The following is a 144179-nucleotide window of genomic DNA, read 5'->3' as shown; positions in this document are numbered from 1 at the left end:
TTAAAAGTACCAATGTACTCCAAATGTAGACACGGCAAGACGTAGCTTCCTACTACCGTCTTCCGCTCTAAGCCTGCTCCTGTACCAACAACTCCAAACACAGTAAGGTGTAGAAAACCCACTACCTTCCGCTTTGGTACTTGACGCGCTAGACACTAGTGCCTTTCTTCGTAGCGGTGGTGCTCAGAACATTTAGCCCCAATACACTCCGCTCCCTCTTTACAGCAACAATAAATCGTTGTTACAGGTCTCAGACGCGCCTGATTACTTCTCTCTGTTCCTTAAACTGGCAGGCAAAAATGAATACAAAGCTTCTCCACATACGCTACGCGTTAAATGTCACGCGGAGCATATTCTATTCACAGTACTTGTAAAGAGTCTCCTTCCTGGTTCGCTCTCCTTTCCTTTCCGCCACGAAAGGACCTTGGCTTAGAAAACCCTCGGAGGCTCTTTGAATGCAATGCGCTTCACAACGCGCTACTCGACAACCTGAGTTTAAACACCAATGACGCGGTTTCGTTTTCCCCCTCGCCGCCTTCACGAAGATTAATGTCAATATCCGGCCTCTCTCTGCTCGGATTCAAGAGCAGACGAGCCGCCACTCTCCACCACGAAAGAATCACCAAACAAACGCTGCAAGTACAAAATCACGAACAAAGTGGGGATGGTCCTCCCTACCTTTATAGAACCACGCCCCTTCTAAGGATTCTGGGAGATGTAGTTCCAGGGTGGGGTAGGCGCTTTTGGCGGATCCTGACAGTATGTCCCCGTCCCTAGCGCCTTCTAGGGCCAGGCTTAGCAGGAAACCTTTGACGAAAAGACAGCACCTTCCCATGAGCATGCACCTCGGAACAGCCCACCCCTTGCATGTACTCCTCCTTGACCTTGTTCAAACATCCCTGCACCCCATTGTGAGCCCTCTGCAGTATCAATACCTTTTCCTTAACTAATGGCTGACATTGGAGATCAAAAGGAATATCAACCGGCAAAGTGTTGGCCTCAATTCCGGAATTAGCTAGGAAGGGGAATATTCCAGGGGGACTATGCCACGCATTCTTACAGGACCTCTCCGCCCTCATCATACAATTAACCTTCCCCGTAAGAATGATCGACTGTTTTTCGTCCACTCCCTCCTTGATTGGCAGTGTCTGTCGGGTTAATGTGTCTGTCTTCTGACTTCTCAACCCAGTGCGGACGGTGACCACCTCTTTCTTTGCCAATGTGGCCACCCTGAACTGACATGCGACTACCTCTAAAGGTGATGATGCATAAGACACCAGATGTTCCTGACAATACCCAGACAAAAAATGTACTGTTCGAGTTCTCCAGTCTATAGAAGGGTTGTGGTACGTAAACCACGGCATCCCCAATATGATCTCGTATTGAGGAGCTTCTATGATGTTCAACGTTATCTTTTCCACATGTCTCCCTTTTGATACATCTATTGACAACAGTACCTCAGCTGTCTTCTCAACTATTAGACCTGATTTTATAGGCTGTCCATCTACTGCCAAAACCTCCTCTGGTATATCTCTAGGTACTCTGGGTATAGCTAAGCGAGACACTAACCCATTATCGATAAAATTACCTGTGGCTCCTGTGTCCAGCATAACCCTAACTTGATGTCTTTTTTGCTCATACTCTAAGGACATGTTAAGAACCAGGTGTGACTCATTCACTCCTATACCAGGTGAAGATAGGGAAGTGAGTCTCCAATCAGGTATCACTTTCTCTCGGGATGAAGGAGCTAACAAGTTGTCTGTCTCCCTTCCCATAGTGGAAACAGCTATTCTTTTATTCTTGTTCCAACTAGAGGGGTTTTGGGGTTTAGATGGGCATTCACGCACGTAATGCCCTTTTTTGCCACAGTACATACAAAGACCGTGTACTCTTCTGCTTTCTTTCTCATCATTGGACAGAGGGGATCTAATAGCTCCTATTTCCATAGGTTCTGCCCCGTCTTCCGATGCCTCTAGAGCTCTAGGAGGGGAACTCACTATCCTATTGTAACCCCTGTCCCATTTTCTTCTATCCCCACTCAGCTCAGTCAGCCTACCATCCAATCTCAGGACCAAGTTCACCATATCTACACAAGTGGTGGGTTGAGGATCTATGTAGGCCACAGCGTTCTTCAATTCATCCCTCAAACCCTGATAAAATAGGGACATTCTTTTGCCTTCGGGCCATTCAGTTTCTGCAATCAAACGATTGAACGTGGTTAAATAGGTAATCAAGTCACTCCTACCCTGACGCAGAGACAATAACTCCTTATCCGCGCTGAAATTAGTGGCCCTCCTGTCAAAGACTTTCTCAAATTCGTCCCTGAACGCGGTCCAGTTGGACAACATGGCATCATCTCTCTTTACCAGAGGGACAGCCCAATTGGCCGCGTCCCCCACTAGATAAGAGATAGCAAACGCCACCCTGGAATGGTTCGTAGGGAAGGAGGCTGGTTTACAAGAAAAATGGAGCATGATTTGAGTCATGAAAGCTTATGTTTTACAAGGGTCCCCCCCATATCGTTCTAGGGTAGCTAAAGGAATAGGGGGAGGAACAGTAACCTGAATCTGAGAAGGACCTGAAGAAAAAGGTTTTTTTGATAACTGTTCAACCCTATCCTTAAGAAGTACAGCCTCCGCCTTGGACGCTGCCAATTCTTGTTGTACCACAACCAGGGCCCTCAACACATCATCCAAGGCGGCCATATGTACCCCGACCGGATCAGGCAGAATGCAATTCGTGGGTTTCGTGATTCTGTCAGACTCCACGCTGCAGGATTCGGTCGTTGTACATATAACTCCACCTCCCGACCTCACCAACACACTGGTACTGAAAACACAGTGTGTTCGAGGGATAGGGCGAGGGAAAACAAAGGAACAAAACCAGGAGGGGAAGGAAGGGGTCAGCAGGGAAGGGATGGCTGAAAGACAAGAACACAAGTATACAGGTTACCACTGCTCACAAGGGAACACCTACTCTCATTTCAATCTCACTAATAGGCTAAAGGGTTCACCTTTTCAGAACGCAGTGTACTCCTCCTCCTCCCCGAGTTGTGAATATGAATAATCGAACAGCTAGTCCCTATGGAACAATAACAACAGTTACACTCTCATTTTACATGAACACCTGCACCAAATTCTCTCTACTGTGGTTGTACATACCCTTCCTAGTAAATGTTCCGTGCCCAAAATATAAACGTGTAAAGTTGAGTGAACTCCACCCTTGAAACAAAACAAAAGTCAAGTGTTTGGCAGAAAAACAACGTTCCACTTTAAAAGTACCAATGTACTCCAAATGTAGACACGGCAAGACGTAGCTTCCTACTACCGTCTTCCGCTCTAAGCCTGCTCCTGTACCAACAACTCCAAACACGGTAAGGTGCAGAAAACCCACTACCTTCCGCTTTGGCACTTGACGCGCTAGACACTAGTGCCTTTCTTCGTAGCGGTGGTGCTCAGAACATTTAGCCCCAATACACTCCGCTCCCTCTTTACAGCAACAATAAATCGTTGTTACAGGTCTCAGACGCGCCTGATTACTTCTCTCTGTTCCTTAAACTGGCAGGCAAAAATGAATACAAAGCTTCTCCACATACGCTACGCGTTAAATGTCACGCGGAGCATATTCTACTCACAGTACTTGTAAAGAGTCTCCTTCCTGGTTCGCTCTCCTTTCCTTTCCGCCACGAAAGGACCTTGGCTTAGAAAACCCTCGGAGGCTCTTTGAATGCAATGCGCTTCACAACGCGCTACTCGACAACCTGAGTTTAAACACCAATGACGCGGTTTCGTTTTCCCCCTCGCCGCCTTCACGAAGATTAATGTCAATATCCGGCCTCTCTCTGCTCGGATTCAAGAGCAGACGAGCCGCCGCTCTCCACCACGGAAGAATCACCAAACAAACGCTGCAAGTACAAAATCACGAACAAAGTGGGGATGGTCCTCCCTACCTTTATAGAACCACGCCCCTTCTAAGGATTCTGGGAGATGTAGTTCCAGGGTGGGGTAGGCGCTTTTGGCGGATCCTGACAACAGGAGGCCAGCACACACAGGACCTCGGAGATTCTTCTTCAAGCAGGGTCACAGCAAAGTTCCAGCCTTTGTCCTCTCCTTCACAGAAGCAGCAACTGCAGGCCAACCCAGCAACGCACACACAGGAAAGTGACAGAACACCTCCTTACAGCTCTCCAGCTCTTCTTGGCAGAGGTCCTCTTGAGTCCAGAAATGATATAATTCTCTGGGGTTTAAGGTCCAATACGTATACCCCATTTTCTCTTTGTTCTCTCTGTGGCAAGGATCTCTGATCCCAGTCCAAACTAGTTCTGTCCTCTCTGGTGCAGCATGACCACAATGGGTGGAGACAGCATTGTGCAAAGGAGACAGCTGATTCAGGAGCAAGTGAAACTCCCCCCACCACTTTAAATGCAGCCAAGGTCTTTTCAGCCCAGCTATGAGTCACCCAGGACCGGCAGGACACACCTCAACCCCCTTGTACTGTCTACAGTGAATGCACACCCCCAGCTCCTGTCACTCCAAAACCAGTAAATGCACAAAATAGCAGAGGCACCGAGAATAGTTAACAAGAATATGCCTACTTTCTAAAAGTGGCATTTTCAAACACACAATTTAAAAACCATCTTCACTGAAAGATATTATTAATTTCTGAGTTCAGAGAGCCTAAACTCAATTTCTCTATCTTGTCCCAATGGAAAGGTATACCTGTAAGATGTTACAAAGCAACTCCCATGTTATCCTATGGGACAGATAGCTTTTCAATAGTGAAAAACAAAATACACTGTATGTCACTATCAGGACATGTCACAAACACCAATACTTGTCCTACCTTTCACATGTACTGCACCCTGCCCATGGGGGTAATTTGGACACACCTGAGGGGTGCCTTACATGTAAGAAAAGGAAAGGTTTGGGCCTGGCAAGTGGGTGCACTTGCCAGGTCGACATTGCAGTATAAAACTGCGCCCGCAGACACTGTAGTGGCTGGTCTGAGATACATTTACAGGGCTGCCCATGTGGGTGGCACAATCAGTGCTGCAAGCCCTATAGTAGCATTTCATTTACAGGCCCTGGCACACTCAGTGCACATTACTAGGGACTTACCAATAAATCAAATATGCCAATCATGGATAACTAATCATAACAACAATTTGTACACAGAGCACTTGCACTTTGACACTGATCAGCAGCAGCAAAGCATCCAGCATACCATCAAAAATGCAGGAGGCAGAAGTCAAAAGTCATGGGAAACCATGCCAAATCTAATAGGCATTCCGTATAAAGCCTACTATTTTGACCAAGTCACCGAAATTAGTTGGAACACTACAAAATAGAGGAAGGAACAAAAAGTAAGACCAATTAAAAGATGCCAGGTGAAATTAGATCACCTCCATCTCACTTGTATTTTATCTTAAGTAAGGACCAGTGACCAAATAAGGCTACAGCTGAGGGTTTCAAAGGAGTCAAGCAGATTGGATATACAAGTTGATCTGAGTATTGTCTGCAGAAGAGTGGAAACCGTGTCTTTCTGAATTAATCTGATAGAATAATAGTCTGATGTAAATATTATATAAATAACATGAAGTGACTCTTGTCATAGTTAAAGTTATGGTCTGAATTTCATAATTTCATATATGTTCTCAGTAAACTAGTCAACTCACTGAAGAGAGTCTTGAGACTCTAAGCACCATTTGAAAAGGATTAAAAGCACCACATGATCAAAACTGTTTAGTGGTGGAGGAGTTGGGGTGAGGCTAAAAAAGGAGGAAGTGGGATGGGGGATCCCACTTTTGCGGAACTAGGGTCCTCACACACCCAGCAAGCTAGGTGTCATGCTTCATCATATGTATTCAACAACATGAAAAAGGGCATCCCCAATGTATAAGAGGGACAGGGGAGTTCCAAAATATAAAACCAACCATAAACACCCACAGAACAGCTGTTTGCTTTACAGTGTTTATTTTTATAATTATAATAGTTTTGGATAATATTCACATTTTAATAATGATGAAATATAAAGAAATTCATTTTAATCCTCATATTACATATATATATATATATATATTTTAAAGTCAATACAGAAGACAATAACATCAGCCCAAAAGAAAACACATAAAGAAATGAAAAAATGACATGCAATTCAGTCATTCAGTCAATCAATCACTAACTTACTCCCACACAATGCATACATTCAAACTCAAACAAAACATAATTTCATCAGACATATAGAGAAGAGCGCCGACGCTCGTTTCGGAACAGAATCAATAGCAAATTCCTTCAGCAGGGCGCATATCATAAATCGGTTTAGTCAGCATGGTTTTTTAGGATCCAAAACAAAATTTAAGACCAATTTATAAAAGGAATCATTGTCTCAATCAGGGCTGACGAAGCATATCTGTGGGCGAGAGAGAATAGAGAATAATATAAAAATACAAAAATACGGACAATACTTCCAGGTCACAAGCATAAGCAAGGCAGTGTCCAATCACACACTCTGACAATGATCAAACTAACACCCGTCATGGTGAAAGATGATAATATCTATATTAGAACCTTATAAACCTCCAAAGTAGATATCGAAAAAGTGTAAAGAAAACTGTTACCAAATAGAACGGAAGAATGGAAAAAAGATAAAAAGGGAAAACAAATTCCTTTGCAAAATACACCTATGAGCATAAGTGTGCTAGGTACTCCTATAGGGTAGAAAGAAGTACGCAGGACAAAGGGACTTCAAAACAATTTGCGGCATACAACAAGAGTAGAGTTGACGGTCATCAATCTCCGCCACTCTATTCATAGAATTGGAAAACAAAACAGGAATCCTATTAGATACACAACACGGAATGGCAAGTCAATGAATGTGTTAGCAGTAGGCAAGGTCTATATCCGGCAGCAGAAAAAAGGGGGGGAGGGAGGAGGGGGAAAGAGAGTGGGGGGAGGGAGGAAAAAGGGGGGAAGGGGAAAGATAGAGGGGAGAAAAAAAGGAAGAGAGAAAGGGAAAGAGGGGGAGGGGAGGGAGGGAAGGGAAAGGGGGGAAAGGGGGAGGCTGGGGCGCTTACCTAAATAATGTCAACAGACATCCAAATAGAAGGGTCTGACAGGCACAAAATTGGTGCAATAAACCAGCGTGAGAACAATCTGCTCACCTGTCACTAGTAACGGACAGAACTGGAAAAATAAGATTATTGTCCAGAAAACGTCGCTTTCCACATTTTCGCTTGGCACAAAAGTGTTTTTAGTATTCAAAGGCCAGGGCCAGAGTGCATCGTCCCTCAATACAAAGATACAGCATAGAGACAATCTTTAATCTCGTGGACGATCGGACTATACAAAGTAAGCCCAGAAATAGAGTAAGTCCCACATATGCATCATACGAAGCTAAAATTTGAGGAAGTAAGCCCGACCAAAACAGGGGAAGGTTGTATTCTATCAAACTTCAGGGCACTAAATGGTGAAGCACGGCAACACTATAAGGATAGATTCAACAGGTCCCCCAGAAGGACTTTTTAAATCAAGAATATTTAAAAAAAGGTAAATATAAAAACCAAGAAAGGGAATTAGAAATACCTGACAGCGTCTGAAGGGGCATGAAGAATTATTTTAAAGATTGATAGAGAGGACCGATCAAAACCAAGGTACCGATGCTCCCTTGCATGAAAAATCCTATAAGATAGAAGGCATGACTTGAAATCGAGACGCTAACACTTCAGTCGAGGATAGAATGGGGAACAGTGAAAAAGGAGAGAGAGTAACTTAGGTGCCCGTTGAGCATTGCAGCGCCGGCCCAACGAGGAGCAGGTCCATATGATGAAGCATGACACCTAGCTTGCTGGGTGTGAGGACCCTAGTTCCGCAAAAGCGGGATCCCCCATTCCACTTCCTCCTTTTTTAGCCCTTACCCCAACTCCTCCACCACTAAACAGTTGGTGAGGGGCATCCATCCCAGAGGAACAGCCTTCACCTCCTTGGTTCACCTTGACTCAGATGGGCCCGGGGCCTGGACCTCTTTAAAAAGCCTCTCTCTCCACCTAGAGGTATTACAATTTGTGTGGTTTTTCAATGTCCAAGTGAATGAGCCCGCTAGGGTGATGGTTTAAGTCATACGGGTCTGCTTGCAGACAGAGCAGCCACCGCATGGGTAGTGTCCCTTGACTGCTGGGAGGTCCCAGAGGATACTTTGGTGGTTACTCTGTTGGACTTTTGGTCTTGTGTGTATGACTACATCTTTCAGATTTGTTGTTCGTCTTAAGGCAAATCTCGGAGTTGGCAAATCTAGTGAACCTGTGTTGAGAATGCCCCAATGTTTTTTAATAATCTCTTTGATACATGTGGAATTGGGGGTATATGAAGTAACACAGTTTAGTGATTCTGTGTCCTCCCGTTGTGTTTTCTGCAGGAGTGTTTCCCTGGGGTTGTTGAGTGCCCTTTTGGATGAGTCCCTGATCAGGTTGGTTGGATAACCTCTAGTCTTGAGGTTTTGTTCTAGAACTGTGGCCTCTGTTTTGTATTCGGTGGTGGAGCTGCAGTTGCGCCTAAGGCGCAAAAATTGCCCGAAAGGGAGGTTGTCCCTCAGTGTCTTAGGGTGGTAGCTCTGATACAGTAGCAAGCTGTTTCTGTCAGTGGGCTTGCGATAGAGTGTCCTGGTAAGGCCTTCCTGGGTTAGTTGTATGTTAAGGTCCAGGAAGGGTATACTGGTAGCCGAAATTGTGTGGGTAAATCTGAGGTATTGGTTTTGGGTGTTCACCCACTCACAGAATGATACACATGTTGTGTGGTCACCCTTCCAGAGGATCGGGATGTTGTCTATAAATCTCCTCCACAAAATTATGTTACTGTTGTATGGATTGTTGTCGCCCCTGATGATGTTTTCCTCAAAGTGGGCCATGTAGAGACAGGCCACACGTGGAGCAAAAGTGCTCCCCTTTGATGTGCCCTGGGATTGATGGTATAACTGTTTCTGGTACTCAAAAAAGTTCTCAGTAAGTGCAATGGTAGCACAACCCATGATGAATGGGATGGGTGTAGGAGAAACCCACTCTTTGTTTCTCAACCAAATTTTCTACCATATCCAGTGTCTCTCTCTGGGGTATGTTGGTATACAGTTGTTCTACGTCTAATGTGACCAGTAGGTTAATGTTAGATGTGTCAGTTATTCCTTCCAAAACGGACAGTATGTCAGTTGGATCTTGTACGTAAGCTGGTGTCCCTGACACTATTGGTTGCAGGAAGTGGTCGCAAAACCGGGAGAGGGGTTCCAGGAGGGACACTATTCCTGACACGATTGGCCACCCCGGCACCGGAGTGGTGCCTTTGTGGATCTTGAGGAGTGTATAGAAATAGGGTGTTTTGGGTTCTGGAGTAATCAGAAATTCTGCCTCCTTCCTGGATATCCATCCATTAGCCTCAGCTTCATTCACCATACTGGTGATCTCAGTTCTGAGTCTTGGTGTGGGGTCAGTCTGGATGGGAGTGTAGTATATAGTGTTATCCAATTGACGTCTACACTCCTGGTCATAGTTCTCAGTGGATTGCATAACTGTGGCACCCACTTTGTCCGTCATTTTAATGGTAATACTGGTGTCCTCAGCTAGGGATCTGGCTGCTGTTTGCTCTGATTTAGAGAGGTTATTGAATGTTCTAGTGTTAGGGATCCCATCTAGCTCTTTGAGGACCGCTTTCTCAAATGTCAGGACTTCCTGTGGTACCATCCCATTGTTGGGGGTGAAAGTACAGGGATTCCTAAGTCCTGAGTCGTCGCTTTCGTCAGGGGTGGTGTCCTGAAAGAAAGTCTTCAGTCGGATCTTTCTGAAGAACGCTTGAATTTCACAGTTGTCTCTGAATCTGTCAGTCCTAGGAGTGGGCACAAAACCAATACCCTTCTCCGGTACCTTTATTTCTGAGTCTGTCAGTGTTCTTTCAGACAGATTGACCACCAGGGTTTTCAGTTCCCTTGGTGTATCTACTTAATCACATGCCCCTGTGGCGACATGTAGGTAGGGATGACAATGAGATCAGTTAAGATGAGAATCACAGAGCACAAAAGTAATAGCAGGTGCCACAGATTAACTACTAAGATGTACACCCACTATCATGAAAAAGGCAACAACCCAGATTCTCTTGAATGGCTGGTTCTAGAACATTTCCCTGGCGGCACACAAAACACACTTTTCAGAACAGAACAGCACTGGATACATCGCCTGTCAACATCCACCACTGGACTCAATGACGAGATACCATGGGCATCATTGAACAAGAGATGAACCCTGATCACTTGTATGTATCATCCAGCTGTCCGGTACAACCATATCTCCCTAGGCGCAGATTACGGGGACACTGATATACGTGCCACTTTTTGTGGGAACTACCTACCGCCCGACAAAGAGATTGCTCCTTATTTCCCCATACACTAGAAGGAACAGGCCGTACTCACAGATTTTTACTCTTTGAGCAAAAGGACCTCCATGCTGAAAGCCTGATCCACTATAACTAACACACTTCATTAAGGTCACTACCTAGAACGGAAAGCCACCATAAGTAACTACATAACATGATTACCCGAGCTGATTGGCATATCCCGTGAGGATATCTTGTAAGATATGGCACTACATTGACATTCATGTCACACACCAGACACAACCTGTCAGGAACGGTTTTCTAAAAAGATCCCACATCGACGGTTATGTGTGGACATAAGTGTCGAAGCACAACTCTGCAATCGCCGAGACCATTGTATCGCCTTATTACATGACCCTTGCTAAGATGACCCCCGGAGTTACCCATTGATATGCAACACTTGAGTTTTGCAGACTCTACTGACTCTGCTACTGCCGAGATCATCGCATCTCCTAATATACGACCCTTTCTAAGATGGCCACCGGAGTTACCCATTAATATGCAATACTTGAGCTTTGCAGACTCTACTGTCTCTGCAACTGCCGAGATCTCCGTATCTCCTAACATACGACCCTTTCCAAGATAGCCACCGGAGTTACCCATGGATATACAATACTTGAGCTTTACAGACTAGGCCGAAAGTTACCTTGTTTGGCCACGCCCTGACCAACACGCGCAAACGACTCACCATTCATGCTGGGAACACCAGCGAACCCGGGACGGCGGCGAAGGTAGGTGACCCAGTGCGGTCTCTTACCAAGACAAGTAAGTTGCTTCTACTCACGGGGATCCCCCTCTATAGAGACCAGTGGCAATACATGGAGGTAATGGCACCCCCGACGGGCGGGGAGGCGCGATAAACCCGGGCGGCCGGAGAGGGTGTGTCAGCCCACCACGATGTGCGACATGCTTTCCTCCGTGACCGCCTAAGGGTGTCGGTGGTCTCCTTCGTACTGGCGGTGGTCTGACTGTTGTCCAATGTTTCCACACCCTCTGGCAGGACAGCTTTACTCCCTTAATATGGCCTTAAAACCCTGGAACTGTCTTGTTAATTTGTGTACTGCACAGGGCTCCTACTACAGAGGCGCCCTTAAGACGTGCACGTCCTTGTTGAGGCACCTAGCTCTAAGTAGAGAGGTGACTCAGGCAACACAATACAACGCATACAAATACAGCTTTAACAACCCTCAACCAAGGGGTTTTTTGAGCTATTGTTATTATTGTCTGAAACAACACGTGCACTAACAACACTGAATGCAAGTAAAATTAAACAATATAACACATACAAATACAGCCGTAACTATCCACAATCAAGGGGTGTTTTGAGCTAGTGATATTGTTGTCTGAAATAACACGTGCACTAACAACACTGAGTGCAAGTAAAATGAAGCAAGCATGGACGAGAGAGATTTTTAATATTTTAATATTTTTTATATGTTTAATACTTATAGGAATTTCAATGATTGTACAATTGCACTGTAACATCAATGCTACAAGGAGGTCTGCACCACCTGGGATACTAATAGGCAAATGGTGGAGTCACTGTAGAACTACATAAAGTCCCTCTTTTTTCACTTTCCCTTTTCCATATATTTCTTGTCTCCCCAAGTTCTCGTACAACGACTACATGAGCTGCGATATGTAGTCAGACCTGAATGATAGCAAATCAATAGAAACACCATTCAGTGTAGATATCACACACCTTCTCACCGTTTTTTTTCACTTATCGGTCCTGAAGAATTGCCACGGTATCTTTATGTACCAATAAGGCAAGAAACATGTTGACCCAGAGACTAGAGCACAAGAAAAATTGAATTGCCCTTGCCAGGGTAGTGCCACTCCATTTGGATATACATTTTGAATGAGGTGGATTACCAGTCTAAATAATGATTATTGTCTTGGACAATCCGACCTCTTTTAATTTAAGCACACACTCACTGCACCACACCATATCTACACAACCCACGGACCACATATCTCCGGCAAAGAGCCCCTTCGCGGGTGCCCGTTGAGCATTGCAGCACCGGCCCAACGAGGAACAGGTCCATATGATGAAGCATGACACCTAGCTTGCTGGGGGTGTTTAGGGCCCTAGTTCCTCAAAAGCAGGATCCCCCCATCCCACTTTCTCCTTTTTTAGCCCTTACCCCAACTCCTCCACCACTAAACAGTTAGTGAGGGGCATCCATCCCAGAGGAACAGCCTTCACCTCCTTGGTTCACCTTGACTCAGATGGGCACAGGCCTGGACCTCTTTAAAAAGCCCACATATATCCCCCTCTTGTTGAGAAGATGGTTTTGATCCCATGATTAGGCATAAATCAGACAGATATTTGTCCCAAATACTGTCCTCCTCAGAGCTTGGGCTTGCACATAAACTGCTTTCTCTAGGACTTTCACCAGCCAAGGTAGCACCGCAAGGAGCCAACGGAGGATTTTTATTTAGTCCATCACTACTTGTCCCAACTAGCTACATACTACAACCGTTTCTTGACATCTTACAATGATAACCAGGTATAGGATGATATTAAGTAAGTTCCTCACCATAGGGATCACTGACATAATATTGAGGGACAGAATATCGACTGTCACAAATATCGTGTAAAAAATATCGACAGACAGAATATCGAGTTTGTATCTACAAACAGGTAAGTACAAAAATATCGAGTATAAAATATTGTTTACTAAAATATAGTTTATAAAAATATCGACTTTATTAAAAGAAATATTAAATTTAATTAATATTAAAAATTAATTACTAAAATATACCTAAAAATACTTAAATTAACTTATATTAATTAAATATTTTATAAAAGTTATAAAAAAATGTAAATCACATTTGTTAAAAAAAATATATAGTAACATAAAATAATTAAATAATAACCAATATTATTACCGTAGAATAGCAGAAGTGTTAAAGAGTGCAATCATAGGAAAAGCGTTGGATAGCGTAGGGGTTAAAATTACTATTCCCACTCCAGTGGGTGCAACAGTAGGGAAAGCGTTGGATAGCGTAGGGGTAAAAATTACTATTCCCACTCCAGTGGGTGCAACAGTAGGGAAAGCGTTGGATAGCGTAGAGGTAAAAATTACTATTCCAACTCCAAGGAGTGCAACAGTAGGGAAAGCGTTGGATAGCGTAGGGGTAAAAATTACTATTCCCACTCCAAAGAGTGCAACAGTAGGGAAAGCGTTGGAGAGCGTAGGGGTTAAAATTACTATTCCCACTCCAGTGGGTGCAACAGTAGGGAAAGCGTTGGATAGCGTAAGGGTAAAAATTACTATTCCCACTCCAAAGAGTGCAACAGTAGGGAAAGCGTTGGATAGCGTAGAGGTTAAAATTACTATTCCCACTCCAGTGGGTGCAACAGTAGGGAAAGCGTTGGATAGCGTAGAAGTAAAATGTACTATTCCCACTCCAGTGGGTGCAACAGTAGGGAAAGCGTTGGCTAGCGTAGGGGGTTAACATTTCTATTCCCACTCCAGTGGGTGCAACAGTAGGGAAAGCGTTGGATAGCGTAGAGGTAACATTTGCTATTCCCACTCCAGTGGGTACAACAGTAGGGAAAGCGTTGGATAGCGTAGAGGTAAAATTTACTATTCCCACTCCAGTGGGTGCAAAAGTAGGGAAAGCGTTGGATAGCGTAGGGGTTAAAATTACTATTCCCACTCCAGTCGGTGCAACAGTAGGGAAAGCGTTGGATAGCGTAGGGGTTAAAATTACTATTCACACTCCAGTGAGTGCAACAGTAGGGAAAGCGTTGGATAGCCTAGGGGTAAAAATTACTATTCCCACTCTAAAGAGTGCAACAGCAGGTAAAGCGTTGGATAGCGTAGAGGTAAAAATGACTATTCCCACTCCAAAGAGTGCAACAGTAGGGAAAGCATTGGATAGCGTAGGGGTCAAAATTACTATTCGCACTCCAAAGAGTGCACCAGTAGGGAAAGCGTTGGATAGCGTAGGGGTAAAAATTACTATTCCCGCTCCAGTGATTTCAACAGTAGGGAAAACATTGGATAGCGTAGGAGTTAAAATTACTATTCCCACTCCAGAGAATGCAACATTAGGGAAAGTAAATACTTCATATATTATTGTAAAAATGTTACATTAATATCTTTAAAAAAGTATTTAAAAGTCATTACCAATTTAATATAATATTATAATTAATCAAATAAAATTATTAATTAACATTAATTATTACAATTAGTTACCTATTACTACAAATTAATTACTAATTAACTATTAATTATTTAATAATTAAAAATTATTAAACAAACAATTAGAATTAAATACTATTAAATTAATTTAATTATTTAATTAATTATAAAAAAATTACTTCCCACCCTATTCCCCTATAAACCAACAACCCACTACAGAAAATAAATTAGTAAAATTAACATAATTAGCAATTAATCAATTAATTAAAATTAATTACCAATTAAAATATAATTAATTACCTAATATAAATTAATTAACTATTAATTATAAATTAACACCAATAAATACATTTACATATTTAATTAATTATAATTAAATTACTTCCCACCCAATTCCCCTATAAACCCACAACCCGCTACACAAAATAAATTAGTAAAATTAACATAATTAGCAATTAATCAATTCATTAAAATTAATCACCAATTAAAATGTAATTATTCACCAAATATAAATTAATTAACAATTAATTAAAAAATTATACCAATAAATACATTTACTTATTTAATTAATTATAATTAAATTACTTCCCACCCTATTCCCCTATAAACTCACAACCCTCTACAGAATTAAATTACACAAAAAAGAAAAATACAAAATTCATTAATAAAAATTAATTATAACATAAATACACACTTTTCACACATATAACATAAAAAACACTATAAAACATTAGATATTAGTAAAAAATCGATATTTTTAACAATCTATAATATATACTTCGATATTTTAACTTTCTATATGTTTAACATTCGATATTACATTACTTACCTTAAAAACGATATTTTTGATATCTATATTCTGTCCATTCGATATTTTGTCCAAGCTATATTTAAAACTCGATATTATGTCCAATCGATATTTTGGACTCGATATTTTGACTGTTCACCCACAATAGATCTCTACACCATTCATCCCTTTACCTATGCCTGGTCGGGGCTCTTAACTTTAAACAAAATATCACAGAATGGACAACTCTGTGCAGTAACCAGTTAAGTGAACTATGAATATAACACATCTTTTAAAGGGATTTGCACAGCTGCTCGAAGCTACCAGCTTACTGAAAACCATATATTGAGTGCCTGTCTCTCTTACTTTTTCCTCCATCTCACTGTTAAGCGATGCATCCTAAAACACAATAACAACAACTCTGTGGTTATCACACGCAACATGTAAACACTTCCAATATCGAATAAAAAATAAAGACAACACACTTCCAGCCACACACCTACACAATGCAATTGCTTCACATGGGGCAGGAAGCGCTATTTAAATATTACAATACAGTACAGTACAATGAGCAGGAAAATGATTTCAGAAAACTGGTTCTATATAAGCTTTTAATAGAGGTGACATCACCATTTTTAGAAGCGTCTGGGATGACACCAGAAGAAAGGGATCTGTTTTGTAGCTTATCTTAACAATAAATTCTGCAAGATATTCTTGCTGGGCAGCAAAAACTGGAAGAGGCTCTTCCTGCCTGCAAGAGAGTGTTTAGGTTTGTTGAAGGGTTCCCTGGTTTGTTTTGGGAATTTTTTGAAGGTTAAAGATTAGCATGGAGGTGTTGCCAGTTCAAAACACTTATTGTTCAGTTAAACCTGAAGACAACTCTGGATGCCAAGAATTTTGTTTATAAACAACTGCTTGAAAACCTCCACCCAGTCTTGAAATTGAGGAAATAAATGTTTGCACAACCAGAAACACTGCAATGGGTTTATTTGCTGTGCCCAGAATTCTTGTAGGGAAGATGGTTCTCTTAGCCTCAAAGATGGCTTTTTTTAGTCATTAGAGAGCCTCTTCCACATGGCTAAACTAACTGCATCCTTAGAAGACTTCCTGGTGTGTTTAAACTTCCAGTATCTTTTTTGCCAGAGCCTGATGGAACCAAAGATCATTCCTGCAGCGATAGGGGGTGGGGGCAATGGCTGCTGACCAAACATTCACAGGTTCATCACAGAGTGTCTGAAACTGATTGGCTAGTTCCAAACAATCAGACATAGAATTTATCTATACTAGAGCTTTCATTAGTAGAGTCTAAAAACGTCTAGAGGCTATTTTTGCACAACAGAATGGTAGGGATGTAGCTGCTCTAGGAGGAAGTTCTATACCTGTCAAACGTGTCACAAATTGCAACACAAAATGATCAATTAAATATCTAAATCTTTACAAAGCATTACATCTAAAACTACTGTCATGAGTGGGTGTGTAGAGAGAGATTGTATAAGCTTGCAGAAGTAATTAATTAGCAAAGTTCTAGGAACTGGGATTTCAATAGCACTTGCATTATATGTTAAAATCACTGACAAAGAGCTAATGAGAGGCTTCGAGCAGGCAACATGACATAAGCTCACAGAGCTGAGGAATTACAGGTGTTTCTGGTCCAGGGGGGCTGTGGCACACCAGAGCCTTGATGACCATCCAGTCAATGCAGCAAATATTCAGGAGGAAATTCAACCAGTTTGTGAGTATCTTTGGCTAGGACTGTAGAAGGCGATAAGAGGAGATGTTAAGAGAGGACATAGAACAGCAGTCAGGTCATCACCTTGTTTATTAATCCTTACAAATCGTTTGATATTGAAATCACCCAGGACAAGAGTAGGATTATGAAAACAAACCGTAAAACAGATAGCCATATTATAAATAAAGAGTCAAAATGTACATTTCAAATAATATCAGAAAGATATATAGAGCATGATTAGCAAGGAGCACCGATTATATCCACAATTGATCGGGAACAGAATTTTACAATGAATAATAGTAGTAGAAGTAGGTTGTGAATTTAAAAAAAACATAGTCATTTGAGGTCGGGTTCTCCTACACAGACGATCCTGACATGTTTGAGAGAAAAATAAATCCGAAGAGGAGCCTATGCGGGACGGAAGCTGTCACCACACGCTCACAAATGAAGTTAAAGTGAAGCAAATGTGAAGCGAGGACACCAGAGAGAAAAGAAATAAGGAAGTTAAAAGCATAAACTTACACTACAAGAACAGTGACTGGAGACCTGCGTAAGAAAGAGTCCATGGCCAAGTTATCATGTGTATCAAAGTGCTTTGTAGAACTGCCCCATCAAGATGTCTCTTGCCATTACGGACCATCAGCCCGCTGACATTCTGACTTCTTAATCGAATTAGTTTGCTCTCAAGTTCACAGCTAGTTCTCATGTAGATTAGCCGGAGGCCAGTTAATCTCTGTTGACAGAGATAATGTCATCGGTGCTCTGCTAATTACAGTTTTAAACAACGGTGGCTGCATGATGCTGTGTGTGCATGTTTACATCTATTGTGGTATTTAATCGTGATCGTTGTCCGGTTTTGCTTTTTTCATTAGTGTTGTGCGTTGTCATCTACTTTGACTGCAAAGTTGACAAAGGCAAGTTGACTGCAGTTTGTTGTGACCTCACTTTTCTGTTTGGCTGTTTGTTTTGTTAATTAACATTTGTGCTTGAAACTCCAAACGTTGGTATTTGAGCACGTCACTCGAAATGTAATTAAGCAGCCTTTTATAGTGTATGACTTCCTTCAAGTCAGATTAGTTTTGGAGTACTACTTGACTGGGTGTGGGTGTTTCCCATAGTGACTGAGCGTACATCTTGTCTGGCTTCCTTATGTGGGAGTGTTTCCGCCCACCCTGGGCCACTCCATCTTTTCCCACTTGCCACTGCTTTTTCTGAGTCAATGTGCCCCGTATTTTGCTCCCATCCCTTGAAAGGTTGAACACCAATAAAATTGTCTTGTATTGTATTGTAATTGCATTTATATAGTGCTTACTACCTCTTACAAAGCGTCGAAGCGCTTTTTCGGCGAGTAGTACGCACTCCGGAACCCATGAATGATTAGTGGTGAATTAGTATGTAATAAATTTTAGAGCACTAGATAGTATGCATTTGGCCCATAATACAGAACACATTTCTAAATGTGGTCTGTTGTGCATTCAATATTTTTAAGCTTGGCACAAATAGTGGGCATGCACCAGGCAGTGGCGTCACAATAGCCCCGGTGGGGGAGGGGGGGGGGGGGAGATGACTCCAGGGATTCCAGTACAGCGCACGGGAAGCAGCTCAGAGCTGATGATTGGGTCCAGAGCGTTGGTGGGGGGGGGGGGGGGGGGGGCTCTGTGTACTTTGCAGCCGCCCCCCACTCAAGTTTCGTTACGCCACTAGCACCAGGCGTAATATTGTGAATGTAGCTTTTGTTTGGACCATGTGCCATCTACATTTGCAAACTAATTGTGGCATGCCTGGGTTTGTCGTATTGTAAACTACAGCGCAACAGTGAATCAGACACCTTCTTGCATGAGTGAGCTACAGGTTAGCAAATAAAATAAGCAGATTGGCACACATCTGCCCTCAGCCATTGTAATACCCACTTCTCAGACTCGCTGGAACATAAGAGATTAGCGTAGACCTGATCAGTTATATAACACAAAGTTCATTTCGTTTCCTGTCAGCCAGTAAGCAACCTTACGAGAACTCGCTGGCTGAACATAATCTTTGCCTGGAAACAGCGAGAGAGCACCTGTGACCTTACACAGGTGCACGAGACGCATTTCCACTGAGACAGACTTTAAAGCATACGAGAACACATTCTTATCACACGCACTGTGGCTTATACACAACCCCTTTCCGGAAGTGGCATGCAGAACGTAAGGTGTATCAAGGAAATCCTGATATTTACGCATAGAGTGCATTAAAGCTATTTACAAAGGAGAAGTACCCTGGTCACAGACCAGCATTATACAAAACAATAAGGCTCAGATTTACACAAAGCTAACACAACGCAATACACCAGAAATGTGCCATATCTACAAAAATGTAGCATTGTTATGCTTTCTCACTCCACTTGCGCACTTTCGGCTGCCCTGCGCCAATGCAGACACCACTGTGCCATAGTGCAAGCATTGTGAGAAGCATAGGTTTTGTGCTGGAAGGGGTCGCTTCCAGTACAAAACTATGCTTTAAGGCGTTTCTCACTTTGCATGTGTGTTGTACAATGTAGCACACCTGAAAAGTGGGAAAGAAGAGAAAGCCGTTTGCTTGTTGGGACGTTGACCTGCACGGAGCTTGGTGATTGAGGACCTGCCGAGTGTGCTGGGATAACCGGATTGCTGACTCTGTCTGGAAGTACTTGGTTCAGTGAGGATGCGGGACTGCGAGTCCCAGGCGGCAGTGCGCGGTGGAGATCGAGCGCACCTGGGACTCTTCCCACCCCCCTCCTCATGGCTCCTTATCTCGGCTCGCGGTCGTTTGCTTGTTGGGATGTTGACCTGCACGGAGCGTGGTGATTGAGGACCTGCCGAGTGTGCTGGGATAACCGGATTGCTGACTCCGCCTGGAAGTACCTGGTTCAGTGAGGGTGCGGGACTGCGAGTCCCAGGCGGCAGTGCGCGGTGGAGACCGAACGCACCTGGGACTCTTCCCGCCCCCCCTCCTCACGGCTCCTTATCTCGGCTCGCGGCCCCCGCTCCGCGGGAGCCGCTCGCAGCGTTTGCTTGTTGGGACGTTGACCTGCACGGAGCGTGGTGATTGAGGACCTGCCGATTGTGCTGGGATAACCGGATTGCTGACTCTGCCTGGAAGTACCTGGTTCAGTGAGGGTGCGGGACTGCGAGTCCCAGGCGGCAGTGCGCGGTGGAGACCGAACGCACCTGGGACTCTTCCCGCCCCCCCTCCTCACGGCTCCTTATCTCGGCTCGCGGACCCCGCTCCGCGGGAGCCGCTCGCAGCGTTTGCTTGTTGGGACGTTGACCTGCACGGAGCGTGGTGATTGAGGACCTGCCGAGTGTGCTGGGATAACCGGATTGCTGACTCTGTCTGGAAGTACTTGGTTCAGTGAGGATGCGGGACTGCGAGTCCCAGGCGGCAGTGCGCGGTGGAGATCGAGCGCACCTGGGACTCTTCCCACCCCCCTCCTCATGGCTCCTTATCTCGGCTCGCGGTCGTTTGCTTGTTGGGATGTTGACCTGCACGGAGCGTGGTGATTGAGGACCTGCCGAGTGTGCTGGGATAACCGGATTGCTGACCCTGCCTGGAAGTACCTGGTTCAGTGAGGGTGCGGGACTGCGAGTCCCAGGTGGCAGTGCGCGGTGGAGATCGAGCGCACCTGGGACTCTTCCCGCTCCCCTCCTCACGGCTCCTTATCTCGGCTCGTGGCCCCCGCTCCGCGGGAGCCGCTCTCAGCCGTTTGCTTTTTGGGACGTTGACCTGCACGGAGCGTGGTGATTGAGGACCCGCTGAGTGTGCTGGGAGAACCGGATTGCTGACTCTGCCTGAAAGTACCTGGTTCAGTGAGGGTTCAGGACTGCGAGACCCAGGCGGCAGTGCACGGTGGAGACCGAACGCACCTGGGACTCTTCCCGCCTCCCTTCCTGGTCTATAAAGGTACGCCCATCCACGCGTATCGCGGGACGTGCGTGGGCAAGCCGGGCTACGCCCAGGCAAAGGGCAGGCCGTTAGAGGTCGTTCGAGAACGGTAGAGACCGGGACCGGGCTGCCCCCCTTGCATTTCTTACTTTCTGCCTCTACACTCCTCAAACTTTAAAACTATGGCCATGAGAGAGACGAGGAGCAAGAGCACGCTAGCTGCTGGGACCTCTAAAGGTTCTTTGGACAATTATTTTGCAAAGGCGGGGTCTCTCCTCATTGATGAAATTACGATTTTGGAAAGGCGAATTTCGCAAGAATTAGACTGGGCAAGGCGATCATCCATGGGCATAATAGCACAGGCTAGGACCCCGGTAAAGACATTGGATAGCATAGACTGTGACAACGGGGAGAATGGAGCTAGTGGTGTGTTAGATACCCCTGACTTAACCATCTCCACCATACTAACTAACGATATTGACACTAGTGCCCCTGTAGAGTTAAGCTTATTACCCCTACCTCAACCCCCTCCACCCCCTATTAATGTCATCGTTAGCCTGGCTAACACAAATGAGAATATTGATACAGCTAGTGGCCCTACACAGGGGGAAAGAGAAGGAGCCATTCCAAAAAGGAAAAGAGGGCCAGAAAACCCAGGGGGGCGCAAGGCTAAGGTAGCTAAGCATAACCCACTGGGAGAGGGAACCAACCTGGGATCTGGTAGCAAAGGACATACCCCCCTAAGGACTAAGATGCCATCATCCCTGCCAAATCCCCCCCCCAAACACGACCTGAGTCACTTAGCCATAATGTAACTTCATCTGACGAAGATATCACCCTCTCTGATATCGGCACTCTTTTGACGTCACTTTTAAGCCCCTCGGAAGCGCGCCTAACTAAGATCGAAGCTAGACTAGTGTCAATTGAAAAAGCTATGGTCCAATTAGCAAATACCTCCAAAAAAGATAGTATTGCTGTCAAAGGTGGGGGGGGGGGCTCAGGAATAAAAAGCCTGTACCTATGCCAATAGCAAAGGAGGTGGTGAAGGAGGCGGCACCTGCCTCCAAGCCCTCACAATCCCAACAACCTGCACCCCACATAGTGTCCACCAAGCAGACTGATTGTGCTACATGTACTCACCCCCCTGAAAAATCAAATGTACTCACACAGGGTGACCAGGGAACTTACAAAAAACACAGGGTAGTAAACTTACCGCCAGAGGCGAGTCCATACACAGTTATTCTGGCGGGGGTTCCGGTGCTAAAACCATCCTCAAAAGAACATGTCACGGCTCTTAAAAACAAGGTGATCAGCTGGCTTTCCATCAACAGGCCCCTCCCCCAGGGAATAACGTGTGATGTCCTCATGGTGAGGAGAGTCCCATGGTTAGGTAACACACAAAAATCGATCAATGGGGATTGCATCCTAAACAACTTCAGGGACCCCTTGACCGTCGCTCATATTTGTAGTTGGTCTTACCCCGACCTTGGGACATCCATCCAGTCCTTACCTCTGTCTTTTCTCTATCCTCCAGTGACCCATGTGAGAGATGAGGAGCGATGGCAGACTATCCATAGGAGGGAGGGAAGCTGGGGTGACAGAGGGAGAGGATTTACATACCGTCCTTCTCCCTACTATCCGGCCAATATTCTAACCTTTAATAGGTATAGCACCTTGGATTTAGTCGATTGACAGAGTAGGATTGCGAGGGGGGAGTCAGTAATGCGTCCCAGGGGTTCCAAAAAATGGGGAGCTATCTCCCCTAAATTTTGTCATAATAACTCCTGTGAGTCAGCTCGTTGCGAGGTGCAACATTCTCCCAGAGAGGTTTATACAAACACAGCCGGGATTATCCCCAGTCAGAGTGAAACTATACAAGGGGAAAGTCTCTTGGGTAACACGCCTCAAATGAACTCAACACACATGGGCACTTCCCCCCTTCTGACCCTGAACCCCAGACCGCCCTTCCTAAATATACTATCTTGGAATGTGACTGGCCTGGGGAACAAAATAAATTCTCCGGATTGGAGCTCATTCATTGAGGGTAGGGACATATGCATGTTCCAAGAAACCTGGGCGAGAGAAGAAATCCCTCGCACAAGTTTTGCATCTTATTCTGTCCCTGCAAAGTGGGGGGTAGGGGGCACCCCTCAGGCAGTTTAGTGACGTGGGTGGCGGTTGATCTGGGATGCACGGCTGCCGTGCTTCCATTAGGCACAGAGGATATTCTTGGCCTTTTGTTAGAGTGGCTGAACTCGAATAGACTTGTGGTGTTAAATGTCTATTCTATGCCGGTTGGTATCACACAGGAGTCATCCACCATCGACAACCTCTCGGTCGCCCTTAGTGACATTTCCCAGGGCACTCCCCTCTTGATTGGAGGGGACCTAAACTGCCACTTTGAACCTCTCTTGGGTCTAGTGGATGGACTTTCCCAAGAGGAGGATGCATTATGGTCTGTACCACCAACGGCAACACCTGCGCCCAGAGCCTGGACTCCGTTGGCCATCCAAATTACCGGTCTGACTCTCAAACACGTTGTGCGGGCCTGTAATGGACGCACTATTTCTGACATCCCTCCCAAATGTATATACAATAGAATAGGTAGGGAGTCAAGTTTAGATTATATTCTAGTCCCAATTTCGACGTGGTCCCATATTATTGACTTCCGGGTGATACCTAGAGAGGACAGTGACCACAATGCACTGGAACTGGAATATGCCCATCCAGGCACTGATAATAGAAGGCATGTGACCGGCGTCCCCAGAAAAGGGCTAGCATTGACGAATAACAGAAGGAGAGTTAGGTGGGAGAAGCTTGCCTCTTACCCAGAGAAGGTATCAGGGCTTTATGCCCGGGTTATTCCAATACTTGAAAAAGTTTGTACACTAATAGAGCAACCTACCTTGCCGGGCATCAACGACCAGTTGTGGCTGTTGCATGAGGACATGGTCAAGTCTGTGGCCGATGTTTTCTTTTCGATAGGAAAGAATGGTGGTGGCCACCATACCCGCTCCACTTGGTATAATGCTACATGCCTTAAGGCTAAATCTGACCTGCTGACCTCGATCAAGGAAGGCAGAGACAGATCCGAGATCAGGGCTAGGAGAAAGGCTTAAAAGTCCCTGATTTTGCATGCTAGAACTGAATGGGAGCAGGAGAAATGGGAAAATCTCACAATCTCATTATCCTGCAGGGATCCTCAGACCCCGTGTTTACAATACGCCAGAATTTACGTATTCTGGCGTATTGTAAACACGGGGTCTGAGGAGCTAGCCTCGGCAATTGAACCCAACATTTCGCCCAAGGCTTGGCTGGATCATTTCCAGGCCCTCTATGGGGTTGATGATGGCGCCCTTGGTATACCTTTTACCGATCACCAGCACGGTACTAGAAGGGGACCTCTTTATCGAAAAGGAGGTGAGACTAGCCATCGCAGGGCTGTTACCTGGTAAAGCGCCTGGTCTGTACGGCTTACCGGGTGACCTATTTAAACAGGAGCTCGATGTATGGGCACCATACCTAATGACGTTATTTAACGCTGTTTTAAGGGGTATGGATATACCGGGTACTTGGCTGGGCGCAGAGATTGTCCCTATTTTCAAGAAGGGGTCACCTCTGCTCCCAGCCAACTACAGGCCTATCAGCCTCATTGATGTAACCCAGAAATTTTTTGGCAGGCTGATACTTGACCGCCTCCAAAACTGGATGGAGGAATTTGCCATCCTAAGTCCTTATCAGGGCGGATTTAGAAGAGGGATTTCAACAACGGACCAGATCTTCCGTTTGAACCTTTTGTTCTGGAAGACTGTGACAATCGAGGGCGGCAGCTTGTACACAGTTTTCGTGGACTTGCGAGCAGCCTTCGATTTAGTGCCAAGAGATAGATTGTGGATTGTCTTGGCGGAGTTGGGGATTCCGGCGGATATTCTGTCAATCTTGATAAGATTACACCAGGGGAAATTCGCCTGGGTTAGGTGTGGCAGAAATGGCGCACTCTCAGACAGTTTCCCCGTTGGCAGAGGGGTAAGACAGGGTTGTGTGCTCGCACCGACCCTGTTCTGCCTCTTTCTCAACGGGGTGATCAACCACTTGAATAGGTTGGTTGATATTGATGCTCCCAAACTTAATGGCAGCAGGGTGCCCGCTATTATGATTGCGGACGATACCCTGCTGCTATCTAAGTCTCCATGGGCATACAACGGGTGCTGGACGGGTTTTCGACCTTTTGTGTGGAGAGAGGGTTGGTGATCAATGCCATGAAAACAAAATTTATGATCTTCAACCCTCCCTCCTCAACTCGCCCAAACCCTACCATAGGGCCGTTGAGACTAGAGAGGGTCCTAACCTTTGAATACCTGGGGGTATCCATCAACCAGAATATGACCTGGGACTCACATTGTACCAGGGTCATTATGAAACTGGTCCAGCTTACGGGTGGAATTAGTAGGATGGCAAGGAGGTCGACTTCTAAGCCTTTTGGTCCCCTTATTCACATCTACAAAATGCAGGCAAGAGGGGCCGTTATTTAGGATGGAGAACTGTGGGGCCATGCAATCGACAAGAAACTACAGATTAGTGAGAATAATTTATTGAGGCAGTTGGCAGCTTTACCACCTGGCACACCACTACTCCCACTGAGACTAGATTTGGGTCTTAGACCCATTACAGAAGAACTGGAATTGAAACCCTTAACCTTTTGGCGTAGAATTTGGAGCTCCCCGGAAATATTGAGGTACAGGGCCGAGCTCATGGAGATCCTACGCCAACCAAATGCCACCCATATACCCTGGCTGAGATATATCAGATAAACATGCAAGAGTCTAGGTAGGCCGGAACTATGGCTTGACCCGGGTAATGCTTGTGGTAGGACCCCACACAAACTTCTCTCTCTCTCGAGAGAGTTCTACGAGCAAAAGTTGCTTGTTTCGATTAAAGGTACACGCGAGGGGTCTCTAACTAATTTGTTTACCATGTCCAAAGACTCATACCTCCAGGAGCCAGTCCTTGATGGAATTAGCCCCGTCTTGGCAAGGAAACTATTCATGCAGTGGTGTTATGGCACTCTCCCCCTTGGGGCCTTTACGGAACGTTGGGGTAAGTCCCAGCTCTCCGCACAGTGCCCAGCTTGCAGACATCTCCATGAAAATGATCTGCATGTTTTATTTTTTTGCCAAGCTTATCAAGGACCCAGGAAATATTGGCTGGTTCCCCTCTTAAAAAACCTAGGTTTCAGGCTCTATCTCCCAGCCTACAGAATATTAAAGACAGATCTATCCCCTCCTATTGTGTTTGCAGTGGCAACATTTTTAACAGCTATGTGGTACATTCGTAATCGATGCATTAAGCCGATTACTGATAAAAGCATTGCTTGATGACTTTTTAAATGTAATGCACTGTAATTGTTTCCTATGTAATATGTTTTTGTAATGTTTTAACTTCGTTTACTTGCACTGTTTTTAACTTATTCTCCAACTTCTTTTGAATTCAATATATTTTTAATTACTCAATTGTTGTAATCTTTTATCAATCAATCAATCAATCATAGACATTTATAGAGCGCTCTACTTACCCGGAGGGTCTCAAGGCGCTGGGGGGGGGGGGGGTGCTGCTACTGCCCGAACAGCCAGGTCTTGAGCTTCTTCCTGAAGGCGAGGTGGTCTTGGGTCAGGCGCAGGTCGGTCGGGAGGGAGTTCCAGGTCTTGGCGGCCAGGTAGGAGAAGGACCTTCCTCCTGTTGTCGTTCTTCGGATGCGGGGGACGGCGGCGAGGGCGTGACTGGCTGATCGGAGGTGTCGTTTGGGAGCGTAGAAGTTGATGCGGTTGTTGAGGTAGCTCGGGCCTTGATCGTGTAGGGCTTTGTGTGCATGGGTGAGGAGACGGAAGGTGATTCTCTTGTTGACCGGGAGCCAGTGCAGGTCTCTTAGGTGTCCGGAGATGTGGCTGTGTCGTGGGATGTCGAGGATGAGTCTGGCTGAGGCGTTCTGGATCCGTTGGAGTCTCTTCTGGAGCTTGGTGGTGGTTCCGGCGTAGAGGGCGTTGCCGTAGTCCAGTCGGCTGGTGACGAGGGCCTGGGTGACAGTCTTCCCGGTCTCGGTGGGGATCCACCGGAAGATCTTCCGTAGCATGCGCAGGATGTTGAAGCACGACGAGGAGACTGCGTTGACTTGCTTGGTCATGGAGAGGGAGGAGTCCAGGATGAAGCCCAGGTTGCGTGCGTGGTCTGTCGGTTTGGGTGCAGTTCCCAGGGCGGAGGGCCACCAGGAGTCGTCCCAGGCGGAGGGCGAGGATCCCAGGATGAGGACTTCCGTCTTGTCTGAGTTCAGCTTCAGGCGGCTGGTCGACATCCACTCGGCTACTTCTTTCATTCCTTCTTGAAGGTTGGCTCTGGCGGTGGCGGGGTCGTTGGTAAGGGAGAGGATCAGCTGGGTATCGTCGGCGTAGGAGATGATGTTCAGGTTGTGTTGGCGTGCGATGGCCGCGAGGGGGCTCATGTAGACGTTGAAGAGGGTAGGGCTCAGCGAGGATCCTTGGGGTACGCCGCAGATGACTTCGGTGGCCTTTGATTTGTACGGTGGTAGTCGGACTCTCTGGGTTCTTCCGTCTAGGAAGGAGATGATCCATTCCAGTGCCTTCTCCTGGATTCCGACGTTGTAGAGGCGCTGCACTAGGGTGCGGTGGCAGACGGTGTCGAAGGCGGCGGAGAGGTCTAGGAGGATGAGGGCCACTGTTTCTCCGTTATCCATCGGGGTTCGGATGTCATCGGTAGCAGCGATGAGGGCGGTCTCGGTGCTGTGGTTGGCTCGGAAGCCAGACTGTGAGGGGTCAAGGGATCCGTTCGTCTCGAGGAAGGCGGCCAGTTGCTTGTTGACGGTCTTCTCGATGACTTTGGCTGGGAACGGGAGGAGCGAGATGGGGCGGTAATTCTTGAGTTCGGTGGGGTCCGCTGTTGGTTTCTTGAGTAGAGAGCTGAGTTCGGCGTGCTTCCAGCTCTCAGGGAAGGTGGCGGTGTCGAATGAGGTGTTGATGATGTCCCGCAGGTGGGGTGCGATGACAGCGTCGGCCTTGTTGAAGACGTGGTGAGGGCAGGGGTTGGTCGGAGATCCGGAGTGGATGGAGTTCATCATGCGGACGGTGTCATCGGTGCTGATAGGAGTCCAGGCGCGGAGGGTGGTGGTGGGGGGCGGTGGTTCGGTTGAGTCGGACGTGGCGTTCGTCGGTTGGGTGTTGAAGCTGTTGTGTATGTCCGCGATCTTGTTGTGGAAGTAGGAGGCGAGGGAGTTGCAGAGTTCTTGCGATGGGGTGATGTCGTTGTTTCCGGCGTTGGGGTTGGAGAGCTCTTTCACGATGTTGAAGAGTTCCTTGCAGTTGTGTGCGTTGTTGTCCAGTCGGTCCTTGAATGCAGTTTTCTTGGTGTCGCGGATCAGCTGGTGGTGCTTCCGGGTGGCAAGCTTGAGGGTGGTCATGTTGTCCGGTGTTGGCTCCCTTCTCCAGGCTTTCTCGAGGGCTCGGCAGTTCTTGCTGCCGGGTCTGCTGGGCGGGGTCTTCAGTGGGGCAAGTTCGTCCGTGCAGTTGCTGATCCACTTCGTGAGGTTGTCGGCGGCCTGGCTGGGGTTCGCTGAGCTGGCGGGAGGGTGCTGGCTCAGGGAAGCGGCGAGCTGGTCGACTGTGATCTTGCTCCAGTTTCTGCGGGCGACCTGTTGCTGGTGGTGGTGGATCGTCGTTCTTCTGAAGGTGAAGTGGACGCAGCTGTGGTCCGTCCAGTGGAGTCCTGTGACGTGGCTGAAGGTGATGTCTTTGCTGGATGAGAAGACGGCGTCGAGTGTGTGTCCGGCGAGGTGGGTGGGGGTGGTCACCACCTGCTTGAGTCCGAGGTTGGCGAGGTTGTCGAGCAGGGTGGTGGTGTTGCGGTCGTTGTTGTTCTCCAGGTGGAAGTTGAGGTCCCCCAGGAGGATGTAGTCAGCGGAGGGGAGGGCATGCGGGCTGACGAATGGGCTTTTATGATCTATACTGATCGAAATAAAGACTGTAAACGAAACTAAATTAAATGTTTTCTCTTTGTAGGTAGGGATTTGCATTAAACCCATGTGTGGTTGCATGGGAGCGCCCATGTGCCACCTATAGAATGTCCCCTTGAGGCAAAGTAATACCTAGCAGCACATTGCATAGCTTTGCATTTCAATCTTGCACTAATCACCACATTGGATTATAAATCCCACCACAACACTTTGAGTCGGGTAGCGCAACCCCAACTCAAATTGTTTGAAAATATAGGCCTCTATTCATGAATTAATTAACACCCAACCCTTCAAGAAGCATGTAATCAATCAAAAGGCATGCTCCAAGCTCCTCTGACCCCTATAGAAGTCCCGTCAATTTTATATCTTTTCTATTGAACACTGTCTTAATTCTCTCCCCTCCGCTGTCCTCACATAATGCACGTGTCCCAGAACTTTTGTGCATGTAGGCTTGTGTCTGCACTAAAGATGTGGGCTCCCCGTCAACAAGAGAATCACCTTCCGCCTCCTCACCCACGCACACAAAGCCCTACACGACCAAGGCCCGAGCTACCTCAACAGCCGAGTCAACTTCTACGCTCCCAAACGCCACCTCCGATCAGCCAACCACGCCCTCGCCGCCGTCCCCCGCATCCGAAGAGCGACTACAGGAGGAAGGTCCTTCTCCTACCTGGCCGCCAAGACCTGGAACTCCCTCCCGACCGACCTGCGCCTTACCCAAGACCACCTCTCCTTCAGGAAGAAGCTGAAGACCTGGCTGTTCGAGCAGTAGCGGCACCACCCCCCCCCCAGCGCCTTGAGACCCTACGGGTATGTAGCGCGCTTTATAAGTGTCACTGATTGATTGATTGATTGGCTGTGTTTTCAATAAAGATATACAAATACAAACACACAGTGCAACAACAACCTCTTCAAGGGCAATTGAAGCATTTTATAAATGTATCTCACCATCATAATCCTATGCAAACTTTGATTTCAAATTACTGTAGTACCCAGGTTGCTCCAATGGTACAGACTTGAGAGTCGACGACCAATACACAACAACAGAACCCTCAAGTTTTACAGGAGGGCAATGATGATGACAAAGATGATGATGATGGTGAGAGAGAGGAGGGTGAGCTGGATGATGGATTCATACTTTCAGAATGGGATCACTACCAGATTCAGACTCCATCCCCCACTCCGGCTCCTCTAGATTCCCCACCAGTAGACATTGGCAGTTTTCATGCGCTCATGGAAAGAGCAGCGAAAAGATTTAAACTTCCCATAACGATAACCGAAAAGGATTGCTTCTTATATGATTTTAAAGAGCAGGCTCAAAAACAGGTGCGCTCTATTCCCATCATCGATTTCATTTGGCAAGAAGGACTTAAAATCATGCAAAATCCTAATTCTATTCCAGCCATTCTACCGAGGCTGGACAAAAAGTACAAGGCACCCACAAATACACCTGCTTGTTGCAAATTTCTCAGACAATGCCTGATTCCATCATTACTCAGGCGGTACAGCGCCGTTCAAGAAATCATTCATCTCTGATATCCTCACCACCTGACCGTGAAGGTAGGTGCCTTGATGCTATAGGCAAGACATTTTCAACAATGGCAGCAACAACAGTCCGTGCGGCCAATTCAATGGCCATTCTTGCCAGATACGACCGGCAAATGTGGTCCGACATTTCCCCTCTAGTTCAATTAATACCAGAATCTTCAAAGACAGAGGCATTGAAAATTCTTCATGAGGGAGAAAAGATTTCTTCTGAGATGATTGACTGTTGCATCAACGTCTCTTCCACTGGTTTCCGCCTTTTGGCTGGGGCTGCGGTTCTCAGAACACAGGGCTGGCTAAAGGCCATGTCTTTTCGTCAAGAGGTACACACAAACATACTAGACATGCCTTACGATTGGGAATCTTTGTTTGGCCAACATATAGATGATGCCCTTCAGACAATAAAGAAAGACACCAACACTGCCTGTGCTCTTGGAACTCTCCAATTAAAAAGGCAAACTTTTTCGAGGCGCAAGAGGTCGTGGGTCCTCTTCCTCCTTTCGAGATACTTCCAGCCAATATAAACAAGGGCAAGAACGATATTCCTCCCAGAGTCAGCCATCGTACAGGCAACAACACTATTCATCCTACAGACAATACAGAGGTAAATCCTCTGACATAGGAAAGGACTCTTCCAAGAAACAATGACTTACTTCACAAGCCATTTCTAGCCCCGCCCGATTGTTCACGAGTTGGAGGTCGAATCTCACACTTTTATTCAAAATAGTCACTAATTACTACAGATCAGTGGGTCCTGGATATTGTACGCAGGGGTCATGCATTAGAATTCCTAAAAATTCCTCCCAATTCTCCACCAAGAGGTCCACCTCCTGCCCATCTGAAGGAACTTTTAAACCAACTCACAATTCTAATAAGGAAAGGTTCGATCGAAGTGGTGCCAAAACTCCAAAGGGGCAGAGGTTTTTAATCGAGGTTCTTCCTCATACAGAAAAAGTCGGGAGAGTGGCGTCCTATTCTGGATCTACGTGCCTTAAAAAAATACATCAAAAAATGTTACGCATGTTGTCCCTTCAAGAGGTACTCCCTTTACTTTCTGAAGGGGAATATATGACAACTTTGGATCTCCAGGATGCTTATTTTCATCTACCAATTCTGCGAAGGCACAGACAATTTCTCAGATTCAGAGTAGCCGGAAAGGATTTCCAATTCAAAGTTCTTCCTTTCGGACTTCGTTCCGCTCCCCATGTGTTCACCAAGGTACTCGCACCGGTGGCAGCTTACCTTAACCTGCAAGGAGTACAAATCTTTCCATACAAGGACGACTGCCTGCTAAAGGCACGGTCATTCGAGCAGGCTTCCAAACACACTCAAATCTGCAAGAACCTCTTTCAGTCCCAGGGCCTCACATTCAACATGAGAAAGTCTCAATTTCTCCCTGCTCAAAACATACTGTTCTTGGGAGCCATTGTAGACACCAAGCTAGCAAAAGCCTTTGTGCCGCACGAACGACGTCTGCGTCTTCACAACTTAGCAGTCTTTCTTCTATTAAAAGAGTCCGCTTCTGTCCGACAGTTGAAATCTTTCCTAGGGATGTTGTCCTCTTGCATCACTCTTGTCCCTCACTGCCGGCTGAAAATGAGACCTATTCAGGAGGAGTTGGCAAACAATGGGCTCAAGTTTCAGGAACCTTCAACTATGTAGTCAAAGTCACATCTCGAATGAAAAAAGGTTTCATGTGGTGGACTCACGCAAAGAATATCTCTTCAGGTCATCCGTTCCTGATGGACGCCCCAAGCTATACTCTCAAAACAGATACATCTCTAGAAGGCTGGGGTGCGCATCTTCAAGGATTAACAGTAAAAGGAAAGTGGAACAGTCAGCAAAAGACCTGGCACATCAATCTACTAGAGTTGCTGGCCATTTATCTAGCTCTAAAAGCGTTCCGTTCCATCAAACAAGGAGCATCAGTGTTAGTTCGAATGGACAACACAATCTGCATGCACTACATAAACAAACAAGGAGGCACAAGATCCATCCTACTGTCCCATCAGGCTCAGCAGATTTGGGATTGGGCGATTCAGCATCAGGTCGTCCTTTCAGCAGTGCTTGTTCCGGGAGCGTCAAACAATCTTGCAGATTCTCTGAGCAGGTCTTCTACAATCAACCACGAGTGGGAGTTACAACAACCTACACTGTATCACATTTTTCGGGTATGGGGTTGCCCAAATCTGGATCTATTCGCAACACATCTGAACCGCAAATGCCTGTCCTATGCAAGTTGGCTTCCCCAACCAGAGTCATGCGGAAATGCCTTTTTGATGAATTGGTCAACAATATATGCGTACGCTTTTCCACCATTACCTCTAGTTCCCAGAGTTCTTAGGAAAATAAGGAAAGAACCCTCTCACATTATTCTAATAGCTTCCAGATGGCCGAGACAAGTATGGTTCACGGAACTCCTGCTCCTGTCACAGTGCGACCCTATCATTCTTCGCCCTCTTCCGAATCTTCTAACCATGGATCACGGGCAAGTTTGTCATCCCGACCCAGCATCTCTACGCTTAGCGGCTTAAAACCTGAGCACTATGAATTTCTGAATTTGAACATTCCTGCGGATTGTAGGGAGGTCTTGGCAAAGGCAAGAGCACCTTCAACTGTGAAGACATACAAACTCAAATGGAGAAGATTCTGTCTATGGTGCAATGGTACCCAGGTGCATCCTATACATTCCACGCCGGAGCAACTTTTGCCTTTCTTTTTACACTTTGGAAAGTCGGGCCTCTCGTTTGCTACCTTAAAGGTTTTTCTAGCAGCAATCTCATGATTCCGTCAAGATGGCTCTAATTCTCTTTACTCTTCCAGAGTCATTCAACAATTTTTTGAAGGTCTTTTTCAGATGTTCCCACCAATTCGTCGACTACCTCCTCCTTGGCATTTAAACATTGTCTTGGCACAACTAATGAGACACCCATTTGAGCCAATCCATACAGCTGATCTTAATTACATTACCTGGAAAACTTCTCTACTTCTGGCTCTCACTCCCTCACGTCGAGTCAGTGACATTCAGGCGTCTACTACTAAACCGCCTTTTCTTCAGTTTACTAAGGAGTCAGTCTTGCTCTGCACCAACAGCATTCATTCCTAAAGTGCCGTCGGACTTCCACCTCAATGAACCAGTTGTTTTAAAGACATTTTTTCCTAATCTTCAGACACCAGCAGCACTTCATTCTTTGGACATTAAGAGGTGCCTAAAATTCTACCTTCAAAAGACGGCTACTATACATAAATCTGACCACTTGTTTGTGGCCTATGGGCGAATGCGGAATGGACATCTAGTCACCAAATAAACAATGGCACGCTGGATATCTATGGCAATTACCTTTTGCCATCAGCAAGCGGGAAAAGCCTCTTACTGCATCTGTTAAATCACATTCTACTAGAAAAGTTTCCTTGTCTACAGCGCTGTTTGCTGGTGTGCCTCTTCATCAATCAATCAACCAAGGAATTTGTAGAGCGCGCTACTCACCCGTTAGGGTCACAAGGCGCTGAGGGGGATCGTTACTGCTCAAACAGCCAGGTCTTGAGTTGCTTCCTGAAGGCGAGATGGTCCTGTGTCAGCCGGAGGTGGGTGGGGAGGGAGTTCCATGTCTTGGCTGCAGGTAGGAGAAGGATCTTCCTCCGGCGTTAGCTTTGCGAATACGTGGGACGGTGGCAAGGGTGAGGCTGGCGAAGCGGAGCTGGCGGGTAGGCGTGTAGAATGCGAGGCGGTTGTTGAGGTACCTGGGGCCCGCATCGTGGAGAGCCTTGTGTGCGTGGGTGAGGAGTCGAAATGTGATTCTCTTGCTGACGGGGAGCCAGTGCAGGTTCTTCAGATGGACTGAGATGTGGCTGTGGCGGGGGATGTCCAAGATGAGTCTTGCCGAGGCGTTTTGGATGCGCTGTAGTCTTTTCTGGAGCCTGGCAGTGGTTCTGGCGTAGAGGGTGTTTCCGTAGTCCAGGCGTCTGGTAACGAGGGCCTGGGTGACCGTCTTCCTGGTTTCGGTGGGGATCCATCTGAAGATTTTTCGGAACATGCGCAGGGTGTTGAAACAGGACGATGAGACGGCGTTGACTTGCTTGGTCATCGTGAGGGAGGAGTCCAGGATGAAGCCCAGGTTGCGTGCATGGTCCGTTGGCTTGGGTGCGGTGCCCAGGGCCGGTGGCCACCAGGAGTCGTCCCAGGCGGAGGGCGAGGGTCCGAGGATGAGGACTTCCGTTTTGTCAGAGTTCAGCTTCAGCCGACTGAGCTTCCTCCATTCCGCAACGTCCTTCATTCCTTCCTGGAGGCTGGCTCTAGCGGTGGTGGGGTCGTTGGTGAGGGAGAGTATTAGCTGTGTGTCGTCGGCGTAGGAGATGATGTTGAGGTTGTGTTTGCGTGCGATGGTTGCGAGGGGGCTCATGTAGACGTTGAAAAGGGTGGGGCTGAGCGAGGATCCTTGTGGGATGCCGCAGATGACTTCGGTAGCTGCGGACTGGAAGGGGGGAGGGGGAAACTCTCTGGGTTCTGCGGGTGAGGAACGAGATGATCCATTCTAAGGCCACGCCTTGGATTCCGGTGTCGCTGAGGCGTTGTATCAGGGTGCGGTGACATACCGTGTCGAAGGCTGCTGAGAGGTCCAGGAGGATGAGTGCGGTGGTTTCCCCGTTGTCGAGCATAGATCTGATGTCGTCGGTAGCTGCGATGAGGGCGGTCTCGGTGCTGTGGTTGGCTCGGAAACCGGACTGTGACGGGTCGAGGGATCAGTTTGTCTCGAGGAAGGTGGAGAGTTGTTTGTTGACCGTCTTCTCGATGACTTTGGCAGGAAACGGGAGGAGCGAGATGGGTCGGAAGTTCTTGAGGTCCGTGGCGCCTGTGGTGGGTTTTTTCAGGAGGGCGCTGAGTTTGGCATGTTTCCTGCTCTCTGGGAAGGTGGCTGATGCGAAGGAGCTGTTAATGACATCGTGGAGTTGGGGTGCGATGATGGAGTCGGCTTTGTTGAAGATGTGGTGTGGGCATGGGTCGGTGGGGGAGTGAGAGTGGATGGTGCTCATAGTGCGAGTGGTGTCTTCGGTGCTGACCGGGTTCCAGGTGCAGAGGGTGGAGGTTGGGTGCACTGGTACGGTGGTTGGGTCTTTGGTCTGTGCGCCAAAGCTGTTGTGTATGTTGGCGATCTTGCGGTGGAAGAACGAGGCGAGTGAGTTGCAGAGGTCTTGCGAGGGTGTAATGTCGTTGTTGCTGGCGCTGGGGTTGCTGAGCTCTTTGACAATGCAGAAGAGTTCCTTGCTGTTGTGGGTGTTGTTGTCCAGGCGCTGTTTGTAGGTGGTTCTCTTGGTGGTCCATATCAGTTAGTGGTGCTTGCGGGTGGCGTTCTTGAGGGCTGTCATATTCTCTGTTGTCTGGTTCTGGCACCAAGTTTTCTCCAGGGAGCGGCATGTTTTCTTGGAGTTTTTGAGGTCGTCCGTGAACCATGAGGCTTTCTTGCTGTGGGGCCCGCTGGGTGGTTTCTTCAGTGGTGCGAGTTCGTCGGCGCAGTCGGTGATCCATTGTGCGAGGTTGCGGGCTGCTTAGGTGGGGTCCGTCGTGATGGTGGGAGGGTTCCGGCTGAGGGAGGTGGTGAGCTGGTCGGCGGTGATCTTGCTCCAGCTTCTGTAGGGGGCCTGTTGTGGTGGTGGTTGGTGGTGGTTTTCTTGAAGGCAAAGTGGACGGAGCTGTGGTCTATCCAGTGGAGTCCGGTGGAGTGGCTGAAGGAGATGTGCTTGCTGGAGGAGAAGACGGGATCAAGCATTTGTAGAGCTGCAACGTGGTCCAGCAGGCACACCTTTACGAGGCATTACTGTCTAGATGCTGCGGACAACGCTGACTCAGCCGTGGGACAAGCAGTCCTTCGAAATCTCTTTAAATAAGGTGAGCCTCTGTTGCTTCCCTCCTCCTGCATACAAGGTACTTTCTTTTTATTTGGTATATGCTTCAGTCTTTTTTACTATGTATGGTTATGCTTGTTATTACCATTATTGTTGTTATTATTATCAACAAGTGGAATGATAAGTACCTTGTATTATTCTAACTATACCACTCACTACTCTTATTTAAGCATGTGAATCTATGAAAGACACCCCAATACTGGAGTTACTTACCTGTAAACTGTGGTTCTCCAGTATTTGTGTCTTTCATAGATTCACATGGGACCCACCCTCCTCCCTTCAGAGGCTCTCTCTCTTTATATCTTGGCTCTATATTACTCTGTGCTAGGAAAATCTGAGGGCCTGAGCCTCTGAGGAGAACATTCTAAGAGGGTGCTGACGCCTGATTGGCCAAAATTTGGACCAAAACATAATGACTAAGATATATCATAGAAGTGATATTTTGTCTATCTAGGAAAAACTCTATGGTTTTGCTTTCTCTATGTATATATGTTTGTGTTATGGCTACATTGCTACATTATTTACCGTGGGATTCCCACTTTGACGACAGGGAATATTCAAGCATGTGAATCTATGAAAGACACCAATATTGGAGAACCACAGTTTACAGGTAAGTAACTTTTGTTCTTCTGCCCCACTTGGAAATCCAAGCCCTGGTCCTTTTGGTCCAAATCAATCATCAAGCCCCTCTTAGCCCTGGCATATTCAGGAGTTCTGGTCTTAGTGCTAGTACTTCTTTGTTTGGGCCTCATGTATCAGGTCTTCTGGTGATGGTCTCGCTGACCTTGGTTTCCGTAGCCCTCCCAGTCCCAAGGCCCTCCTGCCCCATTCAACTCCTAATAGTCCTCCAAGTCTCATGGTTTGTCTGATATTCTTGTCAGTCCCTTCCATCATGGTCCTCCTAGTAATAATCCTCTTGAGGCTAATTTTCCTCATCCCACTGGCACTGGTCCTCCTAGTTCCCATGTTATTGGCCACCCTGGATATCCACGCCAATCGGGATCAGATTTGCTGCTCACTCGAGAGGACCCGTCTGCTTATCAGCGACACCATTACATCGCAGAATTCATTTTTAAAACTGTGCTCTGACCCTGATCCTTTAATTTGGGAATACATGAAAACACTATAAGTCTTTCTATTGAACCACGAGTAAACGCAGGTTTCAGGGTGAGCTTCCCGCTTCTTCGTTTTACATTTAGAGATGATTTTAACAAAAAATGATGATCCCCATGCGAGAAGTTTGCTCACGAGTTTGATTCCTAGTGTTCCTTCAAGAGAAGCCAGCAAAAAATCTACCCCTTTAGCAATCTCCTCATTATCCTTTGAGGCTCTGCTGATAAGAATATATCAATCATCAAGTGTGTGAAATAAACTTACAAGTATTCAATTGGCCATTCCTGATGAAGACAACTTGTGTGTCGAAACGCGCGTCGGAAGATTTCATGTGTGCCATCGATCTGTTTTTAATTAGATGATATAGTTTAAATAATGGAAAAGTATTGTTGAATTGAATGTTATTTATATTTTGATTAAAAACGTAATAATCTTTTTATATTTTTTGTTTGAACTCATTTTTTGCAATAGTTACTATTATTTATCTTTGTGTATAATTTAAGTTACTTGGGAACGTTATTTTCCATTGTGTTTTTACTATGTCCCAAGACTTGTATTAATGTCCCTGTTAACTACATAAAAAAAACTAAAAAAAAAAACTCTTCCTCCTAGTTCCCATGTTGTGGGCCACCCTGGTGCTTTTAGTCCTTGTCACACTGGTTTATGAGCCCCATGAGACTGACCCTCGTAAAACGTCTGATCCTGTTCCCACGTGGCCTAGACATCCTGTTTTTTTTATATTCCCGCTTGTAAATCTTATTTAGAGTCTCCAGGTCCCGCTAGCCCAGGTCTTGTCTGGTTGTGGTCTTCCCAGTACTGGTCCTTACACTTCTGGCCCCTTAGTTCTCCTTGATCTGATCTCTGTGATTTTGGCCCTGCTTTCCATTGGTCTCCTGGTACTGTTCTTCTTTGGTCTGTCTACCTGGGGCTGCTACTTCTGGCCCTGGTCACCCTCGTTCCTCTGGTTCTGGTGTATGCTTTCAGGCCCTCCTTGTCACTGTCAAACAATCAACATTTGAAAAGAGCAGCACTGTCCCCCTTCAGGGGTATCTGGGTGCTGAGAGTGCTGTGTCACCATGGAAGAGCCAGATCATGAATTTCTTTCTGAAGTCCACCAGGGATGGTGCTGTACGGAGGTAGAGGGGCAGGGAGTTCCAGGTCTTGACAGTGATGTACCAGAAGGAGCGCCCCCTGCAGCAGTTGCGAAGGCGAGAGAGGCGGAACACAGATGTCTTGTGGGTAGGTGGAAGTTCAATCAAGGATTTATGTTGGATGGTCCTTGGTTGCGTAGGCCCTTCTATGCATGCGTGAGGATCTTGCACTGGCATCTCTTCTGGATAGGTAGGCAGTGGACGTTTCTGAGGTGGGGATGATATGGGTCCGTCTAGGGGGGTCGAGGATGAGTCTGGCTGCCGGGTTCTGTGTGGTCTGGAGTCTTTTAAGGAGCTGGTTGGAGATTCCAACATGGAGAGCCTTGATAGTCAAGGCGGTTGGTGACAAAGGCCTGCATGACTGTATTTCTGGTATTGATTGGGATCCATCTGAAGATTCTGCGAATCATGTGATGCATGTGGAAGCAAGAGGAGGTGACTGTGCTGATTTGTCATTTCATGGTCAATTGGCTGTTTAGAATGAAACCGAGGTAGCAAGCATGGTCTTTCGGTGTGGGTGTAGGTCTGAGTTCCACTGGCCATCAGCTGCGGTCCCATGTGGAGGGGTTCTTTCTGAAGATAAGTACTTCTGTTTTGTCATAGTTGAGCTTGAGGAAGTTGTCCCTCATCCATTTGGCTACGTCGATCATGAAGTTGCAAAAGTTGGTTTTGGTGTCTGTGGGGTTCTGAGTGATTGAGAGGATAAGTGGAGTGTCTTCAGCGTAGGACATTATGTTGAGTCTGTTGGATCTGATGACATCTATGAGAGGTGTCATGTAGACGTTGAACAGGGTGGGGCTGAGGGATGATCCTTGGGGTACTTCGCATATGATGTCCTTGGGTGCATAGGTAAAGGGAGACAGTCAGATTCTCTGTGTGCATTCTAAAAGGAAATAGAAGATCCAATTGAGGTTGATGTTGTGGAGTGTGTTGATGAGGGTGTGGTGGAATATGGTCTCAAAAGCAGCGGGGAGTTTAAGGAGGATGAGGGGCACCATTTCCCCATGGTCGAGGAGGGTTCTGATGTCATCAGTGGCAGCAATTAGTGCGATCTCAGTGCTGTGGTTGGCCTGGAATCCTGATTGAGAGGTGTTGAGTAGGTGGTTAAGTTGCAGGTATTCAGTGAGCTGTTGGTTTAGTACCTCCTTGGGTGCCTTGTCTGGATAGGGGAGCAGTAAGATCGGTCGGTAGTTTTTAAAGTCGCTGGGGTCGACAAAGGATTTCTTCAGGAGTGAATTGATCTCTGCGTGTTTCCATGCATCTGGGTAGGTAGCCATGGAGATGGAGCTGTTGAGGATGCTGGTGAATTCTGTGCTGATTGGGTTAGCTCCGAGGTTGAAGAGATGATGGGGGTAGGGGTCGTTGGGCAGCCCAAAGTGGATCGATGACATGATGGTTGTGGTGCTCTGAGTGGTGAGAGGAGACCAAGTGGTTATCATTTGGCGGGAGTTCATTGGATGAGTGTGGTTGTTGAGGCTGAGGGTAGTGGGTTGAGGGACTAAGTTGTTGTAGATAGTGGCAATCTTGCTTTGGAGGTAGTCAGAGAGGGTGTCACAGAGTTCTTGGAAGGGGTGGATGGTATTCTTTGTGGCTTTGGGATGAATATAATTCCTTGCTAATTTTGAAGAATTCCTTCATGTGGCTAGTTGCGGTGTCGATGCAGTCAGGGATGGAAGTTCTCTTGGCTTCTCTGATGCATTGGTGTTAGTTGCTGAGGGCTACTTTGTGGGCAGCTCTGTCGGAGGGGTTATTGGTCATTCATCATCTCTTCTCTAGTCAGTAGCAGTTGGGCTTGGTGGTTCTGAGCTCTGGGGTGTACCAGCTGGAGAGTTTGGCCAATTTTTGTTTTTTTGCTGGTTTCAGCGGGGTGGTCTTGTTGGCACATTTGATGCAGGTGGAGAAGTTCTGGACAGCCTGGTCGAGATTTGCTAAGGTTTCAGGTGATGTGGTACTGAGGGTTGAGTCCATTGTGTCTCAGTGACCGTGCCCCAGCTGCAGTGGGTGGAGCTGTGGTTCTTGGCAGGGGTGCACTGGCCATCGGAAATGGTAAAGTGCACAATGGCGTGGTCGGACCAGGTGAATTCTGAGGCGTGGGTGAATTTGTTTCTGTCACTTGAGGTAAAGATGGCTTTGAGTGTATGTCTGGCTTGGTGCATGGGTTCGTGACTAGTTGGGTGAGGCCAATGTTGTTGAGGTTCTCCAGGAAGGAGGTAGCATTGGTGTTGTTGGGGTCGCCGGTGTGGAAATTGAGATTGCCAAGCAGGATTTAGTGGTGAGGACCGGTGGCTGGAGGGGCTATGAGGTTGGAAATGGCATCACAGAAGGCTGGTCAGAGTCCCGGGAGTCTGTAGGTGAGTGTGCCTCTTACCGTGTTTTAGCGTTGATTTGTGGCTTTGTAGCAGAAGGTTTCCTTGAAAATTATGGCAGCGCCCCTGCCAAGTTTGTTGGAGCGATCCTGGTGTATCATTTTTGTAGTCGTTGAGGTTGACTGTGGTGATGTTGGGGTTCGAGGAGGGGGTGAGCCAAATTCCAGTGATGGAGAACACGTCAGAATCGAGGGTGGTATTTGTGCTTCAAATTTCCGCGGCATATCTGCAGAGGGAGCTGGCATTGAGAAGGATTTACTGGAGCGCACCTGGGTCATTCGTGATCCTCTGGACAGAAGCGACATGGGGTCTGGTGTGGCAAGTGGTCCGTTGTGGCAGGTGAAGCTGCAGGGGTGACAGGTGAATGGCCCTTTGGTTCATCAAGTACAAAACGTGGAGCATCTGTTGTTGTGGCATCCGGGGTCCAGGGTATGGAGCTCCTTGGCAGTGTAGCAGTAGATGTTGGGAGGACCAGATGTCTTGGCGCTGGGTGCAGTACAGGTATGGACAGCCTGGACCATGGTCCAGGGCTTTATGCTCATTCTATCCCTGTTGTTTCTGTTCCTTCAGGCTCTTATTCAATGCGTCCAGATCCCCATGTTCCACATCCTTCTGATCCTCCTCACCCTGGTCATGACGCCACCTAGTCCCTTTTCTCCTTGTCCTGTTCCTTATCCTTATCATCTATTTGTTCCCTGTTCCCTTTGGCAGTGGTAACACATTGTAAATTAGTTAAGGGAGTTAAAATGTTTTATGATCCTTATCCCTTTTGGCTTTAAACTTGTCGTCCTGATTATCCATGGCTCTTATGGAAATTTGCGAAAGTGCATGATACGATGTGGGAGTCTAGAGCTCAGCAAAGTATCAAAGCTGCCATTTGCACTCTTAATAATGGTATTTGAGCATGAAGTGGGGGCTGCGTAAGGTTGTGCCAAAGTAAAAACTATAGGCTATTTTTCAAACATCTTCATTTGCAATTAGATGACCCAACGAGTGAAGGTCTAAGGCCCACATGCATCATTCTCGGATTTTGCCATTTCTAAATTGCGATAAATAGGGATTCGCAATTTAGAAATCGCAAAAGCCTATGCATGATTATTTTTACCATTTTTATGCAATTCGGTAGAAATCGCTATTTTTACCGAATCGCATAAAAAATGCAATTTTCAAATTGCGAGTTCGCAATTCCCATTCATTCCTATGGGCCAAAAGGCCCATAGGAATGAATGGGAATTGCGAATTCGCAATTTGAAAATCGCAATTCCTCAATCCAGTTCAAGGGTGGAGAGGGGGGTCTAAATGACCCCCCCATGCACCCTGAAATGTATTTTTCGCATCATGTTGCACACACACATGTCCTAAGGACATGTGTGTCCGTAACATGAATGTTTTAAAAATGCATTTTCTGCATTATTTACAGTTTTTGCAAATTTACCGAGTAGTTCAACTACTCGGTAAATTTGTCCCTCTAATTGCGAATTCGCATTTTAAAAAGTATTCATGCATTGCTTTTAGGAAATCGCAAATTTGCGATTTCCTAAAAGCAATCGCATTTTTAGAAATCGCAAAAATATTACGATTTCTAAAAATGCTTGATGCATTCCAAAATGCATTTTTGGAATCGCAAACGGCCGATTTTAAGGAATCGCACCGTTTGCGACTCCAAAAATGCTTGATGCATGTGGGCCTAAGTACCTACTTAAGAGTGTTGCTAAATTTCCAGGTGACTAAAGGGGCCTTGCATTGTTATGAATTGAATCTTTAGGACATTTTCTGACCTTAAGTGCAATTGTTTTGATACATTTGAAAATAAAATAAGATGTTTAAGATATCATCCTTGCCACATGAGCGATATTCTTGAATATTAATTAGATTGAACCAGACTCTTTATGTTGTAGTATTTCGTATGTGGTCAGGAAGAAATGTACATCGTATCGTACTCCAAATTTCCTACACAAAATTCATCCCCAGATTTCATCAAATTGCTTTCGATGCAATTTAACGGGAGTGGGGAACTGGACTCATATTATTTGTGAATGTCCGAAACTTGGTGGATTCTGGGAAAGCATTATTAGATACTGTTATGATATTTTGAAAGTCCCCCAGTCACTAGGTACCCGGACAATAGTTTTAGGATACTCCACAGGGTTTGCTGCTACTATGCTACAGAAAAAACAGATATTTATCCTGGTTTTAGCTGCGCAATCTTTGATCCTACAAAATTGGAGATCGAATGACATTCCCACCCCTACACAGCTATTTAGTAAATTGAACAGGATTAAAGAGCATGAAAGAAAGTGCACTTCCAGAGCTGGCTCCTATAAGAAGTTCAAGGCTTTGTGGGAAGACTCAGATCAAACTACAATGGCAGGCTGCTATGTTCTTGGATTGGATATGCTTTTAAAATATTGTTAAATTATATTGTATAATTAATTACGTGAATTTTCGTAGATTATAGACCTTTGAAGTTCATGAACTATGTATGGCTGTTAATCATTGTTGTAATTGTGTAAATACGCTAATTTTGTTATTAATGAATTTCTTTCTGTCTCTTACATATGTGCTATGAATAGATCGGCTATCTCCAAATAAAAAAAAAATAAAAAAAAAATATACATGAGTGATTTATTGCGAAGTAAGCATTGATGGTTAACTGTAAGCTCAAATGGACTTAAAGTGGCTAAATGTGTATGAAATTAGAATGTGAGTTAATCCTTAGTTTAATTTTAGGGCAATCATTGCCATGTGCATTCTTCTGTCTGCAATGTACAACATTGGCATTAAAATGGGATAAAGGTGATATGTGGGCACAGTTCCCTATGATACAGTAGGGCACTGCTTCCTTAGTTCCAGAAACACTCACTCAGTTCGGCAGGGGTACTGTGGGTGCAGTTTGCCAGATTGAAATAGGAGTACATTTCAACAAGATTACATCACACAATCTATGTGGTCTTTTAAGTACCTTTTATAGTTTTTTTTCACTTCAAAATGTATTCAAGATTATTTTTGAGTCTATAAATGGAATATACTTTCTGGTCATTAAAAAGGAGATAGGCTTTATACAACACTTTCTATGTGCTTTCTAACAGTTAGAATTATTTTTGTTGTTTAGTTAGGGACATCATACAACACTTGATCACAATCATAATGCAATGTGATATTGTAAGAACTTTGACCTTCATCCCATAACAAGAACTGACATTGCACATCCTTGGACCTTGCAAAATCATAGGAGGTAGATACAATTAGGGCAAAGTCAATGGCTCTCACCTATGGGAAATATTGACTCTGGTAATAGAGTAACAATGCCATACAGCTTATCCATAGAGAATAAAAAGATGGTATAATGCAGCAGCTGAACTCATGCATATGCCTACCAATTGATGCTATGCATTTTTTCTATTTATTCATTGATTGGAGGTGGATCGGTAAATAAAAAATAAAAAAAAGGCAGCACAAAATCTGTTTTGGTGGGGAACCAACATGGTGGTCATGGGTGAGTGGAAGCAACACAGGGGGCTTGGGAAGCAACTTGGAGGGTGGGGAAAGCAACACAGTGGGTGTGGGAAGAAGCACACTGGGAATAAAGAGTAACTTGAACCACCACGGAGGGGAGGCAGAGAAGCACACAGGCAAGACAAAGCAATGTGAAGTTGGGAGGTGGGAGAAGCGCACATGGGTGAGAGAGAGCAATGTGGGGGGCAGAGAAGGGCATGGACAAGAGAGAGCAATACAATCACAGGTGTGTGGAGAGAAGCACATAAGCTAGAGACAGCTAGATACACATGCACTCTTCAGGAATATTTAAGCAAAAAGAAAAAAGTGTGCAGTAGAAGGACACAAGTAAAGCGGTTATGTTCCAGTGGAGAGACATTAGAAGAATGGACAAGGCAAGCCATTGCGTAAGAATCAAGCAAATGAGAGTTACAATATTGCCACTCAATGGGAAATAATGTGTGGGCTGGAAGCCCACATTGAGATCGGGAATGCTGACAATAGGTCTTTTGCAACTGGTAGGCTCGGCTTAACCAACAATAAATATCTAATTAAAAGCACAGACAAGCTAGCAAGGAGGGTTTTTGAGACATATAGAGAAGAATAAGGTTTTCAGGCAAGATGATAACACCAAAATGATACAGGCCCCTGGCACCAATTAGTCTATCACACAATGCCTGCTAATCTATTTATTGGTAATTGCTCTGAGGACTACCATAGACAAAGTCATCAGGATTTCCCTTTCTATTTTTGCTAAAGACAATTTGGACTCGCTTTTCTGGAAATCTGGCAATACCAGATGGGCCGACTTGAAATGGTCAGTGTGTGAGCTGTTCATTTTTGTCCCCTTAGCCTTAGCATGACTAGAAAACAGCGTACTCATTGGCCTTTTCAAGTTGGACAATCTGGCAGTGCCACACTTCCCAAAAAGTTAGTCTGACATTGGTTAAAAGTTCTGTAAAAGTCCTACCTGAAGGATTGTTGAGCGGATAGACATCAATAGGACTACCATTGGAGTCCCGTAAGTACTGTCCTATCTGTTCCTGTCTGTTTTTTCTTTTAATATTGGATGTCCGCCCTCTCTCTTTGATTGTTTGTAGTGCCAAAATGCTTCGGTGGACATGTGCTTGATAAATGAAATGGTAAAATAACAGAAATCACAGTTGCAATCCGTAATGATCCCCAAACTGATGAAGGTATTTACATAATGTCAAGGCAAATTCAACAAACTGCACTTAAGGTTTTAATGCTGCCTGTACTATGTTTTATTAGCAATGTCTAGATAATAGCATCCAAAGTATCATATCTATTTGAACTATACACATGCAGATGTTTCCATCATTCTGAGTCAGCATTTACAGCCATATAAACATCCCAACCTTGACATACCGCTGCCGTAAGACCAAATATCTTCTGCATACCTTCACTGCAGCTCAAGTACTCGCCCCCTCAAAAATGAGAAGACAAACTGACATTATCTAAAACATATAAAAGTTACCTTCGCAGACTCTTTGCTTTTCCCACCACATCTTCTAGTTGCGTTCAGATGCGTTAAAACTCTTAGTTGCTATTGGGGGGCGTGGCCAGACTGCCGACCTAGATGGACTCGTAGCTACAGAGCTCTGCCGTCCACCTCAACATCCTTTCTGCCATCCGCCTTTAAAGCTCACCATCCTGTTTACTGGCCACCTGCAGGAGTAGCGACTTGGCGGTTTAGGGTTTTCTAGTTGCTCTGGAGCTCCGATGTTGCCTACTTCCCGAGATCCAGACGATTTTGCTGGCAGCGGCCTCTGGAGCCGTGCGATCCCGCAGGGCATGGTTGCGCCATAAGAAGGCGTTTGGAGCCCAAGACCGACATCGTGGAAGCTGCCGACCTCCATCCAGGGGCTAGTGCCCTGTCCTGACTGCCATTGGTGCCTGTGGTGATGGACTCTGCCGGCAACATAGAGGCGGCGGAGGCCTGGTGATTGGAGCGGCCTCCACTAGTGAGAAGCGAATGCCAGAGGGTGGACTGGGCCTTGGCACCCCTCCCGTGATCCAGATGAGGCTGAGGCAGGCCGCTGCCATGATCCTCTAAGCTGCCCCATTCCTCAAGCCCCCCCCGGGTGGCTGCCCCAGCGGGTAAGTTCATTTGCTGTGCCTTCCTCCCTTAGGCCCGCTGCGATAGGGGCTGCGAGTGTGCCATAACGAGGCACCAACGACCCGCTGGGACACTGAGTGGGAGGGCCACCAACTTGGGAATATAGCTGATGACGGGCCCAACTGCAGGTGAAGTATCCAGTCCCCTAGTGGGAGCCACCACAATCAGAGAGACCCCCATTCTGAAGTTGACAACAAGGGGTATTTGTGTTCTTCCCTTGCATGAATAGGCTCCTGACCCTTGGCTATAAATTGTTGCCCCTGTGCCACGGTGACCAAAACAAATTGGCAGACAGAACTTGATGGCGTACTTCTCTGCCATACCGACGCGCCTACAGGCAGCGAGTTAATGCGCCATGGTCCATAAAGATCCCAAACTACGGACCTTACAATTTGAGAAATCCGGTGGCCCGCAGGGTGGCACTGACACAAATATGGCTGAGGGTGGCTTGGAATCTGCCCCACTGGGGCCCTCCTCATCTAGTCCAGATGCGCTGATGGTGGAGTTAAGAGCTGGCTTCAAGGCGTTAGATGGGCGCTTTGATGTTCTTGAAAAACAACTCGATTATATGGGCGCCAGATTAGATGGTCATGAACAGCGCTTAGATGTTACAGAGGGGAGGGTTTTCGATCTGGACGATGCCGATGCACGATCTCTTAGGCGACTGGATCGGATGGAGAACATTTTAAGATCAGTTGCCATGAAAAATGAGGACTTACTGGCAGATGCATCAACGAAAATACCTCCCTGTAAAACACCGAATCGGTAAAACAGGCCCTTACCGAACGCAAAAACAGAAAATGCTATGCATCAACCCAAAATCGGAAAAAAATAAAGAATCGCTAAAAAAAAACGCGGTAAATTACCGAATCGCAAATCAGACAATCTGAAATACCGAACACCAAATCTGACCTCGGAAATACCGAATCGCTATTAAAGAATCGCAATTGAATGCATGAAAAATCGCAAATACCGAAAAACTCAAAAATCGTTATTTAGCATGAGCAAAATAAGGGGAATCGCAATCAGGAGGCAAAGTAATTTGAAGGATAGGAAAAAAAAAATTACACCTCATCAGCAGGTGCTGACAATCAGTAACCCTTCACAAAAGCCCTGGGAAACCCCACATGTCATCCAAAATGGCTGCCCTCTACATGTTTGCTAGGAGGAGGATCAACGCCCAGGCCCAGCGCAAGAGGATGATCCAGGACAGGGTCTTCAGGGTGCGCATCACTTTGCTGGGGCAGACCGAGGAACAGGTGTACGATAAGTACAGACTCAACCGTGCCATGATCATAGGCCTAATAGCAGACCTGGAACCATTACTGCAGCATGAGACCCGCAGGACCAAAGCCATACCAGCCCATGTCCAGGTCCTATGCTGCCTGCACCTGCTTGCGTCTGGAAGCTTCCAGGGGGTAATAGCTGAGACTGGAGGTGTGTCACAAAGCGCATTATCACGCTTCTTCCACCGGTTCCTAGAGGCCATGCTGACATTAATAAATCGCCACATCACCTTCCCCACAACCCCCCAGCAGCTGACCGGCACCAAACGGGAATTCTACCAGGTGGCACAATTCCCCCATGTGATAGGGTGTGTTGACTGCACGCATGTCCCCATCTGTCCTCCATCAGCCACCAAATACATATTCCGCAACCGGAAGTCATATAATTCTATTAATGTGCAGGTGGTGTGCAATGGCAAGTACACCATTACGGACCTTGTAGCCCAATTCCCCAGGAGCACACACGACGCTTACATATTCCGTCACTGTGGCCTCAACAGGCGCCTGATCAACGGTGAATTTGGAGAGGAACACCTACTAGGTACATATTGATGCATCATCGTACTCTCCATCCACTCCATCCCCACATGTATATTTGCATTCATACTGATGACCATTCTCTCCCCATCCTGCAGGTGACAGCACAAATGCATTGCGTGAATATCTACTCACTCCCTACCTCAACCCAGCTACACCGCAAGAGCAGCGCTACAACAGAGCACACATCAGTACAAGGAATGTGGTTGAGTGTACATTCGGCATCCTCAAGAGTCGCTTCCGAATACTGCACAAGACTGGAGGTGCCTTGCAGAAAGACCCAGTGACCTGCTGCCAGATCACTGCTGTCTGTGCCATCCTGCATAACATCGCCACCCGCAGGGGGATACCCATAGAGGTGGACGGAGAGGATGAACTACATGCACAGCAACCCCCTCCAACACCGACAGGCGCATGTGCCCAACACAGCTGAAGGGCAACGGAGGCGGACATACTTCACACGGCATCATTTCTGAGACAGGTAAGAGAACGCCTTAACAACAGGATTATATTTGCAAGGGTTTAATGGTCATGTACACCTGACTGGTAAAGATATATGTAACACAAACATGATGCAGCTGCAGTTGAAGTCAAACTTAAATTGTCCCTTCTCAAAATGGGTGATGCGTGTGGCACTATAGTATGCCCATGGTTACGTCACCATGGACAGAGTGACTTTGCCACATGTCTACTTGCGTTTGCCGCATACACCCAGTCTCTTGTCCTGTGAATCCTCCGATTCTCCACAATGGGTGTCAGTGGCAGTTGCATTGCGCCCACTGCGACTCTTCCCGCTGGTCTCCGGCAGGGAGACGCTGCTGACACTGGAGGCTGCCTCTCTCCCCTCTTCCGCTGCCAGACTGCTGACACTGGCTGACCCAGGCTGCAGTTGCTCCACTGCAGTCGTCACCCTCTGAAGGGCCTTTGCCACATCCCCACAATAATGCCCTAGGTCCACTTGCAGGGACACGGACCTGCGGACAGCACAGCTGTACTGTTGCACAACTTATTGATGGCCTTGTTAGTGGAATTCACTGCGAGCATGATCTGCCTGTGACACCGGCGCTCACTTTGTTGGCCTGTGACTACGGCACGTGTCAGTTCCTGCAGGCAAAGCTTGATTTCATTGTTGCCGGCAGCTACGGCAGTGGTGTGCTCACGCACAGCGTCAGTCATGTTTCCTAATTTGTTGCAAAGTTTGGTCATGGAGAGTTTCATAGCACCCTTGTGTCTCCCCTGCAGGCACTGGACACGCAGCATCCGGGTCTCCACAACTCCCTACCCTTCGGACTGATCCACTGGTCTTTCAGCTGCCCGACCCGGGGGCACAGCCCTCTGTCTGATACGCTGACGTGCTGCAGTTTGGAACTCTGCTCCAACTCCATCACGGGCAGGGAGGAAACATCTGCCCTGTGGTGGCTCTGCGGAGTGGGCCGCACTGGTGGTGGTGGTGGTGTCTTGGACCGCGAGGATGGCGGTGGTGATGGTGGTGTCTTGGACCGTGAGGATGGCGGTGGTGGTGGTGGAGTCTTTGACCGCAGGGATGGTGGAGGTGTTGTCCGCCGTTGTGGTGAAGGGGAGGACATGGCTTCTGGTCCCTGTGAGCACTCCGCATCGGTCAACACTGGTGTCTCTGAGATGACGAGGCGGCCACTGTCGTCAGAATCGATGGGGGATGCATCTGTGTGTAAAACAGTGCATAGTTATTATTATGGTATTGTATGTGAAAATAGCTTTGGCATCCCACAATAAAGTACTTTTTCGGACAGACATTTGGCCCTTTGCAGCTGTATTAACCTCTGGGATCAGGCATGCACTCATTCAGGTATTGACTACAACTCTTATGGTGCAACACAGTGGTGAGGGTATGTGTTTTTGGGACCGCTACATGTACACTGGGTATGGCATGGGGGTGTGGGCAGGGAATTACTACATGCTGCATTGTTACGCTGCCATGCATCTTACCTTGTCCTCCTTCCGCAGCACCAGAGGTGTCCAGACGTGTGACCACCACAACAGCTTCCGGTTCTATGGTGGACTCCACTAGGTCCTCCAGGGCTGTGTTAGGTGTCACATTGGATGTGCCCCCACCTGTGCCAGCAGCATCCTTGACCCTCTGCGCAATCCTCTCCTTACGCAGGTCATACCAGCGTTTTTTTAAATCGTCGATGCTGCGGTGGGTGACTCCGCAGGCATTGACCTTGTCCTTGATGCGCAGCCACATCTTTCTTTTTTCGGCCTCAGGCACCTTCAGCGACAACTTCCCAAATAGTCTGTCATTGTTGCTGGTCCCACATTCTATCAGGATTTCCAGTTTCTTATCAGAGAACTTGCGTTTTCTCTTTCGGTGTGTGTCCTTTCCCTGCTGGGGGGCCTCCTTCTCCATCTTGTCCTGCTTGCCTAGACCTGGTTGCTGCTGGTTTAGTCTGGGTCCTCAGCTCCTGTGCTCTGCCTCCTCCTCTGAGCTCCTTGGAACACTGAATGGAGCATGGGCTGTCCTACTTCCTGGTTGTGATGTCATCGGCCTGCTTCCGATGCGTCGCATATTTTTCCCGTTTTCGCTATTACCGAGTTCGCAATTACTGGATTCATTAATACCGATTCGGTATTTGCTAACTCGGTATTTGCTAGTCTCGCTAACGTACTTTTGCTATTTAATTGCGATTTTTACCGATTCGGTAATTTTTACCGATTTCATTGATGCATCGCGGTTTGCATGTCCTTAGCAATTCCTTATTTTTCGCTTTTACCGACATGTTTACCGATTATTGATGCATATGCCCCTTAGAGGCTAGGCGCAGGCGCAACAACGTACGTATTTTGAGAGTTGCTGAGTCAACAAATACTGGCCACATGGACACCTTTGTTGAAACCCTCTTTTACTTCTACCTTCCTAGTGGAAAGGGTGCACCAGACTTTGGGGCTCAAACCAATTCCTGGCACTCTACCCCGTCCTATATAAGCTCGCCTCCTGAATTACCATAACAGAGACACTGTGCTTCGTTTGACCCATGAAGCGTGCATTCTAACTTGGCAAGGATCAACAATTACTTTATTCCCAGACTTTACTGCCATGGTTCAAGAGGCGCAGAGGAAGTTCATGGGGGTGAAGGCTGCTCTCCGAAATCTGTGACTCAGGTACGGAATGATCTGCCCTGCACGTCTGCGGGTAGATGTTGCTGGCAGGATTAGAATATTTGACTCACCCACGGAAGTGCAAGAATTCTGCCGAACTTACAAAGGTACTGTAAACACACTGCCCGGCGCTGCTACAGGGACCTCTCCACCGCACAGTGGTTCGTTGGCCAGTGTGGAACTTTTTTTAAGGGAGTAACGTTAATCTATATCCCAGATTTAATCTGCCAGAGACTAATAACAATGTTCAGATAGCTGGTAAAATTGGTCAGTTGCTTTACAACACTACAATGTTGAGTGGATGGTGGGGCATTGCCTCCCCCAAGTGTGAATCACTGTATATTGTTATTTTGCTCCGAATGTATTATGTTTCACCTTTTTTCTCAGGGTTGGGTATTATTTTGATTGTATTCTACCTATTGTTCATAGGGGTGTTTCCCTACAGTTGGGGTAGCGGGGTTGGGTAGGGGGTGGTGAGGGGGGTAGTTTACTGGAGTAGCTTAATTTTATATACATCAACAGTCCCTCAAAATGTTTGTTTTATTGCTCTATTGATTGCAAATACAACTTGGTTCCCGAAAAAGGGGGTTGCCGATGCACTCAAACACAGTGATTAGATTGTTAGGTAACAATACAACAAAAATATAACAACATAAATGGCAGAAGTAATCCAACAGAACTCCAATGAAGGGTAACTCGTGGAGTCTTTATTGCAGTATACAGCCAGCCGACACGTGTTTCATCGCACTCGCGATTCCTCAGGGCTAGACGGCTGTGTCAAAGTCAGAAGGTCGCTCAGCTGGTGATAATTCCGACCCAGCCGGGCCCTTGACCGAAAATACTCGGTATGAGTATGTACGATGACGAGTAGGGTTCGCAATTCTGTAAATGTCAGTACTGTAGCTGTTTCTTTAAGGCTCGGAGGTCTCCGTATTTACTAGCTCCAATGTTGTTGGAAACATCGAACAGGGTACTGTTCTATTGATCGGTTCGATCTTCGTTAAGATGCTGGGTATGGCTCCAAAACGACGGGATACCCACAGCTGTGTGAAGCTCTGGAGCGACGTGTAGCGCTTTCTGACCTCCAAGCTGTGTTCCTGTTTGTTACAACTTGGTTTCCACCTTAGATTATGGCGGTTAGAGTTCAGATGTCACATCTCTCTAATGTTACGCTGCTTACGTGCAATGTCAGGGGTCTCACTAATGCAGAGTAAAGTAAACATGTGTAAAATTACTTATTAAGGCATCATCGTTATATAGCATTCCTGCAGGAAACACATTTACCCAAGTCCACGGCAACTCGATTTGCATCCCCCTGGGGCCCTCACAGGTATTTTGCAAAATACAGTTCTTATGCACGAGGAACTGCTATCCTCATGCATAAGCAATTGCCCTTCTGCTTCTCGGAGGTACTCACAGATACAGAGGGTAGATACACCATGGTAGTGGGTCGGCTCATGGGGCGCCAGATTGCGTTCGTTTGTCTTTATGCACCAAATGTATATGACCCTGAGTTTTTTCATTCATTGCATTCTCGTGTTCTTCAATTAGATGCGGACTACATTGCCATGGGGGTGATTTTAATCTTTTGATTGATCCTGAGAGTGACAGTACCTCTAAAACTCCAGACACAAAGCCTCGTGCACGCGGCACCTTGGCCAAACTCCGAGAGATGTTTGGACTGGTTGACGTGTGGCAAAGCTGTAGTCCCCGGGACTCAGCATTATTCTGTCCAGTATGTTACTTGGACAAGACTTGACCTCTGGTTGGTGACCTCAAACCTAGCTGCCTGGTGTGATAACATTCTACACCTCCCTAGGACCTTATACGATCAGGCCCCTGTAACACTTTCACTTACGGTCCCTAGGCCAGAGGGTTGTGAATGAGAGTGGCGATTACCTAGCCAGTCTTTGCAAGATTAGCTTTTTCATTCAGAACTCCACATTGCAGAATATTTTGACATCAACAAAGATTCTGTGCAATCCTGGGCTACCCTCTGGGAGGCTTTTAAGGGGTATGCCGTGGAGTCTGCCTTTCTAAGCATGCTGGGGTATTGCGTGATCTGAGGCGAAACTGGGCATTCTGGATCAGCAGCAGCAGGCGGGTCATGGCGTGTCTCAGCAGGGCCGGCGATTGACACTTTTACATGAGTTCAAGGTGACGGCTGAGCATGAGGCGCACTTCCTCAGCAAATACGCCATAGCACGCAGGTTTGGGGAGGAAGACAGGCGAGGTCGTACGTTGATCCAACTGTTGAGACCATCAGATGGCAATTCCTAAATAGCAAGCCTGCGGTCAGTGCAAGCACAGATTCTGACAGGCACAACTGCCATTCAGAGCGAATTTCTTGATTATTACACACAACTATACACTACACGAGTGCCCCATGCCCGCTCTGACCAAGATGCTTATCTGAAGGAAGTGGCAATGGTGTGGCTGGAAAAAGCCATGCACCAATTTCTGGCAGAGCCGTTCTCCTCGGAGCAGCTGATCAGCGCTATTGACGCTATGAATGGCTCAACTGAACCTGGTCTGGACAGGTTCACGGCCTGCTTTCATAAAGCCTATTTTAGCTCCATATCTCATAGAAGTATACAACGAGGCTCTTGAAAAGAAAGATCTCCCCCCCACACTGCGAGAGACAGTGAGCATTCTCATACTGAAGCTGGGCAAAGATCTGCTATTATGTGGATTGTATAGACCACTGTCGCCCCTGAATTTGGATGATAAAATCCTAGCTAAAATGATAGCAATGTGACTTGCACTATTGTTAGACCGTATTATTTCTCTGGTGTAGTCTGGCTTTGTGCCTGGTAGGTCTACTGCCCTAAATTTACGCACCCTCTTTTCCACCATAAATAGAATGGACACCACCCTCCCTGCCGCTGCTGTGTTACTAGATACTGAAAAGGCCTTCGATTCCCTCAAATGGCCCTTTTTTTCTGGCGGTAATGAGGAAGATCGGAATGCCGAAAGGATTTATCGAGCTGATCTCTCTGTTATACACCTCACCCACGGCCAGGCTGAGACTTAATGGAACCCTGTTCTCTTCATTTTTTTTGGCATGGGGTACCAGACAGGGTTGTCCACTTTCGCCACTGTTGTTTATCATCGCCTTGGACCCACTGGTTCGACAGATTCAAGAGAGACACTTACATAGAGTACTCCGGTTTATGAAGGGTCCTCTGGTAGTCTCCTTATACGCGGATGATGTTATACTTTATGTCCGTCGTCCCCAAGACAATTTGGAATCACTAATATGGGAAATTATCAGGTTTGGGGTATATTCGGGACTTGACATCAATTGGGACAAATCGGAAATGGTTCCTCTCACGACCAGTACAACTAGTTGGGATTGTGAATTCCCGTTGCGATGGTGTGCCGACACCACCAGATATTTGGGGATCTAAATACATATTGTGTCTGCACAAGTGGTGGTGCTTAATTATGGTCCGGGCCATACATGCCCTAGAACAACAGGTGGAACGCTGGATTAAGATTCCCCTATCACTAGCGGGGAGGGTGGCGATTATAAAAATGGTTGTTCTCCCTAACTTTTTATACTTGTTCCAGAACATTACCATTCCCTTGCCCAACGTTTTTTTCAGAACACTCCATACACATATTATTCAGTTAGTTTGGGGCTGGGAGAGAACCAGAGTCAGTTGGGACACCCTGACACTACCATATGAGAGAGGCAGATTTGAGGTTCCTAATTTTAAGATTTATTATTTGACAGCACAGTGTAGTTATGCGCACTCGTGGTATCATCCAGATGCACAAATCCCATATTTAAAGTTAGAAGCAGACCTAGTGTACCCGACCCCATTAAAGACAGTCCTTCCTAAAGGATTCCCAAGAGACCCAAGTGACATCCAAACAGTGTCCACTACTAGCTGGGCATGGAGGAAACTCACACAGTTGACTAGTGGCCACAGGTTATACTCTTTGGCCCTCCCTTTGCTGAACAATCCTTGGCTACCTGCCACCAAAGAGATGCTGGTGCAGCACACTCTAGCTACCTACTCTGTAGACACTTGTGGTGAGTTATTCCCCAACGGACATATATTTCACTGCTACGAGGACACTAGATTTAGTAAAGCCACATTTATGGACTGTTTCCTACTTAATAGGCTCCGCTGCTCACTTCGGTCCTTGTTACCAGAATTCCCTCTTGAGCCGGAGTCATTCACACCCTTAGCCTTAGTAATCTCTGATGCTGGGGGGAGCATTTAGTTTCCAAATTATATCAGGCCTCCAAGCAACTAATGCCCACCAGAGACCCTAAGATTTGCGAGACCTGAGAGCGAGACTTGGGGCATCCTATAGAGGATTCCCATTGGTTTTTCTGCCGTTCACAAATAAACGAAGTCTCTCTAAATAGCTGCACAAGTTGATTCATTTTAAAATTTTGTGGAGAGCTTATATGTCCCCCGCCAAACTTAACTCGATCGATCCATCTAGGCCACATAATTGCCCCAAATGCAAGGCGCATCACACTGATTTTGTCCACATGACCTGGAACTGTGATAAGATTAGAGAATATTGGAGATTAGTGTATGTAATCCTTTCTAAGATGGCACATTTGGACCTACTCCCTACACCAGAAGTGGCCCTACTAGGGTATGTCCAGAACATCCCCAAAAAACGGCGATGTTACACTTCTCTTGCGCTATTACTGGCTAAGCGGGAGATTGCATTGCATTGGGGAGATAAGTATACGCTCACCACCAAAGCATGGCTGAAGAGTTTTGTTTATTGCAATTCTAATGGGGAGTTGTTTGCGTATACACTGCCTGTAACATCGCTGCCCAAAGACATTTGGGGCCCCTTAAAGGACTATCTACAGGAATTAGAATTTGCTTCGTCTCAGCCTCCTGCAGGAGTTGTCCCGACTGGAGTGGGTTGACTCCGTCTCCTTGCATAGTCATCCAAAAGGAGTGGATGTAACGGAGCCAATTGGTACTTTGGAAGCCCCTAGATTGCTGGACAGTACCGCCACTATATTTATGTTTACACAGACTGGTGACTGTGTATTAATGTATAATGTATTTACCTTTGATGTATGTCCTATTTCGCAATGTTTATAATTGCTCGAGGGTGCCGCTCGCAGTCGTGCTTGTTTCTTGAAGTGTGGTGAGCCCTTCCAACTGCTGCCGTTTATTTCTCCATCGGGACCCTTGCACTTTGAGCCTCTGTGCTCTATCGTTCCTGTATTGACTCTGCCTGATAACCGGAACTCTGCCTGAGCCCGTGTGCTCCACCGTAGCTGAGTGACTGCCTTAGGGGATTTTGGAACTCTGCCTGAGCCCGTGTATTCCATTCCAGCTTTTCACTACCTGCTGAGGGAGTCGAGTTAGCCAGCGGGAGCGGGACTGCGAGGCCCAGAGGTGCTAGCGCCAGGTAATCACGCGCACCTGGTGCCTCTTCCCGCCCCCTCCTCCCTGCAAGCACTTAACGACTCGCGGCTCCCGCTTTGCGGGAGCCGCTCGCAGTCGTGCTTGTTTCTTGAAGTGTGGTGAGCCCTTCCAACTGCTGCCGTTTATTTCTCCATCGGGACCCTTGCACTTTGAGCCTCTGTGCTCTATCGTTCCTGTATTGACTGTGCCTGATAACCGGAACTCTGCCTGAGCCCGTGTGCTCCACCGTAGCTGAGTGACTGCCTTAGGGGTTTTTGGAACTCTGCCTGAGCCCGTGTATTCCATTCCAGCTTTTCACTACCTGCTGAGGGAGTCGAGTTAGCCAGCGGGAGCGGGACTGCGAGGCCCAGAGGTGCTAGCACCAGGTAATCGCGCGCACCTGGTGCCTCTTCCCGCCCCCTCCTCCTCCTACTTAGCCCAGCTTCCGCACGCGTACGCGGGACGCGCGTGGACGGAAGCGCGGGCGAAGACCGGGCAAAGAGCGGGCCGTTGTGTGGCCGTTAGGTGGCTGGAGAGGCTGGGCTGGGCCCCGTCCCTTTCATTCTCATGTGTGTTACACAGACCTGAGTTCTCTACGTATAAAACTGTTTATACATTCTTCCTATGTGTTGTACCGCGTTCCTGACCTTAATATTCTGTGCTAGTCTAGTTCCACTATTATTGCTGGGATAGGTAATTTTCAGAACGGATACTCCTGTATAAGTATCACAGTTGCGTATTCCCTCGCCATCATGGACACAGCCTCACCTGGGACAGTGGGGGTAAACCCTAATAAGGGCACATTAGACAATTATTTTAAGAAATCTATTTCAGAAATTGAAAGGGAAGAAGCTCTAGCGGAGAGAAGGGTGGAGCGTCGTCGCTCCATCGAGGGCTACAAGGCCAGACCCTCTTTGGCCTTATCCCCGCATATTATATTATCTAGTTCAGGGGTGACCCCTATCACTGAGGCTCCCTTCACATCCCAGGGAATTCCAGAACTTCTAAGGGACATTACTCCCACACCACCTTCTCTTGGGGACCCATTTAGCCCACCTACTGTCGCTCCCCCGCCACCTTGCAATTCTGTGTAGGCCAGGAAGTTACGCCAGCTCCCCTCCATATTGGTAAAACCACCGCCAAAAATCAACCGAGGAAGATAGAGGCCCAGATAATCCATGGTCCTCCACCCAAAAAGAGAATGAGGAAGGGGGGCTCTATTCAAAAGGGCAAAAGTAGTCACTCTGAATTTGGTAAGGGGAAAGGGGGGGGTGTAGCCTCTGTTTCTAAACCAACTGTGGATACAAGACCTGTTATCACTATAGTGACTACACAAGAAACATCACCACCTACACTTGTTACTACCCCCCCAAGTGTAATTTCCGAGGAGACTCTCCCGCTCGCCCCCACCCTGGAGTTTCTTGGGCAAATGCTCAGGACGCTTACTTCCCCTATTGTAGACAGACTATTGGCCATTGAACAACGGCTAGGGAACTTGGAACAGGCTATTCTCAACAAACCGGACAACCAGAAGGCCCCCTCTATTCCTAGTACAGCACTGGCTGCAGTCAGTTCACTTAATAGCTCAAAACCTCCTTCATCCAAGACGGCCCATCCAACATCTACTAATCTAGCTAAGGCGGCCCATACAACTTCCATCACCACTACAACGGCCTCATTTCCTATGCCCAATGTTCCTACTAAAACAGTGTCCCATAATCCTTTAGGAACTACAACCTCTGCCATTCCTTCCAGACCAGCCATGCACATGGATGGTGCCATCCCGAAGGGTGGAAACAGTATGGCTTCAAGACCAATGCAGCCGGCTGGAGAGAGGGAACCCCCTAGCAAAGTAGCAAAACGTAGGATCCCCCAGGTTGAACTTCCTCCGGAATCACTACCCTATGTAGTGGTGCTCACGGGTGTTCCCAACCTTGACCCTGACAAGCGAGAAGGTCCACAGCAACTTAAAAATAAAACCATGTACTGGCTGTCTAAAAATAGGCCACTCCCGGAGAATGTTAACGGGGACATAGTGCACGTGCGCCGACTCTCCTGGTTGGGGGGGGCGGGAGAAAGACATAGAGGGCGACTTGATTGTGATTAATTTTAGGGACTCAGAAGCTGTTAGGCACATTCTGAGTTGGATGCCAGGGAACTTAGGCAAATCAATTATGCAGTGTGATCTTACCTATTTTTACCCTAGAGCCCTAGTAGCTCCCCTGTCATGTCCATGGCCTCCTATGGCCCTGACAGGTATTAATGGTCCAAAACAAAACAACCATTACTTCCCCTTGCACCCTGGCCCCATGATTCCAAAGAATGCTTATGGGTGGGAACCTGTCCCACAAAGGGGCTATGGTACTAATTATAGGAGATCGGACTACTCTTCTCAAACAGGGGGGGATGGACCATTTGCTTCCTTTCACACCTTTGGAAGTTAGCAATAGATTTGAAGCTTTTTCCGGCTTGGATTCCTGTGATTGACGCCTGGGATCCTCCCCTGGTCATTCTGCTGTAGAGAGGGGCTTAAGTGTACAGAATGTTAATTTTTATGTTCCTGGTGCTAACTCCCCTCCTCAGTTGGCAGGTGATTCCTATGGCACGATCCAAACCTTTCCAGTCACATCCAACCACAGTCCCCCTCCCCCTCCAGGGACTCCTATCTCACATATATGCAGTGGTAGTGATACCTCAGGGGGGCAGGGACCTACATTGTACACTCCTTCTAGAGCCCTGAGGGTACTATCATGGAATGTTGCAGGTATTTTTAATAAAATACACACTGAAGAATGATGGCAGGATCTTTCAGCAGCCCTAACAACTAAGGACTTAAGAAGATTTTGGTCCTTAGTCACTACTGGCTCAGGGGAACCCAAAGCTGCAGTTGAACCCAATATAGCAGCACATATATGGGAAGAACATTTCAGTAAACTCTATGCAGATGCCCTAGAGAATACTGATGCCGTTGTTGCAACACTCCTCTCCCTTCCTGGAGACACCTTGGAGTTTACGCTAGGGGAAGTGGTTAGCGCAATAGACGGTCTAGCGTTGGGCAAGGCCCCTGGCCTTGATAAATTACCAGGTGACCTTTTTAGGTCCCATCCAGAGATCTGGGTGCCTTATCTTCACATTCTTTTCAATTCACTTGCACGTGGAATGACGATCCCCTGTACTTGGCTGGGGGCAGAGATAGTCCCAATCTTCAAGAAGGGCTGTCCTCTGCTCCCATCCAACTACAGGCCGATCAGCCTGATAGATGTCCCCCAAAAAATGTATTCTCGACTCTTATTGGACCAACTCTTGGACTGGATGGAGGAAAATGAAATCTTAAGTCCCCTCCAGGCTGGCTTCAGGAAAAATACGTCCACCATGGATCAAATCTTCCGCCTCGTCCTCCTTTTCTGGAAATCGGTGACCATTGAGGGAGGGGGATTGTACATGGTGTTCGTAGACCTGAAGTCAGCATTCGATTTGGTACCACGGAAAAAACTCTGGGAGGTCCTGAAGGAGATGGGAGTGCCCACCAATCTACTCCAGGCCATAATAAGACTCCATCAGGGCAACTTTGCCCAGGTACGATGTGGGCGGGGTGGAGTATTGTCAAAAAGGTTTCCTGTTTCCCGGGGGGTTAGGTAGGGTTGCGTCCTTGCCCCTACTCTTTTCTGTTTATACGTGAACAGTGTCATTTCACACTTAGTTAACGTTAGGAACAATGACGCCCCGGTCTTGGCAGGCAGGAGGGTGCCGGCAATTATGTTTGCTGATGACACCCTCCTGCTTTCCAAATCACCCATGGGAATTCAGAGAACCCTTGATGGTTTCGGTCTTTTCTGCAGGCAGTATGGCCTTGAGATCAACGCAGGGAAGACCAAGTACATGATCTTTAACCCCTCCTCCACAACTAGACCTAATCCATCCCTAAATTCCACGGTTCTAGAGAGGGTCAAAACTTTTCAGTACCTGGGCGTAACCCTCCAAGAGAACCTTTCCTGGGGACCACAGATCGCAAGTTCGCGAATAAGGCTTTCTCAACTCTCTGGGGCTATTTTAAAGGTTACAAACACCTCAACATACTAACCTATAGCTCCTGCAGTTGAGATGTACAAAACACAAGCGAAATCTGCTGCACTTTACGGTAGTGAACTATGGGGACACCAAGCTGCAACTGAGCTGGTACGTGTTGAAAATAACTTCATGAGGCGTCTTCTGGCTCTCCCAACTGCAACTCCTCTGTTTCCCTTACGTCTAGATCTGGGTTTACCGTCCATTAGGGAGGACCTTGAATCCAAACCTATAAGATTCTGGCATAGACTCTGGGCAACAAAGGAGCTTAGTCACTATAGGCAAGATCTTGTGCATGTTATGAACTTAAACCACAATGACAAGATCCCTTGGCTAGCCTTTGGTTAAAAAGAATTGTTCCGGCTTGGTTTTAATGAGCTGTGGGTGGCTCCAGAAATAGGCTGTAACAAGGTCCCCCGGAAAAGACTTGTGGAAGCATACAAGGAACAAAATCTTGTATCCAACATGACTGCACCCAGTATCGGCACCTTAACTCATTGTTTTATTGAATCCAAAAATTCTTATAAGTTTGAAACTTTTATGGACTTCATTTATCCGATTATGGCAAGGAAGCTTTTCATACAGTGGCAGTTTGGCACCCTACCTATCAAATCCTTCACTAGCAAATGGACCAATGGAGGGGACAAACTATGCCCTGGCTGTAATTCGTGCGATGAGGAGGAAATCCATGTTCTGTTTTTTTGCCCCACCTATAAGTCTCCAAGGAAATATTGGTTGGTGCCCCTATGTAGGAACATGGCAATAAGGAACTGTTTAACATCTTACAGAATACTGAAATCTGATCTCTCCCCCCACATTGTTTTCGCAGTCTCAAAATATCTCTTCGCCATGTGGCGCATTAGGTCCAAGTTGATTAAGGCTAAACCATCATAGGATGAATGTCTCTGCCACTGTTTTATTGTAACCTTTGGCTCCCGTTGGTAATGCCTTCCATCACACTGCCTATTTTATTCTCAATGACATGAATTGTTGTTGCTCCTCCTTTTATGCACTTTATATACTTGATTTTAAATGGTAAGAAATATCGTTACTTGCTTTTGTATGCATTTCAATGTTGATTTTAATATTGTTGTATGTATTTTTATGCATCTTTTATGGCCTAAATGGCCGAAATAAAGATTTTTGGATTGGATTGGAAAAAAATTGCTCGCAGGCAACAGCTGCGTTATTCAAATTGTGGTAACCGTAGATGAAAGAAAAATGTTAAATAAAGTAAAAAAAAACTCTTTGTTACTATCTTTATCTAAAGCTTCTAATGGCTCTTTCTTTTGGTTTGCATTTTCAGGTCCACAGAAGAAGCAGGGTACGTGGGCAGGATGCTTAGCTCACCTTTGCAGAACTTGCACGCTCAGACATCAGATACTTGCTTCTCGAACAAAACACACAAAATATATGCCTCAAATATTATTTATTTCAACCTACTAGCCACATCGTAGGTGATGATCAAAATAAAACTTCAAAGGACCTATTCAAGGGTATTTTCACATCTCTGTGATACTTATGTGTTCAAACACGATCGTCTATCAGTCTAAATTCATGCCAGTAGTTCACAAAATGTCAATTTGCACTTGGAATGAGTGTACACATAAAAATACACCAAAATGATAGGTTTTCCCACCTGATTAAATCGGCTTTGGTGACCTTAATAGAAAAAATCCTACTTATGCAGTATTTCATGTATGTTCGCATTCGCGGCACCATTTTATATGTCGGCGCATTTTGGGTTACAATCGAAACTTATACTTTGCATTTTCCGAGAAAAGGCCGCTATTGTGTTCCATCTCTCCAAGGTTGGTTTTTGCTTCACTAATAAATAGATTGTTCCTGTTAGTGCATACCTTTCCCTTTAGGTATAAGCTTTATCCCACTTGTCTAGTGGCAGGCACGGGCAGAATAACCTTAACTGGTAAATAGTGTGGGCCTGGCCCTAGAATCGAAACTTAATTTTTTGTACTTTACTGTTTTACTGCATCTATTTGGAAAATTCCATTGTGGGCGTGCCTTCGTTGTTTCTGAAATGTATATAATGTAACTTTACGCTTGCTGATGCCAGTCCCTCTGCAGCACTCCTAACAGGCTGGGCTCCACTCTGTGTGTACCTGAATTAACCGATATTGGTTTGTATGCTCTGCTGTCTGACCGACTCCTCATTTAGGTATGGAAGGCTGAGAGGTGGTCGTGAGTGACCCCGGTGACCCTTATTTGGCCACTTCCTTCAACCTGTGGACACTCAAGGGCAGGCCAACTGCAATGGTATGTAAAAGCCACAATCTTCCGAGTGTATATGCATTCTAAAATATTTGACAGGCACATTCCCACCTTGGATAGTGTTGAGAAGTTACACAGGTCAAGGTGTGGAGTACATTCCTATCTATGCTGGCAATAGAGAAGGAACACTCCAAGAGATCGTGGAAATGTAGATGGAGGAACACAGTGATGACTCCCAAAGAGTTATCTGAAACAACAGCATTGGCTTTACACTCCATGTATAGAAACGTGAAGAAGCTATATTTGAGTATGTGGAACTGCTTATATGTTGAGTGCATATGTAAATCTGTAACAGTTGTCGATGGATAGTTGCAAATGTGATCTACACATCACAGATGGAAAGTTAGACATTTGATTAACACGTCAGAGTAAAAGTATGGGAGAAAATGTCCGACCATTTGTGATTCAGGTCCTTATACTTGTCTCTGTCGAACCAAAAGATAAGGAGGGCAGCTCATGTAATTGGGACTGGCTGCTACAAGGAGATTTGCAGGCATGCAACATGTGCTGCCCAAATACTTAACCCATATGAGTTACAAGTTGTAACTTACTGATCTAGGGGCACGTAGGCACTTTTTATTTTAAAAAAATGACAGTGAATACGAATCCTAGTGACTGCTGTTATATTTTAAAAGAAGTGAGCTGTTATTGCCTGCTCAAAGTAGGTCATGGTGTTTTCTTCTTCTGTCGACACTGAGGTGAGTTTATCAATCCACACTGAACCTAAGTGCACCCCAATGTCCGAGGTCACCATAAAGCGTTGAGTATTTGATAACTTTTTAGGTCTTGCCTAGTTGGCATCACATTATTTGTCTTTTGCAAGACATATTGTTAGATGAGAATGGGGTTAGAATGCACTCATTGCTTACCATTGGTTTACTTCATTGTTGCTCTCATTTGCTTGCTTCTTATTCGTTATTGTGGGTGGGCTTTCCTTTTTTTTCTCTCTGGGCCCAATTCACGAAAGTACTACTCCACACTAAGAACTGCACTGTGAAGATTCCGCTCTGAAAATGGCGATTCTGCCTCGAATGTGGAGACTCCATACTCGTAACTTTACTACACGTAAGTACCGTCCTGAATTGGGCCCCTTGTGTTTATCCCTCCCAGAGCACGTACGCTGTACTGTGTGCTTATCCTGTTTGCTTTTTCAAACACTACTTTATTCTTTTGGCGTAAGCACTCTATGAGAGTGCATATGTTTTCCAGCTGTCTCCCCAGTGTGGTTCACATCCCTTTTCTGCTATCTTCCACACATGTGCTTCTCCCATACCCACCTCTGTGATGCCCTTACCCTGTGTGCTCCTTGCCCATGTTGATTTCACACCTGTGTTGAAATGCCTCTCTCTCTCTCTCTCTCTCTTTCTCTCTCTCATCTGTTTGCTCCACCTCCATGTTGCTTACCCCACTCCTGCATCTTTCATGCTGCGTCCGGACTCCTGTGTTGCTTCAGCCATCCCGACGCCCTGTGCTGCTTTCACACAGCCCTGCCTGTGTTTAACCCTTCTACCTGCTTTGCCCCTAATGTTATTTCTACGCCTCCCCTTCCCAGGATACTTACCCTTCCCGCTTCCTAAAAAAACAAAAACGTTTGTGTGTTTTTTTATTTTTATTTGGCAATCCTAGTAAGATTGTCGTCTAAAAAGAAACAAAGTGGCAGCTTCATTTTGTAGGCACTCACATGTGTGGTGTGCATGTCTAAAAACGTACGCAATAGGCTTTTTTTCATTTATCCATGCTGCATTAGAGTTGCTGTACAGCACAGCTAAAAACCGTTGACAAAGCCAATAGATTCTCGAAGTTGAGACCTACTGGCTTTGCCAATGCTTGTTTAAGTGAAGGCAGCGTTCAGATGACTAATCCTACTTTAAGAAGCTTTCCATATAATATCTGCTGCATAAGCACAAGATTTGGCGAAAAAATCGGCCACTTGATTCATCCGAGAGAAATCTGGTATTAGATATCAGAACTCCTATTTTTTCACGGCTCTCACTTTCCGCAGAAAACAGCGAGTTTGCCACCTATATTGCATCACAGTTATCGCCTTGCATACTTTAGATGATGCATATGCTGAGAGCATCTGCTAGAAGGGCATAATTGTATTGCTTGTGTACTTTATCACTTTGTGATGGATAGTTCATTGAAATGGATGCTCTCATAGGGATAACATTATCTAATAAGTCATCTTCCTAGAACATATTAAGAAATTATATTCTCTGTGATAATTTATAAGCAGAATGGGTCTGCTCCTGTCGTGTATTCTACAGCTCACGTTTTAATAACTTTCTTATAAACGTCTTGCTCCATAAGAGCGTACATACAAACGTTTGAAGATTGAGAGCATATAATGTTTTATTCTCTTGGTAAAGTCTAAGAAAGGTTGTCAAAGTCTCACTTATTCTTTCAAGCTGATATATCTCTTCCTAGCTTAGAAGAACCGAAGAGTCCTTGTTTGCGTGGAGTCAGAAGGCACAGAAATGAAAATGTAGGATTGGCAGTAGAGTGAGATTGGGGTAACCTTTACATGTCAGTATGTAGATGGCACTGAAGGGAAAACCATGAGTTTCTACCAATATGCCAATCCTTGTTACAGTACCAGCGAGCGCCACTGTGCAGTTATTGGGGAGGGCTCTTTTTTAAATTGGTAATAGCGCCACACTAAATTTGACACATAGACAAGAGTTTGGGGAGTGTTCTGTTTGTAACATGGAGTTTGGTGCTTAGGGCCAGATGTACAACCGTTTTTTGTACTCGCAAATGGAAAATCGCCCCGTTTGCGACGCATAAAACGGTGGTGGTATGTACAAACACAATTTTGTGAGTCAGTTGTTATATTCAGAGTTTTACTCTTCTTTCTTTGCTCTCTCGTGCTTGCTAGCACAAGAGTTCTCTTTAATGATTCTGGAATGCAGTTCTTCAGTCGTGAGGATTCCTTGCACGTCAGATTGGACGTTGGCTTCCTCACGACTGGACGGCTCTGGCTGTGGGTGCTTTGATTCTGGAAATAAGCTTAAATAAAAACATAAGCTTCAACCTACGCAAGTTTTGTAGTGTAGTTCCTAGTTTCCCACTAGGCCCTGCGCATTGGAATAACATAAACAGTAGTATCGACGTGGAACTGCGGATATTCCAGGCCTCCACTGACTATGCTAAACTTAATTGGGTTGTGTTACCAACTAGCTAAGAGGTCACTGGAAACTTTCTTCTCTGCATAGGAAGTGATCAGCTTCCTTGGCACAGACAAGAAGGGATTCAGCTTTCCAACAACCGTGCAACATGACAACTTTGCTCCTCAGATCAAGAGTCAATCTCTAGGGTCGTGTGAAACAATAGACATGTATTTCACTCAGTCAGTCTAGTGCAGTTTACTTTCACGAGATGTAGAGAATAGAGAGACAGGCGTTTGTCAATAAAGGGTTAACATTTATTGAACAGTCTTTCTTCTCGTACAAGAGAAATGTATTGCCACAATTGCAAGAATTGTTATTATAAAAAGTACGTACAGTAAGATAAGGATTGCGAAATAGAACTGTAAAAGCATTGATATGGTTTCTTAGCCATACAATGGTTTAAAAGTAATAAAACATATATACAGTCATATATACATTAGGCTAACATACTCAACTGGTGCTTCTAACTAAGCCTACCCCAGTGTGCCTGACCTAAGCCTAACACGTGGAAAGGGGAGTAAGTAAGTAGCTTTAAGTTAAGTTGGTTTTGCCAAGGTTTGTTTCAAGAATTCTCGTCTAAGGGTTTAGTCAGGCACATAGCCTGAACGAAGATTTTGCAGCGTCCAGCCTAGTTCTATAATAGAGCGTAATTGAGACTGGCCATGTTGTAACATAAGCAAATCTCTGTCTATCACATCAAAGGCAGAGGATACAATATTGTCCAACGAATATATTCTGGAAGACAGAGTCATTAACCCATTGTCTACTACAGAAAGTGATTTCTCCAAATTAATACGATCAATTTCTCGTATTTTTTCAGCAGTTTCAATTTGTTTGACTTTCCAAGCCTCGTTGTAAGCAGCATAGATGCTGGTCGCTATGAAACGCTTTTGACGCTGTTTGCGTGGTCCAAGAATGAAATCGCGCAAATCAGCACCATCTTTTAGTAAAGACAAGTGTTGCTTAATTTCAGCCAGTGTGGACGAAGTTAGCCATTCAAGGCAGAGCTTCCCTACACTGTATGTTGTTATATTCCCTGGATGTTGTCTCTGGGAGTATCTAGGGTCTAATCTGGTCATTTTTAACCCCTGTGTTTTATTCAGGAATCTATCTTGACAGCTATTTGTGTCTGTAGGCCAGATTAACCATTTTTTCCAATCAGGATGTGTTCTGTTGAAATGTAAAATTTGTGACACGTCTAACTCAATATCTGTGGTTGCATTCTCAGGTATTGGCTTTGGTATAGACGGTGTTTTAAGGTCTTTGTTCTTAGCTAGGCCAAGACAAGATGTTTGGTGTATTGTGTCATTTAAAAACAACATTTGTTCTGGTATCATGCAGGTTCTAAATAATGCTTCAATGCCTTGCACCTGCCAATCTTTTGTACCCCAAATTGTTTTCGTTTCAATATTATTTTTCCAATAATCAAAACCAAATGTCATCATTTTGTCATAAAATGCTTCTGAATATATCAATTTAGAATTTGTCAGCATTGTTTTCATTCCTGTTTTATCTAACAGTTTGTAATAAAACGTTTCTGCATCACTGGTGTTAAACCCTGAGAAGTATTTGAATTTCTCAAAAATGCTTTAGAACTGCTTTTAGGTGGTGTAGAACAATGTTCCCATTGATTATACATAAAAACATTTCTAGGCTGTGCAGATTTATGCAAGTAGTGATCCCCATAGTGGGTGTAACAGAATAATTGCTCATAACTAGATGAACCTTGTAAATAATCATGATCTGTGAATCTAGCTGACATTACTAAATCAGACATCATGTCATTAATACTGTTAAAGTCCCAATCATCAGAGAATGTACTAGGTGTCACAAAGTCACTTAAGGAAACCTTCAGTTGATGAGGATACTTCAGGATTTCGATCGGACCATATATCTCATAGTCTGTTTTCTCCCATACTACCCCACCAGGTATTGGAATTGCTGTGACATTTACTGTTGACAGTTCTCTTTTCTTCACGTGGGATGATCTGTGTGGTTTCAGGACTAGGTTGATGTTCTGACTTGCTGTGTCCATTGTAATATATTTTCCTTCAATGAATTTTCCCAAACACAGTACCATGATGAGCCAAAGCAGGAGGAAAAATACACCTAGACCGAACCAGAACTCTAGCCAAGGGGAAATAAGGGAGATTTCCTTCAGTTGATGAAAGAGTTCCATTGCTTTTTCTTTAAAAGACTTTTTTGTTTCTGGCGTCACTTCGAGGTCGTTTTGATCTTCAGAGAAGTTGTCGAAGTTGATGAAATAACCAGAGGCAGTTCTGTCAATTGATGGGATTGTTCTTTCAATCTGTCTTTCGGTAGCACTTTCTGATGCCACATCATTGTAGACTGGTGTTGTTTCTTGACGAACTGTTTCAATCTGTGTTTCAAGAGGCACGAGTTCCATGGCATTATTGCATAGTCCTTCATTGTGCACTGCAGGCTGATCGAATGTGATGAGTCTTTCAGTTTGAACCTCTTGGATTGTTGTAAGTTTGGGTATTCTGTTGTTTCTTGGGAGTCCACTGGGCCTACTGTTGATTATAGGCCACATGCTTGTGGTTTTACCAGATCGATGGAAACGACTCTGTTCTCCTTTTTACCAGCAAGGGGCGGTAGCACAACTGATCTTGTTCCGGTGACTGCCAAGACAGGTACTGCTTTTCTGTAAGAAGGCCCAAATTCCTTCTTAACCGCGATCTTTTCTCTGACTAGATCCCCAATCTTTGGACTCCAGACAGGCCTTGCTGGGGCTGTTGCTGGTGGTGCCTCGTCAGTGGTACTTAGCTGTTGCTTTAACTTTATGTTGCTTAATGATTTTCTTGTTTCATTCAGTTCCTGTAAAACAGCCAAACGATCCTTTACATCAAAGTGCGTTGTTTCTTCTTGTACCACTGACATCTGACTATCGAGGTCCTGAACGCGCATTCTAATTCCGAACAATAGTTCGTATGGGCTGAAACCTTTTAGAGAATTTCTTGGCATGTTATTAAGACTAGTCTGGACACTTATTAAATGTTTGACCCACCCAGCGCCTGAACCTAATACCTTCGCTGTTATAGATTGCTTTATGTCACGGTTTTTTCTTTCTACCACACTATTCCCTTCCGGGGTATGACGGACAAGAATACCGCAACCCAATTCCCATGCTAGCCATGGCCTCCTTATAGGCTCGAGAGCTGAAAGCAGGACCCTGGTCAGAATGGAACGTGGTAATTGCGTATGTGCCGATATTGACTCGCAAATCTTTTATAACCGTTCTAGCGTCAGCCGAGCGCTGGGGGCCTCATTTTTTAAGTGCTTTTCGTCTTAATGGTGTACACTGGGACGCGCTTCTCTTCTTTGATTGCGCAGATAGACCGCCTTATGCTGTCTAGAAGGGATCCTGAAACTACACTGGCCTGTTCATTTCTGCGATCTCGGTTGCAGTTTTCACAATTTTGAGCAAAACATTGAATATCTATACTCATTCCTGCCCACCAGTACTCTGATTGTAATTCTTTCAGAGAAGCCTTGATTGTTTGGTGTTTCAGACCCAACCCCATGTGTGCTTCCAGTAAGAGGAAGCCCCTCCTGCTCCTGTTTGGAATTACTCTGTCCCCCACTCCAGGGATTCGAGCAAAAGGAACGGAGTTTGCATCGATTATGTATGCATAATTGAGTGGATAGTTCACGGGTAGTGCTGCACAGTCTCCTTTTACGGTCGTTTTTACTGCCAGCATGGTTTCCCCGTCTATGTATTTATCTGTACGCTTTTTTGTGGCTACGGAAGCCGGTTTAGTTGCTTCAGCTGTGGCTGTATTAGCCAATGAATTCCCTGCAACGTGAACGCCATCACGTTGAAGACTCTGTGCGTGAATCACGTGAGTCTTTTGTAGTTCTTTACTTAAAAGAGCTACCTCGTTCCAGAGCAATTTATGCTTTATTGTGGCACCTGTGTCATCTTTGTAGTCGTTTTCGATCCAACTCTGCAGTTCATTGTTGTAAGAGTTGACGCAAAAATGAGAATCGCACACTATAAGTGTCAGGAATTCACGTTCTGCATTTTCGAGCGCCATCTTTAAACATCTGATTTCAGTTCTTTGAACCGAACAGTTTCTTACAGATTCAGTTTTTGTTACTTTCGGTCTGAATTTACCGCACAGCCAACGACCTTTAATAATCGCACATGCTGCATCGTAGGATTTTCTCTCTACGTTGAAATGCTGTACAAAGCTATCTGTATAGATTATACATGCGTATTGTGGGAGAGGCAGAATTTCGATTGGCAGAGGATATTCTTCTTCATATTCTAAATCATTCAGATCTTCGAACTGCGGGGCGAAATAGTATTTCACGTCTTCCACTCCTAGAGAATCTATGCACTGTATCCATTTCGGATCCAGTGACACTGTAGGCAGGTTTACTGGGCTGAATAGCGCCTCGAAGGCGGATTCCACTGTAAGGATATTAATCCGTTTGCCGTGTGCTAGTTCTCGTTCATTTGCTAATGCGATTTGCACTGCTTTCACAGTTTTTTCTGTGTGACTGAATGTTCTTTCTACTTGTGTGTACAAGTGTGATTTAATTGAAATTGGTACCTTTTCTCCCTCATTAGAGGTTAGGTATGTGAATCCGCATCTTCCTGGGATGACTCGGATTACAAGATCACGTGTGTTGTCACATGTATCTAATTTTGTTTTTGCTAACATGTCTGTTTGCAGTGATCTCAAAATTTCTGTGTGTTTTTGAGTCCAATTGATTTGTTTAAAATCAGGTTTAATTAGTTCGTAGAGAGGTTTAACCCTCTCTGCGTAATTTAGGATGTAAGTTCTTCCGAAATTCAGAAAACCTAGTATGGACTGTAAATTCTTCAGCGTTTTTGGAGCTTGGAGTACAGCGCACTTCTCTAAGAAGTTGTCCGCTAGGCTTTTCCCTTCACTTGATAATTCGTACCCTAAAAACAGTACTGTCAGATGGGCAATTCGGGACTTTTTAAAGTTGAATTTGTAACCCTCTGCTGCGAACCCAAGTATAATGGTGTTCACTCTTTTCAAGTGAGTATCCAAGTCGTCGTCTGTGAGATAAATATTATCTACGTAAGATAATGCTTCATCATCATAGATTTGTAGTAACTCTGTTACCCTAGCTGAGAATAGTCCTGGGCTGTTCTTGAACCCCTGTGGGAGTCGACAGAATTTTTTCTGCGATCCAAATGCGGAGAAAGCGGTCAAATATCTGCTTTCCGGTGCAATGTTTTGACAAAAGAAACCATTAGAAATGTCTAATGTCGTTTTGTATTTTTTCCTAACTATATTATTCATTAGGGCTGCACTATGCGAGTTTTGTACTGCAAAAGTTTTGCAACATGTATTAAGATGTCTATAGTCCAAAACTAGACGATATGAATTGTCTGGCTTGGAGACAGGAAACAAAGGATTGTTCATTTGAGAGGTGCATGTTTCAATCACCCCCTGGTATTCAAGTTGATCTAAGATCTCCCTGACTTGTTTTTTAGCTTCTTGCTTTATGGGATACTGCCGTTGGGCAGTTGGTTCACTTTTTAGTTGGATTTTGTGAGGAGGAGAGTCCTCATCCCATCCTACATGATTTTTATACAATGCAGGTGCCTGGGCTACTGCCCATTTCCGTGCATATGTATATTTTTTATGAATCGGAATGTGATTCGAGAAGGCAGGCATAATCACTTCTTCGCCACGAGGGCACTCCCTGACAAACTCTGAGGGCCAATCTTTTTCAGCCAACAGAATATCGTAGCCTTTTGAGAGCTTATCCCAAAATAGACCCTTAATTTTCCTAGTCTTATCACCCTCTATACGCAATGTTATTTCGTATATTTTATGGGGCTCGCTAAGTCTGGCGTCGGCAGTTTCAACTTGAATGTATTCATTCGTGTCCACTGTCTCCAGATGACTCATCAAGATCTTGCGCGCTATACTGATTTCTGCTGCACTGTCCAACATTGTCAATGCCCACTCCCCGTTTTTCAACTGTGTCCTCAGTATTCTCGGCATGGTTGATTACTCTAATACTGGCTACCTTCTTTTTCTGAAATTGAGATTTTTTACTCTGAGCAGGTTCCTTGTCTTTAGACTTGGTGTGCTCTCCTGGGTCTGACCGTCCTCTTCTTTCCGAATTCTGTGGAAGAGATCGAGAGGGACGTGTATCAATACTTTGATATCTATCAGGTTTTTTCAGATTATCCCTATTTCTAAGGTTATATCTTTTCTCAGAGGGCTCCCTCTGGGGTTCTCGAGTCGGAGTTCTTTCCCTCCGTCGAGGAGACCTTCCTCTGGACTGGAAAACTTTTTCCTTGGGAGTGGATTGTTTATTTCCATCCCAGCTCTTTTTAGGAGTGTTTAAATTATTTTTAATAAATAATTTTTCAGCATTTTCGAGCAGTTGGGGTTTTACCGGTTTCCCACCCAAGCTGTCTCTACCTAATTCTTCATAGCATTTTTCTATGATTTTTGCAAGCTCAACAGGATCTTTTATATCTGTTTCCCTCAACTTCTGGCGGATCGCCACAGATGCTGCTTCTCCCTTTATGTTGGCTAATAATATAGCCGTGACCTGCTTGAAGTCTTTCAGTAATTTCATACCTAGATTTAAAGCGGGCTCTGGACCGAATTCATTTTGAATCTGTTTTAGCACTTCTGGTATTACCGCCATAGAGGGAACACCGTGTGTTTTTGTGTAAATGGAAGCAAAGACTGTACCCCAAGTGTCACAGTCCTCTATGTGTGGTGCGATTCCCATAGGAAGGCAGATGGTCAAGATTCTGTGTTTCTCAATAGGGGTAGTATCAGGAAATACTGCCTCTATTTGAGTGATTTTCTGTGCTAACCAGAAAGGAATTTGTTCCCGTTTTACGGGTGTTTTACCAAGACATGACTGTATGTTTTGTGGTGTAATTTTATTTGTGTTCCCCTGATGAGGGGTCAGCTGGTGTGAATTAACAGCTGGCTGGACTGTTGCAGTGCTCATTACATATTGGACTAATTGCCTATGTATTTTTATTAATGTGTTTAGCTGTACTAACAGCTCTTCTCTTGACATTCTTACAATGTCAGGATGTGGTGTGTAGCTGGCTAGAACCGGCCACGTGGCTCCTGGTCTACCTAGTGGACAGAGCCTGGTAATGTGATCATTATGTTTTAGGGCGCCATTAAACCAGAGCAGGTGCTCTTGAAATTTAAGTGGAATTTCAATCTCCTTGAAAGGAGCGTACTCTTCCGGAGGTTTCTCTATTTTGTAATAGTGAAACTCTTTTGTTATAGCGCTTACCGCTGGAAAGTTTATCCATGAATAGAATACCTCTGTCTGCCGATACTCGTGAGCCTCTATCACGAAAATTACTGTACCACCTTGAGGTGTCAGTCCGTTCTCTATAAGTTTTAAAGTTATAGATCTTCTTAAGTTGACCGGGATGATAATTGCATCCGGGTCTGTGTGTTCGGGACCTTGCTGAGTCGCATCTGCTGCGGCCCCATTGGTTCCGTTTTCTGGCATTGTAAAAATGCAAGGTTTGCAGAGTAGGTCTCCAAGGAGACAAAGATTAGGTGCACAATATTTTGGAACACTGTATCCTTCAACGTTGAATAAACCAGAGCTTTACATAGGAATCTCTTCCTACTAAGGTCGGGCGGATTTTAACCTTTCACCCACTCCAGACGTCTATTGGAGTATTTACGGGAGAAAGGGGTCTGTGTGAAATATGCACGACTGAGTTACTCTAACTGTCTTGCGTTAGTTTATCGCCTTACCAAACGTTGGGCGCCATGTAGTGTAGTTCCTAGTTTCCCACTAGGCCCTGCGCATTGGAATAACATAAACAGTAGTATCGGCGTGGAACTGCGGATATTCCAGGCCTCCACTGACTATGCTAAACTTAATTGGGTTGTGTTACCAACTAGCTCAGAGGTCACTGGAAACTTTCTTCTCTGCATAGGAAGTGATCAGCTTCCTTGGCACAGACAAGAAGGGATTCAGCTTTCCAACAACCGTGCAACATGACAACTTTGCTCCTCAGATCAAGAGTCAATCTCTAGGGTCGTGTGAAACAATAGACATGTATTTCACTCAGTCAGTCTAGTGCAGTTTACTTTCACGAGATGTAGAGAATAGAGAGACGGGCGTTTGTCAATAAAGGGTTAACATTTATTGAACAGTCTTTCTTCTCGTACAAGAGAAATGTATTGCCACAATTGCAAGAATTGTTATTATAAAAAGTACGTACAGTAAGATAAGGATTGCGAAATAGAACTGTAAAAGCATTGATATGGTTTCTTAGCCATACAATGGTTTAAAAGTAATAAAACATATATACAGTCATATATACATTAGGCTAACATACTCAACTGGTGCTTCTAACTAAGCCTACCCCACTGTGCCTGACCTAAGCCTAACACGTGGAAAGGGGAGTAAGTAAGTAGCTTTAAGTTAAGTTGATTTTACCAAGGTTTGTTTCAAGAATTCTCGTCTAAGGGTTTAGTCAACACCATACCTCTGAATAGAATGATGGAGGATTGGTATCTCCTTCAGGGGTCACTCTCAATATCCCAGTCACCCGCGAGGGCAGACCGGAAACGCCGGAGCTGGATTTCTCTGCACGAGAAAGGCAGCGGGTCTCTTCAGCGCGTCGAGGAAGGAGGGGGGACAGCGTCCGCGGGCAGCTGGAATCTGCTGGATGTCTTCGCAGAGGGACGGCTGTTCAGCTCCTAAGCGTACTGTACCATCGTTCGCGCTTTAGCAGCGATAATGGTATCAGCAGCTTCACCACCACAGGGACAGCAGGCTGCAGCGACAGAGTGCTAGATTTACCAACACGGGGTCTTGCAGGCAGCTGGCATCAGCAACAGTAGCTCTCCATTGCTTAAGGCAACGTTGGTATATTTATACCTGACAGGTGCCGGGTTTGACGCAAGTTTGCTGGACATAAGACGTCAATTAAAGATGTCACTAGGAAGTGATAGTTATCAGTTGCTCATTAGAGTTCCATTACTAATCAAAACACAGCAAGCGGGGATTTCCAGGTTTGCAGAGTTTTTATCTTGTTGAAGAACTCGGAGTGTTATCTAGGAATATCAGATAGTGACTACTGCTCTGTCATTGCACTAATTGGTCTCAAAGGAAGTGGCAGAGAGAACTATGCTGGAATGTGGCTCTGTTCGTGTGAGGCCAGAGATGACTTTTCTGAAAATCGCACTTGAACGGTTATGCCAATATAGGGAATAAATGGATTTATAGCCGAATAGGGGCATAAGGTCACAGTATCGATCAGGAACCTAGATAAACACGCAACAGTTTCCTGCTTCCATTCTGAACATATTTGGCGACGATTGGGATTTTGCTGCTGCACCCACGCCAGTCAACTCACCTGAACTCGACCACTTCTCTTCGTCTTTCTTCAGCTGAACCTGCCTCCAGTCCGTCTCCTTCCACACCAGGTCGTATTCTTCCGGACAATTTCCCTGTCCATTTCCTGGCTCCCGGCGCAAAATTGCCTAATTTCATCGCCTTTTCCTGGCGCTACGTGTCTCTGGCGGTTACTGTCTCGCGCTCAGTCATGCGCGCAACGTTCTGACTTCCTGCTCGCGCTACCACACGCGCGCCACGCTTCAATCACAAAACAAGCTCCACCGCCTTTAGAGACCCACGTCTCCCTGTTTCCTTGACGACGACGCCGCCGGCCATTTTCAGCGGCCTTTCAAGCCTCTTGTCCATCGCGCTGCATTTCTCACGCACCGGGCTGCGTTTTACACGCTTTTCTTCAGCGATTTCATCGCTTTGTTGACATTTTCAAGTTCCTTCACAGCGATAGGCACGCTCATTGCCTACCATGTCTATTTGACTTCTTTTTTCACGTTTGGAGTCATTTTTCAACCACAGCGATAGGCACGCTTTACTGCCTACCATGTTCACGTGAATTTTCATTTATTTCACAAATCTTCAAGCATCCTCAGCGATAGGCACGCTTCATTGCCTACCATGTTTATTTGACCTTTTCATTTCTTATTAAGTCATCAGCGATAGGCACGCTTCCTGCCTACCACCTATTTCAACCTCTCATTTTACAACATTGTTTAACACTTTCCTTTTATTTTACCAATACAATGGCTTCTTCTCAACAGTTCCAAACACCAGCTCCTTTCCTACAAACTCCTGGGAAACCTACTCTCGCTTGGCGCAATTGGCTAAAAGGTTTTGAAAACTATTTAGTAGCCATTGATGCCACTAAGTATGATCCTCCTCGCAAAGTTGCCATTCTCTATGGTTGTCTGGGAGTTGCTGCTCAACAAGTTTTTGAAAACTTACCTCTTGTTGCTTCTCCCGCTGGTGAATCCGGTGACAACTGGGATGTTTTTCAAGAAGCCATTGCTCGTCTCAATAAACAATATGATGATGAACCTAGCATTGTTTTAGAACGCCATAACGAAGACAAAGTGTTGATGAATCCGTAGAGGACTACATCGCTCAGCTTAGAATCTTAGCTTCTACTTGTGACTTTGGTGCTAGTACAGACGCCTCTATCAGAGATCAATTTATATTTGCTTGTTGTTCAAAAAAAATCCAGGAGCATCTCTTAAGTTGCAAAAATCCTTCTTTAACTGAAACAATTGATATTGCCAAGGGGATTGAGCGTGCAACTTATTCTTCTAAGATTCTACAAGAAAGCATTACTCAACCTTCTGTTCATTTAGTTGAACAATCCTCTGGTTTCACTTCCATTGACCTTGTTAACAGTTCTTCAAGACAACCAAATAGAAAACCTCTCATTTGTTACAGATGCGGTTCCAGGAACCATCTTGGCAATTCTCCTTCGTGTCCTGCCTCTGGCAAAAAGTGCTCCTCCTGCAAGAAAATTGGTCACTTTCCTTCGGTTTGCAGGGGTCGCAAGAGATTCACTAGAGTTAATAATATTGAGATTCAGGAAAAATGTAGAGTCTTGTTCCTCCAGACTCAATGATGTCATGTTGTCAATTGAATGTGATTCCCTTGAATTTACCAAAATTAAGAGTCCTTTGTGTGAATTGTTGGTCGGTACAATTACTATCCAGGTTAAAGCCGATTCTGGTTCTCCCATCACCATTTTGTCTGACCTCACGTTTTATGCAAATTGGCCTAAAGTTGTTCTTTCCAAATCTGATCTCTATCTCAAAGCATTTGGCGAAAAAGACATTGATATGATGGGCTTCTTTTATTCCAACATTGCTTGTCTAGGCAGATACACTTTCACCAAAGTTTATGTTGCCCTTAAAGGCAGGGATGTTGTAGGTTGGTTTGACCTAGCCAGAATGGGTTTGATTCTCAAACCTGGTTCTGACCAACCCATTGCCTTAGGCGACATCCCTCATGACTATTATACTAGTCATGATTCTGGGATCTTTGACATTTCCGATCTCTCCTTTCCCATAATCAAAATAGACTCCTTGCTGAGTTCTTTCCCAAACTTATTTAAAAACAAGGTTGGCACCGTACTTGGTTTTAAACATGAAATTCGGCTTAAACCCAATGCCCAAAAATTCGGCTTAAACCCAATGCCCAACCTGTTGTTCACAAAGTTCGTCCTCTTCCCTTGAGCGCTAGAGATGAACTTAAAAGCGTTCTTAAAAACCTTTGTGATGAAGGAATCATTGCTCCCTGTGATTCATCTGAATGGGTTTCCCCCATTGTCCTAGTTCGCAAGAAAACTGGAGAGGTCAGGTTGTGTGCCGATTTACGCTCCCTTAATAATAATATCATTGTTGATTGTCACCCCCTTCCCAAAATTCACGACCTATTGGCTAATCTGGGTGGGGCTAAATTCTTTTCCCTCCTTGACCTTAGGTCTGCTTATCACCAAATTCCCTTGTCCCTCAGGTCCCAAGAGTTAACAACATTTATCACTCCCTTTGGTGCTTTCAAGTACCTTAGACTTCCCTTTGGCTTGGCCTCTGCAGCCAGCATTTTCCAAAAACTTATGGACAACCTATTTCAAGACATCCCTGGCGTACAAGCGTACCAAGACGACATCTTGGTCTATGCCAACGACTCTTTTCAGCACAATCACACCCTCAATACCGTGTTACAAGTCCTGGAAAAAGCCGGCATGACTGTTAGACACGATAAGTGTAAATTTGGTGTCCAAGAGCTGGATTACTTAGGTCACTCCCTTTCTCCCAATGGTATCAAACCCAAATTCTCGTTAATTAAAGCCATTCGTGATGTTAAACCCCCCAAGGATCGTGATGCTCTTCGCTCCTTCCTTGGTTTGTCTGAATACTACGCGAGGTTCGTTAATGATTACGCACAAATTGTTGAACCTTTAAGAACACTCTTAAGAAAAGGTGTAAAATTCGTTTGGTCCCAAGACTTGCAAAAAGTTTTTGACCAAGTCAAAAAGATTATCGAAGATTCACCTGCTTTGAATCCTTTTTGCGACGGCTCTATGTGTTTTATCACTGTAGACGCCAGTCTTACCGGTTTGGGTGCTGTCCTGGGTCAGTGGGTTGAGGGCAAAGAACACACGGTTGCCTTTGCATCCAGAACCCTTCTTCCTGCTGAAACCAGGTACAGCACAATTGAAAGAGAAGCCCTGGCTTGCGTCTGGGCTATCCAAAAGTTCAAATCCTACATTTGGGTTTGCGAGTTCGAAATTTACACAGACCACAAGCCACTTATGCATATGCTCTCTGACAGTGCCTCCAATAGGGCTTTTGCTAGACTTGTTCGTCTCCTTTCTAAGCTTCACGAATTTCACTTTGTCATCAAACACATTCCCGGAGGTAAAAATTTCAGGGCCGATTGCCTGTCTAGAATGTCTCTAACTGATGATTCAATTGTAAATGATGATATTGAGTGTGTTGTTGCCACCATTGATGCAGTTGCCGAGTGTCAACCCATTTCTGAAGCAGAATGGAATACAGCTTATGCCAATGATCTTGTTCTCTGTAAAGTTAAGGATTTCATTGTCAACAAATGGCCTGAACGTAGAACCTTATCCACTGATCTTAAAGGTTTTGCTAATGTTTCAGAAGAACTCTCTTTGGTCAATGATATGGTCATGCGCAATCATCTATTTGTTCCCCCTCAGTCTGTTTGTGATCATATCATTCGCTCTGCACATCAGGGTCATCTCGGCATCTTTAAGACCTCTCAACGCATCAAACAATTTTACTGGTGGCCTTCAATGGACTCTCACATTAGGAAGATGATGGACAATTGCACCCAGTGCATCCTTTCTGATAAACATTGGAAGACCCTTTCCACACCTTTATGTCCTGTCTCTCTACCGGCTGGCCCGTGGGACAAAGTAGCCTTGGACTTTTCTGGCCCCTATGATATTTTACCCTCTGAACACAAGATTCTCATACTCCTGGTTGATTATTACTCCAAATGGCTCTATTATTCTTTTTGCAATTCTGCTTCTACTGACAATGCCATTAATTTCTTACAGTCTGTTTTTGACATTGAAGGTTTTCCCAAGTCCATCGTTACTGACAATGGAACTCATTTTGTCTCCCAAAAAATGTGCTCTTTTCTCAAACGTAACGATATTTTTCATCACAAAGTTGCTTTGTACTCTCCCTCTTCAAATGGCCTTGTTGAGAGATGCAATCGCATTATTAAGGAGGGTGTTCAAACCGCCATCTCTTCTCGGCTTGACCCTCTACCTTTCGTTCATGACAAAGTGTGGGCCTACAATACTTCCCCACATTCGACCACCGGGGTCTCACCCTTTAGCTTACTCAGAAAAAGGAGAGTTCATTCTGTTCTCAATCCCAGTTGGTTGCATAAGAATTTTGGTTTATCTGATTCTTCCTTTTCTGTTCGAGATCGTGTGTCTGCTAAACAATTGTCTATGAAATCACGTTTTGATCAAGGTAAACATTCTGTTGATCAGCCATTACAAAAAGGAGATATGGTTCTTATCAAAAATCCCAAAAGAGTTTCTAAGGGGACGTCTAAATTTTCTTCTCCAAATTTGGTCACACAAGTTAGTAAAACCTCAGCCCTTCTTGATGACAGTGGATGATGGAACAAGCGTGTTCTTGTCAAGATCTCTCCACTTCAAGCCAATGTCATCAAGGAACATGCCACTTCAGATTCTGAGCATTGTGATTGGTTTGACTTTCTCTACTCCCAACCTCATTCCTACAAACCAGTCTCCGTAACCCCCACGTCCTCAACGGACACAGCTCCTGCCCTTTCATCCCTTTCCCCTGATGCTCTCCCCTCCACCTCAGCTTTGCCACCATCCTCTGTTTCCGAGGGGATTTCCCTTCCACACGATTCGTCTACTCAAGAAACTTCTGAAGTGGCAACAAAAAGGGCATTTCGTTTGAAACAACTGTCCTGCAGGTTGAGAGATTATGTTTTAGAATAACGTTGCTTAACCCTGTACTAGCTCATGTTTATTTTTGCCTTTTTCTCTTGTTTGTTTTTTGTATGTTTGCATTGTTTCCCTTCTTAGTGGGGAAGATGTTATATTCAGAGTTTTACTCTTCTTTCTTTGCTCTCTCGTGCTTGCTAGCACAAGAGTTCTCTTTAATGATTCTGGAATGCAGTTCTTCAGTCGTGAGGATTCCTTGCACGTCAAATTGGACGTTGGCTTCCTCACGACTGGACGGCTCTGGCTGTGGGTGCTTTGATTCTGGAAATAAGCTTAAATAAAAACATAAGCTTCAACCTACGCAAGTTTCCTGCTTCCATTCTTAACATCAGTGAATTGCAAAATGGCGTTTGCTAGTCACTATTAGGTAGTGGCGTGCCAAGGGTGTCTCTTCCTAATAGCGGGTCCAAATGGTATGCACCATTGTTTTTTGACCACATTTGTTGGCGCAAAACACTCGTAGTTTACCACTTACTTCAAGTAGGTGGTAAGCCACTCGCAAATGGGAATGGGTCCCCAGGAAACCCCTTCCCCTTTTGTGAATGTATCTGAAAATATTTCTTTAGAGCAGGCAGTGGTCCCGCAGACCACTACCTACTCTTAGAAAATGAAACAGAATCATTTAATTTTTCTTTATTAAATGCATCCCGTTTTCCATTAAGGAAAATGAACTTCAGTTAATAAAAAAAAGAAACTTTATTTAAAAAGCAAATGCAAAAAGAACAGGTTATATATGTTTGCATCCTTTTGTCCTGCTATGTAATGCAATTTTCTTTCCTTTGTGTATTTAAAGCGCTCTGATACCCATAGGGCAAGCTAGAGCTATATAAAACGTATAAGATAAATAAATACATTATGGACGGAATGCTGAATTAATCAATCATTTACCCCCAGTCACAGATCTGGGTTAAATCCATCGTTTTTTTGCACCCCACGCCATTCCAGTTTAGACTCAGCCATATGCAAATCAGTCTTGACCCTGGGAACAGGTCAGTCCGAACTTCCAAGCCAGGTCTTCCCTGGACCAGAAGCGAGCATCCTGGGACCGGTTTTGGGGTAACACCCCTCATCTGGTGGCGTAGCGAGCACGGGATCCATGTCCGGGCATACCCTTCCCACTTAGGGCGACAAATGCAAAAAGAACAGATGATGGATGGAATGCTGAATTAATCAATCATTCACTCCCATTCATAGATCTGGGTTAAATCCATAGTTTTTTTGCGCGCCATTACAGTTTAGACCCAGCCATATGCAAATCATTCTTGACCCTGTTGCCCATGAGAACAGTCTAGCCCGCACTGCCAGGCCAGTTTTCCCTGGACCAGAACCAAGCATCCTGGGACCAGTTTCGGGGTAACACCCCTCATCAGCCAGGCTAGCTTGAATCTGGTGGCGTAGCAAGCACGGGACCCACATCTGGGCATACCCTTCCCACTTAGGCCAACAAATGCAAAAAGAACAGATGATAGACAGACACTGTTTTAAATTCCATTTTGCGAGTCGGAAATTTGCAAGTGGCCAAACTACGCAATTTGCAACTTGCACATTGGAAGGGTCTTAAATCTGGCCCTTCATTTGTAAAGTACTAAGGTTCAAAGTTTTGTTCAGAAGCCCGTGGCCAGCAGCATCCCAGGTAGAGGTACCGAATGCCAAGGCTGCGCAATTTTGATTCTGCCCTATGCCTCTTTAATCTACCACCCTACACTCCCTGTCACGTTATCTCACTCTAGCGGGTTATTTTTTCATCTCTGCTTTAACCCGTTGTGACTGTTTTCCCGTCCTTCTCGTGCTCCTTTTGAGTTTTTCTCTCTTGCTCTCGATTTTTCTCTCTCTTGCTCTAGATTTTTTTGTTCTCAGTCAGTTTAGGAATAATTAAGTGTTGTTCCCTTGAGTGCCGGGTGCCCCGCCTGCAACCAACAACTCAAATTAAGCACTGGTGTTACTTCAACCAGATGTAAATATTCCTAAATTATTATTTATATTATATATTTATAGGTGGATTTGACCACTAAACCACAATTTTAAACTAACCCCAGATGTGATTTTTAGGGAAGATTCTCTCCCATGAATTTACAAAACATGTCTGGTACAACGTCAAAGGCGACTCAGTACATCAAAGGCTGTGTTGAGCAGGAGGCATTGTGATTGGTTGCACATTGTAGACTAAATCTAGTGTTCTCTGGACATGACTGTAGGGAGTACGGCAAAAGTGGTCTTAGTACTAAACGCCTCATTTATGGAGATTTGGTCTAGGGCAATGCAGCAAGTCACCTTCCTGTGCTGCCATAGTGAAAGGGCAGGAATGCACTGTATTTATCTAATATGGTGCATTCTCGTCCGGTCCCCCAGCGCTGGCAGCCTAGCGACAATGAGGGCACCCTTGCGCAATCATGCAAGGGTGCCCGATTTGTTGGCAGGATTGTTCATAAAACAATCCAGTGAAGCCTTTTCCTCTTTCTATGTGTTGCAGAATTTAGCACACATAGAAAGCGGAAAAAAGGGGAGAAATGAAGTTATTTCTCTTCATTGTGCCATCCCTGGGGAAGTATAAGGTTTTGGTACAGCCCCAGGTTTACCTGGTTTTGTAAATCTGAGGAAACATCAAAATCCAAGGGTGCTGCATGGAAAAACCCACTGCCACACCCATGGAATGCCTCCCTAATGCAGAGTAAGGCAGCACAGGAATTTTGAATGCCTTGCTATACGCCATATCTATGAGCCCATTTAAAGCCATGCAAAATGGCTTTACGTGACCTCATAAATATGATTTTTTGATTTGCTCCGCCAGAAAGCCACAAAAAGTGATAATACAATGACACAAGGGACTCAGGAGTGGCAGTGTCCAGATTCTGCTCAGCATGACCTTTGCCTATTGCCATGCCAAGTGGGTTCTAGGGGCAGAAGGATTAGACGAAGGAATACTGGGTGCAGGGCAATGCCAAACCCCATCAACTGTTCCAACAAGGGTTGGGGGTGGGTGGGCAGGTCACAGATGTGTCCAAGGCTATATATGTAAAGTTGAAAGAGACTTTGTAGCTCTTTTAAAAGACATCAAAACAAGCAGACATTACAGGCATTGCAACTCCAAAGTAAAGATGTTGGAGATTCATTGAGAAGAGTTCAGAAATTCCAGCTCTCAATATAGAAATACTGCAAATACACAGATTAAGAGGCATATTTGTGAGGGTTTGGCCTCTTGCCTGCACCACGCAACATCTTACATGCACAATGCAAACCTCTCAGTCATAATTATGAAGCCATGCAAAGCCACTTTATAATTTGTAATTTGTAATTTCTGTTTATAGAGCGCGTTATCACCATACGGTCTCTAAGCACTGTGAGAGGGTACTGCTTTGGCCCTGATGGGAGTAGAATAGATTACCGTGTGCCCCATGCCTCCTGAAAGAGTATAGTCTTGAGCTTTTTCCTGAACGGAATCAGAGAGTGTTCCTTTCGTACGTTATCAGGCAGCTTGTTCCAGATTTGAGGGATGCAGGTAGAAAAAGCTCTTCCTCCAAGGGAGGACAGACGAGAGCGGGGGCAGACTAGCAAACTGGCCTCCGATGAACGTAGCGTTCCACTTGGGTTGTAATTGGCTAGGCTGTTCTTAATGTATCTTGGGGCCTGGCCAAAGATGGCTGTGTGTGCAATGCAAAGGCTTTTGAACTTCGTCCTCTGCCTGACTGGGAGCCAATGTAACTGGCGTAGGAGAGGCGTGGCATGCATTTGTCTGGGCATTCTGAGAATCAGTCTTGCAGCATCATTCATTATTATCTGCAGTCTTGCCTTTAGCTTTCCTGGAAGGCCCAGATAGAGGGAGTTGCCATAATCTAATCTTGATATAATTAGTGCCGATACCACTAGTCTAAGGGTATCAAAAGTGAGAAGGGGGCCAGTTTGTGCAACTGTCTCAGCAAACCTGAGCAAGTGCCCACTATTGCAGACACCTGTTGAGTCATGAACAGCTTGGCATCGATTTTAATACCCAGGCTTTTTACCGCCAAGGCTGTCTCTGGGTATTTGCCTAGCTCTTGTGGCCAAAAGAGATTGCTCCATGGGTTGGCGTCCGTGGTGACGGCCAACACCTCTGTCATATCAGGGTTGATTTTGAGGGAGTTGGCCATCATCCAGTTGACTGTAAATTTAAGGATGTTCTGAACTCTAGCATGGGCAGTGGGAGAATTATCAATCTGAATGATAATGTGGGTATTGTCGGCATAGTTATAGATCTGGCACTCCATCTGATTCAATGCGGCTATCAAGGGTTGGAAATAGGCATTGAACAGGAGGGGTGACAGTGCTGACCCCTGAGGGACCCCACAGGGAAGGGTGCCTGGCCTGGATACAGAGTCGGTCAGTGGTACTCTCTGGGAGCGGCCCTTCAAAAAGGACGTGAGCCATGCGAGTGCCTTGCTCTGGATCCCTAGATCAGAAATCCACAACAGGAGTAGGTCATGATTTACCGTGTCAAATGCTGCAGATAGATCTAGCAGATCAGGGCGCAAGGTTTCTTAGTGTCTGCCCTCAGTCTTAATCCGTCTAGTACTGATAGCATAACCAGTTACGTGCTATGGTGTGCTCGAAATCCTGCCTGGTTAGGTTGTAGGAGATGGTTGACTTCCAGATGATGTGAGAGTGAGTAGCAAATGCTGTTCCAGAACTTTTGAGAGGAATGGAAGTTGGGAGATTGGCCGGAAATTCTTTAGGTTTTTAGTGTCGGCCCCAGATTTTTTCAAGAGTGGAATGACACGTGCCTCCTTTAAGTCCCTGGGGACTAGTCCTGTTTCAAGGGAGGAATTGAGGAGTGACGTGATCTTGGCTTCCATCTTGAAGATCCTTGGGGGGCAAGGGTCCGCAGGTGAGCCTGATTTCACACGCCCTATTAGTAGGGCCAAAGCTTCAGGCATGAGCGTGGGAAGGAGGTGAGGGGTTTATCAGGGAGGGGGAGCTGGGGTGTCAGTTCGAGAGGGCATGGGAGCATCGGGGTATGCTGAAATACGGTCAGGAGATCCTCCACTGTTGAGGTGAAGAATGCTTGAAATTTATTGCTATCCTCCCTACCGAAGGAAGGCTTCTGTTCCTTCACTTGTCTTAGTTCTTTCAAAATTTTGAAAGTTTCTTTCTGTGTGTTGTGTGCGGATGCAATCTTGGCTTCATAGAATTCTCATTTTCTTGTTAGAATTGCTTTTTTGTACGCAGCAAATTTTGCATGATATTCTAATCGAGCGTCGGGGTCGCAGGCTTTCCACCAGGCTCTCTCACTTTGGCGAAGAAGTTGTTTCATACTACATAGGGCATCACTGAACCATGGTGCCTCTTTCCCTTTGTCCCTTATCTTTTCCCTACGTGCAGGTGCTAATGTGTTGATAGCGCTATTTAGCCTTTGCGCGAGGACAGTACTTTGTGAATCGGGGTCTCCAAGAGTGGGACTGTGGGGTCTGAATTTTCTTAGGACCGAGACAAGGTCCTTAGCTCTGATTCTGTTCCAGCTCCTAAGAATTTTCCATTGTGGGGGAGGATGGGTTTTTTGCTCTAAGAGTGGGAGGAAGCCACTAATGATGTAGTGGTCAGACCATGAGCAGGGTGAGATGACCGGAGGGTCTGTATGTGGCTGGAGGTCGAGACCAGGTCGAGTTTAAGCCCTTTCTCATGGGTAGGGCCTATCATGGTTTGGTGTAATTCCTTTTTTTAATAGTTTTTATTGTTATTGCAAGAAGAACATCATCATTTTACATACATAAAAAAAAAATAACAGAATGCAAATTTTCCACCTTGTAATTGAAACAGAGGAATACTATACAGAATTTATGTACATTTGAATATTCTATATAGATAAAAATATAGATGATCCTGGTCTCATCAGATAGTATTACACCGTATCAAATAAATGTTCCCCAGATTTTCTCCCTCTCTTTCATTGCCTTGGGACCTCTTAATTTAGCTAATGCTAACTCCATTGTGTGGATTTCATTAATGAGACCCCACCAGTCCATAATGCAGGGAGGTTCCTTAGATATCCAAGACCTAGCTATGACTAATCTTGCACAAGCGAATACTATAGATATCAGATCTTTATGACTACTATTAATGTCTTGAATATCTAGCAGAATCAAATGAGCCGATAGTGGTGGGATATTATTTGTTTATTGTTTAGAACGTCTGTTATTCCCTTCCAGAACAGGGCAAGCTCCGGACAATGGAAAAGCATGTGTTCGATATCTGCTGCTTCCAAGTTGCATTTTGGGCACTTAGTGTGATCACTAGAGAGGTTTCCCGATGCCCAACTAGCAATTCTTTGAGGTGTATAATATAATTGACTGACTGTTTTATACAATTGCAACCTGAAGTTAGACGATTGAACAACTTGGTTGATTTGGCGAAGTGATGCTGAGATTTGATTATGACTGATATTGATTCCTAATCTGTTGGACCATTTTTCTGCCATTTTTCCACAGTCGTCTATCTTACCTAAGCTTAGACACCCATAACTCTCACTTATGAGTGACTTGATTTGATCCGAATAGAGACATTTTAAAGTATTTGAATGGTCAACTTCTTCAATTTTCATTTTGCATACTAAGAAATCTCTAATCTGGATGTATTTGAAATACATACTGTCGTTTAATTTATATTTAAGCTTTAATGTGGTGAAACGTAAGAAGCCATCTGGGCCGTATAATTCCCCCAAAGTGTTTATGCCATATCTTGCCCATAGAGCCCCTTCTCCATCAGAGAAAATCCCTGGCAATCCTGGGTTCCCCCATTGTTGAAGTTTAGCATTAAAGAAAGAAATCTTATCTAAAATCATAATTTGGTCCCATATATTTTTTATGTGTCTGGCGGTCTTAAATTTTACTCTTTTAAAGTAGTTTGGATTGTGCACACGATACAGAAATTGGTTACATTCTGATCCCAACATAAATTGATGAAAGAATAACAAACTTTCGTTTTTCAAGAGGTTATGTATAAGACGGAAAAAGGTTGCAAACAAATAAAGTTTAAAATCTGGAAAATTTAAACCTCCTTTTTCGATTGGTAACTTCAAGAGTGTAATTGATCTACGCTGTTTTTTATATCCCCATATAAAGCTGCTGCAAATGCCCTATAATTTTTGGAGAAAAAGATTATTAAGTTGCAGTGGAATGGATCTAAATAAATATAAAAATGTTGGCACTATCTTCATTTTTATTAAGTCTATGTTTTGCTCACATTTTGTTTGTATCCAGACACATCTCCAAATCTTATTGCTTCTGCAAATATCTCAGGAATAGCCTTAACTAAATCCGTAGTAAATATTGCTATATCGTCTGCAAAAGCGGTTATTTTTAAACTCTTCCCACCATGTTGTACAGGGGTGATGTTGTCTTGGGCCATCAACGCATTTAGGAACGGCTCCAAGGATAGGGCGAAGAGCAATGGAGACAGCGCGCAGCCTTGCCTTGTTCCCCTCTCAATTGAGAAATTCGCTGAGTTACTTCCTGCATAACTAATCTTCACCGTTGGATGGTCGTATAAAGAACGAACCCATCCAAGATATTGTCCATGTATGCCATACGCCCTCATCACCGCCCACAAGTACTCCCACCCCACTCGATCAAATGCTTTTTCTGCATCGAGCATAACCATTCCGAGTGGGATGAGAGTACTTGAAGCCACATCGAATGCTGTGATGGCTGTATTGATATGGGCTTTGGTGTCTCTCTCCATCACAAACCCATGTTGTTGACTATTCACTAATTCGGGCATAATAGGAGCTAGACGATTTGCCAAAAGTTTGGCAAAGACTTTAGCGTCTGCATTGATCAACGAGATGGGCCGGTATGACCCACATTCTTCCAGTGGTTTGCCTTTTTTCAGAAAAAACACTATTTTTGCAGTTTTCCACGAAAGAGGGGTATTTCCTGTTTCCCCAATGGAATCTATTACTAGCTGTAAAAGTGGGAGAAGTTCTTGGATGCATATCCTGTAAAGCTCTATAGGTAGGCAATCTTCACCAGCTACCTTGCCCGAGGGTAATGCCTGAATAGCAGTTTTTATTTCAGTGGCTGTTATTTTAGAGCTAAGGTGTAATAGCTTCATTGTCTTATTGGGTGGGCATATATTTATCTAAATATTGTAAGATATTGTCTTTGGTGGGATTTTTTTCCAGAGTGTATAAATTACAATAGTATTTTGCGAACTGTTCCAGAATCTGATCCGGATTATTATAGCTAAGAGAATTTGCACCTTTTATCGATTTAATGGTAGTTTTGGCTTTCCTATCTGCTACTTTATAGGCGAGCACTTTACTGATTCTGTCACCCGCTTCGTATTGTGCTAGATTATATTTATGGATTTTGGCACTGAATTTCTCTCTGAGCGTCTTTTTCACTGCTGATTGTAATGTCACTAGCTCAGTTCTTAACTCTTTGACATTAGATTTCCCTTGTGTGAGAGCCTCCCCTAACTGCTGTTCCACTGATAAAATATTAGAGGTGGTTGATTTTATATCCCTCCGATTCTCAGCGTTCTTTCTTAAAATATATTGTTGGGCAAAGCCTCTTATACTACATGTACAAGCGTCCCACACAAAATTGACCGTAGTAGAATTAATATTGAATTCAACAAATTCTCTTATATGTTCTTTTATTTGAGATATAAATGCAGCATCCATATATAAATGTCTGGGAAATGTGAAATGTCGGGGTGTTCTCTTCCTATCTAGGATGTTAAACTCTAACAATATAGGATTGTGGTATGATGAGACTCTTGGGCAGAGTTCTATTTTACAATTCTCCAGAATCTTGTCTGCTGCCCACACCATATCTATTCAGGTGCATATTTTATAGGGTGCCGAATAATACGTATACCCTGCAATATTACGGTGCTTGGTGCACCAGAGATCCTTCAGATCATGTAACCTACCCAGTTCTATAATTGCTGCCCTAACTTTACGCATCCTTGTTGAAGTACCTTGTCTTGTAGAGTCAATCTTGTAATCCATAACACAGTTAAAATCCCCCATTATCAGCATTTCACCCTCCCATTCCAATAGCTCTATGTTTAACTGTTCATACATCTTAGGCTCGTCTATATTAGGCCCATAAACTAAACAAAATACATAATACTTATGTTCTAATTGTACCTGTGCAATTTCCCACCTCCCCCTTGAATCCGCTGTAGTTTTAATAATTTCCATCCTTAAATGTTTCTGTTTCAAAATTAACACCCCACGAATTGATGCCCCTAAAGTTGAGCAAACAACAAGCTCATAGCCCATTTGAGACAGTAGCCTACGATCTTGAAACCCAATATGAGTTTCTGAGATTAGAGCCATATGCGGTTTATACATATTTTATTCTTCCTGTACAAGTCTCCTCTGATATTTACTATTGAGACCAGCAGCATTCCAAGTCAAACATCTAAAGAAAAACATATCTTATAACTGTATGTCTAGCTTTCCTCTGTATATTAAATGTGTTAAGACAAAATAAATATTTAACTTTATTAATGTTGACCATCATTCCTTCTTGCAATAACATTTTCTCCCTTTTAGACCTTGTTAACCCACCCCACATTAACACTCTCATCCCACCCACTAATCCTTGGGGGAAGAACACCCCTCTATACCCTGCTGCCACTGGAATGGCAGCGTCGCGAAGTGAATGACGCGAAGGCTAGCACCAACTATTCCCTCAAAAAAGAAACACATTTCTTTTCCCCTCACAAGTATCCATATCACAGCTAAAGTTCAGTAATTCTTATATTATATACTGATTATCTCGTCAGTGAGCGAATCCCCACAAGAAAAAAAGCAAAAAAAACCCAAAGAATATGAAAAATAATATAAAGAGAGCAAGCAATCCATCACACCATCTAATGGCCATCTTCAAGTGCTAAATTTCGCTAATGCCAATTCGGCTTCTTTTATATCCATAAGAAAGTGCACTTGACCGTTTCTGATCACCTTGAGGCGAGCTGGCTCCTGCAAATATACAGTACATCCTATATCTTTGAATGAATCGATTAACTGGCGTAACTGCCAGTGCCTGTGTTGATAGCGCTATTTAGCCTTTGCGCGAGAACAGTACTTTGTGCATCGGGGTCTCCAAGAGTGGGACTGTGGGGGCTGAATTTTCTCAGGACCGAGACCAGGTCCTCGGCTCTGATTCTGTTCCAGCTCCTAAGAATTTTCCATTCTGGGGGAGGATGGTTTTTTTGCTCTAAGAGTGGGAGGAAGCCACTAATGATGTAGTGGTCAGACCATGAGCAGAGTCTGATGACCAGAGGGTCTGTATGTGGCTGGAGGTCCAGACCAGGTCGAGTGTATGCCCTTTCTCATGGGTAGGGCCTATCACGGTTTGGTGTAATTCCAGTGTGGTCAGTGCTTCATCCATTAGTTTGGCTTGGCTCTCTTTGGGGGATGGCTCCTAACGGAAATTGAAGTCTCCCATTACTACTAAGCATTGATATCATGAGCGCATGTCATGGGCCAGTTCCGTCAGACATTTGATGAACTTGGGCTGCGTTCTCTGGGGACGGTACAAAATCAGGGCGACAACACAAGCTGAAGGGGAGAAAACTGTGCCGCTAGTACCTCCGCCCCTTCAATGCTCACTGCAAAGAGTGTCTCAGCCTTTAGGGACTGTTTATAAATTAAGGTGGCCCCGTCCTCTCTAGTACTACCGGGTCTGTTGTGATATAGGGCCACGTAGTTTGGAGGCATGGCAGCTACCAGACCCGGCGTTGAGGATTCCTCAAGCCCGGTCTCAGTGACACCTAGTGTTTTTGCAGTGACCAAGTATTCAGGGTAGCGAAAACGAAATCCTGGGGAGTTAGGGGGCCTAAGAGATCTTGGTGAGGGATTTAGGTGATTCTGGTAGACCGTATGGTTTTGTGGCCTTAGCAGCCCTTCTGATTTGAGTGTGGCTGCTACTCTCGGTGCTATGTCATGATTTAGACGGTGGAGTTCTACCAGGGGGTAAGTGAGGCCTGGGCCAGGGGTCTTGGGTACACATGGGCTTGCCTTTGGCGCGCATTCGGTGCGCCTGTGGCGCGCCCGTTGCATGCGCACGCTGCACGCTAGCTCCAGCTTTGTAACTATATCATGAGGCCCCACCCACCCACCACTCAGCCCTGCAGTGCAGCGGCTGGCTATTCTGTGCACTAAACCGGGAACTAACCGGAAGGGCTTTTTGCATGGCTTTTAGTGCCATCACAAATATGGAGTAATGCAACGCAGCGCAAATCGCTGCATTGCCTTACTCTGCGCAAAGGAGATGTTCCTTGGGCGTGTGGGTATTCCATGTAACTCCCATGGCTTTTGATGCATTGCCAGATTTACAAGGACTTATAAACCTGGAAATACATCAAAATCTTACTCCTCCCCAGGTGAGGCATAATGAGGAGAAACATGTTTATTTCTACTCGTTTTGTCCTCTTTCTATGTGTGCTGCATTCTGCAGAACACATAGAAAGAGGAAACCACCTCCATGCATTATTTTTGTGCAGGAACATATCCCTTCCTGCACAAACACAATCCTGCCTATACCCTAGGCACCCTTGCACCATGCTGCAAGGGTGCCTGTGTTGGCAGTAGGCTGCCAAAATGGCACCAGCACAGGGTGAAAGGATAGGTTTGCACTGTATTGGATAAATATGGTGCATTCCTGCCCTTTCCCTGCGACAAATGCAGCGCAGCAAGGTAACTTGCTCTGCTGCCCTGCGCCACAATTCAAGTAAATATGTCCCTAAATGAGTGAAGAAATAGAAGCGCTGCTGTTTATTCAAGACAATGAGCTGAATAAAAGAAGTGCGACTGACTCCTGGGTCCTCATTGATGGGTTTTGGTGTAGGCCAGTGCAGCAAAGTGACTATGTCATAGTGAAAGGGCAGGAATGTACCGTATTTATGCAATACAGTGCATTTCTGTCCTTTCTCCCTGCGAACGAGCCTAGCTGTAACGTAGGCACCCTTTCACCATGATGCAGGGGTGCCTCTATTGCTTGCAGGATTGTTTTTGTGTAGGAAGGGGCACCTTCCTGCACAGAACCAAACCTAAGATGTGTTTTCCCTTTTGTTTGTTGCAGAATATGGCCCACATAGAAAGAGGTAAAAATGTGGAGAAATAAAGATATTTCTAAAGATATTTCTCCTGGTTATGTCTCACCTCGAGAGGCATACAGATTTGGCGCTTCCCCAAGTTTGCATGATTTTGTAAATCTTTGATAGTGTCAAACTCCATGGGTGTGGTGTGGAAACACCAACTGCAGCACTCATGGAACACCCCCAGAGCGCAGACTAAGGCATCGCAACGATATGCGCGGCATCATCTTACTCAAGATTTATGAGGCCACTCCTGGCCATGCAGGGTTGCTTTGAGTGGCTTCATACATCGGATGCACAGCCATGTGTCACGCATGTACCACTTTATGTGGTGCACAACTGACGCAAGGCTCTCATAAATAACCCCCCTCATGTTGTCGTGCTGGTGAAATAAAAGGTATTAGATAACAAATGCATGGGCGTCCGCAGAAATTTTTCCAGGGGGGGGCAACATTTTTACTTCATCACCATCCTCCGACATGATTGAGCACAAGATAAACAAATAAAAAAATATAATAAGACAAAGAGATTAAATAAACAAAGAAACCCATGGGGTGGGAGGAAAGTCATGTGAGGCTTCACAGCAGATTACCTGGCAACCACAATGAAACAGAGGAAAAAACAAACAAGCATTGGCATAGCCAGTAGGTCTCGCCTTTGGGACCTTATAAGGGTTTAGCCATGCAACACTTGATGTTGTTGCACCAAGGATATTGTCCTAGACAACTAAACACTTATAAGGTCCCAAAGGGGAGACCTATTGGCTATGTCAATGCTGTTTTTTTTTTTTAAATGACAAGCAGTGCTATATGGCTCCGGCTGCCACTTAGTCCACCACATCCCACGTAGATGCTGCAGCATCTTTGCATGTTTTTAAAGCCAATTCAAAAGCTGTCACCAGTGTATGTTAATCCCTATCTCAACTGTGAGACTGCTCTCCTGCTTCTCAATTCTATTAAATACAAATTATGTAAAAAGAACATCCCTTTCTGAGCTGCACGGCTCATCCTACCCACGTTTCATGTGCAGATTTGAAATACTGATGGTTTGGGCTTCCCGGAATTCAACTGGTTGAGAGGTGGACAGGTGTAGATAGGTAGAGAGAGGTAGAGAGAGAGAGGTGTAGAGAGGTAGAGAGACAGAGGTAGAGAGAGGTAGAGAGAGAGGTAGAGAGGTAGAGGTAGGTAGAAAGAGGTAGAGGTAGGGAGAGAGAGAGAGGTAGAGAGAGAGGTAGATGTGTAAAGGTAGAGAGAGAGGTATAGAGATAGAGAGAGAGGCAGAGAGAGAGGTAGAGAGGTAGAGGTAGGTAGAAAGAGGTAGAGGTAGGGAGAGAGAGAGAGGTAGAGAGAGAGGTATAGAGATAGAGGGAGAGGTAGAGAGAGAGGTAGAGAGAGGGAGAGAGAGAGAGGTAGAGGGAGAGAGGTAGAGAGAGAGGTAGAGAAAGGTAGAGAGGTAGAAGTAGAGAGAGAGAGTGGGAGAGGTAGAGAGGGAGAGAAAGGTAAAGAGGTAGAGAGAGAGGTAGAGAGAGAGAGGAAGAGAGAGAGGTAGAGAGGGGTAGAGTGAGAGGTAGAGAGGGGTAGAGTGAGAGGTAGAGAGAGGGAGGTAGAGAGAGGTAGAGAGAGAGAGGTAGAGGTAGAGGTAGGGAGAGAGGTAGAGAAAGAGAGAGAGAGAGGTAGAGCGAGAGGTAGAGGTAGAGAAAGAGAGAGGGGTAGAGAGAGAGAGAGGTAGAGAGGGAGAGAGAGGTAAAGAGGTAGAGAGAGAGGTAGAGAGAGAGGTAGAGAGAGAGGTAGAGAGAGAGGAAGAGAGAGAGGTAGAGAGAGGTAGAGTGAGAGGTAGAGAGAGAGAGGTAGAGAGAGAGAGGTAGAGGTAGGGAGAGAGAGAGGTAGAGAGAGAGAGGTAGAGCGAGAGAGGTAGAGAGGTAGAGAGAGAGAGGTAGAGGTAGAGAGAGAGAGGGGTAGAGAGAGAGAGAGAGAGAGGTAGAGAGACATACAGGTAGAGAGAGAGAGAGTGGTAGACAGAGAGATAGGTAAAGAAAGAGAGGTAGAGAGAACGGTAGAGAGAGGTAGGGAGAGAGAGGTAGAGGTAGGGAGAGAGAGAGAGGGAGAGGTAGAGAGGGAGAGAGAGAGAGGTAGAGAGAGAGAGGAAGAGAGAGAGAGGAAGAGAGAGAGGTAGAGAGAAAGGTAGAGAAAGAGGTAGAGAGGCAGAGAGAGGGTTAGAGAGAGAGGTGGAGAGAGAGGTAGAGGTAGAGAGAGAGGTAAAGAGAGAGAGGTAGAGAGTGAGGTAGAGCGAGAGAGGTAGAGGTAGAGAGAGAGAGGTAGAGAGAGAGGTAGAGGTAGAGAGGTAGAGAGAGGGAGAGGGGTAGAGAGAGAGAGAGAGGTAGAGAGAGAGATAGAGGTAGAAAGAGAGAGGTAGAGAGGTAGAGGTCGAGAGAGAGAGAGTGATAGAGAGAGGTAGAGAGAGAGGGAGGTAGAGAGAGGTAGAGGTAGGGAGAGAGAGGGGTAGAGGTAGGGAGAGAGAGAGGTAGAGAGAGAGAGGTAGAGAGAGAGGTAGAGAGAGAGGTAGAGGTAGAGAGGTAGAGGTAGAGAGGTAGAGAGAGGTAGAGGTAGAGAGGTAGAGGTAGAGAGGTAGAGGTAGAGAGAGAGAGAGGTAGAGAGAGAGGTAGAGGTAGAGAGAGAGGTAGAGGTAGAGGTAGAGAGAAAGAGGTAGAGAGAGAGAGGTAGAGAGAGAGGTGGAGAGAGAGGTAGAGGTAAAGAGGTAGAGGTAGAAGTAGAGAGGTGGAGAGAGAGAGGTAGAGTGAGAGGTAGAGTGAGAGGTAGAGAGAGAGGTAGAGAGTGAGAGAACATAGAGAGGGAGAGGGAGAGAGAGAGAGGTAGAGAGAGAGGTAAAGGTAGAGAGGTAGAGAGAGATAGAGAGGTAGAGACAGAGAGGGGTAGAGAGAGAGAAAGGAAGAGATAGCGAGAGGTAGAGAGGTGTAGAGAGGTAGGTAGAGGTAGAGGTAAAGAGAGACGTAGAGAGTGAGACGTAGAGAGAGAGGTAGAGAGAGGTAGAGAGAGAGAGGTAGAGAGGTAGAGAGAGAGGCAGAGGTAGAGAGAGAGAGGTAGAGAGGTAGAGAGAGAGGTAGAGAGAGAGAGAGGTAGAGAGAAAGGTAGAGAGAGAGGTAGAGAGAAAGGTAGAGAGAGAGAGGTAGAGAGACAGAGGTAGAGAGGTAGATTGGAGATCCTAGCATTTCCAGAGCATTAAAGGCACTACTCATTTGTAACGTCATTCCTTTCACGGCACATCCAGCTTTATATAAATAACTAGGGCCCTCAAATACAAAAGGATGTTGTGGTCATAAAGCTTACAATTTGCAGCATCACAGTGGTTGCTACTGCAAAACCCCTTTTTAGAGTTGTGTATAACCTTCATGATTGACAAAAGGGGTTCTGAATCTTACTCCATATTGGAATTTGGAGGGGCAGTGGAAAGGGTGCTATCTTCAAATTGCAATTTACAATGACTTGTATCAATGGTTTTCAAACGCAATGGCAGTCGCAAACCGTTGATCTGATACCAACACTGAGCTGCAGTTGGTACATGATTCAGAAAAGAAAAGTTTTCTCTGTGGGACAGCTTTCCCTTCGTGAATCATGGCAGGCGACAGTGAGTACAGACAGTGGTCCAGGGGCTACACTTGATGCTGCAATGAACATGAGGGACTGCCCCTTTGGAGCTCAAGGCGTAAACTCTTTAATCCATCTCATCTGCAGACCCTTCTGTAATACTAGTGCTTATGGTGCAAAAAATAGGCATATCGTGTGTGGTGCAGACACTTCTGTTCAGTTTTAACTCTTTTTTAGTTGTCAACAAAATATTTTAATTCATATTTTGGTTTCCATTGTTAACTGTTGTTATACGTTTTTTAATACATCCATTGTTTTAGTTTAGAAATAATGGATATATTAAAAAACGTATAACAACAGTTAACAATGGAAACCAAAATATGAATTATAATATTTTGTTGACAACTAAAAAAGAGTTAAAACTGATTATTACCATGGAAAAGAAATTGATGAAACTTTAATGTTCGCTGAAAAGTGCACACATCCATCGGAACAGAAGTGTCTGCACCACACACGATATGGTATACGAAAGGGCACCTAAAGACTAGGGGCCTCATTTATGAGCCCTTGCGTCACTTTTACGCCGCCGGTGCGTCACTTTTTGTGACACATCGGCGGCGTAAAACATGCCTCCTGTGGCGCACTATTTACAAAGTGACGCATCTAAGCAGATGCGTCACTTTGTAAACCCCTGCGCTACATTATACCTGCATCAGGTATAATGTATGCAGAGGGGGCGTTCCCCCGCAAAAAGCCTCATAATAGTGACGCAGTGAAATCTATGAGATTTCACTGCGTCACTTTTAGGACGCTGTTGCGTCAAAATCTTGCGCCTGCCTCACAGCAGGCGTAAGACTGACGCAAGCCCTTTTACATGGGGCTTTCCCCATGTGAAAGGACGCATTGCTGGAGTTGCGTCACTTTTGTGACACACTCCAGCAATGCGTCACTTTTGCGCTTACAGATAAGTCAGAAATATTGACGTATCTGTAATTCCTTGCACAATGATACATCATATTGTAAATATGACGCATCATTGGGGTCGCAAGGAGGTCGCAATGAAAAGTGACGCATCGCTGTTTTCTCGCAGCGATGCGTCACTTTTCATAAATGAGGCCCTAGGTACCAGGATGTAGTAGCACCAACAAAAGAAAGGAATATAGCTTGAGTACGAATAAATCACGAGTGCACAGAAGGACTTTCCAATTGATCTCGCAAAAAACAGGCAGACACACCCATTTCATCTCTGGGCGAATTGAGTAATTCGATGCCGGCATTAATGAGGCTTTGATGGTTTTCACCCCTTCCTAGGGCCCCTGGCTGCAGCTCCACTCTTCCTTAGCTTGAAAAATGTGAACCCCCCACATTCCCCCCCCTCCGGAATTTGACTCTAGGTGCGTCTCTGCTTCAAACTGTGGAAGTAGCCAGTAACCTTCTCTCTTGCCCATCAGCAGCAGTTTTCCCGCTCATCAAGCAGGACCGTCATTAAGCGCTTTCTCACGCTTTTAAAATTGACGGCCCTGCAGACAAGCACCACTGTGGGGGCTGTCAATAGTGACGGACAGGTGTTCCAGGGGGGGGCAAGTGCCCCCCCTTGCCCTCCCCTGCGGACGCCCATGAACAAATGTGTTGGGGTAACCTCTCTGTGATACTTACCTAATTGTTAGTATCCTTTTTTAAATAGCAGAAAGTTCTGGATCAAGAGAAAGGAAAAAATTAGGTTAAGGAAAAAACACATCAATGTTCACAAAATGTATCCTGAGTTGTAAATTTACGGCCATCGGTTTTCAATGCATTCAGAGACTGTTCATTGCAAGAAAATAAGAAGCATTGATGATCTATATGGAAGTTAAGTTAAGATGCAATACAAAATGAAACATAATATGAATCGTAAATCATAATTTGAAACATACTCATAAATATCCAAACAGCTAGTCATTTTACAGATAGTACACAAGCATCCACTTGCCAAGTAGCTTTTATATTGTATTTAGGAATAGTTGCCATTTGTTTGAGAGTATTCAAAAAATGAAAAATCTTCATGGAAAGCAAATGCCTATGTTGATAAATGAGAGGAGGTGAAACAGCACAATTAAAACACATTTCTGCAGGTTTGTTTTACAAGTCACGTTACAAATTGGACTAAGAGTGATCCAAGTTGACATAAGATAATGATGGATTCATAACACGCTGGCAATTTCAATTACTTTAAATATGCTGGAACCTAAAAGGCTAGTGAACTGGTCAGGGAATTGAAACACTTTCCTCTTTAATAACCAATTATATATAAAAATAGAAACAGGGTGTTGTGGAAAGCATACAAAACTAAGCTGGTTTAATGGAACTGATGAGCCACAGTTTGCTTTCTTCTGCTCTACTTTTTTCTAAGTCAGTGGTCTTTAGACGATTTAATGCTGCGCCCCCTCAGCTAAAAAAACAAATCAACAGGCCCCCAGAATGAACATATTTTTCACATCATTTTTGTTCTAAAAAATTGGCAATGTTTAAATATGCCTAAACATATTTAAACACTGCAGCTATATTCAAGATTCCTTTTTAAAATGTAATAAGATACATTATTGCCAGCTTACTATTTTGGTGAGCCAGATCTTTCTAAAGCGTAAAAATACACACAGTGTGATTCTTTACACACTGAGGGGCATATTTATCAAAGGTTTTGCACCTTCCTTTCGCCAGTAGAGGGTACGCAGGGCAGCGCAAAACCTAGAAGGAGATTTACCAAGCCACGCCAGCTCACTTTGCGTGGCCCTGCTTGGCTTGGTAAATCTGGAGTAATGCAAGGCTGCACAAGTTACTTCGGGGCATATTATCAAGAACAGTGTTCAAATTATTGCCAGTTTAGCGACAGAAAACTGCCGCTGAAGCGGCGATAATGGGCTTGATAATATGCCCTGGAGAATTCCAATAGAAGCCCATGTTCACACCAGAACATGGACTTCTATTGGAATTCTGAAGATATTATCAAGCCCATTATCGCCTTATTAGCTGCAGTTTTCTGCCACTAAAGCGACGATAATTTTTAACTCTGTTCTTGATAATATGCCCCGTCATTGTGTTACTCTGCCCCAGGAAGTTGGTCCATGGGTGGAGCACGGTTGTGCCCATGCATCCACCCATGGATTTTGGTGCTTTTACAAATTTACCATGAGTGGTTGCCCTGGGAATGCTTCACAATACTATGACTTCCCAGGGATGGTGTAAGGAGAAATATGTTTCTTTATCCTCGTTTTAACCTCTTTCCACATGTGGTGCATTCTGCAGCACACATAGAAAAAGGAAAACGCCTCAGATGATTGTTTGTGTGCGGTAAGATGTCTCTACCTGCACAAAAACAATCCTGCCTACAACACAGGCACACTTGCACCATGGTGCAAGAGTGCCAGCGTTGGCGCTAGGCAGCCAAAAGTGAGTCTAAACAACAAGAGAGCAGGCATGCCCCATACCTTCATAGATATGGTGCATTCCCACCCTCTCTCACGCAGCACAGCAAGGTGTCTTGCAGTGTTGTGTTGTGGGAAAAAATGATATATATGTCCCGGAGTTTGATGCCCTCCCCTTTTGCCACCTTCTCCTAGCCCTGATATCAATGATGTAAGATGTTAGTGATCAACCACTTGCTCACTGAAAACGAAGCACTTTGATTAGCATGATGCTTCTTATGGCCAGTGCCTGGCGCCCTACTTGGGATCAATAAAGGCCCCCCCAGGGGAGCACCCCCCCTAGTTTAAAGACTGCTGGAACTAAACATAATCCTAACATTGACTGAGGTAAAATGTTTAGGCCATTGCAACATAAACTGTTATGCACATAAAGAATAATATCCTTTTTTGATGAGGTCCATTCCCAAAGGACTCCTGGGAGCTCATTCCTTTATAATTACTCAGATGACATCAGAAGTGACATTATAAATAACATATCTCACATATCACATCATTGACGACATCACTGAATTTGTAAATGAATGTGCACAGGTACTAATAGTTGCTACCTCCATAGGCATACAGATGTCCTTGCAATGAACATATATGTAGAACAAAAGTATGTGTTTCTGCTGCTAGTAAACATGTGGAAATGAGCAATTGTGTGTGGCTTTAGTCAAATCATTGATTATGTTTATGGTGATATGTTAAGTGACGTCATCAGTACTATCAGCTTTAAGGTCATGTGGGAAGTCAGTAAGGTTATGGCCTGAGCATTTTGGGAGCTATTGTGCAGGACATGGCCTTCAGCCACACTGTGCCCCCAATCCATCTATTGCTGTAGCTGACAAAGTGTGACTAACCGTGCCTGGTCGTCCTACCAGCAACGCCTATACCTGGGAATGGGCTCTGGTTACAAGTCATGGAGTTCAGCAGTGCCATATATGTAGCCATATTGTGCCCAAACCCTCCTATCTTGGATTGCAATTGCCCCACACTTGCCCTGAGCACAGTGGTCTGATCCTGAGCTATGCTTTGCACATAGTTACCCAAGCTATGGCATTTGGCATTGTCAAGCAGGCTCCTTTTGCAGGACATGAATTCAGCTATATCCTATGACCAGTCCCACTGCAATTTATGTACGCAGGGTGTGGGCTTTACCACACCATGCAGACAATCTTCTGCTCTGGCCAGAACTCCCAAGGCAAAGGAGGATCCGGGACTGGGTTACCTGCAAATGTTTTTGGAAGAATGAGATAAATAAATATTTGGGTGGCAGGTTGAGCAGCAAACAACCATCTTAGTGAAGGATTCCTGCTGTTCTCCAAGCAGACTACCTTGATAAGCCTCAGCACTTTGACAAAAATGTAAGCATTTAGATAGAGCAGTCAACAAAATCTCTTATGCTACGAAATTCTCAGCTGAGAACATTCCTTGTGAAACTTTCAAATGTTTGGAAACTCTTATTGCCCCCGTATAAACCTCTAATAAGCTGGCGCACTCATAAGTGTTGGAGAATAATTTATCTTACTTCATTTATGGGAAGGTAAGAAAGATAGAGGAGGATGTCTTCTCAAAAGACAACCTGGCTCACCTAGTGAAAGTCAGAATCCTATCGCAATGTGCTTTGATAAGTTCCAGCTCCTTTGTGTGCAAATATTTAAAGTGATTATGACCAAAAGGAAAAGGTCAGGCTCTGCATCTGATATCTCTCCTGGTAGGCGTGTTCTGCCTATAGAAACAGGAAACCTCTCTATTTGAAGATATATGTAAATCTTCATCTAGTACAACCATTGACCCTGATTAATTTGAAGCAGCAATAGAATGACATACACTGAAAAGCCCTCATTTAACACACAGGACCCAACAAATACAAAGCTGCTCTCTTTGATTTCAGTTACTGCTAAATCTACAGAGCAGAGCTAGGTTGAGAGCAATCGTTTTGTGGATGAGCCTCATGCTGGATTCAGGCCAGGCATGGCAAATGAGACAATGATGATCTCAGCAATCAATGAATTGCCAATGATTGTTGACCATGGGGGCCTAGTGATTTCTTTGTGTCTATTTGCTGCATATAGTATTATTGGCTATCACATTTCCATCAATTGTTTTCCAGGCAGAGTAGTTTTGGATTTTTCCCTACAAAGGGCCCCTATTCTGATGTAGTTAGGAATGGTTCCGACCCTCGGGCGGAGCCAACCTAACCTTATCGGAGTCACCGATTCGGGTTCCTTTATGACCAAGCCATTCTGATGGGCTTGGTTGGAAAGGAATCTGACTCGTTTTCCGGTTGGCTTCCGACAGGCTCGGAGAGCCCATCTGCCATCCGGAAACCCTTCAATACTCCCCCAGCCGGCTCTTTCCAGCTGAAGGAATACAATGGCAGTTTCCCTCTGCCTTTCTGTGTAGGCCTTTCCGACACAGAAAGGCAGTGGGAAACTGTCTTTGGGGGACCCCATGGGTACAAGGCAGCGGAATGGCGGCCTAGGGTACCCTATGGTGCCCCCCAGTTGATCCCTGCACCCAGTGGCAGGCACCTTGGGGTGCTTCCAATGGGGTAGAGGAATTAACTGCACCTCTGCTCTTTCAATGAGAGCATGCATTCCGTTTGGAATGCATGATCCCATTGGAAGGTATAGGCACGCGACCGAACAGGGTTCCTAACCTAGGCATCCTACTTCCAGGGCTGTAACTGATGACAGGAGATTGTTCGGTTACAGTTCCTGACCAATGTCGGACGGACTCCTGTCTATTCGACATCGGCATTGGCCCCTTAGAATTTAGAGAGAACTTGCAGTGTAGCTTGTATCATATAGTGCTGGACACACAAGTGAATTGGAGGTTCCACAGGAGTATTTCATTTCACCACTGCTTTTCAGTCTTTATTTGCAGCATCTTGTGAGTCAGCTACACGAATTTAATCTTAAATGTTTTTGTATGCAGACGAAACAGAGGTATTTTTCAAGAACCCATCTCTGACTCTCCTGTGGACTAGAAGCAATACTAAATTAGAGATTATTTTTATATTTGTCTTTTTGACAGGCAAACTATGACCAGAATCACATTTGCTCATCTGGAAAATTAGCCATAAAAAGCAATAAATATTTTTACACATCAATGATATCATGAAAACGTTACTATGCAGATTACAAAAAAAATTCTCATAGCTCAGCAATTTTTTTTTGCTGAAACCATCCTACCCACAAACAAACTTCCCACATTGCTTAACTCAGTACATTTTTTATAACTAGTCTGAAAAGACAAGAACTGTCTTTTTTTAATATCACAGATCTATGACTTAACACTGAAAGCTAAATCGATGTAGTGCCTCTCTTTGATAAGCCAGAAATCTGTGATGCAAACCCAAATAAGGCAATCTCGGCATCTCTAGACATTTAAACGTTGAGACTGGTTTCAGAGTAGCTGAAGACACCCTCCCAGAATTGTGCTGATGGTACTGAATACATCAAATGAAGTAATAGAATTAAGGTGCATAATTAAAGTTCACTGAAAGAGACACATTGTTTATAACAGGCATGCGTGCCAGCCTGCATGTCAATTTTTACAAATATTCAACGTTTATCATAGCGGAAAACAACCTAAAATTGCTTGAAAGCTTGGAGGAGACATTGAAGTAGTGTGGCTCACTGGTTAGAGGCGGCAGACCCGAGAGCAGAGGACGGCCCGGGACCAGGGTTCGATTCCCGACGCGGCAGGTTTCTGGACCAGGGTCAGCGGACTCGATAATTCTCTCGCCTCGGTGCCCACTCTGATCAGCGATCACACTCGGCAACTCTGGGCATTAGCTTGCCTCATCTTCACTAACGGCCCCACCAGACCGCCGGGGATGCCTGGCCTCACCCTGGAGATACCCATTAAGGGACCATCTCTCAGGGAAGCCAGGAAGGGTTTCGCAGCGGTCTAAGCGCCAGGACGCCTACGGGTAGCAGTGCGCTATATAAATGCCTACACATTTACATTGCGTGACAGTTAGTGGCCTTAGCACGGTGCGGCAGTTGGGGTGCAGAAAGGACGAAACCGTTCATTAAGGACCATCAATTCTGACTCCTTATTGTCACCCTTGAGGAGGGGGGGTGCAGCCCCTGGCGTGGTCCATATATAGGTGGAATTGGTGTCCCATTCAGGGTGAGATCTGTCCTTGCTGAGCCTCAACCACCTCCAGATATGTCTGCCAGTTTGGGAGGGGGGGAGACGGAGATGGTAAGTGTGCTCCTGGAACATTTGGTATGGTTTGTTCTGCCAGGATACCAGCGTGCAGGTTTAAGCCATAATTGAATGGGTGGGGGTGACATTGACTTCCAACACATTGCTATTCTATGCTTAGCCAGGACCAAAGTCAAGTCAAGAAATTTGTTGGTAGTTTTTCGCACAGCTGTACGTCAAGTTATCCCCAAGAGGTAATGAAGGCCATCTGTGTGTAGTGAAGTACCTGTGACTTCGGAGAGTACCTCTGTCACCTTGGTCCAATAAGGGGCCAACTGGGAGCACGACCAACCATATGAATAAAATCGGCTGTGTTGGCCTTACAGCATGGGCAGGAGTCTGAGGTGTCCTGGTGCTTACACACTAGTCTATAGGGAGTGAGGTAAGTATGATGAAGACAATTACATTGGGTTTATTTAAGTCTGGCGTTCATAGTTACGCATTGTGGGGTCCCCAAACATTGTGTCCTTTGTTTGTCGATCAGTTGAGTGGATAATGCCTCATTCCAATAGTTGTGAAGGGCAGGGAGGGCCACACCCCATTTGACCACAGGTATATAACAGTGTGATAGCGATTCGACCAGTCCCGTTTGTGAACTGGACCTGGAGGGATCTAGATATGTCTGGTTTGGTGAGTGAGTGAAGCACAGAGGGGAAAAGACCCGGGAGGGAAACCAGAGTCATCAACCAAGTTATCGAATGTGCAGGCAATTTTCTCGAAGAGGTCACCCCATACTGCGAGGTATGAATTATTCCAGATTTTAGCCTCCGATCTGTAGCCCAGGTCAACACAATCCAACATTGCCCATAATGGTAGTCCACTTCAGGGGCATACAAGGGGTATGGTAGCTTTTTGAATAGATATGTGTTCCAGCATGCATAAGCTGTTTTCATAAGTTTATTCTCAGTCCTTTAAGGGATCACTCTATTGGGCCCCAGGATCACTCCAACAGCGTGGAAGGGGGCATTTGGGCAACCTGTCCAACCGGTTTCCTTGCTCTGTCATATTTTTGACTTCCAGCCAATGAATAGGCCATTTAGTTAGGCAGCAGCATAATAATGCTTGTAATTCAGGGCACCTAGGACACCTTCCGCTAATGGGGCGTATAGTTTATTGAGAGATGCTTGCTTCCTGCCATTACCCCATTTTAATGTGACCAGGAATGTTCTTAGGCCTAGAAAGATTTTTCTAGGCACCAGAATGGGGAGGGCCAGAAAGAAATATAACAATCTAGGCAGCACTAACATATTGCTAGGCGGCCATGGGGGAGAGTGGAAGTCCAGAATGGCAATGAAGATTTGTCACTAGTGATGACAAGTTACCATCGAGTAAATCTCGAATAGAGTGATAGACCCAGATCCCAAGTATTTGAACGAATCGTAGGCCCAAGGGAGCACCGCCTGCCATTGGTTTGTTGAAAGGGGCGTCATTGGGAACAGCTATGATTTGTACCATTTCACCATCAGATCAAAAACGCGTCTGAACTGATCCATTAGTGCCATAGGGTTCGGAAGCATTGCAGCATCCTCACGCATACATGGATATTATATGCCATTGACTAGCTACTTGTACCCCAGTGTGCGGCACGCTGTAGAGGTGCACTAGCCAGTAGCTCCATTGTCAGTGCAAAAATTATCGGAGAGAGTGGGCATCCCTGTTGAGTACAGCATCCTATAGTGATAGAGTCAAACAATGTGGAAATTCAATTGTCTTTAAACATGTGACTTTACTTTTTTTTAAAAGAGGCACATGGTGCTGATGCCATAAACTGTTAAATTTGATGACACATATATCATTCAGTAGCAATTGGGATTAACATAATTGTCTTTGTGTATTTCATCAAGGAGCACTTTAGAGTACAATCAAACAGAAGAGTATTGTTTTTTGTTGGTTAATCGCATACCCACCCAATTTCAGAAATAGGTAAAAGATCTCAATTATGTTATGAAGATGTCTCATCATAATCACATCAGCCATATACAGCTTCGCCTTTGACATATTCGGTACAGGAGGACATCTGCTATTTTTATTTTAGATAATGAGCGAAAGGGGTTCATAAAAAGGAAAAGGAAATGGGTGATAAAGGGAATGCCTGCCCTGATTCGCATTAAAAGAGCCAATTTCAGCTGCACTCAAGAAAATGCTGACCTGAGCGCCGTTGTACCGGTTGCTGAGAGCCCGTGTGCGCTAAGAAGGGAGGCCACATGCACTTAAAATCATAAACAAGCTTCCCCAGCTAACATGGTCATTGGCTGTCTGAGCTTCTAAATTCATTACTCCAGCAGGGAATTTCTAGTATTACATAAATCCATACATTTGATCAGATAAATAGTGTTAGATTATATCAAGCATACTTCAATTAAACCATTCTGATCTATACTAATCAATGAACCCGTTATTTTATTGATCCTATAAGCAAACAATTTAGCTATAATTGTATAGTCAACACTGAACAGGGTAATTGGATGATAAAAATTAGGGTCCACAGGTTTAAAAAGCGGAGAACTTCATCACCTGTTAAAATGAATTAAAAGTTTACTTAAAATCTCCTTGAATATTTGATAAAATTCAATAAGATAACTGTTGGTACCACTTGCTTTTCCATTAACATTTGAATTTCTTCCTAAATGTATTAATATAATATATATTATATAACAGCCTGTCTAAATAGAAGTATTTCTGGCGATATGTTTTGTTACTCAAATACATTTCCTCATGATAATGTTCCAGAGGAGCCTGTTTTTAATTTTCCCAGTTTTTCCTGTTGTGGAGCATTATGAGAAATACATTTGGCACATGAGCCACATAGGCAAGCTTCCAAATCTAATTTATATTCTCAAACTTTTTTTCTCCAGAGGCTAAATCAAAAACAAGTATTTAGTCTCTGGGAGACTTTAAAATCTTCCCAAACAACAGATATTGTAGCAGTTCCTACATTGCAAACAAATATTATTTAATCAAAATAGCTGATCCTTGTAATTAAGTTTCATTCTCCAATAGCAGGTTAATAAAAATCTACCTTTGTGATGAGTGTTCTTTTTTTAAGTTTAAGTTTATTTATCATGAGCCAATAGTACACAAAATATAAATAACATGTACAACAGTACATACATTAAGGTATAATATTATCAAGAAACAATCTTTGAGAAAATAGGAAATGAGAAAGGGGAAGTAGGAAAAGGGGAAAGGTGCTAAAAATTGTTATAGTCTTAACACAACTATATTCTGGAAAGGAAAATAAAATAACACATGGAATTAATTTCTGTAAGCATACAAGGCAATTTTGAGAAATAAGAAACAACTATTATATTAAGAAATTAAGGAAAAAACTTATTTGACATGGGAAAGATAAGACAATTAATATCAGGGTGGTTTCCGGACCTCATCTGAAACTTGGGCTAATGGAGTACAATGTGAGGCAATATGGGTCAGGTATGAAGATATAGGAAGCCATAAAAGGTCTCCTTTAATGGACAGTGAAAGAGACGAAAAGTAACTTGTATCAAGTCTGTGATGGAAACATACGGCATTCCACCAGGCTTTAAAAGTGACTTTGTCGGCGAGTTTCCAAATAGAGGTAATTAAGTGAAGAGCTATTGCCAATAACAAGTCTACTATTTTGTAATTAGGGGGAGATTGAGGCCAAGTAGGTGACAAACCGACCGATTCATCAAAGAAAATAGCGCTCGTAAAGGGCCAGATTCTGAGAATCTGGCCCTTTGCAAGAGCAATTTTTGCATTTGGGATTCAGCATCCCAAATGTAAAAAAACGCTAATTGCGATCTCGCAATTTTGCGAGGAATTACATTTAAGGAATCTCTATTTGAGATTCCTTAAATGCAATTCAAGATCCAATTTCATTTTGCGAATTCGCAATTTCTTGCCGCAATTTACCGCGAGGTCAGACCTCGTGGTAAATTGCGAAAACTCAGAAAAATGCATTTAAATGCATTTTTCTGAGTTGCATGTTACACACACACATGTCCTTTGGACATGTGTGTGTGCAACACCTGTGTAAAGTTTCATTTGAAGGGTGCTACAGGGTGTCCTTTGGACACCCCTGGCACCCTTCAAATCGCTATCTTATTTGCGAATAGCAAATTGCTAATCGCAAATAAGGAATACTCCCCATTAATTCCTATGGGCCTTTTGGCCCATAGGAATGAATGGCGAGTTATTCCTTATTTGCGATTAGCAAATTGCTAATCGCAAATAAGGAATATGTATGAATCGTATTTCTTCATGCAATTTCTACATGAATCCCGTTTTGCGAGTCCTTAATAGCGATTCGCTATGAATCGCTATTAGGGCCTCGCAAAACGGGAGTATGATGAATCAGGCTGAAAGATCCTAGAAAAATGTTGGAATGGGAAAAGGGAATTTCTATGTTAAAAATGTTATTATTCTGAGTCCAAACCAATTGCCAGAAATGGTGAATAGGAGTACAATCAAATAACATGTGTTTGAGATCAGCATTAGTGCAAGGGCAGGACCACCAAGAAGGGGTTACATTTGTAGAAAAAGAGGCTAATTTTGCGGGAGTAAATAAAACACATTAATAGACAAAATAAAGGGTTTGACAAGGATTTGCAGCTCTGTAGGTCTTATGAATTTTAAGCCATATCTTATCCCAGAAAGGAGTTGTCTAACATTCCGTAAGATCCTTTTCCCAAGCCAATTCAGCTTTTGTCTTGCTTCGATCAGAAGAAAGAGAAAGGGATTTATAAAAATATGAAGCTGAGGAAGAAGTAGAAAGTAAGGGAAATAACAAAGAGCAGCTGGAGGATGGTGAAGACAGTGATGGTAATGAACAAAAGGTACTGGGAAAGTGAAGGGAATAAAGAATCATATTGAGTTTTACAGGAAGATGGTAAAGCAAATTGTGCTTGAAGATCCGGAAAGGGTAAAGGAATATTATTACGTGTTAGTTGTGAAATCCAAAGTAATCCCCTAGTCCTCCAAGATTTCCAGTGAATGGTACGGTTCTCAATACGTAGTAATCCATTGTGGAAAATGGGCTGTTGATCTAACGAAGAAAATGCTGGATAAGTAGAGGGTAACAAGGGAGTAAGAATTTTACGAGTGTGAGAAATGATTGGAGTTCGAAAAGAAGAGAGATTGTTAGTAAAAGCAAGAGATTCTTGAAAATTGAATGGTGACATAAAGTACTTCTCTATAGTTAACCAGATTGGCGGGTATATATACTGATCGAGAGAAAGCCAATGGGAATGTTGTTTTAAAGAGAAGGTATAATGATATTTTTTAAAGTCAGGAAATTTAAGGCCGCTTTACTTTTTTTCTGCTTTTCAGAGTGGATAAAGCTATTCTGGGAGATTTATTTTTCCAAAGAAATTTTGTTAAAAGAGAATCAATTTTTCTAAGTATAGTTGAGGAATATTTACAGGAAAAATGGAAAGAACGTATAAGATTAAAGGAGAAAGCATCATCTAGTCGACCCCACCAGGAGAGAAAAAGTGAATGCCAGCGATCAATAGAGTCAGATAAAGTTTTGGTTATGTGTTCGAAATCGAGTTTCAGCGTTTCGGGAATTTTAGAAGAGAACCATAGTCCAAGATATTTTATCTTAGAGGTGTTCCAAGAAAAACCTTGCAAATTGAAATCATGTTTGAGGCAAAGCACATTAAGAGGAAGAACATTTATCAGAATTGAGACGATAACCGGATAATTGAAAAAATATATCAACCTGTTTCATAAAAGCAGGAATGGATGTAGACGGGTTAGAACAATATAAAAGAATATAATCTGCATAAACAGACATTTTAACAAGGGAAGAATCCAGTCAAAAAACAGTATTTTGAGCATTTGCCTAATTTGAGTCAAAAAGTGTTCCACTGCTATTATAAATAACAGAGGAGAAAGGGGGCATCCCTGACGCACTCTACCTAAAAGCGGAAAGAAATCAGAAATCTTCCCATTAACAAAAATGGAAGCCTTAGGACCGGAGTACAATTTTGAAATAAAAGATATTAATTTAGGAGGAAACCCTATCCAATGTAGCGCCTGGAACATAAAATCCCAACCAATTCCATCAAATGCCTTTTCAGCGTCACGCGCTATAGCAGCAACAGGATAATCAAGAGAGGAAGTTTTACTGAGAATATTAAAAAAGACTCTGGAATTATCGGAAGCCAAACGACCTTTAACAAAACCTGAATGCTCGGGACCAATAAGATTAGGTAAAATAGGGTCAATTCGAAGGGCAAGGTTTTTTTCAAGATTGAGTAAGGAGATTGGACGATAATTTTTGCAGAGCGACGGGCCCTTATTATCTTTGGGTATTAAACAGAGCATAGCTTCTTGAAAGGTACCAGAAGAGGTACCAGCTGTAATAAATGAATTGAAAAGTAATAGAAGGCATGGGAGAAGGAGATTAGCAAAATGAGCATAAAATTCAACAGTACAACCGTCAGGACCAGGTGCTTTCCCTCTCTTTAAAATAGAGACTGCTTGAGTGATTTCTGTTTCTAAAGACATAAAATCAGTATTATGAGATGGAGGTTGGTCAATCGATTGAAAGAAAGTAGAAAGGTCGGATAAAGGCGGTATGGATTCGGGAGTGCATAAAGTCTTAGAAAAGAAAACAAATTAGTTTAAAATATCATAATCTTTGATTAAAGAAATACCTGCAGAATTTCGTATAGATTCAATATTGGTTCGTTCATGTCGTATTTTCAAATAATTTGCTAAAAATTTCCCCATTTTATTTTGACCTCCATAATAATGTGCACTGCTCTTTAAAAGATATGAAGAGGCAGCTTCAGTGGAAGATTTATTAGATTTGAAAAGTGTATTAAAGTTGTTTTATTTCAGCAAGTAATTGGGAAGGTTGGGTTTCAAAAGATTTCTTCTTTTGAGAAACAAAATTCATAATAAAGCTCCTAGCAGCAGCTTTAAAGTAGTCCCAGATCATAACAGGAGAAGAATCTGGAGTAGAGTTGAGGGAAAAGAATTCGGAAGCAAAGGAGGAAAACTGCCTTGAGAATTTTGGATCATATAATAAGGAATTGTTGAAATGCCATCTTCTCGGATGCGAAGTAAAGGGTACCAAATCAAAATCAACATAAACTGGAGCATGATCCAAAATTAAAATAGATCCAAACTCGGAGTGGGAAACCTGTTTAGACAAGGATTTACTAAAGAAGAGGTAACCCATTCGAGATTGTGAGTGATGGGAGGGGAATAAAAGCTGTATTCTCGAATGTCAGGTTTACAAAGTCTCCAAATATCACCTAGGGATTTACGGCTTATGGTAGAAGTAAATTAGGAATGCACCTTTGTGTTGGAAAATTTAATTGAAGAGCGTCTGTCCAGAATGGGGTCAAAGATCTGGTTACAATTGCCACCAAACATAATATACTCATCTTCAAGCAAGAGGAGTTGCTCAGAAATATGAGTCCAAAAAACATTGTCCACTGTAACTGGAGCATAAATGTTAAAAAGGACTAAAGGTATTTGATTTAAGAGGAGCCTAACTATTAACCATCGACCTTCTGACTCACATTTCTTTTTTTTTTCGCCCTCATGAATCCATATATATTACTCATTAAAAATTATGATAAACCATTCTACAAAGCAATAGTTATACCTATGTCCATACAGTGGATAGTATCCACTCCGGGATACACATGCGAGAGAACACAAATTATACAGTACTAGTTCATATCGGGGTTTTATCCGCCTGCTTTTCTTTCATATTCGTGAATCCCTCCAATTGTTTAGTGGAGCCCAGATATTTAGCCCCATCTCCCGTACTTTCCTGCCCTTAAACTCATACAGGGAGGATTCGATGTTGTGTATCCCTAGGAGTCCGGTCAGCCATATCTAGAAAGACGGTGCAAAGTATCCTTCTGTCCTGCTAATATAAGGATACGTAGGACTGCAACAGAAATAAACACAAAGGCTTCGATCTCATTCTGTAGCCCTAACTTACTATCACTTCCTAAAATCATTAGAGTAGGGGATAGATTAATCTTCAAACCTAGTAGCCCCTCCCAAAATGTCTCAATTTCTCTCATAATTAAGTTAAATTTTTCGCACTGGTGAAACATATGTAATAAGTTTGCCGGCTCTTTCATACATCTAGGGCAGCTGTTATCTTCCCTTTACCCCACTCATATAATTTAGCAGGCGTATAGTATAAATTAAATAGTGTCTTAAAGTGTTGTGCTCTTAAATTCGAGGAGCAAAATACTTTCTTATAAAGTTGCAAAGCTTTATCCAAATCAACATCTGGATCACCTAATTTTGACGCCCAAGAGACCTTACATTTCTCGATATCATCTTGGATCCCAGTCATCAATATCCTATAAATCACTTTGATCCTCCTACCACCGTTTAACAGATAATACAATAGATTGCACTACATATGACCTTAAACTGCATTTTCTTAAAATAGCGTTGGTCTATTTTCCTTAATAATAACCCCGCAGCCTCCCTGCCCAACAATAATTCATATATAGACGGGAGATTTTGATTACCCCAGGGCGTATCAGCCACATTTGTGGCTGGATCAAATAGTATTGCCATCTGAGGTAGCAGACATACGCACTGATAAAACCTGACATTAGGTATTCCAAGCCCTCCTTGTTCCTGTGGAAGCGACATGAACTTCAGAGAACGCCTAGTATTACCGTATTGCCATATAAAATTCATTAAGATTGTTTCTATTGATTTTATCAGGCCCTCCTCTATTATAAGCGGGATAGCCCGGAACAAATAAAGGATATTGGGAAACAACGTCATTTTCAATACGTTAGAGCTCCCTATTAGGGACAAGTGCAGCGCATCGAATCTTTTGAGATCTACTGTAATTGATTTTAGCAATGGAGTAAAGTTGTCCTTGATAATTAAATCTGTTGCTATATTGATCATAACTCCCAGATATACTGCCGATTCAATGTATCTCGAGTCGGCTTTAACAATGTTATTAGTGCAAATTATCTGGGTTTTACTCTCGTTCAAATGATATCCTGAGTAGCGACCATATTCTCTTGTGATCCCAACAAGTGTATGCATAGCCATGTCTGGTTCCGGGGTTATTACTGCCAGGTCATCACCATAGGCCAATAGTTTTGTCCCAAACCCATTAATAGTTTCCCGCTTGATATCCATGCATCTCTGAATCTGCCTAACCAATGGATTAATATATAGCGCAAAAAAGTATGGGTGAACAGGGACACCCCTGGCGGGTCCCCCTTGTGATATATATTTTTTCTGAACTTTCACCCATTAGCTGGACTCTGGACATTGGATCTCAATACATGACCTTAAGGGCATTCAGAATTTTAGGGCCAAAGCCCCTACGGTCCTGTACCCCCCATAAATACTTCCACCTCATGCGGTCAAAAGATTTTTCTGCATCGAGGAGGATCATGGCCATCCGCCCGTGACAGCATGGACATCAAAAAGAGCTATAGCGTGTCTTATATTGTCGGTTGTCCCATGGCCTGGGATGAATCCATGCTGCCAGGGGAAGACCAGACCCCCAATGACCCTCCCCAGCCTATTAGCGAGAATCTTATCGAAAATCTTGGTGTCCGCATTTATGAGGGATATTGGCCTATATGACCCCAGATTTTCTTTTGGTTTCCCTTTCTTGCGAAATACAACTATATTTGTTTCTTTCCAAGTCTCTGGGATTCGGCCAGTGCATACTATTCCACTAAATAGATCTAATAGTATTGGGACTATTTCACTCGACATGCTCTTGTAGACTTCCTTAATACTATCTGGCCCTGCAGCCTTACATGTTGCTAATTCTTGCAGTGCCTCAAGCGCCTCGCTAATTGACAGATCTTTACCTAATTCTTCCATTTCTACATCATCCAGCTTGGAGCCTTCATCCCCAACCGCTCCACTTATCATGTCCGTATCCCTCTCTTCCTGATATAATGCTTGATAGAAATGTTTAAAAACTTTCAAGATATCCATTGGCTCTGCATAATCCTGGCCATTTTCCTGTATGCTTGCTATTATATTCTTGGTGGTTCCCTGCTTAATCCGTAATGCCAATGCATCATACAGTTTGCACCTGTGGACCTGATATTCACTAGCAGCTTTCTTAGCCATCTGTTTATTGATCTCTGCCTTGATAGAGCTAATTCTCTGTAGGCTCTCCGTCCCTTCCCTGCCATTCAAGATGTCATTCCCATGTTGCTCTTCTGCTACTGCTAGTTGTCCTATTAGCCTCTCATTTTCTGATGATGCCTTTTTCCTAAGCTGAGTAGCATAACTAATTGTCTGGCCTCTCAAGGCTGTTTAAAGGCGTCCCATATACTGTTTCTAGATGCGCTGAAGCGATTTGCATCTAAAAGATTCTAGGGTCCATTTCCTTAAATGTTCCACACACCAATTATCTGCTAGTAGCTTTCTATCGAAAGTCCATCTCCCCTGTTTTCTCGTGGATGTACCTAGGACATAACTCAATATAAGTGGACTATGATCAGAGATTACTTTTGGTAGTTTTCTAATGCTAACTTTTCTCAGTTCTGTTAAAAAAAATTAAAAAAGAATCCAATTATGTATATCTCTGATACGGGCACAAAAAGTAGGTAAACCCTGGGTTATTAGGCTCTTTGTTCCCCCAGACAACTACTAATCCATGTGACTTAATCAAGGAGCTCAGCGCCTGGAATACCCTAGGTTTCCGACCTTCATAAGGGAATTTATTAGTGAGATCTGCAGAAATATTTAGGTCTCCACAGACTACAATAGAAGTAGGCCAGCTAGTTAGTTCATTTTCTAATAGGTCAAATATCTCTTGATTGGAACCATAAATTCCACAAATTGTAATGCCAACAGAAAGCTCGGCCAATGCCCATCTTCCCGATACATCAGCCTTATGGCGCTTTGCGCCCCCAAGTATGGATTTGCCTAAAATTGCTACTCCTCTAACTGCGGAAGTCTGGGAAGAACAGGCCAGTATATCAAAACCTCTCAGGCTCAGCAACTGTTTCTTATCCCATGGTAAGTGTGTCTCCTGTAAGCATAAAACATCTATACACGTTGATCTTACAAAATCCGCCAATCTTTGCCTTTTTTTCCAGTCATTTAGACCCCCGATATTGACAGAGCATATATTAATTTTTGCCATAATTCACTGCAAAATTCCCAATTACCTTTTGTATTGACAACAAAAAGTATGCACATATAGAAGATCCTAAATCATACAGAATAAGCACAAAATAGTACCAGATATTCTAATTTTCACGTTTTTTCAATTTCTGCCCCCCCTTTGCACCTACCTCACCCACCCATCCCCCCTCCCTTCCACCAAGGCCCCCATTCCCCTCCCTCCCCAGTGAAGCACTCAGACCTAGGTCTGTGCATGTGATGTATGCAGCAATAGCGAACAGGTCATCCTCCTCAAACTAACATGTGACACCCTTAATCCCCCAAACAAAAACAGCGAAAATAAACTGAGTAGCCATCTTAGACCCTGCCACCCAGATATACTAAGTAATACTATTTGCCAATTTGCCTATGAAACTGCCACCTTAACCTGATACAGTACATTCAGACATTATGCTCTCCTAGTTACCCAGAGAGTCTAGATACTCTTGTGCTTTTATTTCAGATGTAAAGTACCGGGTCTGTCCTTCATTTATCACTTTGAGTTGTGCTGGATTGATAAGGTAGACTTGGATATTCTTTTCTTGAAATGGTTTGATTAATTGTCTCAGTCTCCAACGTCGTTCCATCGTTACATGACAATAGTCAGGTCGGACAAAGAAAGTAAACCCCCCACTTGACCTCCTTGCTTCCAGTCTTGCTTTCTCCGATATGGCCTGTCGCAGGATGAAGTTTCCCAAAAATACCAGTATTGCCCTTGGCTTGTCCGCTCCTCTTGACCCTATTTGTATTTTGAAAGGGGTGCAATGCGCCCTCTGAATTTCAGCCGACCAGTTCCAATCCGGGAGCTCGGGGAAGGCAGACTTAAACAGATCGATTGCATAAGCCCTTACATCTGACTCCTCCACCCCCTCTGGTACCCCCAACACCCTGAGGTTATTTCTTCTCTGCCTGTTTTCCAAATCTTTCAGCTTCCACTGGATATCCTTGACCTGTGCACTTTGGGTCTCTACTTGGGTGGTGGCAGCAGCAGCTTCGACTCCGTTGCAACTATCCTCTCCTCAAGATTTGATACTCTGTCTCCTACATTCACACAGGCCTTAGACAGTTTACTTACCACCCCGTGCATCTTTCTCATTGCCGCCTGGGAGGTACGACTGTCTTGACGTGTTTCTTCTCTATGTGAGAAAATAGCCTGATGGATCACTTCTAACATAGGAGGGCGGGTTGTGGTACTTTCAATGTTGGGACCCCCCAGGAGTGGGGTGGTAGATGAGTAATCCCATCTTAGATCATTTGTGCCTTGATCGTGGGTTTCTGGTTGGATATTAGGCCTTTTAGTGGTTACGGGGGGAGGTCGGGGTCAGGGCCACTATCTGAGTCAAAATTGCGGTCCCCCAGGGGTGAGCTCCGTTCCTCGTCAGACCACTCGGCCCCTTCTGACACGGAAAAAACAATCACTGGGATCTTTATCCTTTTCATACTCCAGCCTTTCCTTATCCTTTTGTTTTCTGTTTAGTAAGACGTCAGAAGAGCGTATCGTACCAGTATCTCCCCCTCCTGAGAAGTGGCATTGATCTACTTCAATCGCTGTCCCCCCCAGCCACAGCTCTTTTTTGTAGGTCAGTATATCTTTATTTATTACTGCTACCTCATCCATAGCCATCTCACTGGCACCCGACTTATGCACGTCCAGAACATTGCCGTGCATACCATCGCCCTTCTCCACCCCCGAGCAGACCGGGAGAGCTATTGTGGGGAAAATGCCTGCAGGGGTGACTAGCTCTGTTTGTTTATTCAAACTCTTTTGGGGGAGGACACAAGTCTCTTCTGGGCTCACCTCATGTTGATGCACTACTCCTGCACCCTTCTGCGAGCGTGGTGCTGAACCGGCTTCATCCTCCTCTCCAGCTGCCTGTGTATGCTGTTCCTTGCTGCCTCGTGTCAGCATCTCAACAATCGTTGGGGCCGCCGGCCGATTCTTGGCCGCAGTACCGCCTTTCCCTTTCCTCAATGGGTCCGGGGCGGCATCCGCAGCTTCCGTGCCGTTTCTCCCCTGCTCTGCTCCGGCACGCCAGGCTCCATAGCGGCTTAGCGCGCAGCTGCCTCTCCTCTCAGCTTGCAGGCTGCCGCCGCCGCCGCAGCCACCGCTGCCTTCGTTCTTACTTCTGCTGCCAATTTCGGAGCCATGACTCCGTCTACTCCGCCAACACCAGTGAACCAGGAACTCGCCACACGATCGTTCCAGCAACGACACAAGCCTCGCAAATCTCACGGAACTCAGAGCAAACGGTAAGCCCTCCACTCCCACATAGGTCTTTTTACTCAGTTTTTATCACAAATGCCAATCTGCTATTCCATAGTAACGAAGGGGGTTTCAGTTTTTCCCAAACCAGACCGGTCCGCCAGTGCGGCAACTGACCACTGCGCTGTCGCAATCTTGCTTCCCACACCCCTGAATCACATTCCTGATGGGAGACTGACACCTGGTATTTTTTATGACATAGAATAGAGACTCCATTTTTCTTACCTAAAGCTTGGGAAGAAAAAAACATTATCTATCCAACACCGCTTCAATTAAGACCCTTCAACATCAGATAAGTGTGTTTCTTCAATTTAGCTAAATGGGAAAGTACCTGTTGCCTTTTTATAGGATTATTTAATCCTTTAACATTCCATGTAACTACTCTAAAAGTAACCAATCAAAATCCATTTGATCAATTAGTATACAAACAATGAGTATACCAAAAACATTATCGAATAAGTGATACAAAGTACAATGAGAATATAACCAAATAACTGTAACATGAACCATTGTTATGCAGGTAGTTAGAAAAGTATGTTCATTACGTAAGAAAAGGTAGAGAATAGGATGATAAAGAGAGAAATAGAAGAAAGTCCAGATTGGGGAAAAGATAGAGAAAGAAGTGAAAAAACTGTCATCAATTGTGAAGAGGAAAAGGGAAAAAAGAAGAAGAGGGAAAAAGAAGGCAAAGAAAAGAAAAGAAAGGAAAGAAGTATTGGGAGGAAGCAAACACAGAACAGGAATATAAAACAAGTCAAACAACATATGATGATGAAGAAAAATGTCAAAAAGACATACCACATGAAGACAATGAAGATGGGGAAGGAGGAGCCACATAGGGAAGTAACACACCGGACGGAAGACTCCAAAAGGGTGCAGCAAAGGGAAAACCGTCTCCGAGCACTAAATGGAAAAAGTCATACAACAGAGGATCACAGGACAGCACCTGATAAAAAGAAAGGGAAAAACATTAGGAGGAATGCTTATACCACAACCAGATACAACAGATGAAGGAGGTAAAAACAATTAACGGCACATATGGGAGGGGCAAACAGGATAATTATAAACAGGGAATGTCCATAGAATCATTTCTGCAAGAGTTCAGGAAATGTTGAAGAAGCACAGAATCTTTATAGTTGGTCGTCTTATTATTGTAGGTTACTTTGAAGAGACAAGGATGGAAAAGTCTGTAACATGCATTCAGGGAACGGAGAGGAGACCTCATGTCTAAAAACTGTTTCTGGCGATCTGCTGTAGCATTAGCATAATCTTGCGCAAAAAAAGAGATTTGAACCATTCCAGGTAAGTTTCCCCTTCTGTTTGGCTGCTTGGATGACTTTGAGCAAATCCGTGTATTCAAGGAAATAAAGGATAACAACTCTCTGCTTCGTTGGCGATGAAGAAAAGTTAGATGAGCGAGAGGGTGGGCCCAAACGATGAGCCCGTTGAATATTCAATGGAGGAGAAGTGGGTAGACCAAGGAGAGTTGACAGGAATGATTGAAAGAAAGATATAGGATCAGGAGTCTCGAGAGCTTCCGCCAGACCGTAAATTCGTAGGTTGTTGCACCTGTTGCGGTTCTCCAAGTTTTCAACTTGTTGTTTAAGATTCTGTATTTCTCTGTCAATGGCTGGAACCTGGTCCGAGACTACCCGCACTGAGGTCATTCTCCTCTCAAGAACTGCAACTTATTGCTCGGTATGAGACCAATTATCTTCAGGACTTTGAAGGCATGCATTTGTTTGAGCCATGTATGGTTTAAGCGAGCGAATCACTTCGAGCAGAACTTCCATAGATATGGATGAGGAGGAGTTAGTGGGGGGAGAAGGATTCGCCTTAACTCGCTTTCCTGAAGTTGAAGGTATTTTAGAATTACGTTTGGAACTTGGACGCATGACGGTAGAAGAGGAGCCTTTTATCCCCGCTGAGTCAGTAGGTGTTTCATCCAAGTTGTCTTGTAACACACTAAAGGGATTGCTATCCTCAAGCGACATGTAGTTAGTGTTCACTTGTTGCGCATTACTGTGATTGGAGCGAGCCATTATCAGGGCCGAACTGGGAACCACAACTGGCCCTGGCAAAGTGCTCGGCCGGCCCCCCCTCGCCACTCGGGGGGTTTGGGGGTGCCACCGAGCTCTTTGCCGGGGCCGGTTTTTGGCCGATTCTGGTACAGCATAGCTGCAAAAACGACCTTGTAACAAACACGGCCCCCAGGGGCTTAAAACCGGCCCCCACCCGTGCGGAGCACCAGTCCCCGCTATGGCCAGTCCGGCCCTGGCCAATATATCAAAGAGTATAAGCAAAGGAAAAAACTGGAGCTTGTATGTCGGTTTGTGAATGGCAATCAAAAGAATATTGAATTTATATTAAGGAAATATAAATAACCACCTAATGCATGCCAAGGATAAGTTCAGTGGCTGAGAAGAAGAATAAAAAGTATTATGCAAATCCAGTGAAACATGGTATAGGAGAATGACTTGGCACTTAACTCCTTGGGAAAACTTAAAATGGCGTCCAAAAGAATAAGTTGCACTTTCTGAGGGAATATTTTGCTGCAGTAGTCCATAAGTGCTTAAATCATATGTAGCAGACCACAAGAGTATAGAGAAGATGAAAAACGGGGTATCTTATCGGCAATTGGAATAATGGCGCTTCAATGCAGAGCCTCTGACAGGGATTTCAGCAGGAAGTGCGGGAGCGGTAAATATCCAAAATGGCCACCGCTACTCAGGAGTGAGCCTCGGCCGATAGCTATCAGTCAAAAAACATCATATATGCCCACCCGCACCTCCGCAATGCTTCAGAACTGTGCAGGCGAGGTTCCGCTGCTGGGGGAAGCAGTCCTGCGGTCCGTACATCCACTCTGGGAGCCCCGAGGGGGCCCGTCGCTCTATGCTCTCCCGGAGCTCCTCAGAGCGTCGGCCTATTCCTCCGGCTCCTAAGCCACACCCCTGGTGGGTGTTCATTTAATGGACTGTAGACGTGTTACTGTGTACCCGAATAATAAGTGAAACCATTTAGATAGAAATGTTGTTGCTTGAACTCTAGAGAAAATAAAATGAAGGTGAAATCAAGTTGGGAAACCAAGTAGTGTCTTGAAGTAGTGCATGTGCATTCTATTTTATCTGGTAACAGACTTTTCCTGTGATCCAACAGGTCTAGATCTCTGAGATCGTGTTAATTTTGCTTTCTCCTTTAATTTGAAAAGTCTAACATTGGGTTGTGAATAAAATGAAAATCATTTCCAAAACAAATGTTGCCTTTGAATGGCATACGTGATAAAAAAAGGTTAATAAAGGGGGAGGGTTTTTTGCTAAACCAGCTGTTCGCAAGAATAGTGCAATATTTTGCACTCTACTAATCACAATGTGATTCTCCTATAAAATAATAAGCATAACCTTGGTGTAGAACATCATTGTTAATTGGTTAGCTGACAAGGGTTTTGCAGGTGGGGAGCTTCAACTAGAGATTTTCCACTGTTGGCCAATAGTGAAGTCAATGCAGATGACAAGGTATGGAGCAGAGCTCCTGCACCTGAATTTGCTCTCTAGCTTTAAAGCAAACCTGGGAGCTGACAATGGGAAGGAGGATGGTTAATGGAAGGGGTCTGCTCCCAGCAGCTAGGCAAGGCCTGGGTATATATTATTAACCATCTGGACTTGGACAAGTCAAAAGGAAGCAGGAGGTAGCTATTATTTTCTTTAACAATATTTCGATAAATCATGACTCCTATTTCTTCCCCTACTGTAAGTTGCAGAGTATTTTGGTTATTTATTATCAATTTTTTAACTGTGAAGTTCACTATATATTGTGCATATTGTGCCACGTCTATGTTTGATTATGTTAAAGGTTGGTTAAGCATTACAAATACCCCAAAGGTAGTCCTGGTGCTAGGGAAAGAGGGAGAGAACCAGTATATCTTGAGGGGAATGAGTCTTAAGTGAAAAGGGAGAGGATGTGGCCTTATGGCTAGAGCGGTCGAACTCGACGTATCTGGGTTTGAGTCTCAGCAGGGACGCTCAATATCCTGTGATTTTGGATAAATCACTTAACATCCTTATTTTGCTAATTGGAAATTGTGAATGAAAGCCCTGTGTCATTAACAAATAGGAAAATAATTAAACCAAAGCAATGAATAAGGGATGCCAAGGGAGAAAGTTATGAAATGATCCTTGGGGGAAGCCACAGGTTAAAGTGAGCAATGTAAATTGATTGAAATCTTAAAGTGTGCAAGGAGCCAAACCACCTGAGGGCATGTTTACAGACACGAATTGGAAATTCTCTTTGAATGAGAGATGATGCCAAAAGTTGCAGACAAGTTAAGTAAGATGAGGACAGCTGAGTACTCTTTGTAAAGCAACAGTATAAGACTGGGTTGTAGGAGAATATCAGATGAATCTGCTAATCTCTTCCTTCCTACTCATTCTAGGTGTTGATGTTTCACATCAAATAGCTTGATAGGCAGCCACCCTTAGACTACCTAATTTGAGTTTACTTTCTGTGAACAATTCTTCCCATCTTCCCATAAATTAACATTGGATACAAACCCTCGCTCCCTTTTCACCTTCATCCCAGGGTGGGGTATGGGTGGAGCATATGCAGGAGGCACGCACCAGCCTGAATAGGTCAGTCCATAAACGAAAAAGATGCTTAATTTGGTTAGTTGCAGTACTCAAGCTGAGTTTCGGCCTCAGCTGTTCATTTTTGCCATCAGGCACTTAAAGAGGTGGCCGTCTTGTCCAGGGGGCATATTACCAAGGGCATTATCGCCGCATTAGCGGGACTTTTTCCCGCTAATGCGGCAATAATTTTATCGCCCTATTACCAAGCTGTCGCTAACACCAGTTAGCGACAGCTTGTAGGCGATAGCGGGCATTTAGGGGCCCACTTTGCATGTCTGTGATAATTATCGCTAATGACATGCAAAGTGTGTGTGCCAAGATGTTAGCGACTGAAAACAGTCGCTAACATCTCTAACTCCTATTAACAACTTTTGGAAATATTCGCGCTAAGCGCGAATATCTCCAAAAGCTAACGCCTGCTAAAAGCAGTTCTTAGCCATGTTATCCAATGGAAGGTGGATAACATGGCTAAGAGCATTGTCAGGATAATGCATGAATATCGCTGATTTTTCAGCGATATTCATGCATTTCGCAGGATTTTTACAGCTTTTGAGATAAACTGTGATAATATCAAGGTATCTCAGCGGTAAAAATCCTCGGTGCTCGGCGATATTTTTTTCCCGCTAACCAAGCAATAGCGATAATTATCGCTATTGCTTGGTAATATGCCCCCAGATTCTTTAAATATGCCGGGTTTATGGACAAGGAAAGGCACTTTTGCCTGTGGCTGGAATAGAAAACCGTAAATGTAAATGTAATTCAAATAGGGGTGTTAGAAGTATTCCTTTATTGTCATGTCTTTGTCTCAGTATTAAGACAAATTCATGTTCAGATCACAGAAACTGTTCTTAAATTTGCAGATATTTCAAAGGGGAGCACAACATTTAAAAGTATCTTGAATCCTAAAATACTCCTTATGAGACGAGACATGCATGATTAAGTATTTACTGTACTATGTTTACAGTCAAAAATGCCTTCTTTGACATCTATTAAGAATCTATAAAAAAGAATATTGGCAGGTCTAAATGCTTTTACTACTGAGGATGTCTTCCCCCTGAATGTGGAGGGATCCAGAATAGCAAATCCCAAACAGAAGGCGGGAAGTGGGCAGAATACGGTGTGGTTAGCCTTGCAAGAGATTGTACACCCACAAACTCTTTTGATTGTGGGTATTCTCAAATTGAAATCTGACCCTTTGCCATACCACCATTGAAAGGAACAAAAATACAGCCCAGCCACGTGCTGGACTAACTCCCCATCCCATATAGGAAGGGAAAAAGACCATACCCAGTTTTGGTGGAAGCTTGGGGGAGCTCTCTCACAACTTGGAAAAATGCTTTCCTCGAGAAGTAGAACAAAAAATGAAAAAAACATATTTTCACCTTTGGTCTTCCTACAGTGAAGAATTGAGCTCTGGTTCAAAAAGACATGACAAGTGCAATAGTATGACAGGAAACCTGCACTTGGCCTGACTCTCCGGGTACACTGTTATGCCTCTTTTGTAGATAGCATAAAGTGTAAAAAAAAGTACAAGGCGATAGAGTGGTAGAACACTCTCACACTTACTTTTGTTTGTGAATCGGCCCCATAGTTATTTTGCTATGGACTGAAAATGTCAAAGCACTTGATTTAGAAACCAACGAGCTTTAAACCTGACCAGTTGGACTAACTTACATAATAGTGATAAAAAATTTGATGTAGATTTCGAAGTATAATGAGAAGAGCCTTCCCACTCCATTGCAGATCTGGTTTAAGAATGTGTCTAATTATTTAATTTCTCACTCATGAGGAACTATCAGGTACATTATTTTAAAAGCATAACTTTGAAATATTGGTAGTCAGTACCAAGTTTGAGGTCGTTTAATACCATCAAATGTCTTCAGAAACCAACAACCCTGCAAGTCTCACCTAGAGCCTGCCTCACCTGCCTACTGGCAAACAGACTTATTATATTTAGTATTTAGAGTGTGGTTTGTGTTAACCTCATGCTCATGATTTAGTGGCTTTCTTGTCTAGCTTATTTGCATGCTCCTGATTCAATGACTTTTTTCCTATTCTTATGTTGATCCTGGTCAAGGGGCATGTGTTTCTCACTATGTTTTCATTGGATGAGATATATATCGATATGTATCTTTGCTAGCTGGAATGCATTCCTCTCACTGCTTACCATTGGTTTTGTGTTTTGTTACTCAAATTTGCTTGCATTCTATTTGCTGGCTTTATTTGTTTTTGGCCATCTGGCATGCCTATGTCCTTCCTGTGTAGCACAGCAACTTCAGCATCCGTTTGATAGACTGAATTGTACTCTATCCCAGCTCACTTTTTAGGGAACTCCTCTTTTCTTTTTCGTTAAGCACTCCATGAGAGTACATGCTTTCTCCGGCTCCCCGCTGAAATCCCTGCACCATCACTCCAGGGCTCCTTGAGAATAACACAACAGACACAAAAACAACTCCAGGACGACAAAGCATTTATATTCCTAGGTCTTTGTTACAACTTGAAAAAAAAGCAAATTCTATTTTTGAGTCTAGAGGATATGACATTGTACTAACATCTATGCAAAACGCATCTTTTTGTTTTCAAAATGTTATATTTCTCTCTTTACATGACTGAACGTGTCTCTTAAATATTCCTTACTTTTTTACAAGCCAGTGGACTAATGAAAGCCACAGCCTTTCCAGCAGCAAAGCATCCCCTTTGTCTTCTCCTAAAGTGCATGTTGGATATTCATCTTGTACCAAAATGTATTTAAACTTTAGAAATGTAACGCATGGATCGAAACAAAGGGCACAGTGCTCTATACCTTAAACTTTCTTCTGATTTAGCGTTTGCTGGAGGTATTTTGTTTACAGCATGGGTTTCAAGACTCCTTACAGCAGTCTGGAGTACCATTACACTACCCTGCATGCTCGGAGGTGCTGGGATGTGGTCTGACGGCTAGCCTGCTGACTTTGGAGCTGAGAAATCAAGGTTCGAGCCTTGTGTCCACATCCTGTGAATCTGGGCAAATCACTTAGGGGCACATGCATCAAGTGATTTTGGAGTTGCAAACGGTGCGAATCGCAAAATTCGGCCGTTTGCGATTCCAAAATCACTTTTTGGGATGCATTAAACTTTTTTTTAGAAATCGCAATTTTTTGCGATTTCTAAAAATGCGATTGCATTTAAGGAATCGCATTTTTGCGATTCCTTAAATGCAATGCATAAATGTTTTAAAAAATGCGAATTCGCAAATAGGGGGAGCAAATTAAGACGAGGGTGAACCTCGTGTTAATTTGCGAAATCTTTCAAATATGCCTAAAAAAGCATTTTTGAAAGTGTCATGTTACACACACACATGTCCTTCGGACATGTGTGTGTGAGACTTGCACTTAAAATAACATTTCAAGGGCGCAAGGGGGGGTCCTTTGGACCCTCCCTCAGCACCCTTGAAATGCATTAACAAATTGCGATTCGCAAAATGAAAATCGCAAAATGTTTATGCCTTCCCATTGATTCCTATGGGCCTTTTGGCCCATAGGAATCAATGGGAAGGTTTTCCTTAATTGCGATTCGCAAAATATGAATCCCAATTAACCACATCGGTGCGGTACGATTTACCGCCCGGTGCTGACCCATAATGAAAATGGGTGTGGTCATGACGGAACGGTTCCGTCATGAGCACAGCTCAACCGATGCTCATGACAGAACCGTTCCGTCATGAGTATCGAAGGGGTTAAGGAAAATTAAGAATTCGCATAAATATTTGCGATTTTTTGATGCATAGGAATTTGCGATTCCTTAATTTTCGCAATTTAGGAATCGCAAATTCCTACAATGATGCATGTGGGCCTAAATCTCCCTGTGCCAATCAAAAAAAATGAATGTGTCCTTGTGTAACATAACCGGTGCTCATGTAAAGCGCTCCAATACCTTAGGGTCGAGTTTGCGCTATATAAATCTGAACACAAAAAACCCAATAAGACAGCCGTGAGCAAGTGCCAGATGAAAGGTCCACCATGCTTTTACTGACTTCAAGAAGGGACCAGCATAAGCAGCATTGTGTGCAACATGTTTCAAACCCCAGCACAATACAGCGTGCTTTTACATTGTGTCCTTCATTCAAATATATCTTGCGTACCTAATGAACACAAATTAAGCATACAAAAGCACAATGCGTACCACATCACCTGTGGACGAAAGGCTGGTGAACGATTCATGTTTCGATAAAAGGCGGGTGCTTCCACCTAGGAAGAGACCTGGTGATTTTCACGCACATCCAGTTGAACAGAAACTCCACTTTCATGTATGCACACCATCTTCAGGTTTTTTGTAGGAGTGGTTGGAATTCTTAATTCTCCGGTGTTTGTTGTTTAAACAGGGCTGGAAGAGGAAGCAGTCACACTATTTTTAAAAAGCACTGAGAACTAAACTTTAATCTGCAGAGGTACAGCTCCCTCCTCTGTCCCAGTTTAAAAACCACTGACTGCACTGCTGTGCATACCTCTCAGTACCCTTACATACTCAGAGTATATAAGGCAATCACTGCACAGTATGTAAGGGAACCAAGGGGTATGCACAGGAGAAATAGGACACTTTACCCCGCATGCTTGTACAACGCGTGCCATTACCCTGCACTTTTTACTCCACATAATCCTTTACAACGCAGGGCTTTACAACGCAATCCATTACAACACATTCCCCATTGCAACGCAATTTACTATTCTAACTCCACTGGGGCGTTACTTTGGGGAATGCGTTGTAATGGTTTGCTGTTTAAAGCCCTGAGTTTTAAAAGCTTTTGCAGAGTAGAAAATGCAGGGTAATGGCATGCGTTGTAACTCATTTGTTGTAAAGGATGTTTCCCGTACAGGAGTGTATACCCCTGTTCACCATCATATTCTCTGCAGTAATCACTGCACAGTATGTAAGGGAACGCAGGAGTATGTGGAAGAGTGTATACCCCTCGGCGCCCTTACATTCTCTGCAGTGATTACTGTAGGGGCACGGAGGGGTATGCACCTCAGTTCCAAATACCAAAGGCATTTACAGTGCATACCCCGCCATTACATACTCTGCAATGATTACTGCAAAGTATGTGAGGGTGCTGAGGGACATACAAAGCAATGCCAAATACCACATGCACTTGCAGTGCATACCCCTCTGGACCCTCACATAATCTGCAATGATCACTGCTGGGTATATAATGGCACTGAGGGGTATGCACTACAGTGTGCCAAATACCAAAAGCACTACAGTACATACCCCTCGGTGCCCTCACATACTCTGCAGTAATCAGCGCTGCTGTTTCTTTTTCTAACTTTCAGCCATGCTGCACATCTGCTGCCCTGCTGTTCAAAATAGCTATAAAAACATTGACAATTCCAATAGATCTTGCACAGGTGAGGCTTTTTGACTTTGCCAGTGCTTGTCTTTTAAGAAGAATCATTTAGAAATTGCCTCTGTGCATACACATGCATGTACAACTTGTATCATTAAATATTTTTTTAACAAAAGAAAATGCATATATTCTTGGTAGGAAACAACAAGCATTGGCAAAGCTAATACGTGGTACAGGTGTGACCTATTGGCTTTGATAATGCTTGTTGATCCATTGATGCCAGACTTTGAACTGTCCGGGGAACCCAGAACAGATAATTGGAATCAAGACAAAGTGTGAGTAGGTTATCACAAGTGGAAGCTTATTCATTCACAACCGTCTTCTTTGTGGAGAAAAGGTAACCTTTTTTTCAACTGATAAGGTTGACAGAACACGCATTCCGTTGTGGCAGCAGTGTGTAATTTAAATGTTTTTTTTATTTATAACTACTCTCCACCATTATGAATACATAAAATGTGCTATACATTGAATGCAATTTACATTGCCATGGCCACTACTTGTGACACTTCTCTTCGAACACACAGTTTTGGATACACATTTGAAAATTACACATGGGTTCCTTACATTACTCACAATAGCACACATGGGCATAGTCAGTCATCTACTTATTTTGAGTTTTATGTATACTTTATACATGGACATAATATGGGTTTTTATTTAGATCTGTTTTATGCTTAGAACAAGCTTTTGAATCAGTCCATAATGGCCATTCCATTCAACAAACCATTGACAGCCACATTCACAATGATTTTTTTGTGTGATTTTCTACTGGCTTCCAGAAATAAGCGCAATCTAAGCCAACAGCACTCCTGTCTTGCTCCTGAAGTTCATGGTTAGACAAGGAGAACTACAAGGGCTCTTGATACTTATACACCAACCTTTGTGATTCAATATATTTGTACCATTGTTTACTGTTTAGCATTTTGTTGCCTGTTTTTCTCCTTTTCTCAATTACTATGTTTATTTCATGTTGCCCTCTCTACCAATTTATTGTAAAGCGCTCTGATATCCTTCGGGATCTTGTTCGCGCTATATAAAACTTTATAAATTAAATGAAATGAAATGAAGCACACAATTTTTGTTTAGTGAGTATTTTCAGTTGAGTTTGTATTTTCTGATTTCGTACAATCACAAGCTGTTCCTCCATTAGGGTCGAAGAGCGTCTCCCCACTGCCCCCATACCCCAGAGTTGAAAAATAAAATGGTAATAAAGTTAATTTGTTACCATTTTATTTTTCACTCCTCCATCCAGAGCGAGTATCAGGACGGAGCGGGCCACTGCTGAGTGGCAGCAGCAGGGAGCAGTGGTGGGCTGGGCACTTACGTTTTAAATGCACATGTCTCTTTGGTCGGCTGTCTTGTGAGAGCCATCCAGACACGAGCACTTTAACCCTCTCAACTCATCTGTCTTAGATAGCTGGGCTGAGAGCAAGCACAGGCCTCCAGTGCTCTTGGAAGCACTGATAGAGCCCGCTCCATCCAATCCTGGCCCTTCTATCATGCTCATGCTCATGCTCTCATGTTGTTCTCCAGGTGGAAGTTGAGGTCCCCTAGGAGGATGTAGTCCGTGGAGGGGAGGGCGTGCAGGCTTACAACACAAGAGCAGCACCAGGCTTGCTTTGGGGAGTTGGCTGGGGCTGGAGCAGAGAAGCGCAGCAGGGTAAGTGACTATTTTATTACCTTTTTCCTGTATTTTATGTTTGTGTGCTTATTAATAATGATCAATAAATTGATGACATTGATTACATTGCAGTTTTAAAGTTAACTTTTTTATTACATGCATGTGAGAAATTTGGTTAATGTCATTTGGCGCATGCATCCACCACCAATTTGCCCGGCCCAACCCTCTGTAGTTGACAGCTGCAACTGTATGCAATGCTAACTTCCACCTGCCCACACAACCAACATCCAACTGAACACAGAAAAGTTATTTTGAAAAATCGGACTAAAATACCACAGCCATTTTCAGATAAGCCCATAATTACGGTACTTGCGGTTGTTTCTGGCAAATATATGGTCCTGTTTAATTTTACCAGAAGGTTCCGTGGTTAGTTTATGGTACATATTTGCATGATACAGCTTTTTGAGATATGTATGGTTGTGTACAGTTTGGTGTTTTACAAGTGATATATATTTCTCCTTTTTTTAAGTTCCACGCATCACCATTTACTCTGTGTGGAAATAAAGGATAACTTCCATTGCTTATTAAAGGAAAGGAAATACTGTGTTAGAAATTGTTTTTATACGTATATTAGGACCTGAAAAAATATTAAAAACTAAAGAAACTCTCACATGCTTCGTGCTTTATTGCAAAAGTCAAACTACAGCTGAAAAATCAAAAAGCTTTACACTGACCATTATAATTTTATCAGTAGTCTGCATGGGTATTGATGCCCTAGATTAAAAAAATAATATCCAACGATCTCTGCTCGCAACATTTGGAAACTTCTTGAAGCATTGCCTGTGTGCTTGCTTGCTGTAAGAAACTAAATTACTGGAATTTTCATTGTACATCAATGAAAGGATGCAGTATTGATTTGAAAGAAATTCTATCTTGGCTGTTCATTAGGGTTAAATAACCATTGATTTTTGTTAAAATATAAATGATAGAAAACATGGTATCTTAGTGGGGTACCTTCAGTATCATCCGTTTTTGTCAAAACTTCTTCTAAATGTTCAATTCTGCATGGTGAATTATTTCTGGATTCTAATGATTCGTATGATTATTATAGTTATATTAATGTTGCACTTGAGACAATTTTATTAAAAGATTTAGAAGTGTGTTCATTAATGTAGTTTAGTTGTGTCACATTTTTGCAGAGACACCATTTTATTAATATGGATGCTGTTTTGGTATTCTGTTTATCTTGCTCCTGCTAATTACCTCTCCCAATCAATGCCCTCCTGCGTGTCTTACTGTGACAAAACTGGTTATTTTCCTTAGAGAGCATGTACTGTGAATGAAACTTTCTTTGCGTACTGAACGCATTATTCTGACGGACACTTCTACTGGAAGTTCTGATGTAGGCTCGTTTGCATACACTAGTGTATGTGACTTTTTTCAAAATATGTTTCATATTGTCTTGCACATCTCAGGACTATGCTGCTGCTGTGAAAACTAAAGGAAGTGTTCCTTTACCTTAATATTTGGCTACTGTTATATTTTTGTAATGAGAATCTTTAGTCTGATTTGCTCAATATGTGTAATCAATAGTCATGCCATTTTGAGTTTGCAGTTTTGCATATTACTTATTCAAAAAATGTGTATAAAAAAACCTTTGTTTTATGGGTGAGCCGAAGATTTCCATAGCTAGGGATGCTGTGTGTTCCACTTATGATTTCTGCTGTTTATTGGGATTTAGAATAATACTGATTTCAAACTATGTACTCTGTATTTGAGCTTTCATTCCATATAATTTGAATTTATCAGTATTGACAATTTTAAGATTTTTGAAATAAAACTCTTTAACTTTTTCTATGATCTAGAACTCAGTTATTGAGTGGTCCCAAACACTATTTTATTACTCTGCTAATTTGTTGGACCTAATGTCGAGGAGGGTGGTGACTCTTATTGCAAACTCAATGGTGCAGGAGTCCCCAGCCAGAGATACATTTTTGGCTGATAAAAATATTAGGCAGCAGTAAAATATTGGGTTTTAGCTCACACATATTCATGCCTCACATCTAGGGGCATATTTACAATAACTGCCGCATCCCTGCAAATCAGCAGGGATGTGCCAGTTATTGTGCGCCACAGCTACGCCATCATGGATGTGCCGCATTTACAATGCGACGCATGATGGGGCAAAAACGGCACAGATGCTTGACCCATCTGTGCCATAAAAGTGGCGCATTGCTGGAGTTGCGTGAACCTTACCCTTGGTGGGGCCTTTACAACACCCTGCCCGTTTTTTCCCTTGTGGGATCTGTTTCGCTGGTTTTGTCGCATTGGGGGCTGACTGGACATTAGTAGCATGAACTGTGCTTTTGTCATTGGTTTGAATATCGACAGGGCATGGGTTCTTGAGCCTTTTTTGGGATGGTTGCGTAGGGGAATCACTGTCAGTCAGTAAAATCTCCTCTGAGCTAGGCTGAATACAACCATTAGGAGCGCTTTTGTTAGCAATACCTTACTCTAATAAAGGAGTTTCATTTAGATATACTGGGTCCGAGCTTAACCTAGAAGAACCTGCTTCTATTGATTCTTCAACAGAGGAAATCTGTATATCAAGGACCCCCACTGCCCAAGTAAGGTAGTTCAACAAGGTTTGCTGGGTATCAGCCGCTGTCCTAGCACCCAAGGGGGGTTTGGGACTTGGTAACTTCCTTTTGCCCATTCTAGTACCAACAGTCTGACTTGGATGCAAGTTGAGCAAATAAGAAAACTTAATTCGCAACCAGATCTTACCTCTACAAATCAAAACGCTGAATACATAACAATAAATTATAAGGATTATAAGGATTAAGAAACAAAAATCCAAGGGAGTAAGCCCTGCCTGGCCTCAAACGGTCACAGACGGGCAAGGACGGGCCTGCCCTTGGCCCGGGCTTCCCCCGCGCGCGTCCTGTGCCGCGGGAGCCCGCATTAGAATTTATGTGCCCGGAATTGAAGGAAGCTGCTCCTCGCCTCTCGCGCAGACCGCGCTGCCCTCTGGGAGTTGGAGTCCGGGAAGCGCGCGGTCCGCAGTCACGGCGAGAGCAGCACAGGGAGGCAGCGAGTCCAGAACACAAAAGGGCCCCTGGACCCCCACACAAACAGGTTTCCAGACGAGGGCAGGAACCAAGCGACAAACAGGTGGTCAGGCAGATTAAAAAGTTTTCAAAAGTTTTCCCGCGCCGCGGGAGCCCGCGTTAGAATTCATGTGCCCGGAATTAAAGGAAGTTGCTCCTCGCCTCTCGTGAGACCACGCTGCCCTCTAGGAGTTGGAGTCCGGGCAGCGCGGGGTCCGCGATCACAGCGAGAGCAGCACAGGCAGGCAGCGAGTCCAGAATACAAAAGGGCCCCTGGACCCCCACACAAACAGGTTTACAGACGTGGGCAGAAACCAAGCGACAAACAGGTGGGCAGGCAGATTAAAAAGTTTCCCCGTGCCGCTGGAGCCCGCATTCGACATTATGTGCCCGGAATTGAAGGAAACCGCTCCTCGCCTCTTGCGAGACCGCGCTGCGCTCTGGGAGTTGGAGTCTGGGCAGCGCGCGGTCTGCGATCACGGCAAGAGCAGCACAGGCAGGCAACGAGTCCAGAATACAAACGGGTCCCTAGACCCCCACACAAACAGGTTTCCAGATTAGGGCAGGAACCAAGCGACAAACAGGTGGGCAGGCAGATTCAAAAGTTTTCAAAAGTAGCACTCAATATGTCCGACTTCAGTATTTTATAAGTTATCACAAGTGAGGAGGGAAATTCTGTGGGAGTGCCTGGAAGCATGTAAGCTACTGAGCAGAAATTGAAATGTATGTGGTTTGTTTCTTCAAGTTGCCCTCACCAATTATATATATATCTATCATTGGTAAGCCTTATAATCGAAAATTCTTTCATAATATATTTTTAATTTCCTTACAATATGCTGCGCATCTAAATTGGACTAATAATAATTCACAGTGTTGCATACAGCACATTTTACATACTAGCACATTGTCCCCATCAAAATCACACATTTGTCAAAACTTTGACAGACATATCTACAGTTTCAGACAAACAATGAATACTCAAAAGCACCTAACATTTTCTAAAGAGTACAGAAATGAATGATTAAATTAAGGAATATATAAATTACATATTGAGTAACTTGTGCAATAGGGTTTTATATTGTCATATCAGGGTTCTGGTGACATTTACAAACTACTTGACCTTCAGTCTTATGTGTTACAAAATCTCACAACTGCAATATTGATCCTTGTTTTACAGTTACCTGTTATGTATTTTCTCGCTCTCTCTGTATGTATGTATATATATATACTTTCAAAGGACGAAAGGAGACTCGGTTTTGAGTGCATAAAGTTTATTGTCGACCCTGCACCTCCGCAATATATATATATATATATAAGTTTGGGAGCGCACACAACCTCGCTCTGTTAAGATGCAGTCTGCCTTCGTATGCCCTTTTAATTAAGAATAGCCAACTCGTTTCAAGGTCTCCTGACCCCTTCTTCCTGGGCAAAAAAGGCATTTGAATTCACAGCTGATTTTATTTCCATCCCTTTATTCAAGTGTGACAAGCAGTGGGCATATGCAAAGTATCAGAATTGCATGATGGGACATTGAGTCACAGCGTGACAAACATTCTTCTTGTAGTAAGTTCAAATGTTCATTTTTTATTTTCATAGTCATTATTCCCTTAGTAGGTGAGACTTACTCAGGCAGGCTCAATTAGCTTTTTGAATGATGTGCTGATCCAGTGTTGACAATATTGAAGGTCAAAACGGCAGCCTTACTAAACTGATTGCATTCTTGTCTCCCAGCTCATAATGGTGCAGCTCCCGGCGGTCGGACCACCGCGTGATAATTTTGATAGCAAAGCGCCCTGCAGTTTGGGACTGCACACGACCTCGCTCTGTTAAGATTAAGCATGGGCGAATTTTGCGGATCTCGCGTTCGCGAATTTTGCGGATTTGCGAACTCGCAATCCGCAAAATCCGCGAATTCCAGTGAATTTGCGGATTTTTTTGTTTTTTTGTGTTCGCAAGGGTTTCTGCCAGTTCGCGGGGATTTAGTACTAGTTCGCAATTGCGAACTGACTTGTCGGCTCGCAACGGTCGCGACTATGTTGTTTCTACGTCTGGATCATCATCACAGCCTCCCAGCACCCTCTGTTTCACCACTGGCACCCTCTCTTAGACCCATGCCACCCTCTGTTACATCAATGCCACCCTCTGGTTCATCATCACTGTAGAAGATGGGGGGGAAAAGCAAGCCCACCTGCCCTGCTTGAACTGACATGAATTAATTTGGGGTTAGTTTATTAACAACACCTGCCCTGCCCCAACTGACAATAATGAATTAGGGGCTAATTAATGTGTCACTGAAAGAATTTGAAGTTCCAGCCTGGCACCTGCTTGTCTGCTCCTTTAGCTGTAAATCAGGACCTTTGTGGCATACAGTTAAGGTCAGAGCAGGGTCACATAATAGTTGCAAGCAGGCAACCGAATTCTGGAGGGCCCCCTCAGGAAGCACTACAGAGAATCGTTACAAATCATGAGGTTGACCTTTTGCACCTGCTCATTGCTTTTGCTTTTGCTAAAATCGTTTTTCGGTTTTTTCGCGCTATTCGCGGGGCGCGGCGTCGTGCGAAACCGACCGCGGAAGCCGCCAATTCGTGCGAATGAGCATTTTATTTTTTTGCGGCTTGTTGTTTCGCGAGTTTTTTTGCAGTATTCGCGAGTCGCTTGCAGCGCAACACGCGAATTTACCCCAAGGTCGAGTACGGGCGCGGCCATTTTGTTTGCGTGACGTATTTCCGTTTCCGCCCGCTATGTATAATCTCGCGCAGTAAGCGCATTGCGAGTAGAGGTTTGCACGAGATCGCGCGGGAAATCTAGAGGTTCGCACGAGATCGCGAGGAAAATCTCGCGCAAACTTACTTTCGCGCTCGTGAACGGGCGCCGGCCATCTTGTTTTTCATTCATTTCCTGTGTCTGGGCATGGTGTTTAATCCTCTTGGTATCTTTGCCATCCTTTGCTTGTTTTCAGTTTTTTTTTTACGATTTTGCTTCTTATCTATCCCTCTCTTTTCCTAGCTGTATATTTTTGTCTTTTCTGCTATTATTCTTTACTTTTAAACTACTTTTTTAAACTCTTTTCTTTTCTTCTTCCCTATCCTATTCTTTCTTAATTTTCTACTTCTTCCTACCTTACCTGCCCAGACCATGGTCAAGCCAGGCGCCGTGAAGCTGCCCAGGCACTTGAGGGCCGCAGCGGCGGCGGGGAGTAGTGCTGGACCCAGTGCCAGGACAGCATGCGGGAGATTGAGGGGGGAGCAGGTGACGCGATGGGAGATATTCAGCCCGGAGGAAGTGGGCGCGCTGGTCTACTTCGTCCAGCGCCGCCGGCCCAGGACCATCGCGGGAGGCGGCAGGATCGCGGCCGGCGGCTACAACATGCGGGAGCGCCGGAAGCGGTGGGAGAAGGTGTGCTGGGCCATATCCCACCTCTACGGGGTCCAGCGCACCTACAGCCAGGTCACCCATCGCTGGACGGACCTCCTGGACCGCGAGCGCGACCTGCTGGACCAGCTCGGCTTGGAGATCCCCGGGCTTGGTGAGTAGTAGTAGCCATTTAATCACTCACTACTATGATGTTTTCTCCTGCTCTGTGTTGTTGTATTGCAAATATTTGTTTTTTACATGGAGCAAGCCAATAATGCCGCTGATGACGATTACATTGTAGTTAAATTATATTTCAAAATCTTCTGTGCCTTTCAGGTGCACTGCTCTCCTTCTCAGTGGCGTTGCTACTATGCTTATTTGTTTTCTATTTCGTGGTCTCATTGGCCTGAGTAACTATTATGTATGAGTGTACTTTACAGAACTGCGTAATGCTAGACACTAGGGGGCAGATTACATTTACAAGCCCCTTGCGCCACGTTTACGTTGCCTTGCGTGACGCAACAGCGGCGTAAACGTGCCGCATCCCTGTGAGTCATTTACAGCATGACGCATCTAGGGAGATGCGTCACGTTATAAAGCCATGGGCCTGCACCACAATGGGTGCGTTCCTAGTACGCAGGGTGGGCGGTCCGGCGGCTGTGCGCCTCGCAAAATTGCCTGCGTGAAATCTACAAGATTTAACGCAGGCACTTCTGCGACGCTGCTACGTCAATTCAATTCCTTATGTCTGCTCGAAGCAGGCGAAAGGACTGACACAGCATGTTAAGTATTGGGTGGCCCTGAGCATTACTGGAGTTGCATTGCGTTGGCGACGTGACTCCAGCGATGCGCCGCTCTTACGTGACGAGATGCGTCACGCAAGTGCCTACCCTTGCGCCAGGGCGCGCCGCATTGTAAATGAGGCGCATCTGCCGTGTCGCAAGGGTAGTTTTGCGTGACGCATTTGATCTGGCGCATCTCTGGAGATGCGCCAGAACGCGTAAGTAAGTATGCCCCTAAGGGGCAGAATTGCAATTACCGTCGCATCCCTGCAAAGTAGCAGGGATGCGCCATTAATTGTGCGGCCCGCTACCACCACCAAACATGGTGCGCCGTATTTGCAATGCGGCGCACCATGGGCCCAAAACGTCACCGAAGCTTTACTGCTGGAGTTGCGTCGCAACGATGGCGCAGCTCCAGCAATGCTCTGAGGTACCCTATCTCCCCAATGCTGGGTCAAGCCGTACGTCTGCTTCAAGCAGGTGCAGGGTTTGTGTGACGCATCATTGTCCTAAAGGTGACTGATTGAAATTTTGTAGATTTCCCTCAGCCACTTTTAGGATGTGTTCCAGCGCAGGAATGCCCTCCCTTGCGCCGGAACGCCCCCTGATGGCGCAGGGCTTTATAACGGGATGCATCTCCCAAATGCGTCACGTTGTTATAATATTATACGCCGCACCATGGCGCCCTTTTTTGTTTAGCTGCTGCGTCACAAAAGTCACGCAAGAACGGCGCAAAAGAGCCGCAAGGGGCTTAAATCTGCCCCTTCCTTTGTACCCCTGACAATAAGAAAAATAGTGGCGGTGGATTGATAGTTTGACTATTTAAATGACTGGTAATGTAGCAGGCAACTGTTAGTGTTGTCACTGATCTGACTGAAATCACAATGGAGTTTGTCTGTCACTTTGCGTCTTGCCTGGGGACTGCTGCCTGCCAGTCCTAGGTGAACCTTTCAGTACTTTGTTTAGTGAGTTACGTGACTTTCGAAGTCACAGGTCCGCAAATAAATGAAAACTAACCCTAATCAATATAATTTCGCGGAAATATTTTGTTATTGTTCTTTTGAAATGTTTGATTTGGTTGACATTGACAAGCAACAATCATCCATGTTTTCTGTTCTTTCTTTCATGTTGTACGTCAGCTCCCCCCAGGGGCGAGAGGAGGACACAGGAGTAACCCTGGGCGTAGTTCGCGGAGTCGGACTCCGCGGAGCTACGCGAAGACGTAGTTGCACTCCGCGAACTACGCGTAGCTCCGCAACCATGCGGAGTTGCTTGCTGGGCCCGTTCGCGCGCCGTTTTTCGTCTTCGGGAGCGCGGTGCGCGTGTTCGGGGCGTTGCCTGCATGCTCGGGATGGCTAGCGCGCACAGTCGCACGGGAGGGTTTACAAACATGGTGGCAGACGCGACCGGGAAAAAGCGAACGCAGAACCAAGGTAAGCCATTGCCGCGCACGCGATAATGTTATTTAGCGCGCGACAATGTTATTTAGCGCGCGACAACTACGCTCCGCACCGGATAGCGGAGTTATCGGCAGCTACGCGAACTCCGCGGAACGCGGAGTTGCCAAAACTCCGCAAACTCCGCAAACGGAGCGTAGTTCTTCGCCCAGGGTTACACAGGAGTAGCAGGCGGCGGATGCTGTTCAACAGGGCCAGGATCGGGCAGGCGAGGGCTCCTCTGCTGGCCCCAGTAAAGTTTTCATTTTAGACTAGTACCTATTTTTCCTAGCGTTCCTCATTTGACTTTTTTCAAAATTGTCTTTGATCTTCTTGTAGACTGTATCTAAATTCTTATCCTGCCTCTACTATGACTCCCTGTGGTATTACTAGATTATTCTTATTAGTCTGTCTGTGTAGCTAACTAAGATTGCACGGTTGGCGAAACTCCCATGATTCTAGTCAGCAATAGCTCTATCAACTTAGTGCAGTCCTCTGGGATTGTCCATAATGTCTTTTGAAGTGTTCTATCTGGACTCATGCTTGCAAAAATTGCAAAACCTTTCGCTCAGTCACTCTAGTCTGGACCAAAAAACACAGATTGTATTTAAGTTTAAAAGCTTTATTAAAAGTAAACACATTTATTAAAATGAACTGATAATGGAAAAGTGGTTAGTGCTGACGATTAATTGAAGACATTTCTTGTGGTCGAGCCGAGCTCTCACCTGGTTTCAACTTGATCTTGTTGTTAGAAGTCCATCTTCTGTCTGTGTGGAGAAAAATGGTGCGTGTTAAAAAAACAGCCTTCATCAGTTGTGCCAAAAAGTGCAGCAAGACAACCTTCCCTGGAAAAAGGGACATTTTTTTAACCTTAAAGTAGACAGTCACAAATTACATTGTTTTCACATGTCTTCATTCCTAGACCAAAGACTAGTGAGTGCTTTATTCTAACATTCCTAAATGTACTTTGTAGGTGGAACATCTGGTGGCGGGGCCAGTGTGGAGGTGGTGGTGCTCGACACGGAGGCGGAGGGCGATTCTTCAGGGGAGGAGGCGGCGGCTGTGAGAGTTGAGACGGTGGTGGTGGCGGCCAGAGGTAAGCTCTTATATATTCCTTACTTATTGAGATTGAAGACTAGCTGGGAAGGCAAGAATATGAGATGCATGGCTGGGTGAATGATGAAGCAATGATGGGTGGAAGGACAACAGCCTGGGTGGGTGACACAGAAACTGTATGTGTCCATATACCTGGATCATGCTACTATCTGACTCTTAGATAGCATATGTGTATCTAGAGCAGGGGTACTCATAGTATGGCCCGCCAGCCGGTGGTGGCCCGGCAAGCCTTCCTTGGCGGTGCGCAGACCTTGCAGACAATCACTGCTCCCCCGGCCCCCACAGAGCAGAGGCTTTTTTGTATTTCACCTGTTAGCGCCCCTGCATCTCCACTCTGACAATCACTGCTCCCCCGGCCCCCACAGAGCAGAGTGGAGATGCAAGGCCACAAAGAGGTGAAATAGAACAAAGCCTCTGCTCTGTGGGGCCGGGCAAGCAGTGATTGTCAGGGTGGAGATGCAGGGGCGCTACAACAAACAAAGCCTCAATAATATGTTAATGGTCTTTTAAAGACCTGTTAAGTACTTTGGTGTTGTTGTCTCTGTGTGCGCGTTGAGGAAGCGGTCTCAACCCGGGCTAAAGGCTGACACAGATAGACACACACACAGTGAGATGACAGAGGGGGAGGGAGAGGGAGGGCAGGAGGGAGAGAGAGATGGAGAGGGAGGGCAGGAGGGAGAGCAGGAGGGAGAGAGATGTATGTAAATGCTGGGTCTGGTGGCTCAGTGGATGAGGGCATCTGCTGCAGGGACCTGTGTGCAACCTCATGGTCACAAGTTATCGTTTTGCTTTAGCCCCGCCCCCTCTGACTCCGCCCCCACCAGTGCGGCCCTCGGCCACAAACTACACTGTAAATTTAGCCCCTGAGAGAAAGTTTGTGAGTACCCATGATCTAGAGAGAGTAGACGGTCAGTGGATGAACTATGAAGAGCATGTAACACTGCACCCGCACGTCCGTTCAAGTGTAGGAAAGGCAAGGAAAAGAAGTTTTAATTTTGTCCAAATACTACCATCAATAGTAGCAGTAGTTTGTATTGCAAGCACAGCATAGATCCGGTTATTACGGTGGCCACTCCCTACCTCTCTTAATAAGTTTAGTAGTACTCAGTCATTCATGTGTGGATGTATCACTGGTCACTCAATAAAAAGCCAAGCACCTAAAGTCATCCCATATATAAGCAAAAACATCCCATGTGAAGTGATAGATAATCAGATTATTTATCTTCTTCAATTTTCCATTTCTAGTACTCATTTCCACTGTAGGGTGAAAGTTAAATTAATTAAGCAGTAGCCCTTGAGTTGTAACAGAGTATTCTCAGTGCCACCCGTAATAGAAAAGTAAGAGCTTCACCACCTGCATGTACTGGACGGGTACAGTAACGTAACGCAAGTCTAGGTCACTCCTCATGGCGTGCGTCTCTTTTTCTCGGGTGCAAGTTTACTGCGCTGGCATTATGCCGGCTTGCAGAAGATAACGTACCAATTTTCCTAAACAAGAGACAAGAAGAAGAATAAGACTGGTGTACTTTCATAGTCGACTCCAATGGAAGTCCATAGTGCTCGTAGAATTTGTTCCTTAAACTCCCACTAATGTTAGAGCAAGGATGAAGAAGTGTGAGGTTAGATAGATACTGGCCTCAATAGTTATGTAATGCGCTTGCAAGTTGCTAGTTGTAGTGCAACACAAATTTCTGCTGAATGATTGAGTTAATCTTAAAGAGCATTGGTTACAGACTATGTCTTTCTTTCTTTATATAGGTTCTCCTTCCAAACGAACAAGGAGGAAGGAGCTGGCTAGAGCGGCCCGGCAACGGAGGATCGATGCCACTGTGGCCGAATATCGGCGGCTGGTGGCCCTGGAGGACGAAGAAAGTGTGCAGTCGACCACAACAACTACGTCGTCTGCATCGGCCTCCGTTCCCCCACGGGCTGCCAGTGCCACCCAGCACAGTGGTCCACCCAGACTGAGCCGGGCTGCCAAAGCCAAACGCCACCGCCGAGTAGCAAGGACAACAGCTTCCTCTCACAGCCGTTGCACCTGCAAGGCATTGAAGGCACGCCTGCGCCGCAGTACCCTGATGGTGTCCCGCCTCCAGCAGGAGCTCCACCACTTTTCAAAGGAGTTGGAGGGGCTCCGCGTAGAGCACGCCTTGCTCCGCCAGGAGCATGATGCCCTGGCCCAAAAAGTTGACAGCATACACCCATAGTGTCCCTTGCCCCTTTTTTAGAGACTTTTGGGGGGTGGGAATTGGGAGTTGGGTTTTTGGGGACTTTTGAAGGACAATCGTTGGGGTTAGGGAGGGTCTTGCGGGAGATTATTTTGTTAGGGATATAAATATACTTTTTCAAACTTTATCTGAGCATACCCGTTTCTTACTGCTTGCCTGGTGGGTGGGGGTTTAACAGTGACTTTGTTTTCCTGAAAGTTTAGTTCCATTTTCTTCCTTTAAGTGTAAATGCCCAAATGTTTTCAACACTAAGTGCCTCTCACAGACTAAGTGAAGTGAATCCAAGAGTCCTAGGACTTTAGTAGTACTACCTTCTGTCTCTCGTCTCTCCTACTAATACTCCATTATACCCCCAAACCACCAAACGCTTATCTTACCTGTAATTTGTGTTTGAAAGTAGGGCTAGACCCAGGGCTGGCTCCACGGGAAACAGCGAATAAGGTTGGCAATCTTGGTCGGATAAAATTTCCTCATAGCGGTGGTACTAGTGGTGTGACACAGTGGCAGTTGCATGCCTATGAAAAAAAAGAAAATGAAATCTGGTTTGTCCTCCTGAGCAATTCAACAGTACAACTGAGAATATAGCAGGTGACAGAAGTACAGTAGAACAGTGCCACATTGTAGCCTAACAAATGGTAAAGTATAACTACTAATTCGGTTGAAGTTCTTTGACATTAGCCATGGTTCTTTGTCAAGCAGAGTAAGAATATATCCTCGGATTTCTTCACCAGCCTGTTGCTATCACCTTATCCTCCCCAGCAAGTGTGTGGATTTATTGCTGTAATTTAGTCACACATCAATCAAAACCACACAGCCCGGGGGGAAGAGGGTTAGGGTTTGAAAAATGGATGGGTACGGGGGTTTTTGGGAAAGGTTTTGGGAGACAAGAAAAAATAGCACAGCATAGACAAACAATTGTGAACATAAACAAATCTTTGGGTACAAACCTATCCATCAATCTTTGAAAGTGCATGCACTACTGCATGCATGTCAGTGAAAAGTAAGTAGTACTTTCGACAACTGTGGAAGAAAGAATGCGACAGTACAGGGCCTGTGTGGAATTATTGATAACGATATTCAACATAAGGTCTCTGTAGCCAGATACCCGAGAGCCTTGCTGGTCACTATAAATCCATTCACAACAACACTCAGTGGGGTTGGTCTGGAAGGTATAGTAGACAGAAAAGGAGAAATTGCTTTTTTTCTAGGTGTCCCCTCACTCACCAGGGTTGCCCCTTGGTGACATGCTTCATCATTGGGGCCATCCCAGTCCTCTACGGCCTGGGGCGTGCTGCGACTTGCGAATTACGTAGGAGCACTTACAAATGACTATGTGTGGTGCAGATGTGATAGTGGAGTGGACTAAGTGATGTGTACTGTTAAGGGATCAATTTAGAAGCAGAGAGAGATCCAAGAAATGCAGTCACAGTCAGAGAAAAAGGCAAGGGATACTGTATCTATGTGGTTGTAGTGGTCCTGTTGGAAGTGGTAAGTAAGTTGCCTGCAGAAAAAAAATCCTCTTATTAGCGGCACTCCTCCATTGCAGCCGACGCTTCGTCCATCGATGTTGGTCACCAGAAGACACCCTGTAAAAAAAGCACAGCATAGACAAACAATTGAACATAAACAATTCTTTGGGTACAACAAACCTATCCATCAATCTTTGAAAGTGCATGCACTACTGCATGCATGTCAGTGAAAAGTAAGTAGTACTTTCGACAACTGTGGAAGAAAGAATGCGACAGTACAGGGCCTGTGTGGAATTATTGATAACGATATTCAACATAAGGTCTCTGTAGCCAGATACCCGAGAGCCTTGCTGGTCACTATAAATCCATTCACAACAACACTCAGTGGGGTTGGTCTGGAAGGTATAGTAGATAGAAAAGGAGAAATTGCTTTTTTTCTAGGTGTCCCCTCACTCACCAGGGTTGCCCCTTGGTGACATGCTTCATCATTGGGGCCATCCCAGTCCTCTACGGCCTGGGGCGTGCTGCGACTTGCGAATTACGTAGGAGCACTTACAAATGACTATGTGTGGTGCAGATGTGATAGTGGAGTGGACTAAGTGATGTGTACTGTTAAGGGATCAATTTAGAAGCAGAGAGAGATCCAAGAAATGCAGTCACAGTCAGAGAAAAAGGCAAGGGATACTGTATCTATGTGGTTGTAGTGGTCCTGTTGGAAGTGGTAAGTAAGTTGCCTGCAGAAAAAAATCCTCTTATTAGCGGCACTCCTCCATTGCAGCCGACGCTTCGTCCATCGATGTTGGTCACCAGAAGACACCCTGTAAAAAAAGCACAGCATAGACAAACAATTGAACATAAACAATTCTTTGGGTACAACAAACCTATCCATCAATCTTTGAAAGTGCATGCACTACTGCATGCATGTCAGTGAAAAGTAAGTAGTACTTTCGACAACTGTGGAAGAAAGAATGCGACAGTACAGGGCCTGTGTGGAATTATTAATAACGATATTCAACATAAGGTCTCTGTAGCCAGATACCCGAGAGCCTTGCTGGTCACTATAAATCCATTCACAACAACACTCAGTGGGGTTGGTCTGGAAGGTATAGTAGATAGAAAAGGAGAAATTGCTTTTTTTCTAGGTGTCCCCTCACTCACCAGGGTTGCCCCTTGGTGACATGCTTCATCATTGGGGCCGTCCCAGTCCTTTACGGCCTGGGGCGTGCTGCGACTTGCGAATTACGTAGGAGCACTTACAAATGACTATGTGTGGTGCAGATGTGATAGTGAAGTGGACTAAGTGATGTGTACTGTTAAGGGATCAATTTAGAAGCAGAGAGAGATCCAAGA

The sequence above is a fragment of the Lissotriton vulgaris genome, chromosome 6 (assembly GCF_964263255.1).
Source record: "Lissotriton vulgaris chromosome 6, aLisVul1.2, whole genome shotgun sequence".
Classification (NCBI taxonomy): Eukaryota; Metazoa; Chordata; class Amphibia; order Caudata; family Salamandridae; genus Lissotriton; species Lissotriton vulgaris.
This window is presented reverse-complemented; position numbering follows the sequence as displayed.